Here is a 144,179-nt window from a genome sequence, read left to right on the forward strand (position 1 = left end):
GGAGCCGCTCTCGGCCCAGGAGCTCACTCCGGGCGGGTGACACGATCGCGTTCCGCCCGCGCGTCAGCCGGGGGCGGGTGACACAGCCGGGGGCGGGTGACACAGCCGGGGGCGGGTGACACGATCCCGACGCGCTCCCTCACGGCCGCGCCACCTCCAACGGGTCTCACCGCGATTGGCGTGAGCGCACCCCTCCTCCGCTGTGATTGGTCAAACGCGCTGTCACTCCCGGCCTCTGAGGGCAGGGGCGGGCGCTGAGTGGTCGGTGCTGGCGCCGGCCCCGCCCCCGCGGGGACGCGCGGCCGGAGCGGAGCCGCGGCCGGAGCCGCCGGAGCGGGGGCGGCGTGAGGGCGGGCGGGACGCGGTCGTCGGAGCCGCTCGCCGTCATGGAGGCGAAGCCGGCGGACCCGCTGCTCTGCGACAGCCTCATCCTCTGGGTGAGTGGCGCGGGGGTTCTGCCACCTCTGGGGACCCTCGCGGGCAGCGAGGAGGTGCCAACGGCGGGGGGCTTTTCCCTGCCGCCATCCCTCCCTCAGTCCCCGCCCGCGGGAGCGGGAGCTGCGGGTGGGTCGGGCACGGCCGCGGCGCTGAGGGCTGCCTGGGACACACTGCTCACGGTCAGAAAAAGGGTCCCGCGGCACCCTCGAGGTGTGGATGTGGTGATTGGAGTATCCCGTGGGCCCGAGTGCGGGTCTCCAGCGGAAACTACTCGGCAATTAACAATATTAATAAATAAATGCAATTAATTTGAATTGACGGGCGCAGAAACCTCAGAGCATTTCATACCGGCTGGTTAAAGCGTTTATTAATCAGGCACGCCTCACCTGGGTGTGTGATGTTACCTGTGCCAGAGGCACCTGTTTGGGTCATTGAGGTTGGAAAAGATTTTTAAGGTCATCGAGTACAAGCATGTTAAATTCATCAGTCACTCTTGCTTCCTCTTTATCTTTCTCTCCAAGCTTCTTCTGTGACCTTGTGTGTAATGTTGGTCTTGCAGGTGCAGTGATTTTGGTGACAGGGATCTCTGTGAAATAGAAGTTCCGCATGAAATCTTGGCAGGGAAAGCCACAATTACCTGTGTGAAGGATTTCTCTAGAAATAGCAGCTGTTTTGCCTCTGTGAAGTGTAAATGATGGAGAAAAGGAAGTGTTGTAGAGGCATTGTAGAAATCCACGAATGAAACTGGTAAAAGTAACAGGAACAGCAGCCTGAGTAGGTGTTCTTAATTTCTGCGTGGCAGTGTTGATGAGTTAAAGTCTATAATAAATCACTGATAAACAATTCCTTCCTTTCTTCTCCTCCCTCCATTTTCTTTTTGGTGACATTTCATTCTCCCAAGGTTTTGTTGCTCTGTAGAATTTTGGTGGCCTTATGTTGAATATCTTTTGTTATTTAGTCTTTCTTTTTTTGGGGGGCTCTTTCAGTATTTTCCCTTCAGTAGTCAGGTGAGAATAACTCCATCATGATTCAATGGCAAAAAAAAAAAAAAATAATCACTGCATTCCTGATCTCATTCACAAAATCTTGTCATCAGTCTTTTATTTTTCACAATTCCTGCTTTAAATATTTCTATCCTAATTGTCATTTATGGTATCCTCACAGTGCAATAGCTGTAATCACATCATGAATCTTAATGGAACCTTAACTGGCCTTAAACTGAGAACTGTGTCAGTGTAAAGGAGCACCCAACCCTGGGTTTTCTATGCAGCACTCAGAAGATGCATGTTTTTAGATTTAGCACCCTGTTTCTCAGGCTTGGTTTGCAACTTAGAAACTGATTGTTAACACTTAGGTGTGTTTGAAATATCCTTTCACAATTTGAACTTCAGTGTGAATAATAGGGAAGAAAGTGATGTGGGGAGAGGGGGATGAAGTGCTCTCTGTTTGGAGATAAAAGGATTCTGTAACTCTCTGCTTCTAATGGTTTCTCAGTTTGTTTACTCATTAATATAGGAAACAGATGCTTATGGTTCTCTATTCTGCTGCCAGATCTGGCATTTTCCTATTTTTATTTTACCAAATGCAGTATTAGGAAACATGCTGTATCCAGAGAAGAAAGAGAAGATTCAAATAAAAACGTTACCTCTTGTTTCTGCAGCCTAGGTGTCACTGAATTTAAAGTTCTGAGGATTTTACAGGAAAAACGTAAAGCAGCTAAACTGAATTGTAGGGGTAATGTTTATGAATATCCATGAAAAGTTGACTTAGGTAATACCTGCTAAGGTGGAACTCACAAGCTGCAGCAGAAACAATTTTCTAAGTTAGTTATTTTTCCTCTGTGTAGAGGAAAAGTTAACTGGATGTTTTTTAATGCTATACTGCCTTAGCCTCCAAACCAGGGACTGGATGCATGACAACATCTGCATTTTCCACTATAAGTGCACTGCTTGGCACTGGCACTGCTGGTAATGTTCATTCTGTCCGGTGGCTGATTTATTTTATTAATATACTTGGTTTCAGCATGGGAATGTTTATTTTAAAATCTCTTTGGTTATGCTATAAAACCTCTGTCCCTCGTGTGTAAAATCTGGGTGTGGAGAAACTCAGCCCCCTCACTGTCAGGTGAAACTGAGGACACACCTTCCCCAGGTGGATGGGCTGATTTCTGCTGGGCACTCTCAACACCTGTGTTTTGTCTGCAAGTGTTTGGTAACTTTTCAGCTGTATGTTGGGAGCATAAGAGCTCTGTGTCTGAGAGAAGAACTTATGCTGTAGCAGCAAGTGGCAGAGTGCATTTGGGGTGGAATTCACAAAATACTTTTTAGGCTGAGTAGCAGCATATCCTTGGAGCTGCATTCTGTAAAACTGAAAAAACAAGGAAAAAAGGAGCAATGCTACAGTCCTGAAGTCTATGTCTTCTTTTTTTCAACCTCCTCCCCACGCCTGCCATTTTTATTGGTTTTGCAAGAACAGTAAAATTCTATTTTTATGAAATGATTGGGCTGACATGAGGTTTGAAGAACCCATAATTAATATTTCTACTCTGTCATTATTTCTAGCTGCTTATGTGACTTTTAAATACATAGAGAAACCTAGACTGTCAGTCCTGCTTTTTACTTAATTAGCTGTTTCTATTCTGGGAGATCATGCATAAAGCAGTGTTGCATGTCAGGGTTTTCTAAGGCTTTGTTTATCTGCTCTAACCGGCTCAGGTGAAAGGGTTGCACCTGTGCATAGCAATTTCTTTGCTCTCTGAAGGGCATATCCAGATGGCAGCATCACAATATTGTGCCATGAAACTCTGGATTTGGGAAGCTCAGCCTGGAATGTAAACTTGCATGCCCATGCTTGTGCTGAAGCTGCTGGAGTAGTGGAAGCCAGTGCTGTGAGGCATAGTAGCTTTGGGCTGTGGTGTTCCACATAATCTTTTATGTAACCTACAAAGGATTACTGACTTCTCACTTCAAGATTTAAACCCACTTTTTAAATTGAAAAACAAATTTAAAAAAAACCCCTTGCTGTGGCTATTTTTCTGTTGGCTTGATTGGACTCTTTTTGAAGGAAGTAAACAATTATTCAGAATTATGGTCACGCTTTATAAACACAGAGTGGGAGAAAAAACTGCTTCAGATTGTCACAGCTGGAAACTGCTCTTCCATCACTGGTCCCAGTGGCTGGATTTCCCAAATACAAGGTCATTTACCAGGAGTTCTGAAGAAGCTTGTGTTGCACAGGGACAGCCCTCTTGCAGAGGCACAGGTAATTTAAGACACTGTAAATGCAGTGAGTTTAAGAAGTCAGTTTTTGCAGTGGACAGCATTTATAAGTGTTTGTATTTATTCCCATTCTGTTTTCTAGTAGTACTTCTAATAAACTTTCTGTTCTGTTTATTGTGGTAAAGAAGGCTCTTATTTTCCTGAGTAACTGATGAGCTGACGTGTATGGAAATGGCTCTCTCATGTAGAATAATTAGTTCTGAGTTGATTGCCTGTGGAAGAATAAAATATTGTAATTCTAAATATAATAATATATAGAATATAATTCTAAAAATAATGTAATTCTGTCAAAATGTTAGCTATAATCTTGGGGATAGTTTGAAAAAAATCCCACAATATTTAAAACAAAAGAATTTTAACATTGAGGTAATCCCATCCTCTTTCTATTACAAAGTGCTTGTAGTAAAAGACTGGAATTTTTTTTCCCATCAACTTTCACACCTTAGTTTGATGCTGTTTTTGTTTAGGTAGTTATGTCCAGGGCTAAACATTGCAACATTATTCAAGGACTGGATAAATTTGACTTTAGTCTCCCAAGTTATCTTTCCATAATCTGCCTTACAGTAGAAGGCCTAGCATGAAAAAACAGTGTGTGGATGTTCATACTGGTAGCTTTTTAAGCTACCAGTCATAACAGTCACAAGTGTTGAGATAATTGGGTTGGCTTAAAGTCTGTGTGGTTCAAAAAGGATTTCAGGTAGAGAGACATCTTGCTAAATGCTTGTGCCTGAAAGAGGAGAAGGAAGATGGCAGCTAATTTATTGTCTACTGAAGTAAACCTCAGTGTTTTGCTTTGTTTTAGCTACAGACATTCAATACAGCTGCACCTTGCAGAGATGTCCAGGACTTGACTAATGGGGTTGCCATGGCTCAGGTGCTTCACCAAATGTAAGTTAATTCTTCAGCTGGAAGATAAGGGATTCAGTTGCCTGAGGTTTTTTGTGTTTGACAGATGTAGTTGCTTTTAAAGTAGGAAAAAATTCTGAGTGGACAGTTTATAACTTTGTGTTGCTGTTTCGGGGATGGTATAGTAGTTGACATGGTGGAAAAGATGATAAGATATACAAATACTGCAGTATTAAATTCATACTTGAGGATGATTGGGCAAGGATGACATTTTCTCTTTTCCCATCAACACTGTTTCCATGCTTCAGGCAACACATTCCTCTTTGGAATGAGAAACTAAAGATTCAAAGGCATGGCTTTGTGGTCTTTTCTTCCTGAGGTTGCTCAGTTAATATAGATTTAAGTTCTAGGTTTTAAATGACAGCTTATTATTCATGTGGAAGACAAGAATTGCAAAACTTCAAATGCAATTAATAGTTAGGAATTATTTTACTTTTGATTAGCTGTTCTATCGGTGTGATGAAGATTGCTAGTCTGAGTGATACACTAGTTTTGAAGTTTGCATTGAGGGTTGTAATGCAAGGCTTTTTTTTGAAAGAGTATCATGCTACAAGTCATCACTGCAATTTTGTTATTGTTAGTCCAGATAATTGAAGAGGTTCAAAGTGTCACTTCATAATTACTAAGAAATTTTTTCAACACTATCACAATCCCCCCTGCCCCCCCCCCCCCCCCCCCCAAAAAAAAAAATAGGAGCTCATAAGCCCTCCTGCTGTTTGTAAAGATTTTAAATGTACTTTTAAAAGACAGATTTAACCATTTTCTGGACATGGCAAAAATTGATTCAGGGTTTGCTGAGGGTTGCTTCCCATGTATTTTGGGTATTAGGCAGCTACATGCTTCGGACCAACTTCTTAACATCAAGTTGGTTCGTGTGCAAGTGGGGATAATGATTCTTTTGTTGAGGCCTTTATTGTTTTGAGAGCATTGAATAAACAGTACACTGTCAAAATTAAATATTGTTAAATATGGTGTGATTGTACTGCTTGGCAGCTGAGTGTGTGTAAACACCTCTCTCAGCAATTCATCTTTGTTTATGCTGGCAAACTGAATCTCCTTCTGCCCAGGGGAATCAGAGACATACAAAATACACAAAATGCCACTAGTTTAAAGTGTTTTCTTAATACATGCCTTTGACAAATTGGAGTTGATGTTTGTTAGTCCAGCCTACAGGAATAGGTACCAAACAATATCAGTACTGGTCAAAAAAATATGTTTCTTTACTTCATTATGGTTACTTTATCAGGTATAAAAATTCAGCAGGACAAAGGCCTCCTCATCCTTGTGTTCCATCCATAGCTGGCTCAGGCACACAGGGAAATTCCCCTAGCCCTGGAATGTGCCTTAATGCAGCCAGCAGGATGGAAATTTCCTGTGACATAAGTTTACCTTGCAATCCCCAAGAATTCATGCCGTGTTAGCCACTGGAGTTCAGCATCAGATGATTTAATTCTGGGAATTTTCTGTCTTATTTATTTAAGTCTGTGCTCATTGATTAATCGTTTCATTTTGTTTCAGAGATGTTGCCTGGTTTGATGCATCTTGGCTCAGTCGCATCAAAGAAGATGTTGGTGACAACTGGAGAATAAAGGTATTTAAAGCTGAAGGTAGTGAAGTTTGTGGGGTTGGGTGTTGTGGCTGTCCTGAGATCTGGCAGTCCAAAACTTACAGAATTAAGCTCAAGCTTTTCAAGGATGTTTTAAATGAGCTTGAACTGTCTGTTGATAGTTTAAAATGCCTTCCAGCATTGTTGGAAGGGGATTTCCTACTGTGATATTGCTTTTCCTATGTCCTGTCACAGAGCTGCCTTGTAACCATTTTATTAGAAATTATTTGATTTAATAGAAAGTAAAATTTTTAGTAAAACTGTAACCTTGCCTTTCATGTGCAACATCTAGTCCAGTAATTTGAAGAAGGTGCTGCAAGGAATTATGGACTACTATCATGAGGTATGGAAAAAACCAATTTATTGTTGTTCTCATTATTAAACATGATGATTATTGCTCCCCTTGACTTTGCCAAGTAGAAAAAAAAGCTGTAATTTGTTCTGAGGACCTTTTAGGCAGAAGGTGGATGATAATTGTCTGTTAAGTGGGAGGTCTGAGTGAATATTAAATTAATTTGAGCAGGTGTGTTTTAGATAAGGCTCTTGGAGTATGAACTGGGAACCATGTCCCTGCCCAGGTGAAGGTTGAAAGCACTGAGCTGCAGAATGCTGTTGCCTTTTGTCTGTGTGTTCATGCTTGCTCTTGTCTGGAGAAGTTTTAATCCCTTTGTACACAACAGAACAGACTCAGCAACCCCAGTGTAGGTTTTATGATATTCAGCTGGGAGCCAAGTAGAAATCCTCCTGGGCACAGAAAATATTAGTTTGTTCTCTCATGCTGGGATGAGTACAGTAGCCATAAAAGGCTGCTGTATTTTGAGTTTTTAAAAAAATTGTTGGATTTTGTATTGATATGATTACAGTTATATAATGGATATGGTCTGGCAAAACTTGCCAGATCTTGTTGTGGCTTCCTGGTCTTGCCTGGGCTAAGCTGTAGCACCAGGAGCCAGGCCCTGATGTGCTGCCAGGTCTGAGGATCTCTGGCAGGCCCAGAAGCAGAACTTCTTTAAGCTTATGAGGAGCTTTTTGAAGGATTTGGAAGCAACTCCATCTGGAAGTGTTATTAATTGCTTTTTTATTATGTTGGTAAAATAAATGAATTCTGTCATACTTGAGAACTGTCCTAATAACTTTTACTGTTGTCATTTTTCCTCATAGAAGTGCTCAGCTAACTAAACCTGAGTTAAACAGGATTAGTTTAACTAAACTAAACAGACTTCTAGGGCATTTTCTCTGGCTGGCTCACTGATTCCAGATTTCCTACATGATACCAAATGTTCATGTTATACGAAAGTGGAAGTCTACTTTTTCTCATAATTTCAATTTTTTTTTTTTTTTCCAGTTCCTGGGTCAGCAGATTGCAGAAGAACTTATTCCAGACTTGACCCGGATATCTGAGAACTCAGATCACACAGAACTGGGCAGGCTTCTGCAGCTTATTTTAGGTTGTGCAGTCAACTGTGAGAGGAAACAAGGTGGGCACTACCTTAACCTGCTCAGCAAACAGCAGACTGCCTTGGGTGATAGTTAAGGTGGAAAAGTAGAAACTTCTCTTTCTTATTCATCAACATTGTTAAGTTGCTGAACGCCCGTTCTGAAACTGGAGTTCACTTACAAGCAGAAATTCCCTGGGAAATGTCTGTGAGTAAAAATCAAAACATCGTTCAGAGTAGGTTTAAAAATATAGTCTGAAGTGTGTATGGCTTATTAATATTCTTAAAATGTGTACCAAGACCTAGAACTTACTATTCAAATGCAAATATAGCAAAATTAAATGACATTCTTAAATTAGAAACTGTTTCTCTGCCTGTAGAAGCTCAAGACTTGAACTTGTTGTTTTTCCTCCTGTTACCAGAACTAATCCTTCATGCTCTGATGGCATCTCTCCTTAGGCATAGTAGAAATTAGTCCAGTTAAGAGTTGATAATCTGTTGTGCTTATCTACCATAGTACTAGGTAATAATGATGGTGGTTTATGGTGCTCCTCTGTATAAAGAGACTGCTACTTGTTCTGAAGGAGCTTTATGGCTAGCAGTTTCTTCTGGATCTTTCAGCAAACACTTTATCATATTACTCAAAGCATTGAGATGAACATTGTCATGAGTTGCTACAAATCCTTTTTCACAGAGCACATACAGAATATCATGACCCTTGAGGAGTCTGTTCAACATGTTGTCATGACAGCCATTCAAGAGGTAGGTAGCAGTTCATAGCCTGATGCTGTCACTTGAGAAGTCCAAATACCTTTTTGTTGACCTTTGTCAATTCTTTCATCAAAGCAAAGGTCAGGGAGGTGTATAAGTACTTTCCTAAATTATTTGGGAGGTTTGGGACCGAGAGACCTTAAACCCCAGCCAAAGGGTTTTGGTTTTAGACTTGTGGTGCCCAAACATTCAACAAATGGTTAAGTTTTTTTTTTGTTCCATACAAGAAATGTAGGTTGCCAGCCACTGATTATACTGGAGTTAGATTCTGAAATTCTGTCCCAGTGCTGTAGTCTTGGTCCCAGAGTTAAGCTGATTGTGTTTGAGGTTGCATTGTTTTGACAGACCATTCCAGCCTCTGACTCACAAGCTTGCAGCTGCATCTCTTCTATTTTTGTCGTGGTGTGCTCCTCCTCCTGTCTTAATTTGTTCTTGGTTGGATCATCTTAGTGATCCAGCTCAGAGCTTAGCTCTGCAGTCACTGGCTTTTGAGAGCTTCAGGACTGTGAACCAGAGTGTGGAGAGAGGCAAAAACTAAGTACTGACTGAAGAGAAGGTGGTGTGCAATTGCACCCTCATCAAGGTAACAGTGGAGTTAGTAATAATAGCCTTATAACTTATATTTAAATTGACTGTATAGTCTTTAAAGCTGTATTTGTCCTATTGGTAGAAATAAATCCATAAAGGTTGTGTTTGTTGTCTTCTGACTAATTAAACTTTCTGGAAGAAGGTCTAGTAAAAATTAATTAATTGTTGAGTGAGGAGTAAAGCCCTTTAATTGTTGGTAAATGCACACCATACATCTTTGTATTGGAGAAGTAATGTTCTCATTGTTTGTTTAGTGCAATTAATGGCATACAAAGAAGTGTGATAACTGTTAAATTAATGGAGTGAAATCCTGTCTTCAGTTCATTCCAGACTGGCTGACTAGGGGTTGGCAATACCTACAACACATCACACATTCATCCAATACAGTGTTACTGCAAACTTGATTAATTTTGAGAGGAGAGAGGTAAAAAAATCAACTTACTGTAGATGTGTTTAAATCATTTTCCAGACATGAGATGAGGAGGAGCATTATTAATCTGTTTTGGTGTATTGAAGGGATGCAATAACACAATGGAAAATACAGTTGGTACTCAGTAGACAGTGAATTTACAGATTTATAATCTCTCATTTAACCTTTTTTCCTGTGGCCTCTTTCTGTAGCTCATGAGCAAGGAAGTAACAAGTCCTTCTTTCCCATGTGATGCATCAAGTGAAGTGGAACAGCAGGTAACTTCCTGATCTGTGTTGCTGTTGTAGATCAAGCCTGAACAGTGAGTTGGTATCTGGCCATACTTTAAATGAAGTAATGCTGGTTTTCAGTGCTACTAAACTGAAAATGTAGGTGTTATTCTATAGCTTCTTTAGAAACCCCACAGTGACTGCTGTGTCATCTTCCTGCATGGGGTGAAACTCCTTAGTGCAAATCTACATTGCAGGGGGAGCTAGGGGTGCATGAAGGCTCAGCCTTGTCAGGCTGAGTACTTCAGGTTCCATTTGAGGGGTTGTGAAAATTCCCGGTAACCCGAGCACTACAAAGTGTTGCACATAAAATGAACTTGTCTTTAAAGAGATTTGGAAATGGTGACTGCACGTTCCTGTGTTTTGTTATGCCTTTAGCCTAAGTTGTTGTGTTTCAATAATTTACTTGCTTAGGGTGCTAATTGTTTAGAAAAGTGAAATGAGCAGGGATCCCAATCTAGCAGAGTGTTTATAGGTTTGTGTGTCAATGTGTGCACCCAAAAACCAACTTAAACAATGGGTGCAAGCAATTGAGGCATTTTAGAAGCTGTAACTGAGTATTTTGGATATGGGCCATAGTGATTGACAGCCTTATTTTTTGAAAGCTGAAAAAAGCCTTGGAAGACCTTCAGGAAGCACTAGCAGAAAAAGAGGAGTTGGCACAAAGATGCCAAGAGCTGGATTTGCAGGTAAGAAAGAGTCAGTTGTTTATTTCTTTAATATGTAGTGGTACTGCTGTTAGGATGCAGACATTTTAAAGGGCAAAGTGCATTTTGGATTGTTTAAATTTTTGTGAGAATTTGTAGCTGCTTGTTGGGGAAAAGCAATTGTTCTGTGCTCCAAAATGCAATTACTGGAAAGAGTTTTCTGGTGGAAGTGTAAGCTGAGGTCCTGTGCCAGCTTATATCAAAGGTTCTTTGTTTTAGCTTAATGTTTACCCTTAGCAGCAGGTAGTGTTAAAACAACGTTATCATGGTTTTAAAAATTTCCCTTTTCATTCTTAGTCCTCTAGTCTTTTGTACTGTGTCCAAAAAATCCAGTTCATGTCATAAAGAGTAATCAGATTTAATCATAGGAAAATTATGCTGTTTCAATAGGAGTTGATGAATGACAAAAATTTGTAGTTTATCTAAAACGTGCTAACTTTTTCTCATATGCAATTGCAACACAGAGGAGATTTCAGGATAAAAACAATGAAAACTAATAGATTCTTGCTGGCATTTTCAAACAACACTAATAATAGGACTTTTTTTGTTCTTAATGGATATAGCAGTTAATCAAGTCACTCTTGAGAGAAAGGAGAGAAGATTTCATGGCAATAAAGAGAAATTTGCATTTCAATCAACACTTTAAAGAAAAAAATAGTCACTTACTAGCCCCTCTCTTATGGCACTATAATCTGAGAATAGAGAGAGTTTTATCTGGGAAGGCAATTCATGTCAGATTTGGCTCTGCACAAAGAGAACATTTGGGTGGCATCTTCTCGTAGGAGCCAGAGGGCTGTACTGGCTGTGTGAGCCTCTGGAAATGAACACCCACAAAAGCAGAGGCCAATTTTACATTTCTTACTGACAGTGACAACTGAAAAAGCAGAATACTTGTGTCTAAAGCAGCTCAGAGCTACTTGCCATACCCAGGAAACTACTGCTATAATTGAACTGATATTTAATTTCCCTTTTTTTCCTGAGGCAGTAGTAAGGCTTCCTAGTGAAAGCAGAGCTTTAAAAATGCTTGTGAGAAGAATTTGCAGGAGAAATCCCAGGTGTTCTCCTGTATTCCCTGGCTTTTCTTCCAGAATTCTCTATTAATTAATCATAGGTGATGCAGAGCCAGTTGCTCATAACATGGCATGGGACAGGTGAAAGGTATTCCAGGGAAAGGTACTGCTGAATATAAACAGATGAGTTAATGACCCCACAGCTCTGTAATGCTGTGATGTGTCTTTAAAACCTCTCTTCATAATTTCTGTTGACTGTGACACCACTTCTGCTACATTGAAATAATAAAAAAAAGAAGAGAAGGCTACCAGAAGGCAACTGAGAAAAGATGTAAAACTTGCTCTGAGTTGTGTCATAGTTTGAGTTTTAGTGGTTTTTTAAGTCTGAGATGAGTAATGTTTCAGGATTGTTCTCAAAGTCTGAATGTTATGCACGTTTAAGGAGTGGCCAACCCTTGAACAGGAGGCTGAGCAAGGCTCAGGTGTGCTCTCTACTCATGGTGTTCGTGTGCATGTAAATAGTAAATGATATTTGGTACATGAAAAGGAGTGAACCTAGAAAGCCAGCACCTAATGAAGTGGCAGATTAATTACTGTTTGACTTTTACATGTTTAACTGACGGATTTTTAAGTTATGATCACAAACAAATTGTTTCTTAATATTGCATACTGTAGATTATATGTGTATAATAATGTCATCATGCTATGTTTTATTTTATTTATTTGAAGCAATAATATTGACTTGACGCTTCTCATTTAAACTAATTCTTAATAAATTCACTTGTAAGGTCTCAGTCTTCCTTGATATTTTCCAAGAGTGTAAGAAAGGTAGGTTTACTTTATAATTCAGGAAAACATAACCCAAAAAGCATATTGTCCCTGTTTCAATGCAGTCAACTAACACATGCTGCGTGCTCTTATGTTCGACAGGACGTTAAAATTAACACAGCAGCTTTCACTAGACAAACTTTAAAGGTTCTATCCTCTGAATCCTTGTGGCTGTGAAGCTGGCTCCCGTCAGTGAAGTGCTGTAGCCCCTGTGCTTAGCTGTGACACCGGGTAGCCGTGTGTGTGCTGCCGGGGGTGCATGCTCCCCCTGAGGCTGGCCGGGCTGGCCGTGCGTGTGCGCTTGGGCCGACCCCGCTTCCCGCAGCCCGGCCCGCTGCCCCTGCCCTGCTGCTTCTGGTTCTCCACTACAGGCAAGATGGACACTCGTTGCAGCAACACTCAGAGTTTTTTGTACGGCGTCCGTGGTGTTTTTAGTGGAAGTAGCAGTTTCTCTCCATATCACTTTGTCTGCCTTTTTATCGTTGTTTCAGTTACAGAAATTTGTCTTTTTATTTAGAGGGACTTTTCCTGTAGTGCTTCGTAACTGTCATACACTAAAGCATCTGTATGCTCAAGTGTGCTCTGTAAACTACATTCTAAAAATTCTAAATGCTCAGCCTTTTTCATAAACTAATTTGGTGATGTATTGCTGTTTTGTTTCAGTTCTTTGGACAGGTCTTACAGTGTTCATGCTGTTCTGTCTGTGCTAGGTGGCTGCCCTCCAGGATGAGAAAAACAGCTTGATGTCAGAAAATGAGATTATGAATGACAGACTAGAGCAATTAGATGACTCTTTTGATGATCCAAATACTGTTGTTGCAAAAAAGTATTTTAGTGCACAGTTGCAGCTGGAACAATTGCAAGAAGAAAACTTCAGGTATGAAATTATTTCCCCCAAAAATTTTGCACTTATCTAATGCACTCTGAAAATTTCTGGAAATTTCTAGAAAAGCTCTTTGGGGCTTTTCTAGCTCAATTTCTTTTGCATTAAAAGCTGTCTAGTGCTGTATAAGCCTATTTTAGACAGTCCTTACATTTAAAAAGAAAAATAGTCTGTTACTTGTAAAAAGTATCTGTTTGTAATTTGCGTAGCCCTCTACTGCTTCCAAAAAGGTGATGGAAGGCAGAAAAACGAGTGCTGATTTGTGTATCAACAAATCAAACCCTAAACTCCCCCAATACCACCATGTCTCTCTACTGAAATGCTCACATATTAGTCTCTCTCTGTGATTCACATTGGGAAACAAAATTGCTTTTCATGTGATTCCTGGACACTGATGTGATAAATCTGCAGTGTGCAATGCATTATGATTTAACAGGTAGACAACAACATGTTCCATATTTATTGTCACATTTCCCAGCTACTTAAATCAGTAGTTTTGTTTTATCTCATTTCTTTTTAGTAATTCTAGATGAAACTGTGCAACAATGATGAGTTCCTAACAAAGGTGCTGGTTTTGATCTGGTAGGCTTGAAGCTGCAAAAGATGATTATCGTGTCCATTGTGAAGATCTAGAAAAGCAATTGATTGAGCTGCAACATAGAAACAATGAACTGACCTCTCTGGCAGAAGAATCAAGAGCCTTGAAAGATGAAAATGACATTCTTAGGTATGTAGCAGGCAGAGCTCCACACACACATATTAGAATTTAATGGCTAAATCCAAGGATTTGTATTTAACAAGATTTTTTTGAGGTGTTACTTCTGCAGATCTTATCTTACCTGAATGAACTCTTTGGCAAAGCAGAGGTGAAATGCAGGCTTTCAGGGAAAGGATCCATTGTTTGACAAAAATAACACATGGAATTTGTGAAGCAGAATTAATGACTACAGAACTTAAGCTTCTTTTTGTGGGACAGAAAGTGGAAGTTCTCATACAAAAAAGCATATATGCAGCTAGAATTTTAACCTAACTTTTGGTGTCAGCATTCTAGGCCAGATTTAGGTTAGTGACATCATTAACAAAATGAAGATGAAACACACAGTAACTTTCATGAGAATTTAATGTAACATTCCAGCTTGTGTAGACTGTATTAAATACCAGACCACCCAAGAAATATCCAAAAGAAATTGTACTGTGAAAGCAGATCTGCTATTCATAAAACAATATGAATAAACCATGGAAAGAAAAGAGGTTTCAGGTGTTTAACTTTGTGGTTCTTAAATAACATCTGAAAAAAATCGTAGCTATAGATTTTTCATTATTTTCTTGTATCAGCTTCTGGTGAGATATGGATGCAGATAATAAACACAGATATTAAAATTAATTTTTAAATTATGTTCCCAATGTTTTCTTACCTTGTAGATTATTTTTTTAATGATCAGCTGACAGTTCAGTGATCATTTTCATAGAGAAGTTATGTTCTAATTCTGTCTAATCCCCCAGTGAGAACATACCAGCTACCAATATTTTGAGGTGACTGTCTAGCACAGGATGTTGTGGTGCCACAGAATTCCTCAGGGATATTTGACCCACTAACCCTTGCTCATATTTTTGGCATGTGACTGTTAGTCTCACTTGAAGGTTGGCTGATTTCAGTTTTTATAAGCAAGTTTGTCCCGATTATACATTTAAAAATAAAGTGGTGAAATGCAACTGCTGCTAAGCATGTCACATCTCTCTTTGAAAATAGTGTGTCAGCAGAGTTTGAGTTTTGTAGTCTTTCCTTCTGATTGCTGTTTATACCTCAAGGGCTACTGCAGACAAAGCAAGCAAGCTGGAGTCCACGGTGGAAGTGTACAGGAAGAAGCTGCAGGACCTGAACGATTTCCGCAGGCAGGTCAAGTCCCTGCAGGAGACCAACATGATGTACATGCACAACACTGTCAGTCTGGAGGAAGAGCTCAAGAAAGCCAATGCAGCAAGAGCCCAGCTGGAAACCTACAAAAGACAGGTAGTGCTGCACTTATGTTTGAAAGGTTCATTTTTCCCCAGGTGCACCTTAACAACCCCGCATTGTCCTTATAGAATTTCTGAGTTGTGAAAACTCCTTCGTACCCTGCCGTTCCCTTGTGGGTTTTTCCCTGTTTGTTAAACTTGCAAGTTGAACTGTAGTTGCCCTCTCAACTGATGTGAGAGTCCATAGTCTGCAGGCTTTTCTTCTTTACTCTGACTGAGGTAATTTGGATGCCTGGGAGAGGTTGTTCAGTTGTTACTGAGACCATTTGTATGGAATCCTAAAATGGTTTGCCTTGGAAGGGGAACCTTGGAGATGATCTCATTCCACTGCCATGGGCAGGGGCACTTTCCACTATCCCACATTGCTCCAAGACCCGTCCAACCTGAGCTTGAACATTTCCAGGTATGGGACACCCACAGCTTCCCTTGGCAATGTGTGCCAGGGCCTCACCACCCTCACAGTGAAGAATTTTTTCCGAATATCTCATCTAAACCTCATCTTTTTCAATTTGAACCCATCCCCCCTGTCCTGTCACTACCTTCTTACATTCTCATATTCATACCATTCTTCTTGAAAATTAGAAGTGTTATTTTAATTCCTGTAGGAATTAGGAAATTTTAATTTGAATTTAAAAAGAACAAAAAACACAAAACCAACAAACCAAAAATCAATATAACCCCCCAAAACACATAGGCCCCCATCCAATTCCATAAGCTTGAGGAGGCAGGTGTTTTATTTTGGCTGAATTGGGCAGGATCTTGCAACATTCCTGTGCTAAATAATGCTTTTATGAAAAGGTCCAGGAGCTTCATAACAAACTGTCTGAAGAATCCAAAAGAGCTGATAAGCTGGCATTTGAAATGAAGCGACTTGAAGAAAAGTATGAAGCTTTAATGAAAGAAAAAGAGGTAAGTCCCTTCACAAGTTTATTTGAGCACCTAAATCTCTCTCAGATTGTCTGCTTGAGGAGAACCTTCCTGGAAGTAGTGCCACCATAAAAATGAAGTTTAGTGCCCTGTGTGTGTGCATTCACAGATACAGTATAATATAGAATCATGGAATCATGGAGGTTGGAACACATCTCCAAGATCATCAAGACCAACCTAAAATGTGCACGTGTCATTATTGCTTTTGATTAATGTTATTTGGTCTTAAAAGTTGGTGCAGCCTGACCTAATTCCACCTCAAATGTGTCTTAGAGACTGATAGTGCAGTGTGATGCATTAAGAGAGACAAATGAGGAGCTCCGGTGTGCACAGATGCAGCAGGACCACCTGAGTCAAACAGGTACTGCTTTATCCTCAGACACTCTTATTTGGATTAGAGGTTTCTTTAAGTGTGCTAAATTAAACCCCTCATGTGATTTCAGGTGAATCTAGTTTTAAAAGCCATGAGAATCTTGCTGCTGAAATTCTGCCTGTGGAATATAGGTGAGACCTGAAGGTTGAGGTTGTTTGGGATGTTCATAGGTGGGGCGTGACAGTGCCTCAGTATTTTCATCAATGTGATTCTTTTTCCTACTCCTTGCTTTGCCTCCATATATTTCTCCATACTAAAATTACTACGCTTTTTTTCTTAAAACCATATTACATTGCTATATATAAATCTGGGTTTGGAGTGACAATCTAAAACTCTGCTTGTATCTCCTAAAGTTTTCAAACATTTTAAGTTACCTGTTAATAACATATTGCATTGTTACCCCAATTGTATCATTAAGTAGAATCTGCTTGGCTCACTTTAAGGTTGGGGGAACAAACAGGACTATTACTTGCTCCTCTTAGTCAACTTCTTAATTAACAGTGACTTTTTTGTTGTTGCTTTTGATCCAGAGAAATGTTTATTCGGCTGCAGCATGAAAATAAGATGCTCCTGCTGAAACAGGAAGGATCAGAAAATGAACGGATTGCAGAGCTCCAGGAACAGCTGGAGCAGAAGCACCGGACAGTGAACGAGCTGGAAACAGAGAAAAGGTGATGGGTGAAACTACATCTTAAAATACAGCAAAAAGTGACCTCACTGGAGTTTCAGGGTGATTTGTGTCTTGCACCTGTAGTGTAGGAACCTTTTCTTTCACCAGTGTAATCATAAATGAAGGATTATTAAGCAAGGAGGAAGGAAAGTGATTTAAATATGATAGATCTGTGTGTGCCATACCTGAAGGAAGTGTTGCTTACAGGACACTCTTCTTCACTCTGAGTGATTCTTGGTAGACCATGAATGGATGAGAACTCTATTTCTAGAACTTCAGAGTGTTAGCCCATGAATTTTCTATCAATGAATGTTAAAACATTTTACTAGAATAGGAAAATTTTTGATAGTTAACGTTTTCTCAAAACTTGAAATGACTATAGGAATTTCATTATAAAATGTTCAGTAAAGCTCCGTGTGTTTGTTACAGCAGAAGTTCAAGTCAAACTAAAAGCATTTAAAATGAGTTTATTTATGGCTTAAGTCGTGCTGGGTAGACCCTCTGAAAAACGAATGAAACAGAAAAATCTGTCTGTGAACTATTTAGATGGGCAGTAACTGTGTTTTCCTCCTAAAAGGCTTAACGAGGAGCGCATTGGAGGACTACAGCAGCAGATTGAAGATCTGCAAAGGACTTTACAGGAGCAGGGATCCAAAAATGAAGGAGTAAGTGAAACATTTTGCCAGTTTTGTTTAGAGTCCTCCAGTGTAGCATCAAGTCCTTTGTTTAGAGGTCCATCTTATTTTTCAGTGTATCTGAGAAATACCTCCATATTAGCTGCACTTCAGTTGAAAAGCTCATGTTTTATGTGATTCCTTGTATGGAACTGCAACCCTTCTACTTGACTTAAATAGTCCCTGGTTTTATCATTCAATGGATTTATTTGCTTTGGCTTATTTCGTTGTACTAAATATTCTTGGCTGATTTGTAAGAGCACTTGAATGTTGCATGGTATGTAATACTGAAATACAACTGAATTTTAACTCTGTCCTTTCACAGTCCAGCAACCTGAAGCAGAAACTGGCAGCACACATGTAAGTAAGGCACATGCATCCACAGTAGTTTATTTATACTAAATAGAGCACAGGAACTGCTTAAATCTTGGTAGGGATGTGTTGTTTTTCTAAGCCACTGATTTGAGAATTATGCATAAAGTTAAATATTGGTGTTGTAGTTTTGTTTACTCTGACCATGATGATCTTGTGGTACCAGTACCACTTTACTGTCTCTTCATCACCACCAGCATTTTAACTGTTCTGATTCTGCAACACACTGCTAAACCATCACTCAGAGTGTATTCCACTCTTCTGAAATATTCCCAGTCCTTTCAGCAGATGTAGTTCTTGCTAAGATGATGCTGGAGGGGCTTAATTGTTCATTTTCCTGGTTTTAACTAAAGGAGGAACAATTCAGCAGTCACAACTTTTATGATAGTAATATTTCTGTTCAAACCCTGAAGAACTGCTGGTGCTTAAAATAGTTATTTAAATACTTCTGTCATGAAATTTAGGATTCCAGCTGTTAAACCTGGAATTATTTATGAGCTTAACCCTTAGCCCAACTTTTCATTCACAGGGAGAAGTTGAACGAGGTTCATGATGAATTACAGAAGAAACAGGCTGATCTTGCAGAGCTCCAACCTGACAGTCAGAACCGTGAGTTGTTTTCTGGGGTATTTTTTTAATTAGACCGTGTTAAGCTTCTTCTGAAATGATTCCCATATCCATTGGACAATGGGACACTTGTCTGGATGAGGCTTTCTGCTGCAGTTTATCTTTAAATCTGAACTGGGTTTTTTGTGTGTGTTGCTGGGCAGGGAGAGGATCCTGGGGGCAGTGAGGTTTATTGAACAGTGCTCTGCAAAATGGGATTTTAGGGTCAGGTGGGACAGCTGAAACTAAGAACTTAAACCTTCTAAACTTAAACTTCTAGCTTCTGCATCAGGGATGGTGAAATCAAGAGAACATAGAAGCCCTGAAAGTACAATGTCTGTTTTTATTTTGCATGTCTTCATTGATAATTTCTGTAAACAGCCCAGAAGATTGGAGAACTGGAAGCAGCTTTACGAAAAAAAGATGAGGATATGAAAGCAATGGAAGAAAGATATAAAATGTATCTTGAAAAAGCGAGGAATGTGAGTGGCATGTTTCTGACCATGTGTTCCTCCCTCATAAATTATTAAACAGATTGAGTGTGTGTATCCCCACCTCCCAGTTAAAAGCAATAGCTACAAGTTGCATTTTTAGGCCGGTTGTTCAAGAGCAGTCAATTAAGTCTGAGAGAATAAATAGGGTTCAGGCTGAGCATAAGGTGCAGTAAGGATTCCTTTGTACCCTTTGCTCTCTGTTGTACAATGTAACAGCCTGACCAGCGCCCAGAATTCTCACATTCCTCCCTTGAGCAGATGAGATGCAGAGCTATTGAGAATCAAACTGACTTGTAATGCTTTTGTTTTGCCTTGTCCAGGTGATAAAAACCTTAGACCCTAGGCTAAATCCAGCATCAGCAGAAATTATGTTGCTTAGAAAACAGATATTGGAAAAAGAAAAAAGAATTGAAGCACTAGAGGTAAAAATTTTACATGTATTTGATAATAACTTCTAATATGCTCTGTTTCTGATATTAGGCATTCATGATACTGTTTCCTAGCAATTCAATAAAATCTGCTTGGCTGAAATTCTGAAAGGATTGTTGACCGTAGTCCAAATATCAAAAAAAACTGGGAAAGTGCATTGAGTTTCACAGCAATATTGATGGGACTAGTTGGAATAATTGCCTGAGCAAATACAGAACTCAGCATGATTCAGTAGGCTGATAGGTCTGACTGTATAAATGCTGTGGCCTCACACTTCTTTTATATAATGAGTACTAGGGAAGTATATTATATAATAGCAATTAATCAGTCACTGGAGGTACATTCTTTTCAGGTGAAAACTTACTAAATTATTTATAGATTTTCTGATACACAGCAGATCTCTTGTGCATTTCCCCACACAAGCCCTCAGAGTACGTTTCCAAGTTTCATTTGTGCTTCTAACCACAGCTTGTGTAATTCAGCCTCTTCCTAAAGCAAGCTGGTGTTTATCTCTCAGTTTTTTATGGAAGTATCTTTGTGTATATTTCTAGGCTTTGTAGTTATTTTGTGTATTGAAGCATTTCTGCTGCTTATGTTTATTTCACTCAGTGGACTGCAGCAGGTTTATGCAGGTTAAATTTGTGTTTTAACTGAGATTTGTCTCCTTGCAGAACGAAGGCAAGATGGCCAAGCTACGTGACTATGAGGAAAAGCTGATTGTAACTGCATGGTACAACAAGGTGGGTTAAAAATTCACTTATTGAAATATCTTTTGCTACATGTGCCAGCTAAATCTTAGTTATCCTAAGAAATACAGCAGGAAAAATTCTATGTGCATACTAAGAAAGCATGAGCAGCGTGGATAATTATTTTCCTTCTGTTTTTGCTGTTGTTGAAGTTGTTGTTTAACTGTTGCAGAGCCTGAGTCTGCAAAAGCTGGGCATGGAAGCCAGGCTGGTGGGCAGCAGTGGCAGCTGCGGGGCCGGGCCTGGCCGCTCCTTCCTGGCACAGCAGCGTCACGTCACCAACACCAGGAGGAACCTCACTGTTAAAGTACCAACAACATCCAATTAAACACGAGGACATGAGGAAAATTCACATGCTAAAAGTGTCCTTAAATGTTTTATACCCTTCCACTTTACCTACTTGATGGAGGAGGAGGTTACAATGGTAGGCAGCTGCAAATTACGACATCAGAACCTGTCAGGAAGGGATTAAGGTGATCAGCCAGAAGGTAGCAGGTAGTTTTTCCAAGTAGATTTAATAACTGCAGCATGTGCAAGCACAACTTAAAAGATTTCTATTTGCCTTCAGATTATATTGTAAATACTAAATTTGGCACTCTATATTTAAAATTTTATTTAAGTGGGTTTGGGCGAGAAAGTTGACTTTTATAATGGGAAGATATTATGCAAAGGTGTACTTCAGGAAACTGACAATATTGGCCTAGCAAAAATAGATCTAAAAGTTTGGCAACATCTTTTAAAAAGATACTTTTTTTAGAATAAAAAGTACAATTTTAAAAGCAGGAAAGTACTTGAATTTATAGAATAAGAAAATAAAGGTGTAGTACCAGTTGTTATGTAGCAGAAGACAGGATTTGTTTTGTGAGAAGCAAAATTTCTCAGTTTATTTAAAAAAAAAAGCAAAGCTTAAGTTGGTGCATGTGTACGCTGAGGAAAACCTGTCTTTAAGATGTTGAATTCACTTAAGCCAAAAAAGCTTGTCTTTTCCTGGGTAAGAAAAAAAGCTATTACACTAACTCAGAAGTCTGGGCTATATTTTAAAAGTCTGGCATACTGGTATACTGCATTTATTTGCAGAAAGGGGATTAGGTGGGAAGCAGCCCCATTTATTTCAACCTATTTATACAACCCTGTGCATGGAAATTGCATTTCCTCTTTTTTAAATGTAGTTTCACTTGGTTATTCTGAACTAACTGTGCTAGGCAAAGGAATGAGAGATGGCCTTGGCAGTTACTGGCAGCAGAGATTGTTTATTGGCAGGGAGAAAAGTGCATAAACTGTAATAGTTTGATAGAAGATGAAAATGGGGGTTGATATCTGAAATTTGTGTGCAGGAAGTTGCTATCTTTCACAGAACTTCTGACTTTATTTCCCAAAGGTCTAACTCTTGTTTTGAATTGTATTTTTAGGAAACCTGTTAATGTCTGTTCTTTGCAAATGGTCTAGTAAAAGTTAATTATACCCATAGTTAAGTTAAATAAAATACCAACAGCCCTTGAAATGAAATGAATACACTTAAGTATTTGAGGGTGCTGTACCAGACCACTATCTATTATAAAATTCAGCTCCTGTGAGAATGAAAACACACCTGTCTCACCATAAAGGCCATCTTTGATTTGAGAGCAGGATTCAGCTTTACAGAATTTTTAGGTTTTGAATTGTGACATTTGGATAGTGTGTCATTTTGCCTGCCCCTCACTACAGCTTGTCCTTTGATTTCTTCCTTCCCCAACATCTTAAATTTTTAATTGGGCATTGCATATAATGCCAGAGAAAAGGCAAGCATTCATTTTTGATACATAAGGTTGCTTCTTAGTTGTGGTGGTTGTTTTGCAGTGCTGTATGTATGAATAGGCATTCAACAGATTTCCTCCTTCAAAGTCCAGTCTCCTGCTAAGAGAGACTGTTGGAGAGTTGTCTGTGGTGATGTTCTTCAGGACTCTATGCTTCTTTGACTACCTCGTGGGTTTTGAGGTCTTTTATTGCTGCAGTGGTGTTAGTGGAGTTGGTGTTTTTAAGGTACAGTTGCATATTTAATCTGCCAGTGCTGTGGGTGGGAGGGAGTTGGTGGTGAGCAGTGGAGCAGGAGATTGTTTTAGCAAGATGCTTCCATTCCTAAAGTCTGGTACATTCTGGTGTATTCTAGTGAAATGTGGAGCTGTCTCTGATGGTGTTGAGTGGGTCTCTTAACCCTTGTTCTTTGCAGCATGGAAACTTTGTTGGATGTCCTTCAAATACTCATGTTATTGGTAGGCTTGATTTGTTGTACTTCTCCCAGTAGTGGAGCTGTGTCAGTAGTCTGTCAGGTGCTGAATAGTGGCAAACTTGGAGAAAATGTCTTTGACTTACACTTCTCAAAACTGCAGACCCTGGGACCAAAAATAGCCAAGAACCTCCCTATCATTTGATTGGAAGTTTGTCTTCTGACTAGTGATAGAAGAATTTAAGTCCTGAACTACAGGCAGGGATCAGCCTTTTCAGGGCACAGTTGTCCCCAGTAATCTTGTTGGGGTTGCTAAAATGAATCTGGTTTTCAGGTATTAGATGAAATATTGCTTATTTGGGATTTTTCCAAACTGCTAAGAGTGAAGCCTGTGAATGTCACTCAAGGGTTTCTTTGGCACTGAGAACCTGTTTAAAAGCAGATGTTCTACAACTGGTTAAACCTGGGTTTTGTCCTGTGAATGAGGAATTGATGTGTGAAAATAAATACTGGATTATAAGCCATGGTATTTTATTCACTTCAGCTCATCTGCCTGTGCAGGAAGGACCATTAGATCAGGATCATTTTAATGTTTGCTTCACTCATGTCAAACCAAAAAGCTGCTAAAAGCATTGCTATGTTTCAGCCGAGTTATGTCCAACACATGTTCTCTAAATCCATGTCCTTTGATGCACCACTGCTGAGGCAGGAGGAACAGAGAGGCCCCTTGGCTCTCCTGAAAGATGAACTTGTGCCATCCCATCAGCACAGTTCACAGCAGACTCAAATATGACTGAAATAACTGAATATTGCTGAAGTTAAACAGCATTATTAGGAACTTAGCCAGTTTCCAGTAAAACGGGTAATGTAGATCCAAAGAAACAAAAAATATGTTCTGATTGATATATCATTTATTAATTATTTTTTATATAAGATTAATTACTATGGAAGAGAAGTGTTTTATAGCAATAATACAAAATACGGACTAGTAGGTTCCTTTACTCAAAATGGGTCAGGCAGCAGTTTTGAGAAGATTCTTTTGCAACAACCTTATTATATAGTGGATTAAGAAACATTCACTGAAAATAAATTTTCACCTGATTTTTTTTGTTCATTAAATACATATATATATGGGTATTCTATTTTCTATGATATACACTTACTTGGAAATAAGTAATATAAGCAATACTGATGTTCTATTTAGGTAGCCATAAATAGTTTAGAAATTAGAAAATGAAAACAATTGTTTAGGAGTTGGTAATGTCTAGTACAATAATTTTCTTACTTGTTTCTTTTCCCCCTTCCCCTAAAGCTGGAGTTAAGGTTTTCAGTGTATCGGTGTCTACATCTTCTGTTTAAAACAAATGTAAACACTGTGTTGCATAGAACTGGAAAAATTGCACTAATTTTTAAACTTTTGGTTTTATTTTTTTCTTTGGGAAAAATTCTTTTATATTCACATAAAGATTTTTAAAATTAATTCTTTGGTGTCTTTATTCCGAGCTAAGTATCTAATGGTCCCTAGATGGTGTTTCTGGGCAGTGCGTGACCTGGTTCTACATGCTGGTATATTTGCACCGTCTAAAACATCCTGTTTCAGGATAGACATGTATTATAGTGAGGGTATGGATGTAATGAGTTGTGCTGCTCTCCTCTGCTGTTCCCACTTCATTCCTCCCTCTGCTCAGCCCACAGACAGTTCTCTCAGAGCTGGGCAAGGGGCCTTGTAAAGTGAAAAGATTCAACCCCTCTGCAGATGAGCTGTGAAGTGACTTCAGTAATTATTGCTGCTGAGGTAGGTGAGGGTCTCTGCCTATTCTCAGCCCTACCTCAGAGGACAGGTACAGCTCTAAATCACTGTTCTTGCTTTTCTTCAGAAAAGAATAATAATAATAATAATAAAAAAAGTCTGCCATGTCCAGCCTGCTCTGCAGGTGATTTATGTGCTCCATTCTTAGTCCCATTGTCAGCTTTCATTCCATGAGCACTCCCCCAGCCCAGAAGTGCTGTTGGTGGAGAGCTGGCAGCCTTCAGCCCTCCAGAGAGAAGATCTGAGGATGAGGAGCTGCATTGATTCCCTAGCATGGAAGGGCCTGACCCAGAGAGCGTGAAGCCATTATGGAAGAACTGGTTTTCCTGCTTTCTGAGGCTGGACATAAAAGCAGTTTCAGACACTGAACACCAAAATGTGCAGGTGTCTGAGGGAGAAGGGAAGGGAAGAGGTGCTCAGCTGTACAGGAAGCCTGAGCTGAGCTGCAGGATGTGTTCAGTCCTGACCCTGTTTGCTTGCAGCTTTCTGGCAGCTCCTGAAGAGCCGAGCGCTGCAGCAGGAGTGCTGTGTGTTCAGGTGAGGGGTCCTCCTGGAAGAGGAGTGCACGATTAAAGCCCTGAGTGCAAAGGAAAGGAGGAGCTGAGGTCAGTCACGTGTATGAGATAGTTTAGATAAAGGGGGCAAAATATTCAAGAAGCCTGTGAAATGCAGTCTTCTTTTGGAATTTAACTAACCCAGCAGAGGCCTACAGAGGAAGCTTTTGGATACAGTTTGGGAAAGGAAATGGGAATCTGAGCAAAGCACTGGGGAAAAGTAGCACAAAACAGTCAGATGACACCTGTGAACTGGAATTGTTTTGGGAGTAATGCTCACACAGCAGAAACTTACAGCTGTTCCCCTCTGTTCCCAGTCAATTCCAGGCATGAAGCCCACTTGCAGCCTTCCCCTTCAGCTTCTCTCAGGGAATGAAAATAAAGGATATCAGGCCTAAAAAGTGAAATGACTTTGTTTCTGCTGGGAAGGCGAGGTGTGGGAGCCTGTGCCAGCAGCTGGCATGAGGAGAGGAGGGGTTGGAGGGGCAGGGCTGACCAGGCTCTCCCTAGGAGAGGGATGAGACAAGTCTGCATTTAATAAATTGACTGGTTTGTGTCCCACCACGTGTCCTCATTTCTCTACCTTAGGGGTCAGTGAAACAGCCTCAAGTACCAGGAACAGTACTTCAGTCCAAACACTTGTTTCCACTGGCACAGAAAATCAGAGGCTGTGGCAGAGCCCCCTGCCCAGCTGGTGCTGAAGAAGCTGTGCCAGAAGCTGTGTTCACCTGGGAGAAATCTGGTTCCTCTAGGAAGAGGTGAGCTGTACTCCAGGGGAAGTTGAAAAGAGGAAAAGGTTTCTCTCTGCTCATTGCCTCAGCAGGAGAGCAGGAGCTGGAGGTGTGTGGTCCTGATGCTGTGCCAGTTTCCTGAGGCAGCCCCCATCCTGCTCCTGGGAGCTGCAGCTTCTGCCTGGAGGCCTCAAGAGGCTCCTCGTGGTGCAGCTGTTTCCCAGTTCAGTGCATTTACTGGGGTTAACCACTGGTTGCCAGTCTTGGGACTGTTTCATTGGACTGCGTAGATGATTGTTCAAAATAGTAATTTTTTGCTGTTATTTTCCAAGGCACCCTTTTCCTTGTTAGACTGTTGAGTGCAGCTTAACCTCGTCGTGTGTTGCTGGAGCTCACCCTGCTGCCCTTGGACACACAAGCCACTCTGTGATGCTGGGCAGGTAAACAGGGAGGATTTTGCATATTGTAATTTTGCCTGTGCTGTCAGGGTCGTTTTTTTCCATCACTTCTGTAAGAATTGTCTTTGCTTTTATAGTGCCAGCCTCCTGCAGTGCAGGGGCGGAGACACAGGGCATGGCCAAAGCCTGTAGCTTGTTCTGGACACGGGTCTTTTTTGGTCTTCACTTTGCAGAACACCTCATAACAAAAATGTTTTGATAAACATTTATTGATATATGAGACAGGTGTTATAGAGCAACTTTTTTTTAAAGAAGTACGTATTAAGGAAATGTCAAATTAATACTTGGGTTAATGTTATAAAACAAAGGCTGGTATTGCTCTCCCACTGTACCCAGCCACAGCTTCAGCAGTGCAGTCTCTAGTATCCCTCATTTTGCCAAGGTGAACCATGGCCATCTGTCATAAAATTAGGAAAGCCCAAAGCCCCTCATTAGTTTACAGTGCCGCTGGACAAGCCTAATAATGCCCTGGTAGGTCCCAGGCTGATCCCATGATCCCATCATCATGGAAGACAAAGTGCAAGGTCTACTTGTAAAATAAATGGTTTTGCAATTGCTTTGAAAGAAATAAACCACCCAGCCTCCCCCTGGAGCTGTCAAGGGCTTGTTTTCAGCACCCCTGACAAAGGATTTTCCATGTGAGGACAGTGGCCAAGGCTTCCCTACCGAGGCACAGCACAGATCTTGTAGGGCTGTGGGGCCATTGCAATGCCTACCACAGGCTGGAGGCTGAGCGTGGTGTCCGGGGGTGCCTGGAAGGTGAATTTCTGGAGCAGGGAGGTGAAGAAGAGGAAGAGCTCAGCACGGGCCAGCAGCTCACCCAGGCAGGAACGCTTCCCTGTGGAGATAGCAATCCTCAGACTGTGCTTGTGCGGCTGAAAATGCTTCTGGCCTACCCTTAGGAGCGTGGTTCAGCTGTGTTACCCCATTCCTGGACGAGTTTTTCAGCCCAAACCAAGCTTCCCAATAACGGCTTTGGCACTATAGCATGGTCTGCCCCCCAGGTTGCATGACTTTGTGAGGACAATTCACACACACACATGACCTGGATTTGCCCATGCTGGGAGAGCTCACCAAAGAGAGCTAGCAGGGGAGGTGTGTGGTGCTGGTGTGGGAAGCAGGTGCTAAAAGCAACTTCCCCAGGGAAGCTGCTGGCTGGGGAGCCCTGTGGTGGCAACAGTGAGGCCCCTAGTAAGCTCAGCCATGTGGGAGCACAAGCACAGAGCAAAGCTCTTGCCTTGGAAGCTGTTCCTAAGGTCTCTGGAATTTACATGCTTTTTTCATTCATCCTCCTTTCTCTTCTGTGCATGTGAAAAGAGATGGAAAAGGGCTCCAAGTGTGACAGTGGGGCTTTGGGGAGGCCATGGGCACATTTTGAGCAGCGCCTCCCAAGGTCCATCTGCCCTTTCCATTGCTGTTTTCCTCTCTGTCTCCACTGTGCAGTTGGAAGCCCAAGCCCACATGTGCACCATAATTCAGCAAATCTTACCCATAGAAAATGGTATAAAATTATCATTTTTCCAGAACTTCCCATCCTTCAGAAAATGCTCAGGGTTAAAAGTCTCAGGGGTTTTCCATTCGTTCTTGTCAAATAGCAGAGAGGTTAAATTTGCCATTATAACAGTACCCTTAGAAGAACAAAGAAGAAAAAAATCACACTTTCTGTGACACTGACAGCAGGAGGGGCAGTTTTATCTTCCAGTCTCCTCTCCATGAAGAACAGGGAGAGGAGACTGGAAGAGGAAGGATGTAGAACATCCTTAGTCAAATTCTGAAATTATTTGTGCAACACCCCACTGCAGGCCCAGATTTTCTACTTCTTGTCTGTTTGGAGGTGCAGTTACGTAACTCCATTTTTCCCTTATCAGCGTTGTTTTTATCTGTTGTAATTTTGGACCAAAGTCCTGTAAGAGCTGAGATCTGTGACTCAAAGGCATGTGTGGGGGTGTGGCACCATTCAGGGCACTGGAGAACATTGCATGGCAAAAATCCATGTTCAGCAGGAGTGAACTCTGGACAGGGCAGGGAAAGTGCGCAGGAGGGAACTGGTGTGGCACCATGGGTGGGGAGCTGTAAGAGTTCCTGGAGTCCCAGCACTCCAGAATTTACCTTTGGGATGTAGTAGCCATCCACGTAGGCGTCCTCCGATGCCATTCTTGGCACATTGAAAGGGATAACATTGCCTTTCCTCTGTACTTCATGGATGACAGCATTGGTGTAGTGCAGGTTGTTCCTGTCCTCCAGGGCTGGTGGCCGTGCCTGGCCGATGACTGCATCGATCTCAGCTTGCACCCGGGCTGGGGGAAGGAGCAGCAACGAGCTCAGGCAAAAAAACCCTTGGAACAATACAAGGTTGTTGCTGTAGGGGTCTACCAAGGGACCTGGGCCACTGCTTACACCTCTTGTGTGAGTGTGGGGACATTCCCAACTGGCCTCTTACAAAGCTGTGAGGGACAAAAGTGAGGGAAAACACTGACTTTTTGTGAACTGTACCTTGAATTTCTGGATGTGTAGCCATAAACAGCAAAGCCCAGCGGAGGGTTGAAGATGTGGTCTCAGTCCCAGCAAACATCAGGTCGAGCGTGCAGGCCATGAGGTGTTCCTCCCGGAAGGTGTCACTGTCATGGTCCTTCACGAGAAGGTGTGTTAGTGCCACAGGAACAGTGAGGATGTCCTGGCACCCCAAGAATTTTGGCAAAAGCTGCTGACCCCCTGCATCCCCATCCTGCTGATGGGGATAAACCTGATGTCTGTCCTGAGCTCATGAAAGGTCACACAGGCAGCTCAGATGGAGACTCTGGGCTCATTTCCCATCCCTTCTGATTTCTAAGCTCCACTCCAGAAGGGCTTTCTCCCCATTGCTGACCTTGGAGATCTCCAGCAGGTAGCTGTCGATGTAGTCCCGGCTCTCTGAGGCGTTCCAGTCCTCCTTGTGTTTGTTGATCTGCTCTTGCATAACATTTTTCAATAACCTCCAATTTTTAAAAATGGTTTGGTGGGCTCCAGGTAAGTACTTCATTATAGATGGGAAACTATTGTACAGCTTTGAACACAAAAGGAGAAATACAAATTGAATAAAGGACTTTAAATACTCTTCTGACATCAAGATTTTAGCCTGTGATTGCACTTGCTGAATTTCTGGAGCTGGTGGAAACAGCTCAGCTCCAGAAGAAAATTCTCATTCTGGGGTAACGTGTGTTACAATTTCAGCAGGCAGGTTGGCAATCAGTGGGCAGGAAAAGTGATTTTGGGTGAGAGAGAGAGCAGTGTGAGCATGGCACAACTTAAACAGAAAAAAGAAAGGATGGGCACATCTACCCTGTGCAAAGGAATAGGGAATAACAGGTTTGGTGATGTCAACACTAACTTTTGTGGTTAACCTCAGAGGAGAAACTATGGACCTGTGTTGGTAGCAGGAGAGCTGTACCTGACTTGTGATGGCTCCATGGAGCACAGTCATTTCATACATCAGCTTCAGCAGTCTTTGGAAATCCTCATCGTGGTATTCAAACCGATTGCCAAAGATGAGGGAGCAGATGATATTTGAAACAGCATTAGTCACTTGAAACTGAGGGTTGAAAGGATTCCCTGGACAAGAAAAAGATCAGTTTTCTTCCACTCTTCTCAGAAAAGAAGAAAAAACATGTCATAGGTAAAACAGTCAAGAAATATGAATTAAATGAGTGGCCCCTAATGGGCATTGTCCTATGTCAGTGCTTTCCTGGGGTGCCTGGCTGCCCCCAGAACTGGCCAGTCTTGGCAGGGCAACCCCAATGGTCCCAGTTCAATCAGCTTATGGATGTGTTTGTTTACTTTGGAAAGCAAGGTCTGCAGGATGTAATTTGAATTAATTGGAAACATCAGTGTTTATGCACACACAGCATTTCCCAGACAGGAGCAGGCTGAAGGTGGGCTGTGAACAATGCTGTGGGTAGGGTTCCCCAGCCAGTTGGAAGGCAGAGCACCTGTGGGAAGGAGCAGGGATGCTGGCAGGGTTGTAGCATCCCTTGCAAGGTGGGGGATTTTTCAGCATGCAGTGAAATTATAACAGGCCCTAGCAGTTCCTGCCTTCACAGCTTCCTGCCATGGCACTCACCCTGTTCATCCCTGAACGCGTCCCCGAGGTACCGGCACTCCTCCTGGATGCGCTCCTCCAGGCTCCTCTTCCCCAGGCCAAAGTTCCGGAGCGTGGTCAGGGTGAACCTCCTCTGTGCCTTCCACAGGTGCCCGGTGGAGGAGATCAGTCCTGGCAGAACACCCCTGTGAGCCAGGGCTGATCCACCGAGGGAGAAAAGCTCCAGGGCTCTGCCTTGTCTCCAGCTGTCTCAGACCTCTGCAGGGTGTCAAGGCTTGGACCTTACAGCTGAGTTATGTCTTGAGGGATAACTCACCGATCTTGCTGAAAACCTCCTTGTCCAGGGGAATGTCAGGGCGGTCCATGAACTTGTCCCCTTGGTTTACGAGCACTTCCCTCACCAGCCGCATCCCATTTACCATCACAAACTTCATGCTGCCCATGTGCATGCCAAAGATGTCACCGTATCTTTCACTTAGCTGGGAGGGGACATAAATAGAAGGGGTTTTCATTTGCAATGAATGTTCCTGGGGAAACCATGACAGCCCTGTCAGGGAACATGGGTAAAAATAAGGGAAGAATGGGAGGGGAGACACTGTGTGCGCTCTGCCTGAGGGCATAGTCTTTTTTCTGTCCTCTTTTCCTGAATCAGTGATTGGGAGATGGTGTTAATTTGCCATAAATCAAGTAAACCTCACCAGGTTTGATTTTTCAGTCCTATGTTTTTCCAGTTTTTCTTTCACCCCATTCCAGCTCCCACTCAGACCTGTAGGGTTTGTACATCTTTGACTGCACCTGTGGGATCATGCTGTGACCTTTGCCCATGGAATCACTCCACACCTGTCACCCTGTTAGTACTCAGGTAAATGTCACTGATGAGGGCAAACATCCTGCCTGCCTTCATGATCTGTGGGGTTGGGGCTATCCCTTTCCTTGCATGGCCAGGGATGTGTAGCTGCAATGCCTCCATCCCTTCCCCATATTGCTTGCCACCCACATACCTTCCTCGCTGTGACTGCAGGATCTTTGAAGTCTAGGAGATAGATGTGCCCCAGAAAGGGAAGGCGGAAGGGGGTGGGAGGGAAATTCTTTGGATTTCTGTTCTTCATGTAGTCTGCGATGAGCAGGAAGACGAAGAGAAAGATGAGGAATGTCTGGAGGGAGATGCTGTCCCAGAGGAAGTGCAGCATGGCTGGATGGTGGGGTTCTGCAGAGATGTGTCCCACAGCACGTCGGGCAGGTTGAGCTCACAGGGCCAGGGGGAGATGGGTGATGTGCTGGCACAGCTGTGGGTGCAAAGACAGAACAGCAAGGAGTGGCTTTTTGCTGCTTGCTCTCCGGGCTATATTCAGACTTCTGCTTTCCCAGCTTTCAGAAAGGATTAAACCCCTTCTTGATTAAACTGAAATATTCCCTCTCATCTGATTTAAAAAAAAAAAAAAAACAACAAAAAACACCACGAACCAGAACACCCTCAGCTTCCCCTTTCCCCTCCAGCCTCCCCTCAGTACTTTAATAAACCCCAGGGCTCCATGTCCTTGTCTAAAGGACAGAAATGAGCTTTGTGGGTCGAGATTGAAACCTGGCAGTTTCAGTGTGCTGTTCCCACAAGTCTATCTCTCAGGACGACCCTGCTCCCTCCTTCCTGGGTGTCCTCACCGTGCTATGTCCCAATTTCAGTTTCTCACTGCCAGGGAGTCTTCAGCTGCTCCGAGAGCCTCACGCTTTCCTTGTTTACAGCAGCTTGCTCCCTCATACCAGGAGTCCCTGGCCAAGCCCCAGGTCTCAGGGGACATCCGAGATAAGGTTGTACAAACCTTTCACAACCATCTGACTCAGTTTCGTGTTTCCGTGTGTCTGGGTGACCTGGGCTGAAAGTAAACAGCTGGCCCGGAACTCAGCAGTTCCCAAGCACCATCATTTTCTGATCTCCACCAGATGAGTGCAGGCACAGCAGCTGGCTCCAGCCACGCCTCAAGCTCAGCCATCCCTTCCCACTGGCCTTGTCCTTTGGGTCATAGCTGCTCCCAAAGCCCCACAAAGCTCACAAAGGTGCTGAGAAACAGATGCCCAGCTCTGCGGGCTGGGGCTCTTTGGGGGCAGCTGGGAGCAGGATGTGCTGCATTTTCCCACCCAGGACCAGCTCTGGGTCAGGGAGGTGTTCATGCACATGGACCATGTGAAATTTTAACGTATGTGTTGTGTTTTTACTGTGAAAGAAGCAGGGAGCAGCCCCACTTTCCCCTTGCACCATGTGGCTGTCATGGCCCTTTGCAGTCATCAGTTGCCACCTCCTGCTCTGGGGGACGTTTTGGGTTCCTTTTCTCTCTTTTGGGGACATCAGTTGTGGCTGTTGGGACTATCCAGTGCTGATGACAAGACACAGAGGTGTAGCAGAGCCACTGGAGTGATGCCATACACATTCTCCACAACCCTTACACATGGGAAGCTGGAAAAGCAAAATTTCTGTTTTATTGTGGAATTTAAAGGGGAGAGACCTCTTTTTGAGAATATCTCTTTTCACCTGTTTTTAAACACACTTAGGCATGAGCCCCTGGAGATGCACGTGTTCGTCAGCAGTGACATGAATGGATCCACTTGAAAATTGCACAAATTCATGTCTCCTGCCTTTCAGGTATGGCATCATTGCATTTAACATTAAAAAAAAAAAAAAGAAGACTTCAATCATTTATTCTCTCCAGGAATAGGGGAGAAAACCCCAAAGTAACAAAGAAACACAAATTGGAAATGAAAGAGATAAGAGATCAATATCTATTTGCTGAGCCCAGTGCAAATAATACAAGCTGTAGCCACGTGCCAGAGGCCTGACCTACAGCAGAATGAATGCAAAAATGGAGACAAATCACTGCCTAGTCCTGAGTGGTGTTTAAGATTTCATAGGTGAAAAAAAAGTCCCTGGATCTTTTATGTTTTCTCTTTTACAAAGACAAAAACACAACACGGGAGCCTGTGACTGTGAACTAATAATTAAAAAGGCAATAGGATTAAAGTGATCAGTCCCAAGGACAGCTCAGTGACAGAATCCTCGTGTGCCTGGCGTGGCAGGGATGTGATGTGCAGAGGACTCTCCCCTGTGGCATAAATCTGCCACTGCACAGGGATTGCTTTGTACCACAGCAAAGCCGTGACTGCCGGGGACGGAGGAGAAAACCAGTGGAAATGAACTCGATGTAATCCTCTTTTCCTGTTAACTATTCCATATCCTGTGTGGGTACTCACTTAAAAGTCACTTATGAAAGGTGATACACAAAAAAACCCCCAACAAAACAAAACAAAAAAAAAAAATAAAAACGAGGAAAAATAATAATCTTTGTTGTGACTACAGCCCAAACTGAAGCACACAGAAGACAGCATTTCTAAGCATAAATGCTTGGTCACATAAATGGAAAAATTCTCTACAATTTGCATATTAAATTAACTCTTAACCAAAGAGACCTGGCTCAGGAAGAAGCTGTGTCCATCGTGCAGGGGGCCCTGGCCCCAGCTGCTTCCTCAGCTCCACGCTGTGTCCATGCTGGTCACACACACACAAATCTTTGCCAGAAACAGAGGGGAAGTGCTGAGCTTGTGACTTCCCACCACAAAGCCACTGTTCCAACACTTCCTTCCTGAGGGCCAGCACTGAGCCCTCACGGGCACGATCCTTCCAACACTCTCTGCTGTTCCCTTTCTGCTGTGCTTCAGGTGAACTCCTCCCCAGCAACCCCAGGGGATTATTTTACTGCAGCTTTTCTGATTTGTATTTTACTAGCACAAACCTTTTGCTTTTCTAATATGAAATTGCTGTATCGTATTTTTAAAGCCCTTCCAGACCTGCTGGAAGCACAGCTCCTTGTGCCATCTCACCTGGGGTGGGCTTTGGTAGAAGCTATTTCTATTCCACTGTAGCCTCCTAATTAAAATTTCCATATATTCATTGAGATCTAAAAAAAAATGCTTTCTGCTGCTGCTGCAGAGATCTCTGCTTAGATATTTTTTATCCCTGGAAGTGCCCACGGCCAGACTGGATGGGGCTTGGATCAACTTTATTTCATGAAAGGTGTCCCTGCCCATGGCAGAGAGGTTGATCTTTAAGGTCCCTTTCAAGCCAAATTATTCCTCGATTCTATGATTTCCTCCCACAGCAGCAATGTGGTGCTGCACAGAGTGTTCATCACTCTCAGCCCAAGCCCACCTGAGGCTCAGCACTGGCTGTGGCCACCTGAAAGTTCAAATTGATGCAGAGTTGTGAGTCCAGAGCTTGTGTCCAAGTCCAGCTGCTCCCTCTGAGCAGGGACACCTCAGGAGCCCTTGGCTGTGTGGGTGCTGCAGCATCACAGGCTCCTGAGTGATAGCAGAAATCAACATCAAACCACGCTTTTGCAGCTGGCAGACACCTCCCTGGGAATTGCTTACAGTGGAAATTGGGCAATAAGGCTTTTAAATCCATGCATTTTGTCAGACTGGTAGCGGGGAGCAGGAATGAGGTGAAGGAAGAGCCACAAGGATTGTGTTTGTTGCAGGATGTGGCCCTTGTGCCCTTCCCAGGCCACCCAGACACGGGGTGGGGGGGGGGGGGGTGCTGGACCTCCAGGGCCCTCATTTCAGCCCAAAACCTCGGGTGCGGTCAGGAGAAGGGGATGTCCCGGTTCGTGAGGCCGCAGAGGCCCCAGCCCCGGGCCCGGGCCCGGCTCAGCCGCGGGGCACAGCGCGCAGCCGGAAGGGTTTGGGGCAGCGCGTCAGGCTCAGCGTGAAGGCGAAGGACAGCGCGGCCGCCGCCGGGGCATGGAAGGTGAACTTCTGCAGCAGGGCTACGAAGAAAATGAAGAGCTCGGTCCTGGCGAGCTGCTCCCCGGGACAAGCCCTCTTGCCTGGAAAAGGAGCACAAATAACCCGAAGGAGTCCCGAGCGAGCTCCAGGCACCTCCGAGGCTCCTGCGGCCCGCGCCGCCGTGCACAGGCTGCGGCAGCTTTTCTTCCTGGAAAGGTTAGGTGGCAATGTTCACCCACACAATCTGCTCAAACCTTCCCCACAAGTTTACTGCCGAGCAAACTGCGCCTGTTCCGAGAGGCGACAGCGGAAACAGTCTGAGCAACCCAGTTAAGCAACTTGTGCAAGAAGAAAGCGGTTTTGGTTTTGGTTTTTTGTTTGTTTGTTTGGTTGGTTGGTTTTTTTGTTTGTTTGTGGTTTCTTTCTTTCTTTCTTTTTTTTTGGGGGGGGGTAGGGTTGTATTTTTCCTTTTTTATTTATTTTTCTTTCTTTCTTTTTCTTTGGGGGGGGGAGGGTTGTATTTTTCCTTTTTTTTTCCTTTTTCTTTCTTTCTTTTTTTTTTTTTTTTAATCCTGCAGTAACAAATTGATTTCCTTCCCGCTTCGAGCAGCCTCTATTAACTGTGACTGGGATTTTCACTGCGGGGATGCGCTGCAAGCTGGACAGCAGCGGTACCCCCTACTCTATAAGCAGTGTTTTGGGGAAGAAATAAAAGCTTCGCTAAAAGAAAAGCCACCTCCCCATCCATCATCCTACCTGCAGAGAAGGGCAGAAAAGCCTCCCGCTTCCTGTACTGGCCGTTTTCCAGGAAGTGTTCGGGATTAAAGGTGTCTGGAGTCTCCCACACGTTTTTGTCGAACATTATTGAGGTCAGGCTGGTCATGAGGGTGGTGCCCTGCGAGAGGTGGAGAAAAGGGGCGAGTACGCGGCGTGTTGCCAGACTGGGTTATTGTCAGCTCTCTGAACTGCGCTGTTTTAAGGGCAAAACGGGTTTTTTCCCCTTTAAGCTCCGTAATTAAATGAGGGTGAAAGCCTGCGGGATTGTTCACTTGTTCCTTTACGTATCACCGAGTGTTGCTCTGCTCCCTAAGTTGCAGTAGCAGGTGATGTTAATGCAAACTAACTTTAAATTGGTTGCACTGCATTCCCATAGGAACTTGAAGCAATTTAATCAAGTAATTTTCAATCGATTTGTTTAGATGTTCTTTTTTAGAAAATAATAAAACTGATCTGGTTTATCGCCACGTTCTCCATCAGCAAGAAAAATACTCTAATCAATGAGGAGGAAAATGCCTGGATTTTTAAAATTTGCCTCATTGTCATATAGAGGGAAGAGACCAGTTATATATAAATCCCTTATTTGCTTTTGTAATTGCAGAACAGTGTCTGTGAGACAATACTCATTACCTGCCTTTCATCAAGTGTTACTTTTAATAGATTATTATTAATATTGTGTAGAATAAACAAACCCAAATTGTTTGCTTTCTTAGCCCTCTATTCCTGTAATGGATTGAGGGTTTTCTTTTACAAAATTTGAGGCATAAACCTTTTAAAATTGGAATAAAGATCTCACAATCCTCCTATGTAAGGAGGAGAACACAGCCCCACAGAATCCATCAAGAGGGCTTGTATTTTCTATATAGTTATGATATTTCTATAAGATCCTGCTGGTTGGCTCCCCTCCAGGTGAGATTCGGGGCTTGGGCCATGAAAACTCTGCTCTGGTGGGATGAAGGCTGGTGGGATGAAGGGTGTGGGATGAAGGCTGGTGGGATGAAGGCTGGTGGGATGAAGGCTGGTAGGATGAAGGGTGTGGGATGAAGGGTGTGGGATGAAGGCTGGTGGGATGAAGGGTGTGGGATGAAGGATGGTGGGATGAAGGATGATGGGATGAAGGGTGTAGGATGAAGGCTGGTGGGATGAAGGGTGTGGGATGAAGGATGGTGGGATGAAGGATGATGGGATGAAGGGTGTGGGATGAAGGGTGTGGGATGAAGGGTGTGGGATGAAGGATGGTGGGATGAAGGGTGTGGGATGAAGGCTGGTGGGATGAAGGGTGTGGGATGAAGGCCGGTGGTCCCCACACACTTTGGGCAGGTGGAAGCCAGCCAGGGTGGTGTTGCTGGTGGCCATGCGGGGCACCCCCAGGGGCACCACGTTGGCCATGCGCAGGACCTCGCTCAGCACGGCGCTGGTGTACGGCATCTTCTCCTTGTCAGCCAGCGAGGGCTGCCGGCACTGCCCAACCACGGCGTCGATCTCCTGCTGCACTTTCTCTGCAGGGAGCAAAACTAAATTCAAACTATCCCTCTTCGCAGAATTTTTAGGGTTGGAGAAGCCCTTTAAATTGATCGAGTCCAACCAGTAAACCAGCACCACCACGCCACCACCAAACCATGTCCCCAAGTGCTACATCCACATTCCTTTTGAACACTTCCAGGGTGATTGCACGACTCCCCTGGGCAGCCTGCTTCAGGGCTGGACAACCTTTTTAGTGAAGAAATTTTTCCTAATATCCAACCTAAACCTCTTCTGACACACCTGAGGCCATTTCCCCTTGTCCTATCACTTGTTCTTTGGGAGAAGGATGGATCCCCACCTGGTTGCACCCTCAGGGAGTTGTAGAGCACGCGAAAGTCCCTCCCAAGCCTTCTTTTGTCTGGGCTAAACACTCCCCTCAACAGCTTCTCATAAGACTTGTCCTCTAAAGGCTCCCAAGAGGATACTTGGGGCACAGGCGTATCCAAGGTGTGGCAGAGCTGGGATAACTGTTCCCTGAGTTGCCCTTACCTAATTTTGGGCTAAGCAAAGGACCCTTCAGTGGCCCTACCCTGAACGTGGGGGTATGCAGCCATGTAGAGCAGAGCCCAGCGGATGGCGGTCGCTGTTGTCTCAGTCCCAGTTAAGAACAAGTCCAAGGTGGAGCACAGCAGGTTTTCCTCATGGAAGTAGGAGCTGGGATCACCCTTAAACTTGGAGGGAAAACATGGCAATGAAAACTTTTAAAACCCAATCCAAAATCACCTGTGTGTAACTGAAGTACTGCTGCTCCTTTATTATCTACCCCTGGACTTGGAAATTTCCAGCCATTACTTTCACTAGATTTCAAGTCCTATGGTCTGTTTTGAAAGACACCCTGGTTGCTGTAGAGTGTCTCTTGAAAGCAGGTAGTATTTTTAAATGTCAAGTTTCACAATAGCAAACACAGGCCTGCGAGTGCTCATAGAAACATGAACATGTTCCCTGTGAGTCCTCCTACGCCGTGTGACAGAACGAAAAAGGGGAGAAGACAAAGTGTAAATCCTTTCAAATGGGAAAAAAAAAAATCTGTGTGTTTTCAAAGTGATCAGCCTGCTCCTGCTGCTAAAGTTCGATGTGGTAGAGGTAGGGAGGGGAAGGCAACATGTGAGACAAGAGCTCCCCTGACAAAACAGCCCTGAATCATCTCTGCTAATTCTATGGGTTAATCTTTAGGTGGTTTTAGTTATTTCCCTCCTACCTTTTCTATTTCCTTCAGGTAACAGTCAATATAATCTCCTGCCTCAGACTGGTCCAAATCCTCCTTGTGCTTTGCAATCACACCTTTCACAAAATATTGAAGTTTCTCCCAGTGCTTGAAGATTTTCCTGAAGGGTCCTGGCAACCATCTCATGATCAAAGGAAAAGCATTGTAAAGCTGGTAAGAAATCAAACAGAGCAAAGAGCATTTCTTGAGTTAGAAGAGAGTAGGTATCTTAGTTGAGAGGTTGGGACTCTCAGTTAATTGATTAACTCTGCTTGCTACCATGAAAAAAAATCATCCTTGCTACAACAGTCCAGTCTGTACAAATTTACTTACACAGGTGTAAACAAGTGCAAACAAGGTAAGAACTGGACAGGTATTTTCTGCTGATAAAGTTCTCAAATACTGAGTGGCCAAAGCTGCCCCCTAATGTGAGATGGCCACTGGTGATGTGGATGCAGATGTGTGTGTCCCCATGGAGGGGACAGAGATCAGACCATGGTGTGTGGACGCACAGAAGATACATCACCAAATCCATCTATTTTGTTTTTAAACATGGAATCTCAATTCTTTTCCTAAATAGAAGATATTTAAGAAACTGGTTGGGATATGGGTGTGGGAAAAGATAGGAATTTTCAGTGTTATTAATTCTTCTTTTTGTAGAAAGAGATTATTTTAAGATTTTTCCGTTGTTCTTTGTTATGTCAGGCATAAGATTGGTTTCACAATCCTCTAGTGGTTTTTTTATCCATGTGTCCCAATAATTTTAACTTATTTCCTTGTTTTCCTGATAGGCTTTGCGTATAAATCCAATCTAATGTAAAACAGTTCTCATGGTCATTTTCCTTTAAACATGGCTCTTTTTCTACAGGAAAGCGCAGATTATATCAGTGCCTTAGAAACTCCAGTTTCTGACCTCTTACATGCAGCTGAAGCTGGAAAAACATCCAAGTGGCTTTACCTGGCCCCAGAAACTTCCGATGAGCAGCAGCGTTTCAGCCAGGGAGTGCAGCAGTTCCTGGAAACAGTTGTCGTGGTAGTCAAAGCGGTTCCCAAAAGTTATGGAACAGATGATGTTTGAAACAGCACTGTTAATTTTGTAATGGGGGTCAAAGGGTTGTCCTGGAGGAGAGAAAAGGAAAGGAAACTATCTGAAGGGAGGTTGTGGCCAGGTGGGGGTTGGTCTTTTCTTCCAAGGAACAAGGGACAGGACAAGAGGAAACAGCCACAAGTTGTGCCAGAGGAGATTTTGATTGGAAATGGGAAAATATCTTCATTTGAAAGGATGGCAGGCTTTGGAAGGGGCTGTCCAGGGCAGTGGTGGAGTCACCATTCCTGGAAATGTTTGAAAGGCATGGATGTGGCACTTGGGGCCATGGTTTAGGGGTGATGCATGGCAATGTTGGGTTAATGTTTGGACTCAATGAACTTAAGGATCTTTTTCAAAATAAATCTCTCCATGATTCTAAAGACAGATTTCATTCTTTTTTTCCTGTTCAGTCTCAGTCAAAAACTTGTTCTCTACCAGATCCACAGCTGTGAATCAAGGGGAGACCTCACCTGCTTCTCACCCATGGTGGTGCTCAGGTTTCACCCCATGTCTTGGCGTACCCACCATCCCCATCACCTCCAGAATCCTGCTGGAGCCTGGGCACTACAGGCCAGGACATCCCATCCTGTGTCCAGCCCTGGCTGCTGACAGACATTAACACACATTGAGCTGCCCAAGCAGGGTCTGAAGCATTTTCCAGGGAAACAACCAGCAGCATGCCATGCTATGGCTGTCAACTTTTCCTGCCCCAGTGTGTGTTTAGTGCCAATTTTATATGCCAGGAGAGGGTCCCTCAAAGCTTTGCCCAGGGCAGGGAGCCCAAGACAACCACACTGCAAAATACCATTGCCCTGGGCTTTAGTTGTCCACCATGAAGAAATCGAGGGAACTGGAGGACAGAGGAGAGAGGGTTGCAGATCTCTGTAAACCTCTCTGTTCACCTGTAAACTTCAGCAATAGCTCCTGTGGCCCATAGAGCACATTTATAAAGAGTAATGTGATATGAGGCTTATCACATCTGTGTTCCCTGAGAGAGCTACTGAGCAGAGACCTTCATCTCCTCAGGCACATTTCAGCAGCCTGGAGAGGCACTTGCTGTGACAAGAGACTGATCTCAGTGACAAGCCCAGTCCAGCCCTGAGCTGCTGTTGAGCATCACTTTGAAATGCAAGGCATTCCTCGCAGCACTGCTGATCTCCCCACTCTTCAAGAAAGTAATTAAACCAGGCTGGTGCTCAGATATTAGAGTGATGGACATGATCACTATTTGTCATTACTAATGGGAAGAAAGGCCCAAACCAGCAGCTTAATTGGTTTATTGATTAGGACTATAGAAGACTATAATCAATTGGCAGCATGGAGTATTTGGCCTGTTCAGTGCAACAGCAATTAAAATGGAGCAAGTTTAGTATATAATTTCACAATTCCTTTTTAGATCTTTCTTGTTTACTATATATAGCTCCCTAGAATTAGCTCAACCCCATCTGCTTCTATTTAAAGCTGAAGTGCAACATCACCCATGTACCAACATACAAATTATTCTTACTAATATCCCTCTGGCAGTTTTTAAAAGCTGGACTATAAAAGAGCAAGGCACACACTTCATCTGTGTGTGATACAAAAGGAAAGCCTGACTAAACAAGTTTTAAAATACTTTGCAAAACCAAGGACAAGCAGAGGTTAACAAAGCCTCTGAGTGGAAGTGCCTGATAGCAGGAGAGCTGTGTTTATTCCTCCACAGAATGCACGAGACACTTCCTTAGCCACATAAACACTCACATTTTAATAACCACCTAGTACATATTTGCTTAATATGAATAAGGAACAACTAAAATAGGAGGCCTGAGGTCTAAAATAAGTGCTAAAAGGCACAGTCTGGAAGTATAAGATAGAGATTTGAGCTATTGAAGAAATGTTTTGCACGTTTGGAGCTGTGCTGGGATAAGAGTTTTACTTCTCATCATTCATTTGGCTGGAAGCTCTGAGCATAGTGCTGTGCATTAACCCCCACCTTTCTCCTCCTCAATCGTCTCCACGAGGTATCGACTCTCCTCTTGCACTTTTTCCTCAAAATTTACAGCAAGGCTTTTCAGTGTTGCTAAAGCAAACTTTCTTTGCTGCCTCCATATGTGCCCATTGGATGATATGAGCCCTGTAGGTGGAAAAAACAGGTGAGCAATCCTCTCTCTGGGGCATATGTGAGTGTTAGGATTCCAAAACAGCCATTCATCATGAACAGAAACCCCAAACCAAGGCAAACAGAGCTCGTGGATATGGAAAAGGCTATGGCTTAGCTTGGGAATTAAAATTCAAGAGTAATTGGCTTATGCTAAAGATCTAGCTTTATGGATTTGCTTTAATCTGCTACTTTGTCACTTTGCGTGGGAAAAAAAGGTGTAAGCCAAAATACTCTGAGTACTATCATGCTGTTGGCAGAGCTGCAGGCAGGAGCACCCCGTCTCTGGAGCTGTGTGCAACCCAGGCAGGAAAAGTAAAGGAGAAATGAAAACCAAGGGGAAAGGTGCAAGTGTATTGATCTCCAGGCAGCTTGCATTTATTTCTCCCCTTTCATTAAAATCTGGTTTTGAGCCCATCCTCATCCCTGTCTCACAGAGATTAAAACATACCCCTGTGAGATTATTAGTCTGAACTCAGTTCCTGCCTTCCTTCCCTGTACAAGCTTTTACAGGTGCAGTTCACAAGGGTTGAATTCAACCTCTTTCTTTCCCTCTAACAGTTATAATTCCAAAGAGATGAAAGCTCTGTCCCAAAATCCTTGTAAGCTGTGCTTACCAAAGCCTCTAAATATTTCTTGGAGGAGTGGAATATTTGGCCGATCAGCAAATATTTCAGCCTGGTGAACAAGAGCTTCTCTCACCATCTGGTACCCGTTGACCACCACAAATGTCAGACTTCCAAACTGCACGCTGAAGATGTTCCCGTACCGACCTGTGAGCTGAAAGAGAGTCCATTGTCCTCTGAGAACAAGAAGATGGGGATTTTCAAAACTCATCAGGCTAAGACCTTGAACAGGGAAATCTGACTTTGAATTTAACTCTGCTTGAAGCAAAGGGACTTTAGAGAAATCCAAACCCAAGCGTGCAGCTCCCATCCAGTCTAAGCTACTCTGTGAAGGCTGGAGAAGGCATAAAAAGGGCTGGAGAGCTGCAGTGTGGGAGAGATGGTGTGCTTAGATTTGTTACCTGGAGTGATAACAAATCTGGGCTTTACCAGGTGTTTACATGAGTTTGGCTTGTAGCAAGAATGTAACTTGCTTTGTAACTGATGGGCATCTGCTCTGTCCCTTTCTGTCCCACCACCTGGATCACCACACTCAGGCTCTTCCTGCTGAGGGCAAACCATGACAAATTATCCCCTTCATCAGCTTTGTGTCTAGAGTAGTGTGGTTTCTTCTCCAGCTCTCCCATTTAGACAGGAGCTCTAATTGCTTATTGCTAGAAACATCCTTCTAATTTTAAGCCTGACTGCATTTATGGCCAAATTGCAGCTATTTTCCTTGCATGGACTTTGCTGGCATTAGTGTCTCCTCTGAGATGTGTAAGAGTAAAGGGGGAATCATATCTTCTCTCTGTCAAAGAGCTCATCCTCTTCTTAGAATGAATCTACATGAAAGGACACAAAGAGTCACCCAAAACTGCCTGGGACCAAATGGGTGTCTCAGTCATTGTGTGCTTGTAAATAAACAGGATTAATTTTCTTAATAACTGTGTGTATTGACAGAATATCCTGAACTCGCTGCCTCAGCCTTCCTCAAGGATTCCCTTGGGGACTACACATGCTGCTGGCCTGAGAACACCCAGGGTAGACAGGCTGGTGTCAGCCTGCTAAGCAAAAGGAAGAGACAATTAATCACCAGAAAGGATTTTTGCAGCCAGCCTGTCAGAACTTCTTCCACCTTTTCAGAGAGGAATACTCAGCATTTTTAAAATCTCTCTCTTTTTGTCTCTGGTGGGAGCCAAAGCTGTGGAAACCTTTCCAGAGAGATCACTGCTTCTTTCTGCAACACAGAAGAAGCCAGAGGACATAACTCAGGATTTAAATTTTTTCTTTCAGATGTGATAGGGTGAATTGTTGGCCTCTGAGCAAAGACAATGACAGGACAATTTCCAGAGGTGATCTCCAAACAGTTCAGCTGTCACACAGCACTTTTCACGTGTCCCCCAGCCTGGCCCAGCCCTTCCAAACCCTTTCTTCCTCCATTATGGATTTCTTTCCCATTGGACCATCCTACTCCCCTGGAAGAGGAGGTGATAGTGAGCGATAAAACCAAGAAGGGTCATCTATCTCACGGGGTTATTATATACCCAGTTCTGCAGAGGCTGTCCTTGCTGCTTCACTGTGTGGTGATTAGAGTCATGGAAAGGTAAGATATTGTTAGTAGGGAAAATGTCCATGGAGGGAGCTCTTACCTTCTGCAGTGCAAGATGGAGGGGCTGCTTAAAGTCCACAAAGGTTCCCACGAGAGGAAAGAGCTGTGGCCCTGGAGGGAAATTCCTGGGTCGTCTCTTTTTCACAAGGTCAATAATCAAAAGAGACATGACCAGAACCACCAAGAGCATCCAACCATTCAGCTTTTCCAAGAGAGACACCAAATCAGGCCAAAACTGAAGCTCCATCTTGGCTGATGAACTCACAGGTTTTCATCCCAGGAAGTAACTTGATTCTCGTGTTACATTTGCTAAAAGAGGAGTAAGCAAGGACTGAAGAAGAAACAAAAAAGCAAAAATGCTGATAGCTGACTGGGTACAGAAGCTGTCTTTTAATATACAGCTGCACTTGCTGAATAACTAACTTTAAACACCAAGATCTCCAAAAACAGCCACAAAGCCTCACATTTGGCCAAACAAAAGCAATCTTGCAAACCTTGAGCTTTACATCTCTGTCAACTCCCTGATTTTCTTATGGCAGAGCATTCTTCCCTTTTGCCCTGAACAAGGGGCTCCTTTATAGAGACACCCCGCTGGGATTATCTGCATGGAGAACATTCGAGGTGAGGTGAAAGCAGCTTATGGGGCTGATCACATGTGGTGGGCACCACATCTTCAGGGATGGTGAGGCATCTGAGGTGATGGATACCACACAAGTGGCTGAGGGGCTGATCCTGTTAAGTGCTAAGCACCATCTGCAAAGGGCTGGATGCCTTCAACACCAACCAAAGCCTTCCTGGCTTTGCTGGAGCCGTCACAGGAGGTTCAGACAAGGGAAGAGCTGCAGGGGCCCAGGGCTCTCCAGCCACACAAATGAGAGTCAAAGGAGCTTAATTTTGAGAGTGAGAACATAGGCTCATGTGCTTGCCATGGGATTAGAACTTATGCATTTAAATCTCTTGGGTTTTCTGAAAATCTCCTTTGAATAAAGCTTCATGCTGTCCTGGGAGAAGGCTGCAGTAGACTAACATTGACCTCTATGACTTGGAATAAATCTTGTGTCACCTGCTGATATTTAGCTACAACTTGGTTGCAGCTCTCTCTCTCTTTTTTTTCCCCCTTTTATGAAATTTACAAATAATCTAAATTTATACTAAAGCAAAACTATAAATAGTGAGTTTTCAAATTATTTGCCTAGAACTTAATGTGAGAAATTCTGAAGGATGGTCAATTTTTACTGCCATAGAATCCTATGATGGTTTGGGTTGAACGGGAACTTAAAGATCCTCTAGTTCCAACCTCCTGCCATGGACAGGGATCCTGTGTCTTCAGCTTTAAGGAAAGCTTTAATTTTTAAGGAAAAAAAGTGCAGCTTTTTATAGGAAATAATAATTGGGAAAAAAAACGCCCTGGTATTCTGTAGTCTTTTACCATTTTAAAAAGCTTTTCTGTCCGTGTCTTTCATTATTTTAGAAGTACACACAGGCTGACAGATCTGCACCTTGTCTATGGCCGGAGTCATTTTAGGGGCAATAGTTATCTGCAACCCAACCCTTCTTGCTTTGAAATACTTTGAAGTATTTACAGGTTCCTAGATGGGATTAGGCAGCAAACAGGGAACAGCAGTGGGAGGAACATCTCCCATGCCTTGTGTACAAAGCACATTTTACATGTCCCCATAGCACAGCTGTGAGCAGCAGTGGTTGGATGTGCTTTGCTTCTCCTCATGCCGGCGCACCCACGGTGCTCCTGCACCATTTGCATCCACGCACCTCTTCCAGCCTTCCTGGTGTGGCAAGCCAAGCCTGGCTTACCAGAGGCTAAATCAGGATAGCAGGCTCGTGCTCCTCATCCTGGCACTGGGGAGATGACTCGGTTGGTGGAGGTGTCAGCCTACAGCATGCTCAGAGGGACTGTGATGATAAGGCGTCAACTTCTGCTAGCCCAGTTTCACTCCTCTGTTCCTCGCTGTGCCATATGATTTGTCAGCATGCACAGAGTGCAGATCCCTCTACCACTTGTGGCTGCTGTGAATCGGGCTACGTGCAAAGCCAAGGTGTTAATGTGTTCTTCTGGGTGGTGTTGTGGGGGTGGGTGCATCGTGCTTGACAGGAGAAATGTTATTTTTAGCAGGAGGAGCACATTTTGCATGTATTCACATGTGTCTTGTCAGTCAGAAACCTCAAGTCTATTCCTTTGCCTTGAAGCTTCACATGTCCAAATGCATTCCCTTGCAAAGTTCTTAACACGCCAAATTTACAAAGAATTTCCAGTATACTTCCAGTATTACCAGAGCTCTCCTAACTTCAGCAGACAATAACACCAGCATGTTACCAAACTGTGGCGATGCTATTTTGGGTCCCAGGCTTTAATCAACCCAGTTCTCAGCATGTGGTGATGTGCAAATCCCCAAACCACTGAGGAAGTCATGTTGCTGTGCCATGTGGGTGCTACAAAGGTTGTTGGACAGCTCCTTTTGTCCAGTGATGTCAACACGACATCTCTGCAGTGTTGACAAGATCCTTATGTGTAAGATCCTGATCACCTGCAGGATGAACCTGTTCCTCTGAATGCTGAAGCATTGGTCTTCTGCAGATCAAATTACATTAATTTGAATCCATAAGAAGATGTGCAACCACAACTAGTAGGGAACAGGATATAAACTCCCCTGAGCCCAGTACACAGCTCCTGACCACCTCACCTGAGCTCGAGGATACCACATAGATGAATTGTGCCATATTTCATGGACACACACACACACATCACTGCCTGAATATTAAGGCATCTTGAACAGCCAAGAGACAGAAATTGGCCCATATGCTTTGTACCTTCTTCCCTGGCTAGATGTCTAACTGTGTGCAGAAGGTTTTGAAACACAAAGAGAAACATTCTGTTAAAAATGCAATTACCATTTGTTTTTCAAGATATAGTATCCCATTATTTTTTCCAGAGAAGTGAAATTCAATAAGGTTACAACAGAATGTAGTCCAACAGTTACCGTACTTTCAGAGTATTATTTAAGCTACAGAATTTCTTAATGATTAGAAACATATGTAGGAAAAATCACATGCAAAATGAGAATGACTGGAGATAATTTTCCCCCAAAACACTTTTTTCATGCAAGTAACAGCTCATCCACCACTGTTGTTCCATCCATCACATTGGAGGTGTGAGACTCCCACCCACCCGGGGAGCCATGTGCTCAGGTCACATCAACAGGCTCCAGCAAAGTCCAAGGACCCATCCTGATTTCCAGCAAGGAATATTTTGCTGTTTCTCTCCTCTTTATGTCAGACCCAAGGAAGTGAGGCCATTTTCACCTCTTGAACAGCAGCCACCACCCTAATATGGGTCTTAATGCCACATCCCAGAAGGTTTTCACACAGGTGCAGCTGCTGTTTCATGGTCCAGCTCAGGTGAGTCTTCATGAACCTGGAGCCAATGACTGATTAGGACACTCATTTCCTTTTTAGGATTTACTTTACTGGATCAAATGAAATCTACAGGGGATTTTTAATTTCAGGAAGCCAGGAATGGACATGCTGAGGCACCCAAACCTCCTGGAGTAAACTCAGGAAAGACATGGTTGAACTCAGTTCTTAGGCTGAGGTTCCCCACTTGGGTTGATCTCACTGGGACATTAGGGCTTTCATATATCCCAGACTATGGCTTCAGTTCCCAGAATCAGGAAGCAAAGTCCATATTTACTACTCTGTGTGTTTGGTGAATACTAAAGTGCCACCAATTTTGCGTCTTCTCTCTCTCTTCCCTTACCCAGACTGGGTGCAAATAATCTCTAGGTTTTCCTGGGACCCTAGATCTGTAACCTCCTGGCCTCAACATTTCCTGAGCTCATTAGAACTCTAAATCAGGGAGCTGCCACCAGGAATGGACAAACTGAGGCATTACGAGCCTAAACCAAGTGATGTCAGCAGACCTACAGTGTCTGGCTGTGCCATCTGGGAAGAATCCCAGAAGATGGGATGCTCAGTCCCCTTCTGTAACAGTCCAAAATGTCCCTTTTCTGCTGCAGAAGCCAGTTGTGAAGGGATTACACTCAGGCTTCAGCCAGATAATTAAATGCAGGTAGCAGAAAATGCTGCAGGGAGCCCTCCCCATGCCCCCCGACCCTGGATCACCCCTGGCTTCTTGGTCCAAGATTTTATTCCCTTCGCACCCATGAGCTGCGGCGCCGTTGCCAGCTCTGCCCCGCAGGCACATCCCGTCCGGATGCACCGAGTCAGATCTGGGGGTGCCGGGTGCTTCCCCCCGGGGGCAGCGCCCACCCTCCCCTGGCACGGCTCTCCCACCGTCTGCCGCAGCCTGGCAGCGCCGGGGCTGCAATCCCGGCTGTTCCGCATCCTCCCGTAAACCTCCGGAAAACTCTCCCGTCTAAGGCGCACCTTTTCAGTATTCACAGAGAAGAGTACAGTCACATATTCCTCTCAAAGCCACAAGGACTTGACTAGAGCTAAAATGTCATTTATGTACATATCACAAGCGTTTTTCTAGGCACAGATGTCTTTCTGGTGCCAATATGCTGTTTATGTACTTATCTGTCACAAGCACATGTCTACATACATATGCCCTGCTGGCAGAGGCACAGAGCATTTTGAAACTCTTATTAGACTGCTAATGAATAATACGCATACAAAGGAGAAAACAGAAGGTGGGTCTATCAGGAACAGCCTCTTTCTTAACTACCTTTTAATTGTAGGAGAGGAAGAAAAGAGATGAATTTTGATATGCTGGCATCTGTGAAGGCCTGCTTAGCAGCATCCAACGCCATCATTTTAGAAGTGGCTTTTTCACAGGTTTGGGTATTTTGGGGGGAGGGGAGGATTTTTTTTTTCAGGAAAAAAAACCCCACAAAATTTTGACACTGAGAGTATTGCAAATCCTGGTGCCAATGATGTATGATAGTGTGATTGTCACCATGGAATGCTGAAAAGCTCGAGCAGCTGTTTGGCATATTGACAGTGCGAATTTAGAGCGTTTTAAATGCAAATGACAGTATTCAATTGATCGCAGGAAAACAATGGGTCATAGCCTTACCTTTCCTTGGCTATGCTCTGAATAATCAGGCTGCAAATCCATGCACAATAGGGATATTGTACACGTTCTGGGGATTTTGTTCCCCGCATTCATGGGGGTCGATATGATGCTTCTTTTGGGCAGAGCTGAAATAGAGGCGCCGCTGCACCGTCCCAGGCACCTCGCGGGGGTGAGGTGGGGAAAAGGGCATAATTTTGCTCCAAATCCACCACGTCCTAAGTGTCAGCCTGTTTTTCTTCACTTCTATCCTTTTCTGCTTGCTCTTTAATCATTCCCAAGGGTGGCTGGCTTTCTGCCTGACTTGTCTCCATTATACCCTGCTGCAATCAATATGGCAAGTAGAAATCAGCAGGAGAAGGCATGTTCTGCTCCCAGCGAGAGCCGGTGGGAGGGAAGGAGATCAGGCCAGCCAGCTGCAACCCCAGCCCGGCAGGCGAGCCGAAATCCAGCCCAAAAAAGCTGCCGCCAGACGGCTGGGTCTTGTTTCCTTCGTGGTGCCCCCGCCCGGCAGTGAGCAGCAGGTAAAAGTCTTGCTCCTTCCCCCAGCCCTGGGAGGGCAGGCAGGAAAACATGGCCCTGGCAAAATTTACGCTGAAAGCCCCATTTTGATTTTTTTTTTTTTTCTGAAGAGGTGGAAAGAAAAAGAAGGGTCTTTCCAAAGCAGAGAAGTTCAGGAATGAGGGAGCCACACTTTCACCTGAGCAGGTCTGTTACATAAGGACACTGGTGAGTGCTTGCTGAGTTCACCCTGGCTCAGGTCTCCCAAGGTTGGCCATGATAGATTGAAGGCAGCCTCTGCCACTCTTGAATAACTCTAGCAATAGATTTTTTGGTTTTAAGACCCACATTTCTTTGAAAACAAGTCGAAAACACATGCAGGAGTGATGTGGATCAGGACATCGCCATGACAGTGTTCTCTGCCCATGACTTTACCTTACCACGTACATATATGACATCTCCCTCCAAGAATTTTAACTTGGTGAATTTCTCCCCTTTCCCGAATTTGTAAGCCTGAAATGGCTGTTCAGGATCCATTCCATTATTGCAATCCCTCGATTGTATCTAAATTATACCACTGAGCAGAGCTTTTCTGTCTCCTGTGCTTCCATCTACTCTTCTGGTGTTTCAATCTTAAGCACTTTGGGTCAAGCACTGGTTTTTGGGTCTCCTTGATCCATGGGTTGTGTGCTCTGGGACATTTCTGATTGTTTCTGCAACACAACCACTGTGCAATCAGCATCACAATTGTCAAAGCAGTTGCTGAGATGTCTGCAAGATGTCCATAATCAGATTTACACCTGGGATCAGGAAGGTGAGTGGAACATCACAAATGACTGATGCTCTTGTGCTGTCTATATGTGAGATCCATGTTACAGGTTCCTTGCACCAGAAATTGGCTTCTCCAGGGAATCTGACAGTTACAAAAAGTTCTGTTTTATAAAGGGGAGGTTCGTGAGGAGCTGGGGTTGGAGACCACATGGTTAATGTCATCCGTTTATGGAGTCTTGTTAGAAGGCTCCACAAGTTTTTCAGGCTTTCCCAATCTTGCCCAGCAATCCCAGACGCCCATTCTGTCCAGGTACAAAGAACAAGGGACTGTACAGATGAATGACACTGATTTCAGCATCCAGCCCTTCAGTCTCTGATGGAAGGCAATGAATAAAAAAACCTCCAGCATCATTATTACCTATGCCTTCCTAAGATAAATCTGTTTACCTGTAAAACAGATGCATTAAAAACCAATCAGCCAATAGAAATAATTAGTTACAGTGTAGGCATGCGATTTGCTCAGCCTCTGGAACGGGGTAATGTCTTGCTTAGCTTGAACTCCTTGCTGATGGATGCTTGGTGAAAGGTCTTGGAGACGATGTACTCAGCTAAACGCTAGGGAGACAGAAAATGATTACTACAGAGAGACATTGCTCAAGTCAGCTCTGCGAGAAATTCATCACCAGCAGCATTGGCACCACAGCAGCGTATGGAAACTGAACTGTAAAAAGTAACAGAATCAGTGAACTAAGAGAATATTGCATACCGTGAACGTGAGGGAATGCATCGTTTCCCAGAGGGAGAAACGTTCCTATTTAGTAGGCTTTTGTTTTGTTACAGGAAACACTTGGATGGGGGGATTTAGCTGTGAACACAGAGCCTTTGTTTTCCGGGAACAAAGGGAACCCAACCGACACAGGTTGGTAATGGATAAACTTGCTATGCTGAGCTGGTAGGTAAAGCCTTGGGCTTGCTATAAAACATGCAGGACTGGCTTCTTGTGCCTAAAATCCCGTGGTCCAAACAGCAGCCCTCGGAGGTAAATTTATAGCTCATTTCTGCTTAGTGGCCACAAGAGCACCCTAAAATAAAACCACCACCAAAACCAAGAGAAGGGGCTGCTGCAAAAGGCTGCTCCCCCCTCCCCAACATTAGCAAGATGTTCTTGATAAATCTTGAAAAGATATCAATGCTATCTTTAGTCTGGAAGGCGAGTGCTGTGAGTCGTCCTGGGAAAATCCTCCTGCATGGAAAATGAAATTGGGGTCTCCTCTGCCCCAAAGGCTTCCTTGTGATCCCTTTCACCTGAAAGGTGAAGCACAGAAATCTTCAAAGGCTCACCAACACCCAAAAATTTAACACAGGCCCTCGTTGTTTACAAGCAGCTTAGCACATCTGGAGCGAGAGAGAAGATGCCTTGTCTTCAGCTAAATGAAGGGACTGATCTCATCCTACTAGAAGGAGAAGGATAACAATAAAACAATTCCACAAGCATCCCTTGTGATGACAGGACCAGTAGAATTTTTCCAATCCTGCTGGCAAACGGTAGAAGGCAAAAGTCTTGTGGAGACAGAAGGAATAAAAACAAAATGTCTTGCAGGAGGCTAGAAACTTTCCCAAAGCATTTTTCTTTAAACTTAACCACATGATTTACAAGCTTATTATTAGTTTCCCCCCACCCTTCCTTACATAAAAAGATAAGTTAAAAAAGTGTAGATTAACACATTTTTGGATATCTTCCAAGCTCTCAATTCCTCTGCTTAAAGGATTATTTTGACAAATCAAAAATCACTTTTTGGGTGGCCTGGAGAGACTCAGATTTGCTCTTTCTCTGTAGCAGAAATGATCCCTTCTCAGAGTGTGCTTACTTGTGCCTCTCAGACAAATAGAGAGAGAAATCCAGTTCAACTTCTGATCTAACTGTAATACAATATTGGCTGCTGATTCCAGAGAATTTTTTGCAGATTGGTCAGGCTGGGGACTGCGTTAGGTACCTTAATCTCTACCTAGTCATTACTCAGGAGATATTAGAGATTCTTCAGTGAAAGCAGAGCCTTGAGAGATGCTGCAAGACCATCTTTACCTAGGTCATGAGAGCAGCAAATGCTCCTGAGCAGGTACTGACTGACATTGTGGTGGAGGGCATGAGAGCTGGGCTGTGTGCTAGAACTGCCCTGGTGTCACCCACCTTTGTGGTGCCCAGCTGGACACCAGAATGCCACATCCATGGGATGTGCTGGCTTTCTCACTGGGGTGTGGCTGCAACTCATGGTCTGGCCCTGCCACAGTGGTCACATCTGCATCTGGCAAGAATTCCTGGTGGCCTCAAAGCATAATGAGCACATTGAAGGATTACAATGCATATTGGGAAGGTAAATGGATTAGCAAAAAAAAGTGCCCAGAGAAGTTCAGAGAGGCAGTTTAAGAACAAACCAAACCACTGTAGAAGAAACAATTGTCCTGGAATAGCAAAAAAGAGTAATATATATATATATATATATATTCACTTAAAGGCAATCTTCATAAACAGGTTGAACAAGACCATGAGGCTGGAGGAACAGATGGGAAAATGGAACAAACAGATGGAAAAACTCTTATTTCTGAAAAAAAAATAATCTATTTGTAAAGCTATAGCTACTTTGAATGAATATTTCAAGGTTGGGAAGCTGAGGCATCAGGAAATTTATAATAAGGCCATAAATTCACCCATCTGAGATCAGTACGATGGTAGGTCTTTTAGACAGGTGAGTAAGGGACTTCTCAAACAGCCATGTACATTATTTATCCATACTTAATGCCACCATCCTCAGGGATACTTTGCTCCCCTTTTAAGCTATATCATTCACTCTACAGTTAAAAATTACCTTTCCGCTTTCCATTAAACATAGCTGGCTAATTTATTAAAAGAAAAGGAGCAAGTTCACCTTGCTTTCTGCCATCCAGTCACAGGGGAAAAACTCTCCTAAGCTCACCAGCATTGTTAGAAAAGTTCTTCAGACAAGAAGGGGAGGAGGAGTGAGCACCTTGGCTCGGTTCTCCAACCTGATGGGGAAGTAAAGGCATCTTCATTAAATGCCTCCTACCCACCCACCTGTTCTCGGACAGCTCTCTGAGTAGTTTGAGAGGGGATGATCAAGAGAAAAAGTGGGAAGAAAGGTTTGATGTTACACTGACTCCAGGGGGAAAACCTCTCTCGCAGCAACCAATCTGCAATCTTGGGGTGAGAAGGCCTTGCAGGAAAATGTAGGTCTTGTGTTTTAGTCAAAGAACCGCCACCTGCAGAGACAAATCCAGCCCAAGCTTCACACAATATTCCTTGGTAAAGAAGGGTAAGATGCTAACAGAAAAAAAATTTCCAGCCATGGACCAGATGTCCAGAAACTCTCCCTGGAGTAAATGAGTTCAGCAACCTCTGAGCAGTGCTGGGATAAGCAACAAAAACTGCATTACAAAAAAGGCTAAGTTGCTCTGAGGACTGGGGATATGGTGGTTTGCGCTGGACAGTGTTAATAGGTGCTGGTTTATGCTGTTGGCTCCAGTTGCTCTGAATCACAACTTCACAGCTGCAAGAAGGGACAGCAGAAGTGCTCCAGCTCACTGGGGAGATGCAAAGACTGAATTTTTAACTGAGTGCATTCAGCGGCGTGAAGGTAAAAAAGGATGCTGGCTTTCAGCACAGGGTCTGGGATAGGGATACACTGGTGGGGACCCAGCTGCCAAATGTTTTGTTGTCTCCCTTATTTCAGGTCATTTCTTTTAAGTCGGCACCGGGCTTTTAAGGACTGTGTCCCATATCTGGGTCTTAGCAGATTTGCCCACATGTTTTCCTGTGTGTGTCTCTGGGACTTCTAAAAGCGTCTTTAGTGCTCAAGTAAGTTCCCCTTTGAGAAGGGACTGCCAAAGACAGGCACTAATGTCATTAGGAGGTTACAAGGGGGAAACAAGAGAGAATTTGCTACAGATCCTCATTTCCATAATCTTGCCTCGGCTTCCTAGTTTGTCAGTTCTTAACCTCAATTCCTTAACCTCCAAATCTGTGGAGTCGTTGACCTTGGGGATTTGTCTTCAAACTGATTTCATGTTTTAGGCAATCTAAATTAGGCTCCCCGTGACAGAAGACAAAACTTGGTCTTTGCACCCAAATGTGAAAGACAGGCCCAGAGTGCAAGTGAAATCTTGCAGTCGTTTTTTCAAACCATCTGCCCATCTGCAGTCCCAGAACAATATCAGTTCGGTGCTGCCTTCCCTCTCTCTCTCAGGAATAAAGAAATTACCATAAACAAAGCAGATCAGGGGTTTTTTAAGCCAAATGTAGCCAAGACACATTGCTTCAGAAAGGAGCAGGAGAGGAAAAAAGAGCTGCAGGGGAAGTTTCTTTCTAATTCTCATTAACTCCAGTTTGGCCAGTGATGGTGGACACTGCAGTGTAATTTGGAGTGGATGGTGCTCTGTCCCTCTCCATGGGCATTCCATTTCCAAGGTATTTCTGTAGCAAACAAAAGTGATCACCACAGAAAAAAAATATAAAATAAAAGGGAAAGAGACTGCAGAACTGCTCCTTAAAGCTGCTCCCTAACTGTGCAGAGGAGGGAGAATACAAGAAAATAGGGAAATTAGTCTGGACACAAAGAGCCTTTTGGTCTCTCAGAGCATTTCTGCGTTACACATGGCAGTCAAACCCCTGCCTGAATCATGCTCTTTATTTCAGGGAGCGAAGCCATTGTGAGAAGATGCATTTATTTCCAAGAGTGTGCTCAGAGTTAGAGAGGCTGCGGCAAACTGGCAGGGCAGCTTGGCACAAGGATTTTCTGGAGCAGCAGGTAGAGATGAACAACGGGAGCTGGACCAGTCCCTGCATGATGGGGAAACAGGGGAGGCAGAGAGATTAAATAATTCAGTGTGTGTTGATGTGATGCATGGAAAAATACTGCCAGAAGTCACAAAGCTAAATGCCTGGGTACCTCTCCAATGGATCAGAGAGCAGGTTTGGGGAGTAAAGAGAGGAAAACAGGCACATCCGTGCTGGGGAGCAGCTTGTGCAGTGGTGGCTACAGAGAGGCTGCCCCCGAGGTGCCGAGAGGGGGAAGGAGATCTGCGGGAGCCTCAGCCTCATTATTTTTATGTTCAGCTGCCTAATTACTACGTGTCAGCTGTCTGTTGGAAGGAACGATGTACTGCAGCCTCTCGTTTGGGAATTTATAGTGATTAATGGGCCTGGAGGGAATGACTAACGAGGAAATGTTAGAATTAGTAAATATGCATCACCGTGCAATGAGTAAAGTGAGGGACATGACAAATGAGCCCAAGTATGTGGAAGATGTAAATGTTGCAGAGGGACAACCTTTGGGATGCCCCAGGGAGCCACAGAAACCGTGAGGAACAGGAGGGTGGGAGCAACACAGGTGTGATCCCATGGGGTGACAACAAACCAAGTACGAAGGGCCCTCCAAAGCCTTTCAAACAGTCCTAGGCAGGCATGGAGGAACAAACTCTCTCTGGCAGGCACTGCAGCAGGATGGAAAGCTGTTTCCCTGTGTGCTGTGTCCTGTGGAGCACAGCAAGGAGCAGCGGTGTCACGGCTGCGTGCTGGGCAATCACCACAATCTGTCCTACAACAGAACTCATGTCTTTGAAGATATTTAGCTGCTGCAAGACCCAAAGCACTTAGTTTGTCCATTTCATGTGCAGAAATTGCTTTCAGCTCAACTGTTTCAGAAGAATTTGTTTACCAAATAGCAGCTTTGCTGCATGCCAGGGGCCTGTAGCTGGTCCAACATCCATGCAAAGTAACACCTGCAGGCTCAGCCTTACAGGCAAGGACAGCACAGAACAGCATCATGGAGGAGCCTGGGTTTTGGGGCTACTTTCCTTCTATTCCTATGTAAGAGAGATGTACAAACACCCAGAATTACAGCTTGCAGGTGTTCTTGAGTGGTTGGCATTTTAAAACTGTAACTTCGGGAAAAATTCTACTAATTTCAGTAAATTAATTTGTAGCTGTAAAATGAACGGGATTAAGGAAGACAATCGGCTGTCTTAATTTCTTGATCTAACATCTCACCGAGATCATCTGGCAATTGCTGGTCTGTACAACTGTCCACTGCCAGCATCGACTGGTGAGAACATTTCTTGAGCAGTGCGAGGTAAACCTTTGTACCAGTGTTGCAGTCTTCATATGAAACTAGAACCCAGAATAAAATGTTCATGAGTTTTGGGTCACAGAAAATCCAGAACTAGATCTGCTACAGAAAACTGAAATTTGGTCTCATTTGCACCTACCAGACCAAACCCCTCACTCCATGTCACTTTTCCATTTTATTTCCAGCACAGCAACATTATTCAAATTTCACTCAATTGAAAGATGCAGCTGTTTCTATTTTTGGTTCATCCCTGTTAGAGAATAGGAATCAAACAACAATTCTGCACTGTTTGGGGATCAGCAATATTCTGTCTGTAAGATAATTTTCACTCACTGGAAACAGAAGTCAGGGGAGCAATAGCTTAGGTGCTTCTGCCCTTTAAATACTACAAAACAGCTGTAATGTTATGTTTTCTCTGTAATAGACATTTCTGAAAGCTGAGGCAATTTTCAGAGGACATAACTAGATCATAGACAATCCTGTAGCTATGGAACAGATAATTTTCCTTTTCCACCATGCCTTGGTTAAATAAAGAAAATTATTTATAGGGGAAAAAAAATCATCAAAACAAACAACCCCTTCCTGAAACCAATCAACTAATTTCCTCCATGAAAATTAAATAATCTAAGTAACTCCTGCTTTGGAGGATAACTAAACTCCTACAGGTAGAAGCAGGATCACTCTGTGTTTCAAAGTGCTTTAGGGCTCTGAAAGCAGAGCAGAATCACCAGTGCTGTCCTCCAGTTGCTGACTAGACAGCAATGGTTTCTATAATTATATTTTAAAAGAAAAAGTACTTCCCTTGCTTTTTTTTTTTTTAGAGACCAATATAAACTGAGACCAGACATGTACCAAATAACTTCTTCATCAACAGCTTTACTCTGACAGTGGAAGTCATCCAAAGTCACTTCTTTAGTCCCTCCTAAAGCAGAAAATGACAATTCCCCCTGCAACACATCCCCTCTAAAGGAACATTCACAAAGGCTCTTTTGGCAAACCAAAGACCACCTCCAGTGTTCCCACAGGCAACGGGAAGTATCTAAAGGACCCAAACCCTCAGAGCCTAGCACTGCCTCTTTCTCTGGCAGCAATGATGTAAAACACCAAATTCCAGTCTTTAAATCAGGACTTTTTCCTTTCCCATAGTCTGTGGCCTCAGCCAAATGCCACTTCCATCACTCCTAATGGTGCAGTGACCACTGCAGCCCATATAAAGGGAGAGTTCATCTCTCTTGAGAAAGTTCAGGACTGAACCAGGGCTCTCACTTTCCCTGGTTTCACCACTGGCAAGTTCAGTTCAACACTTGGTTGAAATGATGAAAAAGAAAACATTTAGCTGAAACGTTAATATATACTCTAATTACAATCAATCCATCCCCAAAAGAAATATTTAATTTTGATTTTCCCAATGATGGCTTTTCCCCCTGTACATCCAGGGGGAAAGGATTTCTATTTTTCAACAGCAAAACATGATGTTTTCGAATGTACTTTTTCAGTTGGAAAATGACAGGATGGAAAATCCACAGCTATCTCTACTTATAACACATCATGGTTAGGTGTGTGTGCATAGCACTTAGCACAGCATAAAACATAACATAGCACATAACACATCCAGGTGGGTGTGCATATGGCATGGGCACAAAAAGTAAGTTTTAGAAACAAAGTTTGAGAACACAGAAACTATTGGAAAAGGAGGGTTAAATAGCAGTCAGATCAGATGGCACAAAGCAAGCTGTGCTTTCTTCATCTCAAGGAAAATTAAAATACAAAAAACCTGTTTGCAGGTGACACTGAAAACACTTTGGAGGTCCCTCCATTTATTGTTGGGTACAGGGGGACCTGGTGCAAGAAACATTTGAAATTTGGAGTCATTTGTACTGGGGAAACAATACACAGCCCTCAGAAGAGATAAAGTCAAAACCCACTTGATGTTTCTGAGTCAGAGGAAAGTGCAACTGGTCAGATGTGCCACACACTTCTCCCCCTCCAGCTGAAAATAACACTGCTTCCAAATTTTCTGGGAGCGTGAAGATTTCAACAACAGCCTCAATAGAGTTGCCCTGTGCTGTGTTGCTTACTTTTGAGGGAAATTGTTGACTGCTTTTCATTTTGCCACATATGAGACAAAACAATCCGCTATCCTTTTATTCAATAAAATTGTTTAATATTCCAAGTTTCTTGCATGATTCAGAAGGGAACTGTTTCCTACTGCCAACCTCTCCTGCTGGGGGGTGGAAAATGCCTGCTCCTGGCTTGGTTCAGCAGCAGGATGGCAGCAGATTGGCCTTTCCAAAGCAGGGGGCCTTGGGCAGCAATGGAGAGACATGCCCAGCCATCAGCCAAAAAAATCACCCAGACCCAGGGGAGGAAACATTTTTAATAGCTCACCTAAAAAGGCAAAAAAATATTTGCCAGAGGTTCCAGCAGTATCACAGTTAACACAGGCAGTTCTCCTGGTAAACAGGGAGAATTGCCTGGACTGCCTGAAACGGGTCAGTTATCACCCTGGGAGCTGCTGGCCAAGTCTGACCTCTCCACCTCACACCTGGGTGCAATTTCCAGCAGCCCAGCCACTGCTTCCAGTGAAATCAAAGCTGGTGCAGCCGTTGACTTCTAAGATCTCCAATAGGGAGATCTCAGCTGTGGTTACCAGCTGGGCTGCGCAAGTGTCATTTTCCAAAAAACCCATCTGCCACACTGAGGCTTCAGTAGCCAAGAATCTGCTACTTACTACCACAAAACTGCTCCAGATTTTCACAGGGGTAACTACTAGCATTTACATTTTGGGAGGGACAGAGAAGGTGGATTTAAGAAACTGTTACTTTCAGTGTTGAAAGGAAATTTTTCTCCTCCTGCGCTTGTCCAAGTCTGCCTTTTTCTCTGCTGCTTTCTTGTTTTGCTACTTCAGTTTCAGATGGGTGCCCTTGGCTTCCCAGGACCATGGGCCATCTCATGGCTTTTATCTTTCTTGACACTGTGCATCTGTTTTACGTCTCTAACTGCCTTTGATTTTGGCCTGGCTTTCCTTTTCTCATATTCAAGCTTAGAGGCAGAGGCAGCCCAGCTGAGATTCACATCTCCAGGGTTGATATCTACATTGGAGCTGGTGCTCTAGATTCCCTTCAGCATCAATGGAGAGAATGAGAGACTAAACCATGATTTATCTGAGCTGCTTTAGGCATCTGAACTTAGTGGGGGGTAATTCCTGCATCATCAGCATCTCTTTTGCTCAGTTAGCAACTAATGGAGAAGTCAATCCTGTATCACAGAAAAAAAAAAATAAAATTAAAGTGCTCTGAATGCACCTTTCCTTTGGGAGAATCCTGTCCATTCACAGGTGCCTTTCTACACCCCTCGGCTCAAACAATTCACAGGCACCTGCTTTCCCAGGTAATACCACCAAGGTTCATGTACCTGGTCACAGATTTCTGCAAGGTCTGGCTGATCCACCCCCATTTATTGCCAGGGTATCTGGTGTGAGTTTTCCCCAAGAGGCCACCTGAAGCCTAAAATATCATCAACAGTCCTGTTTGAAGAGTATGGCCATTTACACACAGGGAGGCAGACTACAGAATGAAGGTTATTTAGTAGAAAAGGGGATTTATCATGATGGATGAAGGGCATTTTTAGCTCAAGAGGCAGCTGGTTTCCCTGCAACCAGATGGCCACAGGGTCCAGGCCAAACTTTGCATCTTGACCGTGCTCCAGTGTGATGATTTCTACTGACTGAACTCAGAGTTTGGCCACTGTGCGAATATTAAACACCCCAGACTGATTTCTAAAGATTATTAGATTAGTGCATCACCCAGTTCAACATCTCACTACTGAGCTCGTGGAAAAATGAGAGGCTGAAATCAAGTTTTAAATCACAGGCATCAGGAAAAACACTCTCCAAGAATGAGACACTTAACCATTAAAACTGAGCCAGGATGGAGATGCTGGAGCACACCTAACATACAAGGAAATTGAAATATGCACTGAATCTGAGCTCAGAACTCAATTCTGATTTTACAAACATCCATTTTGTCAATAAAAATATTGGCTGTTTACAGCAACAAATATCTCAACACCCCCTGGTTGTCAAAATTTGGCCTGGGATGGAAACTCAGATGTGTGAGGCACCTCTACTACTTCTTCATAGAGATGGCATCCAGAAGAGATGATTATCCAGAATTACATACTGAACCACAGCCATAAAATCCAGCTTGGGTTGCCCTTATGCTAAATGCGTCTAACACAGATGTGTGAAAACCTGCTAATAGTAATCTTTAGGTTACTTTAGTAAAACAGCTGAGTGCAGTGGCATCTTGGGAACTTGCTGTCAAGTAAATCCCTGCTTTGGGGAGCAGCAGGAGCAAGAGGGAAAGGGTCTGGGACCTATCTGCTCCGGTCATCTGGAATAAATCTGCAGCCAGGCATCTGTCAAAATTCCAGTTCTTTGGGTATCCTAGAGACAGCTGAGGGAGATAGTGCATGCAAAGGAAGTCCACTCTGGAAATCAGTTCTGTGTACACAAGGCAGCCTGAGCACTCAAAACCTGCACCAACAGAAACCACTCATGTTCTCACAGGAAGACAGATATTATGCCCATGTATAACATACACTTAAAGATTTATATGCAGGGGCCTGATGAGCCATTTAGCAAATAAAAAAGGAGGCAATAGGAAGATAAATAGAACTGAAACTACTGTTTCTACAATGCCTGCAAGTGGCTTCAGCTAATTGCTTGCCATGGCTCCTCAGTGCATCCTGATCCAGGGTTCATCCGTGGAGGGAGGATCTTCCCTAGTGCATCTGCACTTCATTAGGAGTTTGTAGACTGCTAAATGAGCAACAGACCCCAGCATGAATGCACATTGTCTGAGCTGGGCTGATCACACTGTGGGATACAAGGGAGTGTTAAAAAAAAACTGCTGTTCTTCAGTAAACATTGGAAGAGAAGACTGAAGATTAATTCAAACAGCTTGGAAAACTGAAACAAGAGAAACGAGCTGAATATTTCCAAATATGGGCTACCTTACTTCAGTGTCAAGCCAGAAGAACCTTGGGGCATGTGAGCCAACCAAGCTGCAACTCCCTGGATAACAAGGCCTTAATTAAAAGCTAAATTGCACATACATAAAAAATCCCACAGGGTTCACTTCAGCCACAGAGGTCATGAAATCACAGGCAATCATATGACAAACATTAATCCAAAAGTCCAGGGAACAACTGCTCTGCATACACTCACTCAACACAAGCCACAGAAACACTTGCAAAAATGCCATAATGAGCTTAAGGCTTTTAGTACAAATAAATAAAGCCACAAATAGTAACACCAAAGGAAGAGAGAAAAGGAACCACCAAGGGCTCTGTTCTTCTGTAGCAGAGAGTTGTTCAGTGAAAATGCCAAATTAACTCCAAGAGAGAGATTCTATCCAGTGCTCCCCCAAATCCCTGCTTCCCTGCTTCACTCCCCCAACAATTCCTGCTAATCTGATCTGGAGGAAAGTCTTCCCTGCTCCAAATCTGGCACATATTTTACCCTCACATACAATCAAAACATGCCAACCAGCACTTGAGATGTTTTTCCTTAATACCATTAGGAGCAATAACACACCATGTTCAACATCCCATCTCCAGCTGCTTTGGAGAAAAGCAAAAAATGCCAGCTCAGACACCAAACAATGCACAGGGGGCTCAGGGAGAGGAATAATTAGCTGATTTATGTAATTCCCACACCCAGCCCTGGGTTTTACTCAGCACCCTGTGTTGGATGGTCCTGACTCCCATCACCTCATGCAGCAGATCTCCCCACACACGCTGTGACACCAGGGATGAGCACAGATGGTCCCACGTTGAGGCTGCATCCAGGAGGTCAGTGCAGGGCGATTCATCTCTCGGAGCACAGCAGAGCCTGGGACTCAGCTGCTGTAATTTGGGGCAAATGAGCTACTGCCATGGATATCTGCTGAGGATCTGCTCCTCTGTTTCAGCACTGTTTTTGCCATTAAAGACCAGCAGCTTGCAAGAAAAGCAGTAAGAAAACCTGTATAAAGGAGGAAATTCATGTAGGGCAGACCAGGTGCATTGTCTCTGTTGGCAGTGCTAACCCACCACCAGCCTGTAATGATGCACAACCTATCCTTGCTGACTCTGTATTACTAATTTTGACTCAAGTCACCATTTAATGAACTTTCTTTTCATTTTCATTTCAACTGGAGGCTTCCAAGACCATTTGCTTTGGAAGACACACCAACCCAAAGCTCAGCATGGTTTGGGGATTGTGGGGCTGCCCACAGCAGACTCCTTAGAAGAAGGTTCCCTTTACCTGTAGGTCTTTCCCCAAACCTTCCCCAATGGCTCATTGCATCTCCCAGGTATGACATGGAATCACAAGCCCTTGTCCCATGAGACAGGCAAATGGGGAATTTCCTTGGGAATTAATAATAATAATAATAATAATAATAATAATAGTAAACAACTGGCTTTACTGGTGGAAGACCAGAACCTTGCCAAGAGCAGGGAATGAGCATGTGAATGTACTCTTGGAAAAAACCAATGTCCTCCCCAATAGGCCACAGAACAAGACAATTAAACACAGTCTGCCAGCAGAAATAAACTTGGGACAATGCTTCCCAGGCCTCCCCTCTGCAGCCAACACCATGAGCATGTTGTGGATGCGTGTTTTGCTGTGCTGAGTGAGGTAGGAAGAGAGCAGCATCGCTCTTAGTGCTGGATCCAGAGGCAGCACAGAGCTGGATTTTCCTCCGAGGGTCCAGCCAGTGGGGATGCAGCCACACAGCTGTCAGGCAAGAAGCTGTAGCTATAAATGAGTGTTGTTCTCCATCTCCTGACGTCAAGGGAAGCTTTGCTGGTGAGTCCTGCCAAGCTCCAAGATCCAGAGAAGCTCTCGCACCCCACACAGCCCCCACGTGAGATCTCAGCCGTCTCCCTCCCAGCCGGGTGCAGGCACTGCCTCCACCCCCAGCCCCGAGCTGCTGGCATGGGGGGATGTGCTGCCAAAAGCTGCTTGCCCAAAAAAAAACCCCTTTCCGTCAGCAGCACCTCGTGCTGGACCCCAGACTGATGGAGGAGATGGTGGTTTGTATCCAGGGCTGGGAGTGGTGTGAGTCCCTAGATTCATGGCAGCAGGATGGAGAGAAATCATCTCAGCAGCAGCTTCACCCTCTAATTGCTCCCTAATCAACACCTGGGCTTGAGCTGTTGATCTTTATTTTCATTACTGACAGGGGATATCTCATTGCATTGCTCCCTTTATAGGGAGAGACAAGAGATCTTTGTGCCTCCTCTGGAAAAGAGAAATAAATAAAATCATAGAGCCATTTCCTTCTGCAAATAGTCAGGACTGAGCTGGGGAACAGGTGAGGCCAGGAGCAGGTAACTCTTCATAGCTGTGATACAGGATTAAAACAACATTCCCAGCGTATCCTTAAACAAACTCATGGGAGAAGCCAAAGCCACCCCAAACTTTCCCCTTCAGCCTGTAATTTTCAGACAACAAACCAATCCTTTCACTTTTCTAAAGGAGCGAAGAGAGAGACAGAGAACTGGAAAAACCCTTTATAGAAATATCAGCTGTTCCTCCTCGTTCCCACCCCCAGTTCTGTTTTTTGACAAGTTAAAGTGAGGCCATAACTTATTCTGCTTTGTTCGACAGGGCTAATCACACGTGACTCTAATCACTCATGATGTTTTATTGATTTTAAGCACATTTAATCAGAAATTGGCTCAGAGTTAGATTCCTGCTAATTACTGAGAAGCAGCATTTTGAATGACTTCACAATTGGACTGCAGATTAGAATGGACAATATGTACTAAAATAATGATTCATGCATTCAGCTCCCTGGATTTATTTTGTTTATATTGGATTTTTTAATCTTTAAAGACATAATTCTGCATACGGGCAAGCAGCATTTAAAGCCCTTAACAAAATGGGTTTAACTTAACAGGCCAGGATTTCACCAGAGATGGGATATGTGGGGAACAGTTTATCCCCAACTAATGCAGTTATTTCTTTTTGAAGGTCGCTGGATGTGCCTTGCCCACAGTGACACCACACACAGGTGGTGGTGGTGGCACTGCCAGGAGGGGGGAGACCACTACTGGAGGCTCCTTTAGCATCCCCACCAAATCCATCAGTTCTGCTCTGAAGTCAGGGTGAGCTTTTCTCAGTCAGTCCCTGTATGGTCCCTATTTCCAACCCCAAATGCAAATGAGGCAAAGGCACCCAGCTCCGAAAGGTGCCCGTGGTGAGCTGAGTTCTGCCACCACCTCACCCCTTCTGCTGCTCAAATCTCACCACAACACAGGGTTAAACAGTTCATATTTCCACATTTCTCAACCTGAAAGCCACCTTCTCATGGAAAATCAGATTGTTGCTGATCACAGCCTGGAAACAGATTTTTATTTTTCAACAGCCGCAGGTGTCTCATCTCCATCAGTGTCCAGGAGATAGATCCCTGGCAACGTGGCTGCTAATGCTCCAGTGACATTGTCCATGCTCAGAAAGAGCTGTGGCCAAGCACAGACCTTTCTCAGCTCTGCAAAGCTTCCTCTGCTTCCTGGGAAACATTGATCCATGAGCAACAGGGAAGCTGGAGGCTGGCAGAGAGGCTAGACTAGAGACTACCAGCTATTTGAACTGGTAGGAAAGGAAAATTTCCTTCTGATTGAAAACAGAAACTTTCCACTTCCATCTCTGCTATTTTATTTTTGTTGGAAAACAAGAAGTCGCACTGGGGAAGGCTCTCACAGTTTTCAGCTAAAATTTTCAAGTTTTGAGGTATAAAGTCAAAATTTTCCATTAAGAAAAGGAATATTTTTTCCCCCAATACAACTCCACTGGGAATACTTACAGCAATCTTGCCAGCCCATTGCTTTCATGCAAAAAACAAGCCTAAATTCAGAATGATGATCAGAATACAGATACACAGTAATACTCTGCAATTACTGGTGTCTAAAAAGCAACATCTCCAAAGTCTCCTGTTCTGCCCCAACCTTTTTCCACAGGTCTGTGACACCCCAGTTCAGTGGGTGGAACTTGCTCATGAATGATGTGAAACCTCAGTTTCACTGAAAACGGGGAAATTCACCCCAGAATCACCACTGGCCTCCCAGTTCCAGGAACCAGCCTGTAAATCTGTGCTTATGCATCCTACATGGAAAAGTGGTGGGATTTTCATTCTTTAAGTGCTGTTACACTCTGTAATATGGCAGGGCTCCAGCCTTTATGTAGGACTCAAACTGTATTAAGTCCAGAGTGTAACTCTGACTCCTGCATCCTTCCCTTCATCCTCACAACTCTCCCCATTCCCCACTGTGCTGTTTCATTGTCACTGCAAAGCAAGATTTAGAGGCAAAGAGAACTCTCACCATGGTGTAACTTCACAAGTTGTAAAAAGGAAATATCTCTTTGAGTTGGACTCCTTTAATATTTTTTCATTCCTTCTTTTTTTTCTCATTTTTTCATTTCTCCATTCATTCTTTCCTCTGCTCTTTCAGCTGTCCTTCTTTCTTTCTTTCCTTTTTACTTTCCCAGGAGTTGGACTCCTAGAATCCTGTGAGTCCTTTCTAATCAGGATATTCTAGAACTCTATAAAACTCACTGCATCCAGCACTACTGGGTGTAGGTGTTCACAGCCCTGAGGAGTGTTGTTTTAGTAGTTTTTTGAATGGTCATGAGTGACAAAACAGCAAATCTGTGTTCTTCCACTCACTGGCTGACTCCAGCTTCAGAGTCTTCAGTGAGAAGCACAGGCCTGAAATTATTCTGAAGTTACAGCACCTACAAGAATTTTACCAGATGGAAACCTGAAAAAAGATTGCTGATTACTTCTCAGATGCATTGCTCATTTGTTCAGAGTAATTACTAGATGCAAAACCAAAAATAGACCCTTTTCCTTTGATCCTCTCCAGTTGGAGTCTGCACATGACAACCCAGAGCACGTATCTGGATATTCTATACTCAAGCTGCCACAGTTTTCATCCAAACCCAACCAGTGTTTGTCATCTCACCTATGAAAATGCAAATGAAGATAAAACCTGTCAAAGGACACTGGCAAGCATCAACCTGTCCCAGCTCCTCACAGTTTGCACCCTCCTGGGGGCAAGAAATCACTTACAGAATTAGGAACGTCTCAGTGACGACACTGTGTTGTTCTCTGGTTATTTAATAATTTGTTAAAAAATCCACCCTGAAGCTGGCAGCTAAGGTCTTTGTAGGTCCAGCTTTGGGATTAGCCCTTTGTATATAGCCTAGGGCAAAGGGTAAGGAAGAAGAGTGGTTTCCAGGAGGTGTGGATGGTGGGCAGAGCATGTGGGGGCTGGGGCAGAGCTTGGCATCCTTCTGTGTGTGTGAGAGACAGGGGAGAGCTGGCAGCAGGAGCTCAGGAATGCTGGGGGTACTTGGGAATACTCAGTGCTACCAGAGTGACCCAAGAGACATGGGTCAGTTGATTGCTTCAAAAAAAGGAGAAGATCTTGTTACAGTGCAAAGCTGGCTGAGCACATATGTGCCAGCCATCCTGGTCCAACATTCCTGAGCAGGAGCTGCCTCACTCCTCTCTGAGGAGCTCTAGCACCTTGACATAGGCATCTGACTCCCAGGGAGGGGCTGGAAGGGGGTAACCAGTGCCTGAAGTTTTCTCTGCAGGTTTTCAAGCAAGGGTATATTAAAGGAAGATTATATGGATCAGTTGCTCATCAATGCCTGTAGAGACTTGTCCTGTTTGGATGGCTTTGGTAATGTGGCACCAAGAACTGGGCTGGCTGCATTGCCAGGAGTGAAATGGAGGGTGGAGAAGTTGGGACTCAACTGCTGTAGCATTCTTTTGGCTTGCAGCAAAGCTTCTGCACAATAATGTGGTCCCAAATTCAACCATCAGCAAATGATTCCTCTCCCCTAGCAGCAGCACTGAGGCCACTCAGTGAATGGCACCAGACTGGTGGGATTGTGGTCAATTTTCCAGCTGTACATTCAACAAACCTCATTCTTTATGCTGAGCATTAGCATTGATATCCTGAATTAGAGATTAGGCAATACTGTACATTATTTCCAGCCAGGGATTAATTAAATCGCAACATTTCTGAGAGGCAGCTGGTATAAAGGAAGCCTTTCATTTCATCAAGGTCCAAATGAACAAGCTTCTGATTTATTTCTAGGCTTGCTCCATGGTGGAGTGAAAAGTAAACTGGGAACTACCTCTTCCAAATACTTTCAAATGCCTGATAATAATGTAAATTAGGTACCCTCCAGAGGTTCTACGTGCCAACCACTGCTCCTTCCTCTTCAGGTCCTGAAACTGCCTTTTCTCTGCCCTAAGAGTAGGTCCCAAATGTGGCAGCAATGTCCCTTTCAGTACACTGCCCAAACGAGCTCTGCAGTGCTTTGCTCCTGACGTTCCTTGGGCTGGAGAGAAGCAGCACAAAGACCGTGGGACCACGCTGGAAAAGAAGGAAAACCCTGTTTGTGTCTTAACACAGTGAGGGGAAGCAAGGGGGGACAGGACTGTGTGTTTTGTTCCAACTGGCTGCAAACAGGGGGTGTGAAGGATGAAGATGGGGCAGCAGAGCCAATGTGCCCTGGAGATGTGAAGTGGGATTCTACTAGCCAACATCTTCAGGGAGATTTTTCCCAGGAAAATGGGAAATCTGCCATCAAAAAGCTCCAAAGCTAAGCAAAACACTTGACTTCACTAGAACTCTTCACAGATACACTCACTGTCCTCCCTTGCCCATGGTGCTCATACCCACATGCACATGGCTACAGAGAGACCTGGGGACGTCCATGCCATTCACCACAACAGGGCATTTTCCATGGTTTCTTGGCTTTTTCTGGGGCAGTGAAACAGCTGGGGCTGCCTACAGCTGCTCACTTTGCTTTCTCAAAATCTGCTGTTACTTGTTTGGGCTTATTTAAACTCGCTTTCCTCCTGTTCACTTTTATTTTGCTTTTCTTCATCAAAGTCCTGCTTGGGCCGAGGAGGGATTTTGAGACCTGGAGGGTTTCCATGGGTCTGGCTTGTATTAGAGGGGGGCAATTTCCCAACCACTGGCTGAGTTTCAACATACCCTCTCTCCTTGCCTTGCTGAGGAAAACCAGGGGCACACATGCAGCCTCCTGCAAAGACTCCTTTTCCAGCAGGATGAAATCAAGGTGAGGGAATTTTGACAAGACCAACAGAGTGGCCTGGACTGGAGAGCTGCTGCTGGCCTGCTTGAGATTTTTCAGACTGATGTTAATTTCTGGAACTCTTCCTCCATCCTCCCTCCCTGCAATCACAAGCCCATGATCACAGCAATCCCCATGTGCAATTTGCATGGGGGGCCCTTGCACAGGTTTAAGTAAGTAACATTCCCAAAACAGTGCCAGTGCCATGATAATAATATAAAAACCAATAAATCTGGGCTTTGCCCTTCATTGTTTCAGTGCAGCTCAAACTAGTCAAAGAAGTAACGTTGTAAAAATCAATGAAATTTTTTTTTTACAAAAAGGATTTCATGGACATAAGCTATCTCAGCAGCCAGGTCTAGTTAAAAATATCCCTGTTCACTTCAGGGGGGTTGCACTAGACGATCTTTGAAAAGTCCCTTCCAAACCAAACTTTCTAAGCAAGGCAGATATTCCACTCTAAATAACAGCTTTGGTGTCTTTCATAATTTGGAGGAGAGTTTCCTCCTGATCCTTCTGATGGATAAGGATCCATGCCATACCCACCAAAAAACCCCCACAAATCCACTGGGCAATGATCTCCGTGTAGCACGGGATAGTGAGTGGCTGTGAAAGGCAGAGCTGAGTTCCTGAGTGTTGGAATTGAAGTCCCCCATTTTCCCCTCCCAGCTCCCCCGCTGCAGGCCCAGCTACACAATATTAATTTTAGTCCCCCGTGTGTCTCACGTCCAGTGGATGTTGCATTTTAAAAGGTGCCTTCGTGCAATTCAGCACCAGCAACGTGAGGAGACGTTCTGCAGAGCCAGCAGTTTTTGCAGGGAACCACGAGATGGCGATGGAATAGAAATTTCCATCCAGAGAAAAAGCAGTTCTGGGTTACTGAGAAAGGACTGATCCCCCTGCATGATGAGCCCTCTGCCAGAAATTCAAATTCAGGGAGGTGTTGAAATTTTACATTATTTTCCATCTTTTTTTTTTGGGGGGGGGGGGGGGGGGGGAGGGGGGGAGGCAGAGCATATACTGGTTCTGTATTTATAGATGATAAAATATCTGAATCAAAGCCCAGTTTTCCTTTTTTCTTTCTTTCTTTTTAGAATTAGTATATGCTTTAAAATCTCCTGGATTAGAGCAGAAACTTAATCCTGCTATGATCAAGCAAGTCAGTACAAAGGGGCAGTAAACTGCAGCCTTTTAGAGTTTACTGCACAAGAATGATTAAAAAAAGGTATCTTTCTTTTCTCTAGTTCCATTTCCAAAGAGATATGTCCATCACTGATCATCCCACTGAAGGGAATTTTGACACAAAGTGAAAAATTAATTAATGAAGATTTTTAATTAAAACACAGAGAGGCATGGGAAATGGGGAGCAGGTAGTTGCAATCCCTTTCCCCTCCAAGCTCACCCCTTCCCACAGGATGGTGTGACTGGGATTTGGAAGGTGGGACAAATAAGTGTGACTGGAGTTTACAGTCTGGATGTCAAGAAGGGTCTGAATATTGCTACTTAAACCTCTCCTACTTTATCACTTTATTTTTGCTTATAGTCTTCCCCCCCTACTGGAAATGTATCCTTAGGCAAAGACGTAGTGAATTTAATTTGAATAAGTGATTTAATAAGTGAATATTCATGGAATGATTTGGGTGGGAGGGGACCTTGAAGCTCCTTCAGTTCCACCACTGCCATGGGCAGGGACAACTTCCACTATCCCAGGCTGCTTCAAGCCCTGTCCAACCTGGTCTTGGACACTTCCAGGGATCTAGGGGTCACCACAGCTTTTCAGGGCGATGTTCCCCAGTCTCTGACCACCCTCACAAAGCCCCATGGTAATTCCTGTGATTATTCTCAGCATCAAGGAGTAATGTTGGCAGTTTTATACAAGGCAAACCAAATCAACAAAAATTGAACTGTTTTCAAATGCTTGCAAAGCAGAAAAAAAAATTCACGTCCAGCATCTCCACCCTCCCTTAAAAAATGCTCAGTGAATAAATACTTAAATGCTAAAGCCATCAAACATTTTTTTCTCTTAATATGACTTTTTAAGGTAATCCCATTAAAAAACTGTGTGCCTCTTCTCGGGGTCTCTGTCCCCCCAGCTGTCACAGTGCAGGGAATGGGAGCAGCACCCACTTCCCACCAAACCTTTCAGCACCACACAAGGAGAGGGTGGCAGTTTTCACCTTCTTTCTCCAGGGTAACAATATTTCTACTGCCAACCCCAAAGCAGGGGACTTGTTAAAAGGAATGAGGATAAAGGTCCAAATTTTGAGCCCATAATTCAATTAGGACTTGCACAAACGCAGTTTCAAAGTGCCCTCATGAAGATTTGCCCTGCAAATTTAAACTTCCCTTTGCAAATCTGCCCTTTAGGTTCCTGCTTGAGAAGGAGATGTGGGACAGCTTGAGGAGATTCATTTTTCCTCTAGTTTATATATAACTTGCTAAGCTTTTTATTTTTTAAAATGAGCTTACTATGTCCAATTTAAGTCAAAATTTAATGAACCCTGCAGTAATTCATTTAAGGATACAGCTTCCATAAACGGCATAGCATAAGTCAGGGAATAACTGTCCTTGTCCACAGTGCAATCATTAATCAACTTTATTAAAATCTTGATTGGCTGAGGAGGTTTTCATAATAAAAGAAGACTCAGAGCCTTTTCCAGGACTGAAATGGATCTGAGACCAAACTTTGGGTATTTCCTCCCCACTTCCCCAGGACTTTGCTCCATGTAACTTGGGAGCATCCAAGTCAAGAATTCATGGTTGGGCTCATGTGTGGAATTGGATGGTGTGATTAGTGGTCCTAAAAAGGGTTAAAAAAGGGTTAATATTCCCTAACACAGACAGGCATGTTGCTCTGCACTTAGGGCAGGAAGGGGATGTGGCAAACATCCTATTTCTGTCAATTTTAGTGGTGTTTCTCCATGCTTTGGTGTAGGGATGCTTTCTGGATGAGGCATGAGCTTTGAAGCAAGCACCTGAAGTTATTTTACGTTATTTTATGTTATTCTATATTATTATATGATATTTTACACCTTCATCTCACCCTCAAGTTGGGCAAGGCCCTGAATGCCTGCTCTGCTTAGTGAGTGACCTGATGCCCTGAGTGGCTGAGCCCCTTGGCAGGTCAGGGGAGGCAGGAGCAGCTCAGGGTGCCACCATGAGGGACCAATTAGATCTCTGGATCCAATTAGCAGCAGCTGTGATTTGTGTGCATCCCCTCCGTACATATGGCTACACTGAACTTCCCCTCTGTTTCAAACGTCCTCACAGAGCGAGGGCGAAACAAGAGGGAGGAACATTTGTCTGGAGTTTTCTTGAAAGTATTTATCATGATGGACGAGGAACCTTTTACATCATTCTCCAACTTGCAAACAAATGAGGTACCTTCCTCACCTTCCCCTGATAGTGGAGCTGGCAAGCGACAGCTGATGAGCTGCTGGGGAGAGGGTAAGGGGTGTGCAAGTGTTTTATTGGACATCATCAACCAAGTTTGCTGGAAATAAAATATAAGTGAAGTCAGATGCTGAGGGCTTAAGTGACCATGCATTAACCAAGATGGTTTCCATCTCGTGGAGCAATTTGGGCTCCAGCCATTTAGGGCAGGACAGGAATTGTTATTCATTTTAATGGATGCTGGGCATCCAAATCCCTTCGGTGGCATTGAAACATCTCATCCCTAATTTCTGTGTGTTTCAGTCCCTCACATGCAGCCAACTCCTGCAGGGCACTCCAGGAAGCCTGATGAAATTGTTGCTGGTATTACCCATAATGATCTTCAGTTTCATTGAAAAGATCAGACCAAAAAGAAGAGAAAGGAAGGTCCAGTTCTGTTGACGAACTGTCAGGGAGATGAATAGAGCTGGTTCCTTCCTCCTCATCAGCAGTTTCAGTCCAGAAATAGAAGATCCCATCACCTGCAGCCCACCAGCAGCCCTGAGCTCTGTGTTTCACAGGTAATGAGGCAGCAGCAGGGCTGGCAGCAGAAGGGGACAGTGCAGGGCAGGTCCTGCTGCTAACAGTTCTGGTGAGGGATGCTGCCAGCACTGGGGAGCAAGGCTGTGATGAATGACTGGGAGTTCTGCAGCAGAGCCCAGGGGGTCAGGTCTGCTCCTCTCTCCTCCATCCAGAGGGATTTTAATGGCAGGATGTCCTTCCTGGCAGGAGGTGCTGATGATGGAGTGTATCACCAGCTCCAGCCCAAAGGGAGGAGATAAAAACACTTCAGAGGATGCTTAAAAAAAAAAAAGTCACCTAGCTGGAAAGTTTCTTTTCAAAAACAAACACAGTGTTGGAAACAAAAGCCCTGCAGACATTCATAGCCTTGACAGAATTGTTTAGGGTAGAGTAACAGGAAACAAGGCCCCAGATTATTTTACTGCTCAGCAAACAACTCAATGTCTCTTTGCTGGCAGTGCTTGGAAATCAGTGTCCTAGAGGTTGGTAATGACCTTTGAGATCATCAAGTCCAACTATTTTTGTCACCAAACTGTGTCCCCAAGTACCACATCCATATGCCTTTTGAACACTTCCAGGGACAGTGATTCCATCACTTCCCTGGGCAGCCTGTTCCAATGCCTGGCCACCCTTTGAGAGAATTTTTTCCTAAATGAGCTCTTTTACACAGCAGCCAGCTGGCAGTCAGCTCCTAGAGACAAGTGTGGAGAGAGGTTCTAAGTAAGTTAGGGGAGTAGCAAAGGGACTGAAGTTTGCCAACACTTCAGGTCAGAATGTCTGAAAAAACCTCAAATAGCTTCTCCTTATTTGGCTGAAATGTGAAGGGGGCATTTCTCCATCCCTTCTCTTACAGGTGGTTCAATTTGTCTTTGCTTGGTGGAGAGTAGGTAAAGTTGGGCAATGTTATCTGTAGAGGGGAGGATAAAGTGGGTGATGTCTTCCCGAAATGGAAAATCTAGCAGAATTAGATTTGATCCTTGGAAAAAGATAAACATCTTCAAATGCCCAGTCCAAATGCTGAAGTCACCGCAGCTGACCCACAGAGAGGAAGAATGGTTTTGTGGTTAAGGCACTTCACTGTGATCTGAAAAATCTGGGTTTAATTCCATTATCCACAACCTCCCTGTGTGCTCACAGACAAAATCACTTCCTATTTTTTTGCCCAGATCTCTATATGTAAAATGAGGGTTATAACTCTTCTTTTCTTAAAAGATAGTCCTAGCCATGAAAAGTTTGCAGCCGTGGTGAAGTCCACACATTGTGGATTGAAGCAACAAGTTTCAAGATTATTTCTGCTTGATAATGATTTCGTTTATTCTCCTTCATGGAAGGAACTGAATTCCCCACTTGGAAGAAGAATATTAATATAGCCACAATCCACTCCTATTAATGGGTCAGGACTTGAAACCAATTCTTGTATTAAAAAAAGATGAATCACAGCACAAAAATGACTTAATTAGCTGTGTAGACAGCCAGAGTGAGCACAGAATACCCCGAGCGAGGGTCCTCTCCAGCCAAACATCGTCCTTTAGGGAACTTGGCATTCCTTCCAGGCTGTGTGTCAAGGAGACTGAGCAACTTTACATCAACACAACATGGATTTTCCTTCTACCAAACTACTCTGCAATCTGTAATTTTTAACCTCACAAGTTTGAGATTGTACCTTAACATTTGCAGGAAGCAGATGGCTTCTGCATACTGCCAACCTGTTGTTACAAAAGCATCTTCCAAGAATTGTTTTCTACCCACAGTTGCTAACCATAATTAACCTTTCATATGATTTAATAAACAGCAAAAAATATTTGCCATCTCATATTAATAAAGAGAGCTTTTCAGGACATTTTTCCCCCTCTTCAAGAAAGTAGAAGCTGCGGCAATTTTTGCATTTACTTTTTATTGCCTTTCAAATTATTTAGGGATGCAGTTTACCTATGCTGATTAAAGCTGAGAAGGACAGCAGAGCATCTTCTGGCATGGCACAAAGTGACTTTTTATTTCAGAAAAAAAAGGAAGTTTGGGTGAGAAGCACAACTGCTAAGTGTGGGGCAGAGAGGCAGAGCAGAACCCACCAACAGCCACACTGATATCAATTTGTGTTTTCCAGCTTTCCCACACTCATGATCTTAATGCTTAATGGAGTTTTAAGTGGCAATAAGAGTCCTGTAGTACTTTGACATGTTTTATGTTGAGAAACTTCACTGGTCATTTTTGGGCAGAGTGCTCTCTCTCTCTCTCTCTCTCTCTCTCTCTCTCTCTATATATATATATATATATATATACCATGGTGACGGATACCTCCAAAGTGCCTGGGAGACAGCTAAGTGAAAAGTGGGATATCACCATTGTTTCATTAATGAAAGAAAATGAAGATGTTGGCTAAGACTTACCCCCATATTACAAGGGAAATGAAATAGCAGACATAAGTAAAAAGCTGGCATGGGGGACCAAAGTACATTTTTCTGTTTCTGATGGGTAGTTGCTTTGGCTTAGGATATCAAAGGCTTTTCTGAGTTGAGACTATAAAGGAAATACTCACTAGGTTTAGCCAATTTCCTTAATGGGGTTAGGGAACACTGTCCCTGCTAGGACAGGAGAACTTCTTTAATTAATATTTCTTTTGACTGCTGAGTGCTCATCATCCATTAGTATGATAATGTACCTTTGAAATTGCAAATACAATTATAATGATAACTGCTTGGCTATAAAAAATAAAATCATATACATACGAAGACCGAGCTGCAGCCCAGGACCTGATTCCAGGAGGTGTTTCCAGGTTTTCTGCTTTCTCCCTGGTTTTGCTGGTAGATTGGAATTTGCCAAAAGGTGTTTGGTTCCTGTTTATTATCAGTGCTGCCAAGACTGAAATGGATCAGCTTCAATTAAGATGGATGCACATCAAATTAATTCAAGTCCAAAGAGTCTGACTTGTAGCTGAAAATAAAATATAGTAAAACAATTAAAAAAGAATTTGCTTTCTGAATCTAGAAATTAGCAAGAGAAACCAAAGATCTCAAAGAGACAATGCTTTTTTTTTTTTTTAATTAAGGACAAAACTTCTGTTTTTATAAATGTAGTACGCACCTGAATCCAACCAAGCAGTTGCAATGTTTTCTCTGCATCACATTTCAGATGTTAACTCATATATTTGCTTGCCTGTAATCAGCAGAGAACCACCACTTTGTTAAAGATGCCATTTCTTTAAGTATTTCTCATAGCCTTTTCCAGTAATTAATGCTTCAGTGATGCCAGACTCTGGGTACACTCCTTATTCTGCTGCATTTTGTGATAATTTTGTCCTAGTCTGCTCTAGAGATTTTTTTTTCAGTGTTAGATTTCATCTAATTTAGAAAAACTTTTTTAAAAAAATATTCCCATTAAAAACTATTTTCCTGTGAAGACTGTGAACACAAAACATTTATCATGATACTCACAAGTTTGAAATATGCAAATAAAGCTTTTACTTTTGTAGAGTTCAGTGAGATACAGGGTAGAAGAAACACAGGAACAGTAATCTTTTGCGCAATTTTTTCCTCTTTGCCTGATACCTCAAGGTGCCCTCTCTGATGCTGAAAATCCAGAGTTTGGTGCTGCTGTCCTTGGAAACTTTTTTTCTAAGCCCAGTTTATAAAGTCTAAGCAATTGAATTTAATTTTCTTTCCTTTCTAATTCAGTTTAAAATTCAAGTGGAGGTTTTAGGCTATGACTTTTTGAATTTTCTTTTCCCTCTCCAATGTCCCAATATTACTGTTAGTGTTATTATTATTGTCATTATTATTATTTAAAGGTGTTTTATCGCTGTTGATTCTTGTTTTGCTTTTTTTGGTTTATTTAGCCTGTCGGGTTTTTTTTCCTTTTTCCCTACAGGACGTTTTAAACAGTCACTCCCACCACTTTTTGGATTCATTGGATCCAGCTCAAATCCACGGAACAAACATTTTGTTGCCACAGGAGCCCCGAGGATCTATAATCTGCAGTTCCTTTCAGTCCCCTGGCAGCCGTTTCCAGCCAGGACGTGTTTGATGGGATTTTTGGAAGAACACGTTTTCATTCAAGAGATGTTACAGCAAAATTTGAGCAAGGTCTGCAGTGGTCTGTGTCCGAAGGCAACAAAGCCAGCTTTCTCCTCGGGTTTGGGTTTCTTTTCAGCACTTACCAACTTTGTCTCACAACACCCTTGAGGAGGCAAAAGCACTTTTTGTTCCTTTATTAACAGGCGAGGGAAGTGGGGCATTAAAATCCCGGTGGTGCAGCAGGAGGCAGCTCTGGGGATGCCTTGTCAAGGCAAAGGGGGGGGTTTGGGGTGATGTTTTTGGGTACCCCCCAGTCCCTGCTCACCTTTCCCTCCCTAACCTCCTCTCACAAATTTATTCCCTCAAAATTCAGAGCCACAAAGCTCTGGGAGAGCTACTTTGGCAGGAAAGCAGAGGATTTATTTGCCACTAACCTCTTTGGGGAGTTATTTTCTGTCCCTCTCCAGCCTGCACATGGCCCTGCCATTGCTGCTGCCCCTCGCCAGTTTTAAGGCATTTTTTACACAGATCCCTGTGGAGGAAATGGGCTCTTTTTGTCCCATATTGCAGATGGCAGGTAGGAGAGAGGAAGATTTATGTCACTTGCCCAACTTTGCCCTGGAAGTCTTTGGCGGAGATTTGCACCCTGATCTCCAACCTCACACTACAGTTTGTGACCATTGCTCCTGGCTCCACTTCAGCCTCTCCTCTCTCAAAACAGGGATAAGGACAATTGTCATCTTTCACCCTTTTATAAGAAATTTCATGATAATTTATTAATATATTTTTTAAAACACTCACTCTGAAGTGGCTTGAGACTGTGGAAAACTCCACTTCAATTAAAAGTAAAATTAAAGTTATGGACAAAAAGGCTGAAGCAGAAAGACAAGAAACTGTAATACTAACAGAAAATATTCAACATTAAAACAACAATCTGCTGCTCCAAGGGTCATCCTGTGATTTACATGAAGTAATTCATAATTTTCCAGCACAGTTGCCGGGCAGACCTTAAAGATCGATGCTGCTAAGGGAATACTAATTTTAAAAAGTATTCAGCTCCTCATCAGATGTTGAGAAGTATGGCACGCTTTCATTTCTTCCTGCACATTAGCCAAATTAAATCAAAATAAATATCAATGAAAATATTGCACAGGACATAAAACCCCATCCATTTGTGCTCTATCCATATGCTGCTTTCCGAGACGCTGCGTTTCGCTCCTGCTCCGCTCTCCGCTGCCAGCCCCGAGCGCACAGCAAGGCGTGGAGTCCCCGATGTGCTTTAGGCATTCATCCCTCCCATACTGCACCCTGGGGCCTGCCTGCAGTTTTGTTCTCACCCTGTATCTTCGCCAGGCTTGTTTGTGCCCACGGGCAGCAGCCGTGGCCTGGCCAATGCCAGCCAGGCCAGCTCCAGTCCTGGCCACCAGCTCAGGACCAGCCGCAAGGTGCATTCCTGCCAGCAAAAAGTACAGTTGCTAAAAGGTGCTTTGTTCATTAATTATCTTAGGGTGGTTTGGACAAAGCAAACATTTCCATGTCCAGAAAGTTGTTTCTGAGGGATGCTGGCACGTTCGCACCCCGCGGGGTCCCTCGCTGTGCATCTGCATCGAGGCGCTGTGCAACCTGCAAAGCACGGAGCACCCGCTACAGAAATCATCAACCACAACTCGGGGCTTGAAAATGCAACCAATTTGAGCCAGCTCAGGAGCAAGAGCAGCGATTTCTGCTTTTAAAACTGGTGCAGTTTTTAGGGTAATATGATTAGAGATTCAACATTTCCCCCTCTCATTATTATTTAGCTCCCTCATTTGAATGCTCAGGTTTGAGGGAAGGGGGATTGCTTGAAAATTACAGATGCAGCCAAATTTCTTCCTTCCCTTTTGACAGGGCAGCGCTGATGGTTATTGTTCTTTTCTAGCTGCATTACGCTGTCCTTGATTTTTGTTTCAAGCAGTCTAATGGCATGATGTCAAATCCTGCTAATTGGTTTAGGATTAAAATGCAGGGCCACATCACTCTCTTGATTAACCAGCAGCAAAACTGCTTTTGTCTAACGATCGTTTCAGAAGAGAAAGAAAATAAAGCATATAAAGGAAGCGTCAGGGTTTGTCAGTAAAAATACATAGGAAACTGCTGGTTTTTTTAAGGAAAAAAAAAATGCCACTGTGAGGCCCACTAAGTTTTGACTTGTAGCAGTTCAAAAGCAGCCCTATGGGGAAAGATTGCTTTCTGAGGAGCAGGGACTGTGCTTTTATCCAGCATCCAGCCACTTTCTGCGCTGCACCGGAGCATCCGTGGCTGGACCTTCTCATATTTAACATAACAGCAACAAAAAGTCAACAGGAACATCTCAGCCCCATTTCTGGCCTCTCTGACACCCAAATGATTTCAGTCCCAGCCGAGTTTGCGCTGTGATAAATAACCCAAGACTGAGCAAAGGCTGTGGTGGGCAGTGCAGCACCAGGGAGATGCTGAGAGCTGCAAGTTCTAGCAGGGACCTGAGCAGGATGTGGGATGTCTGGGGCCATGGGAATGGGCCCTGCATCTGCAGTATCCCCCTTCACTCACCCCAAGGACTCAGAAATTAATCCTGCATCCTGAAACAGGGTTGTGCTTGCTGGGACAGAGCCCACCTGTTGGGTAATGAGCATAAAGAGGTAGTTTTTCATGGGCATTATAGGGAGAGGAAGAGGGGAATTCATGGTTCAAATTAAAATAATGGAAGCAACCACAAACTACTACTTGCTACCCCTCTGCTATTAAAAAAACATCTCAACAAACCCACAAGAACACCCCCAACAACCCTCAAAGATTCTCCCTACTGCACTGTTTAATCTCTTTGGCTCCTGTTTTCCCTGACCAGCTGAGGGATTTAATTTCCAGGGAATTAGATGTCCAAATCAGGGTATTGTTTTGGGAAATGTGCACACGATTTACCACACACAGTCCTGAAAGTCACCCTCAGACCCAGCACTCCCAGCACGCTCCAGTCCCTTCCGTGCTCTGCCGGGAGGTGAAAGGGACTTTATTGGGAAGGTTTTGATGCATTTGGCATGTCTTTGAACCTGGCTCCCCCAAAGGGAGAGAATGAACTCAGGCAGAGAAAGAAAAAAGGAAATAAAAGGGCCCTTCCCATCTGCCTGGCTGCATTCAATGCGGAGCTTTTTAAAAGGTATAATAGAGGTTTGTGTGTTCCTGCTGAGATTTGTTCTGGTCAACTTCTCCAGGGCGCTCAGACGGGGCGGTGTGGTGTGCTTGCCCTCCCCCAGCACCCTTAAAAAGAAATTACAGTTGGTTTTCTTTCTTTTTTTCTGGCTTATTTTTTTTCTGCTGCAAGAAGTGTATGCCCTGCACACACATTGCTCTTGCACAAAAGCAGTTCGAGCCAACCCTGCCAAAAACTAATGTGGGTGCTTCTCAGGGTTTTTACCAGCAGTGAAGTAAAGCCTGGTGATCCCAAGCACAACACTGAGGCATCCAACCCCCAAATATCCCTACAGGATCCAGCCCAGGTTTTCCTAGAGAGCATCCCTGGGATGGTGGGGATGAGGAGCATCCTAGGGCTTAGCCCAGTTTTCCAGCATCCTGTTGTGGAGGTAAATCAACAGCACATTGGCTGTACTCCAGAAGTTGTCCTGCCCTTTGTTGTGCTCTGTGACTTGTTGGTGTGATTATTAAAAGCCAGGTTAGCTGCAAAGCTGATTTTTTTACTGCACTCCTGGCCCCACAGCAGACAAAATGACATTTAAGAACACCAAACGCTCAAGAAGGGGCCCTGTGTCAGCACCCAACAGGTACAGAAACGCCTGAGAAGTTCTTGGCTGTCGTGAGCAGCTTTCTGCTTTGCAAACTATGATAGAAAGAGTGGAAATACGCTTTTGTCTGCTTTTCCCTGACTCCAGGACTCCAAAGCAGGAAGATGAGAACATCCTGCACACATGTTAATTAGTCATTCCTTAAAACCAAATGTCACAGTGCTCATATTTAATTCCAAGAACAGACTGATGAATATGTACGTATAGTTATATTTCATTTACATACTCTGGGATTTGTTAAGAGACGCCTAATAAAACCATCTAAAATGAATTAGATGTTCTCCTAACAACATTTATTTCAAATTCATGTATATCAGAGGAACATTCCCAATACTGTAATAGGGGATTTTCACAGATATAAAATACATATATTGCATTTCATAAATGAAGATAGGGAGTTAAAGCAGCCACCCTCTAAATGGGATTTGATTCTTGAAGTAGCAAACACACAAAATGGGGCTTGAGGGTTGGGGGGAGGCAGTGATTGGGTTTGTAGGAGCCCAAAGAGAATGAAGTTCAGCACCCAGAATGCTGTAAGGAAGTGTCCACACAAGGAAAATATTAAAGGAACTGAAATAGCTCCTCAAAGCCAGCAAGAAAAGAAAACCCCCTTGAGATATTTGCATCCTCTTATTTTTAATTTCCCAGTTCTATAACTAATACTTTTTGAAATTTATTTTTTCTTTACTCAGAGCCCCTGCCCTTGGAGCAGGCTCCATCCAGGTAGCTGCACTCAAAAAAGCCATTTAAGCCCAAGATGCCCTTCGGGGATTTTTTTTCCCCCCCTTTTCAAACCAAAGTAGTTTATAGGAAAACCCCTGTGGTTTTGGTTTTGTGTTTTGTTCTTCTCCCTCTAACTGCCCTGCACCCTGTGAGCTCCCGGGGAGCACAAAAGCGTGGCCGCGTGTCCTGGCGGGCACATCATCGGCTCGACAGGTCCTGCTGCGGGAATTCAGCTCGCACTCCTGTGGATGTGTGAGTCTGGAACAAATCTGGCTCACTCTCCTGCCTTGGCCGGCCTCTGTAGGGCTAAGAGGGGTGGAAGGCAGTAAAATCTCCTTTCAGTCTATAAAAATCTGCAGAGATATTTGGAATGTGTAGAGGGAGCAGATCTCCCGGGTAAAGCAGAGCAATGATTAAAATAGCCACTTTTCTAACTGTAATCGCAATTTAAATACTGCAGCTTTTGTTTGCAGAATGGCTTTGGTTTATATTGTAGTGACAGTCACACAACTCCAGGGGTTGTTTTTGGAGTTAGTGGCAAAAACATGTGTTTTGAATTTAAAGTCTTAAAGTTAGAGGATCAACGTTTCTCCAACAAAGATATTGCCAGTGTCTCTGTGAGTCATAATTTTAAATCATCAGGAACCTGAACACTCCCCATTAAATGATTAAAGGGAGCAGTAATGAAAAAGCTAAAAGAAAGGATAAATACACAGCCATAGAAACAGGAACATCTATTTTCAAAGCAGAAAAAAATACTACCATCCTGACAAAGGGCAATAAACTTATCAAACTAACTTACTTCTTTTTTTTTCAGTCGAGAATGTAATCTTAATAAAGCAACAAATTTCAGATGGCAGGGTAAGATTACAGCTCTTCTAGACTAGGACTAGAGTTTTCCCATAAACAGGCTATTGCTGTGGGTTCTGGTCATAATTAACTGTATTTATGCCCCAATTTCTGAGAATATAGTGATCCCTGAGACCAAGTGCTTGATGGTGAAGTTTCTTGTTGGGGTATCAAGCTTGTTTCTCTCTATGAGCTTCATATTTTCCTCAATAATCATGGCCTCAACTCAGCTTTCCCACACCTGAGCTCATTCCCTTCTCCCCTTCCAAAATAGAGAGTGGGACATGCAGACCAGAGCAGGGCTGAGTTTTTCAGACCAGCATCTCTATACAAGACAGAGGAGCAAAGATAACCCCACTCTGTGTAAAAACATACCTCAGCTGAGCTGCTTTTTCCTTCCTCAGAAAGATCAGGGGCTGTCCAGTTCTCCAAAACCATTCTGACCAGTTTCAGTAAGGCCTGGGATGGGAATGATTGCAGTTACCAGAGATGGTACTTGTTGGAAACCTTGGCACATTGTGTTTATAGGAATTGCACTGGGTGGGTTGCAGTTTTGCTTCTTCAGTGCCTGTTTTGAAGAAAATACATGGAAAAAAAACAAATAAACAAAATATAAAAAAATAGGTAAGTGTATTGACTGAGGCATTACATAGCATAAATAAATATAAATACATGAGGCTCGCTGCCTGACTGTATCGATACATTGGCAAGAATTCAAGGGTTATATTTGAAATGCAGAAAATAATTCAGTGAGTCATCTTCCCCACGCTTTGGCTTGCCACCCTCTCCCATTTTCGCTTTGACCCAGGAGGGCACAGCACACAGCCTGAAAATAGGCAGTGGGATGATGTGGAGTGGCTGCACCACTCTGCTCCCCGCAGGAAGCGCCCAATCCCATCTGCAGGCAAACAGGAGGGATGCTCAGGAAAAGTCTGAAAAATGCTGCTGTCATAGGCATTCTCATGCTCTTCTTTGAACTGCATTCCATCAGCCAAGAGGAATGAGCACATAAAAGAATCCCCCCAAAATAGGTGATAATAATAATAATAGTGATGATGACGATGATGATAATAATAAAATAATTACACAGAGAAACACAACACCAAAAGTCACTGCAATTTTAGTCCACAGGTCCATGGACTGAAAACTGAATCAAACAAAATCAGAACAGGAAACTGGAGGCACACAGTTTAAATACAAAAATGAAATTTTGGATTGAAGCATTTGCAAATGTAAAAACAGGATTCAGACTTAGGCTCCATTACAGATGACTCCACCATGACATCTTGGCAAATTGAATCAGTGACTTACCTCCCCAAAACAGCTCTTTTCTAGCAGATTTCCAGGACCAGGCAAGCAGTTGTGGTCTAGCTGAAAGTGTCTTAATGCAAACGGCCAAGGTGGGTACCTGAGAGTGGAGAGGTGGCTCCAACACCCGGGTCACCAAACTCTTTCATGATGACTTTCCAGGGCTCTACTCTCCCACTTGCATTAGATGTTGTTTTTAGTGGGGACATGACTTTTCTACAGCACCCCCTGGTCACTGAGGGGTGTGGCAGGTGCTGCAGCAATCCCCAAATCTGGTCCTGGACACTTAACTCCTCTGCAGTGACCTTGTGCAACCCAGCTGGAGACATGCTCCCCTCCCTCATGTCCCTAACCATGGAATGCAATCCCCAGGAGAGAGCCTCTGCTCATGTTTTTGTATTAATCTGCTACTTTCCTGGAGAAGGAATCAGATAGTCCTGATCCACTCTGTTCTCTATAGACACAGGTACACAAGATTGTAAGTAAAAGTTACCTAAACCTCTGTGATTCTAATCATAGTAATATACAGTAATAGTAATATTTCATTTCTAAGGACCCGAGGCAAAATTTAGAGAAAGGATTTTTAAGAGTATTGGCCTATAAACAGGTAATTTCCTTTCATCCCACCATTCTCCTGTCCTTACCCAAGCCTTACTACTTCTTATAAGCCAGAGGACCCTTCACAAACAACCAACATACTGTGTTCCTATTTAGGATATTGGCTAAATTCAGTTTTTATGCAGCTTTTGATCCTCAGTCCTAAAGCATTCATATGAGGGGCCTTAAAAGCAGGTGGGTATGTTTGCAAGAGCAAGCTTTCTCCCGCATTGTGCCATCTCTCATCTTGCTATCTTTCATCTTGATTCATGGATTTTTCCATTAAAAGAATCAAGCATTTAAAAAAAAAAATGATTGAAGTCTTAAGACCTATGTATTAAGATACTTTATTTGGTTTTTTTTTTTTGCACATTGGAAGGAGTTATCTCACAGATGCATCAAATATGGCTGTTTCTTATTTTATCTTCTCAGTCCAACAGCCAGGCAGAGCCACACACAGGACACAGTGACTGAGGGCTTGGTTAAGGGTGTAGGACAACATTCCCTTTTGTCTCTGCATCCATCCACACACAAATCATATGTACAACATGGTGTCTGCTAAGCAGTGCATTCAGCACATTCACTGAAGAGATTGTTTTCTTAATAATTCCTCCAAGTATGGGAAAACAACCGAGTGGTTGGTTCAGAGGCATCCCCAGGGCCAGTGTGGTTTTGTTCTGTCCTGTCCTTGGAATAGTTGTACTTTGCAAGTCCCTGGAAAGAGGGATGCTCATGCAGCAGCATAAACCCCTTTGGTGTGCTACCCCGTGCCTTTCCTTGGACAATTTGTATTACAGAGGAGCAACAAAGAGGCAATATGTTTGGAATGGCTGATAGAGGAATATTGCTCATATAGGCAAAACATAACATTTTTAATCCCATCCTAATTTAATTTTTTAAGAAAAATAAATGATCCCTGTATCTTGGCATATGCATCACGTTGAAATGGAGCCATTACTCTGGGCAGCTTTTTCACAATGTCTTGCATAATGTGGTATGAAAATCGTGTACTACTCTTGCGTTTGTATCTCAGAAGGAAAATAAAAGGCAGTTAAATTACAATGCAAGAACTAAGCTATGAATGGATGTTGCATCAAGAAGTCTAATGCTTAAGAGGGGGAAATGACAAGATTTTTTTTTTCCTCTTCTAGATATTTTATCTTTGCAACAAGCTCAACCGTCAAATGTTTTGAGAGAGGTCAAAACTAGTCTATCTGTCTTTTCTATGTGAGTTTGTGAAAGGAATCTCTCCTCGTGGAGTTGTACAGGAATTGACACGATAAACCTAAATGGCTCCTTTACAACTGTTAGGGTTTTCTGTAAACACATGCTGTCCTGCCAGCCAACCAGCTTCAAACCCGGGTGCTGAGCACAGCAGATGGTCTATCCTGCCGATACACACGCTACTAATTCATATTGCAATACACAGCTTTGCTGCCTAAATGAAGCCACTGCCTCTTGAAAAGTTTTAAAACTTCCCATAACTGGTAATCTTGGGGAGGTTAATTATGATGGAAGGGGAAGGCTGCAAAGAGGCGGGCCCTGGCTGTCACAGGAATGGACATTTTGGAGGGGCTCATTCCAGCATTATGAGTTGCAGACACGAGTCCTGCCATGCAGTGCCTCCTGCCACAGCCATGGCATGGCTGTGCTGCATTAATAGAGGAATAAATAAACCCAGAGAAATCAGCCCTGCAGAACAGAAAAGGTAAGTGGCAATGAAAAATAGGGGTACTGGCAACATAGTGGTCACAACACCTTGCTATCGGCATGGCCATGTCAGAGAAGGATTTTTAGAGGAAGGCAGGTTTTTTGGCAGGGATGCAGGATAATGCAGCAATTTAAACAGCTGCCTTGACCCTTTCTGCACCAGCTCTGCTACTGCTGCTATGTGCAGGAACATATTTTGGCATCAAAACTTGATGTAAAAACCCTTGACTGAATCAGTTGCCTTTCTCATCTCCTGCAACAACCAGCTATCACCTCACAGGTTTGGTAAGATGGTGCAGTACAACATCATTCTTTCCATTGGGCTGTCAGAGCAGGATGTGAAGGGGAAATTATTATTTCACCTCAAAAAATAAAGAAGCAGGGGAAAATACAGGTTCTTGGGGGTTTTATGACTTTATGATGCAGAGCAGTAAGTTTTTGAAGCTGAAGGTACTGTGGACATCATAGTGTGCAGAACCTTGAGCACATCAGCCCAGGGCTTGTCAATGTGTCCTGTGGCCAAGGTGTCACCAACCAGTGACTCTGAGGGTGAACTGGGAGCATCCACTGGTGAGCCATGGACCACTGCTGCTTCTGATGAAGGAGGGTACAGGAGACACGTCCTAAACACCTCCACAAGCAGGTGTTCTGTGCATTTAGCCTGGAGCCCCCACACTGTTGTATTTACTTCTCTCCATTGCTGACAACTTCTTACACCAGAAAGAAAAACTAAAGCTAAACCCCCGAAGGAGCAGTGATCCTCAGCATTAATAACTCCTCTCCTTGCAAGGGGATTGCTGCTTGAATTCCCTTTGCTGTGGTTTTATCAAATGCTGTGCCTCCTCCACTGAGCTGTGATCAGTTGGGCGACTTCATCAAGTTCAACACTAAGTAGGAGCAGAACCTCCTTCTTAAATTCATTTAATTTTTCTCCCAATGGAGACATGAAGATTAATATTAATTTTCTTTTTTTTTAAATTTCAATTTACCTACTTCCCTTCCAGAGACTAAATTGTAGAGGTGTTTCCAAATCCACCGTGTTTTTCTCAGACTATAACAGAGAATGCACAGGTCTGATAAATTTGTTAGAGGGGAAAACAGAACAAACATGTCCCTAAGAGAGGGAGAACAGCCATTGTTTTCATACACTATTTTGGCTTTCATTGGTTAAAGAATCTCAGATGTATAATTTGGTTTATTCTTAATGCAACATCCCCAAAAAACAACCCAATTTTGAAATCTTGTGTATTGCTAAAGAATAGCAAACTAAATTCAGGAATTGCTGCAGAAGTCACACTGTAAATAAGGAGAACATAAATCAGCAGAGAGACAGTCTTGCAACTTAATGACTAATTAAAAAACACTAGTATGCAATTAAGGAGTGTCATTTGATAAACATGCTGCACTACTTGAATTAGCTCTATACAGACACACAGCATTGAAATAATTTCTTATTTCTTATATTCTAGGCATAAATGCATGGCATATGTGTGTGTCTATTATACTGATGCAAGGTAATGCACAGAGCTCTGTGTGTTACCATTTGAAATGAAAAATCTACTTACAGTAAATCAAATAACTCCCATTTAGATTTAAGTCTTCTCCTTAGCACACCTACTGCCAAGCTGTGGGCAAAAGGCACGGGAAGTATTTCCAGAGGGAAAAGTGTAAGCTAATGAGAAACAGCCATGTGTCTGCACCTTTTCATGAGGCTCTGCAGGGCTCTTGGTCCATGGGATAGGAGTCATTGCAAAGGGCAGTGGCACTGTTTCTGGTGGATCAGGGGGTCTTACCATTGCAACTTTCTTTTGGTCATCTGAACTACTTTCAAAGTCTTCTAAATGAGACTTATTCCCATCACACACGTCCAGCTGCAAACCAAATCCTGCCACTTGCAGCTCCAAAAGCCTTTCCTCACAACCAACTGCTCACTGCTCCTCTCTGTGCCTCGACTGAAGGCAGTCATTGACAGACACAGCACTTCTCACATTTCAGGTTCCTGAGACCAGGATACTCAACCCTGTGGATGGCATGAACCATGTAGCTGAAGAAGACCTAGAACAGAGCAGGTGGATGATAACAAGATGGATTTACCAGACAAAAGACGAGCATCAAAGCAACACAAACTCAACATGCTATCTATCAGAGCTTATCTCATTTCTCCTGCAGCCTGGCTGTTTAAATCGGGAATACATTTTATAAAATTCTCCTCCTTTCTTACTTTCTGGAAGATCCTCCCAGAAATTCTTGGCTCCCTGCAAACCATGGGGGGGTCTCGGGGTGCTGCTCGGGTGGACAAGTGGCTGCGCTCCTGCCTGGAGGCAGAAACCACAGCAGCAAAAAAACAGATTTCACGAGAAGAGCAGGGGAGGGAGGGGATGAACAAAAAAAAAAAAAAAAAAAAAAAAAAAGCGAATGTGTTAGTTAACTTCGTGTGGTTGTTCGAGCCACTTCCTGACACCCGAGCGAGTCATCTGAATTTAACACATTTCTCTTTTGCATTTTGCAGCTCACCTTTAAGAGAGCACAAGGCGGAGGAGGTGGGAATATATGGACTTCAGCCCTTCCCATCCATTTCCCCCTGTTACTTTCAAAGATTTTCTATTTAGAAAGGAAGGCTTTTTTTTTCCTGCTGTTCATACATTACACATACTTCCCAGCCAAAATATCTTGCTTGTATATTTTTTTAATTTAACCTACATTACTCAAAATTGCTCTAAGAATAATTAAAGAGAATTACTTTCTCTATCTCTTTGATTTACCTGAGATTTGATTTCTGAAGTGTTTTAAGAAAAAACATTTTAAAAAATGGAAAGATTAACAATTACAGAAAAAAACAATCCCACATCCTCCTTCTTGTCTGAATCTAATGAAAATGTTTAAACTGCACGGATATTTATCCTTATGAAAAACATATGAACAAAACAAAACTCCCAGTATTCTGGTGAGATTCTGTAAACAGGACAAAACATTAACTGCGGAAATATATCATTTAAGACCTTTATTTCCTTCTAGCTCTTTCCAGGCACCAAACGAGCTTTGCATGCAGATTTCATTTCAGCTGGGTGGAATCATTCTCATAACTATTCTCCAAAGCCCAAGCTCTGAGGTCAGCCCTGCTCTTTCTGCAATGGGATAAATATTAACAAGTGTGACTAACCCATTCCTTGCACCCTTCTTAAATTTTCCAGAGTGTGTCAGCAAGCATGAAAGTCAGAGATCAAAAAAGGCAAGGGTTTTATTGTTGGAGCTGGATGGGAACAGGGATGCAATATAGGCGAAATCCCAGCACTTCGGAGAAGTTGGTTTATAACAGCACCAATAAAAAATGAGGGAATTACTGGGTTACAAGAAAATGACCTTGTTCTCCTGCTCAAAAATGAGTCAGTTTTCACTTGACCTCTACATTAATGTTTTACAAGGGCTGGACCAGTGCCCCAGGAGCAAACCTGGCCTTTCCCTGTGGGTCCCAAAGGACCCAGGAGGGGACAGAGATCATGGGGAAGGTGTAATATAGCTCAGTGCCTCCTGGGCAGAGGTGACAGGGCTCTGGTGGCCTCAGAGACTCGGGTTTGCTCCTGTTTTCTCTGCACAGCTTCTGCTTATGAGGTTTCATGGATAATCTTTCTCCCTCCCATGCAATGCATCCTGCTGTGACCCAACCTGCGCCCCATAATGGGGTTTGTGAGACCAACACACATCTGGCTATATCACCTAGATGTCTCTGGGGGGGGGGGGGGGGGTGTGTGGAACTCTTAGTTTAACAAATCTGGTGTTCAATAAAGCACCTCGAAATGCTTGTTACAAGTGCAGTTTGATCTGTGCAGCAGCAATGCAGAGCCCAGTTTGGAGAGGAATTGGGACACAGGAGCCAAGCAGCTTTGTACATAATCACTTAAGTGACAAGAAAGATGTGGATTGCACTTCTGGTGAGCAGAACATTGGGAAGGGAGGGAAGGAAACCAGGGAGGGTTGGGAATTTAAAGGCATCTATCACACAGCTTCCTAAAAACTGGACAAATCCTGTAGACATGAGGAGAGAACAGGATCTCTGTACACACTGCTTGTACCAAAAATTTGTCAAAACCAGATTACAGCCTTGAGAATGTCCCAGCTCAAAATCAGGTGTAGTCCTGAAAAAGCCAAGGGAAATTAAAAGCCAATAGAAGAAATCCAAACCACCAGAAATGATGAGCAGAGGTATTAAATCCTGAAAGAGGTTTTATTCACGTGATCAACCAAAACCTGGGCTCATGTGATTCAGAGTTGTTCCCTCATAATGCACAGGCCTCTTGCTTTCCAGAACGTGTTTAATTCTCCTATGCATTCCCTCAAACAAAAGGTATGCCCCACATTTCAGCACCTCTGTTCCATTGACTCCACTGACCCCGCAAGAAATCATCTCACTCACTTTGTTTCCACACCTGGCTTTCTTCTCCTCCAGGATGTCAAACTGCAGAGCAGAACACACCCAAGAACATACACTTTTCTGCCTCTATCTCTTGAAGCACTTTAGCTCAAAACCAGCCCTGACTTAGATAGTTCATGTTCCACAGTCTTGTTCCACCCTGGGGCAGTGAATTTGCAAAGGCTTGAAGGGAGCTTGAAAAGAAAGGAGGAAAAGACAACATTCAGTGACCCCTTAACTCATAGCCTGCAATATCTGCCATGGCTTGACAGAATATGTGAAAACCTCCTGCAGACACTGTACAGGAGAGGTGGACCTGTCCAGAGGTGACACTAATGAAAGCAAGCCTCATTCCCAAACCCCAGATCGAAAGAAAGCCCTTATGTTTTTCCAGCATAGGAAATATTTGGATTTGGATTTTTTTATTCAGTGGCTCCTGATGTCCTAAAAATTCCTGTGTGTAAGTGCCAGACACCCAGCTGAGTCCAAGGAGAGTCAAGAAGGAGCCACCTGCCAACCAGTGCCCAGTGCTCTGCCGAGGTCACCATCTCCACGGCACAGAAGTGACATTCCCTGCAGCAACACTAACAGAGAGCCATGCAGGAGAGGCCATAAGGAAGAGTCCCAGGAAACTTTGTAACTTGCATAACTTCTAAACTTTGCCCAATTAAACTGTGGTTCCATTAAACTTTCCTTTGGCTGGCAAAGGACTGGCTGAGTTATGGAGAACAGCCCCAGACAATTAAAAGCAAGAGCAACGTTACAAATCTACGATTTGGTAGACAAAAAAAATCTCTTGCAAAAGACACAGCCTTACAGAGTTATAGCTTACCCAAATGGGGAGAACCAAATTAAATGAAAAAACATATTGTATATTATCTTAATTTATATATGAGATTTTAGACAGTTCCAGATTTCTGGATTAAATACAATACCATGTGGCTCCATTAAGCCTCACTGGCCTTTTAGAATATTATTGAAAGAAATAATATATAACAGTTTGAAAGGTTTTTGGATGCTTGGTGGCATCATTATGCAATTTATTAATATGTGGGCAGAGTGACTAATGCCTCTGAGGATGTATTTTTAGTTTAAAAAATAAAATATATAAAAAATAAAAGTGTGCTGGGGTGGCCAAGAAGGAAAAGCAGCTACAATTGGATTTGTGCTGGAGGCATTTGATGGCATCCCTCATTCTGTCTGTCCCTCCACATACCCAGCACACAGAGCAGCCCCTCTCCTTTCACTTATGCCATTCCCAAAGAGGCCCAGAGGCTCCAGCTATTGCAATTTGGTAGAATTTGGATATTTAGCTCCTTTTCTGGCATCTTTCCTCCATTTTTAAAGTTGAAAGGGACAATTCAGATCATCTAGTTTAATGCTCAGTATAAATCCCCAAGAAAATAATTTCACACATTCACTTGCTAATTGAGCCTACTACTATATGTTTCACCAGTCATCTGGGCTGGCCTCCAGTTCTGATTTCAAGATGTAAAAGGATGACAAATCCCCTGCCCCCTTCAACAGTCTGCCCCCTCTCCCTTCCCAACCTCTCAATTTTGCCTGTCTTAAATTCCCAGCCATTGTGCCTCATTATGTTTTTCTCCCATTAGACTATAAAGCCCTTCTGTATGTGGTATTTTTTCCTCCAAAAGCATTTGCTGCCCAAAGTCAGGGCACTGGCTGATCTGCTTTTTTTTTTTGCTAAATTCGCCAAATGGAGCGCCTTAAGCCTCTCTCCACAAGATTTCCTTTTCCAACCCTCAAATCATCCCCGTAAAACTGAACCATAGGCTGAGAGTTTACAGCCTCCATCATGAAGCTGAGTCCCTGAATCTCAGGTTAATAAACTCTCTATTTTTTAATAAGGCTTCTGTGAAATGACCAGAAATAGTCCCACAGGATGTGTTATTTGGAGGTAACTATTTCCACATGGGCTGGAGGTACAACCCTGGGAGCAAAGCCTGGAGAGAGCAGAAGGAGAGCTCTTTACCCTTTTCTGCAGCCATTTTTAGCACTCTCCCAAGCTGCATTTCAAAACCCAGCATTTTTATTGATGGGCCCATCCTAGTGGACATTTCCTAGACCACTAGGAAGAAGCTGAATGATTTTACCTCCCCATGCAGACACAGAAACCAGCTCCTGAGAAAGCTGTTTCTCCCAGCACAAAACCATCCCTGTGCTCAACAGCACTGGGAGCCCCATCTCCACCAGGAGCAGAGGCACTGACAGGCCTTGGCACATCTCACTTCCCAAACTACTCCATCCCCAGGCCCAAAGAGATACCTAGAAAATCTCTGAGACATCACCAGAGCTCCTCCTTCCCCCAGAATTAATAGGATTAAGAAGAAACTCTTAGGTTTTTCTTCCCCATCTTTTTTTCCCAGTGTTGGGGTCCATGCTTTGGAGCTGCTTCTTCCCATTATTAACTGGTTTATTTGCTGCTTATTAAATGACAGTGGAGTTCCACAGGAAGCTTGGCTCTAGATCTTTGGAGAAAACTTCTCAATATTGCCAAAGATGCAGTGAAATTACAAAACATGGTGAGCTCTAGACAGCCTCCTCAGGCGCCGGAGCTCCAGCTCAGTGTTCCACAGATTCTGGATGACATAATATTCCATTTTTTCATCCATCCTGTTTGATTTGGATGTGAGATTACACACCAAATGAGGAGTTTGAAAGAAGTGCCATTTGGCTTGGCCTTTATATACCCCACAGGGACAAACTTGCTGATCTGAACTGAGACCAAAAATTTCAGAGTCAATCATAAGTGATAAAATACCTGAGCGAGGTCAGTGCCATTTTTCAATTTGTTTTCCTCACTTGATTTGTTTGACTTGGTTGCTCAGCTTTACTCCCAATGCTGGTGATTAAAATCCTTCAAGACAGGCCATTCACTTCACTTCAGGCCATTTTCTACTTCCCAAAGTTGCCTACACATGCTGTGAAATCTTCCTGTGACTTAAGAGCTCCCCTAACCTACCTTCACTATTTGGTTTCAGACAAACCTTTTGTTCCCCTCTCTGATGAAAGACCAGCAGTTTAAATGCAAATGTGAATAGGCATTACAACTAGAACAAACCAGCTAATATACCCTCCAAACCAGCTAATAAGACCCTCCTTTCCAGCTGTGAATTTTCTACAAAGAACATATGGAACATCTGGATTAGAAGAAAATGCCATTGATTAGTGACTTGGCATCCCAGACCTGGTGTTACACCCAAAAAGTAATGCAGGCTTGTGCAAGCGGCCTGCAAAATCTATTAGATTTACAGGGGATTTTGAATTCTGGTTTAAAATTTAAAATTTCCACATGGCAAGCAGAATTGCTCAAGTATTCTCAAAAATATCTGTGCTAGGCAAAGCCTAAAAGCTTGGTTTTATGGTGGAAGAAGGCAGGAACAAGTCAAAAATGCAAATAGGCTTGCATGCAAAGCAAATAAAAATAATCACTGAAAGGAAAGAACATTAATGGATGTTTCCTAATGGTCACGATTCACCCTGGTTGTTCTTTGCACTCCACTTGCCAAGGGCATAAGGTTTTAATTCATAGTCAATGTAATGTTTGGAGTTTCATCTACTCAAACGAGTCTTTGGGGACTGGTTGCAATAGCTATACTCTGGGTTTAAATTGCATTTATTTTTTTAAAAAACTAGAACAGAATCTTACCAAGGAGAGAAACTGGAAAGGATAAAATTAGATTCCTGAACCTTCATCTCTTTTTAGAACCAGACATGAAAAAAACTGCATTCAGTTTTGTTAAATATTTTTTCCACATCTGGTGTTCAGTCAAAACCATAAGAAAAGTGCTGGAAATCTCACAAGAAGGCTCGTACTCTTGTGATTTCCAGTCCAATTTTTGCAGCCACAGGAGATCTGTACAGTTCAGATAAGAATCTGAAGCAGAAGCCAAACCCAAACTGTGAACCTCCTGAGGCTCACCCCACCCACAACAGCTTATGTCTTTACCCATCATTTGCAGCAGATGTTCTCCCAAATTCTCCAGTGAGATAAATTCCATTAAAAGTTTCAGGAGAAAGATTGTAAGATGCATGCAATACCAAATAAAAGTGTCCAAAGAAGCTCATCATGGCCCATTAAACTATTGTTAAAGACCTTCCTCCAGCAACATCTATTGATTAGAGCAGTTTGCTTCTCCTTAGGACTCATTTTTCCATGCTGAGCTTGGGGGGCTTTTTGATCTAAAGGCCACTGACGTCAATGAGAGCATTTCCATTGTTTTCAGCAGGCTCCAGATCAAGCCCTTGACAAGTTGGTTCCCCCACAGGTCAGTCTGGAGAGTGGGTTTCTGCCAGCAGATTGTCCCTAGAACATTTCACTGTAGATTTACAATCTTTATAAAATTTTTAAATGAAGTTCTATAGTTAGATTCATATGGTAAATCATAAATTACAGCAGACTCTGCAAGCTTGGGTTTGAGGGCTGGGATTTTTTTTTCATTTGGCTCTTAGTAAATGCATAGCTTTTTTCCATAGGAACTTTCTCAAAATGCTAATTTTACCTGTTTTCTTCCTTATTTTTTTTCCTCAGCAGAACATGTGCATTTTCACTGCCAAACTCCTCTGAGGAAGGTTGTGCCTGTGGCAGTGTTGGCGATGTGGGCAGGCAGGGAATCACCATCCTCTGTCTTGATGTTTGTTGGAAGGGCAGGAGGTGTTTTTGGGCTCTGCCTGGTACCAGACAAGTGAAAAAGGAAAGCAAGCCAAGAACTTCAGAGTACTTTTCTCCTTTAAGGTGTATTTAAAGTTGGAGGAACATCTCGGAGAGTCCAACTCTTCCATCAAACCAATGGGGGATAAATCCATGGAGCAAGGGATGATCCTGATGCACACATGAACAGCAGGGGCAACTGAGACCTCGAGGATCTCAGCACTTCCTACAGTGGCCAGGCCATATGAGACAGTCCTTGGACACTGGAGTCCTAATTCAGATTCCCCCTCGCCAGAACCTAAATTTAAGAATTCAAGCAGCATTACCAGGCCCATCTGCAAACTGAGAGCAATAATTCCCACAATACCTTCTCAGAAATACTGTGAGGCCACGAACTCTCTCTACACAGAGTAGTACTGTTCAGTAGTAAATGAAATCTGTTTTCACTTCCAAGGCTATGGCATAAATTACTATAGGCAGAAATCCAGCCTAGCAGGCAATGAACTGGATGGGGCCCACTCAGTTCCTTCCATCTTTAGCTTTGATTTTCATTGTTCTGTTTCATTAATAGAATTTCCTTTTTTTTCCCTCCCCCCGCTGTAATTTTTCTAAGCTGTTAATTTGCCAGCAGAAAGAACAGCCTCAAAATTGTATACCAGCTCCTCCAAAGCACCCACAAGAATCTGAACAGTTTTTAGCATACTCAGCGTTTTCCTCTTTACTTCACAGCCCTGGTATATATAGAAAAAGAGGCTGAAGAAAGTCTGTTGTTGTGTTTGCACTGGGGGACCATAATCTAGCCACTTGTTTTCTGCTTAAAATACATTGCATTCTGCAGAGATTGTCCTTAAAATCAGGGTTATCCTCCCAAGTCAGTGGGGCTGTGGCAATTGGCACCACAGGTTTTGAAGGATATAAATATCACCCCAAACCAGGCGTCAGCTGAGAATGTCTTAATTAATTCTGTTGTCTCATTTATTCCTTTTATTTTTGAGGAGGGATATTGTGATCAGATCATCTCCGCAGAAAGGAGAATGGGAATGCTCGGAAAAAAAACATAAGAACAACAAAATTGTCCAGAGATTTTTCCAACTCCCCTCTTTGCTTTCCCATGTTCCCAGCCCCTAAATCCTACCAGGGACCAGCTCCAGGGCTGGCCCCTTCTCTGATTAGTGGTGTCAAAGACTGTGGATGAACAGGCATTTCATCACCTCTAGCTGCCCCTTCTGATTCATGATGTCTATGAAAGGAATTAACAGCAATAAATCTGTTTCAAATCTCATTTTTTCCCCAATAGCAGAGTTTGTGAGTGCATACAAGTTCTCCCTCTGGAAACAGAACTGGAAAGCTAAAAATAAATAAGATGAATGAGGGATTACAGGATAAAGTGATGGCCACTTACAGCCAAACAGGAATCACTGCTGGAGGCTGATAAGTCTCTTCTGATGTTGAGAGCAGTAGAGAATCTGCTCCATAATTTTTGTTCAACAAAACTCTCCTGGAAGTACCACCTAACCATCTTGTATTACCTTGGGGCCCTGGCAGGGAGGATTTTTGATGTTAACCTCTGCAGGAGGGGCACATCTTGACTGATGAGCTCAGTCAGAGTGCTGGGCTCTCCAGGGTTGGGTGATCCAGGTTTTAGGGACTGAGGTGAGAAGGGTGGTGTGGAAACCATCACCTAATGCATCATTTGCCAAACTTACCTCCTCCCAAACATGATTTAATCCTTACCAAGGAGGTTTCTGCAGACAATTAGGAGAGGGAACACAGCAGGACATTATCTGCCCATGTCCAAATTTGGGATTCCCATTGCAGTTTGGCTTTGCCTATCAAAAAGGCCTTGCTTTATCTCCACTTTTGAGATAAAAACTCTCAGGCACAGAAAGGTTAAGAAATGAGCCCAAGTCTCAGAGCCAGAAATAAAACTCATTAGTTCTTCATCCACAGGGAGCCCTTTGCTTCCGTCTCATCCGAACTGCCGTACAAGCACCACTGTCAAAGGCATCTCAAAAGAGGAGATCAATTTTATAGTGGTTTTACTCTTTGAAAGCATGAACAGGCTCTCCATTAGGAGCTATAATTTATCTGTCTGTGACCACTGACTGCAGGTCTATGAAATGCATCTAAATGGATTGCACGGAGCCAGAAAACTCAACCAAAGTATGCATAGCACACATATAACAAAGTCCTGCAAGGCTGAAAGTGCAGAATATCAGCAAGTGCTCTGGTTTATGGATTGATTTGGGAGGTAGGTAGGCTTAGCTGAGGGCTGTGGTTTCTAAATTGGACATGGTTACCTAAAACTATTGGAAATTCGAATTGCATGTCAGATGTCTGGAATAAATGGACTCAAGAGACATAAGAAAAAACATGTGGCCCAGTATTTTTCTCTTTTTTTAATGTCTTTTGGAAACTGTTTAAATCTCATCTGGGGCTTGTATAGTTTCTTTGTTTAGTAATTCAGAATTGAAATTCTTTATAAAGCTTTGCTTTTTTTTCAAAAAAGCTTATATAAGCTTTTGCTTTTTTTATAATCAAAAGGTAAAAACTTGATTGCTGCACACAGAGCCCTTCATCCTGAAAGATGCCTGTACATGTTCCAAAACCATACTCTCGTTTCCAGAAAAGTAAACGATCCTTTGCAAACTAGGCAGTGCAGTTATTTTATTTACCTCAAGTAGACCAAATTTAGATTCCAACCTGGGCCCTTATGGCCTGACTTTGTTTCTAACTCTGCCAAGAACTGTTGTAGCTGGGCTGCTCCCTCTATGTTCCTGGTGCAAGGCAGACTTTGGGCTGCACATCTTCAGCAAGACCATCCAGTACATCCAGTACAGTGATGGATGTTTCAAGCCATAAATTTCTTGTGAACTGCAGTCACCTCTGGGGTGAACTGTATCACCTCGTCCCTGTCTACAGCTGTATTGTTCCCCACATGACACTGAAAGGCACACAAGAAGATCTCCTTCTGTAGGCAGAGTGGCCTAACATGAACCAAGGACACAGAATTTGGGATGAAATGTTTCCCACCAAAGTGTGGCTTTGGTTTGTAAAAAGAAGGGAAATTTTCAGCTTTACCACATCTTGGAGGTGGCACATAGCTTCCTGTACTCACTTTGGGGTGAGGGTTTACCCAACCTTCATTGTTTTCTTGGTCAACCGATCAACTCTTCTGCTGCTTTACCCACATTCTTTACCTGGTGGATCTTCCCACTTCTGATGTCCTCCAGGAAGTTTCCAGAACAATGCAGATTTTTATAAAGTTTTTCTGCTTGTTATTTCTTGTAGCATGCCTGAGCTGGACAAGAGATCTGATCTTTCTCTTTTCTCTCACCTGACAAAGATGCAAATGCTCAGGCCTGGAAAATGCTGGCAATGGCATAAGGGCATAAAAATATCACTTTTTGTTCTAGGATGCCTCTTCCTCTCCGGGATTTTGAATACAATGAAAGATGGAAGACAATTTGTGTAAGACTCCAGGCAAAAGTTGCAGCCCCTCTCAGTAGAAACCTACGATAGTTGTTTCAGCTGAAGTCATGTTTTCTAAAAGCCCTAAACTACACCAGCTAAACCAGAGTTAATGGCAGTATATAAATGTCATTGGAAAGAATTACTGCTATTTTATTTGCTGCTTTTCAGACATTCAGGAATCTCCATCCAGGCTCTGTTTTGGATATATGGATATTCTGGTCTGTGCAGTCTTGGCAGGGTTAAACTGCTGGGGGTAAGAAAGGACATAAGCTCTTGGAAGGATTTGACACCCCTCTCTTTCCCACTTCCAGCATTTGGGTGTGCCAAGGAATCATGGTGTCCTTTAGATATGCATAATTAAAGGAGTGATGAGGAATTTCTCACCAATATAAAACTAAATTATTTGTTGCTTAAAATAGAGCTGTCCCTTCTCCAGGTTGTCAGCTGGTGTCAATCAGCATGTTCTGGGACACTTCTTGGGAATAACACCGCAAAAATCAGGACAGCACAGTGCAACCCTGGCGGGTCCAGGATCGGGAAGGGAGCATTAGAGTGATCAGAAGAGAAGCAGTTATTGAATTTTTTTTTTTTTTGGGGGGGGGGGGGGGGGGCGGGGGGGTGTATTTTAGTGCTCGGGCAGGAATTCTCACTCCGGGGGGCGGCTTGTGGAGCTGTAGAAGACACGGAGGGTTGCTGAAGGGAAGCCCACGCAGTTTTTCTCCCGATTTAACAGAGAGACCAGGTTCATATTTGCCAAATTTTGCGAGCAGGCAGGAGATTTACGAGCCCCGGGAGCACACCCGGCTCCGGCTGCGGAGCGGGGGGACCGTGACAGAGCAGGAGCCACAGCTCCTCGCTGAGCTGCAGGGCTGAAACCCAGCATAAACAGTGGGGAAAACAGCTATAAAAAACGGGGGAAAGCAAAGAGGAACAAAAGGGAAGGGGGGATTCCAGTGTCACCCCTTCAGCGGACACTTTTAAAGGGATGAGATCAGCCGGTCCCTGAGCATCGCGGGGCTCGCAGCGGCAACAGCTGGGTTGAGAAAGGAGGAGAGTTGGGAAAGGAAAACTCTGGGAAGGGGGAGTAAAGAGGCAGAAGAAAAGCATCAGGCGAGAAATCCTGTAAGGTTACGAAAAGGAGTAACTTGTCCACAGGGTGTCACTCTTGACCCACATTTGGGCCAGCACCCGGCCTGGTCTGTGGCCCCAGGAAATAGGGGATTTTAGCTCCCGAAGAAGTCTCCAAAGAGGAAAAAAAGTCTCAAAAAAAGGCAGACGGAACCTCTGGGTGTGCCGGCCTGCACAGGCACCTGTCTGGCTGCTCCTGACCCTCCTTGCCCACCTGGCTGCCCTCCTTGCCCTGCCCACAGAGCACAATTTGAACTGTGTCTTCCTTAGGCCAGGCTCATAGCTCACCATGGAAAAGGGGATGAAGAGTGGAAGAAACCACTCTTCCACAAAGTCAAACTCTCTTACCATTCTTACACAAACTCCTGCCATTCCCCTTCAATATTTCATGAGTATTTTAGCTTTGCATGAAATTCCCCTACCATCCCATACTGTTAGTCTGCTCCTTCCCCGTGGGAAATGTCCTGTTTCTCAGGCACTTCCTCGTGGAAGATGCTGCATTACAGCTTTATGGTGAACCCCAAACCAGGATAAATCAAGTGTTGATGATCCTTTCCTTTTGGTAGCTGCAACTCAGCAGAGATTAAAGGAGTTCTTAGGCTAAGGAGAAGCCCTATGAGTTCCCACCTTGTTTTCCAATTTGAACTGTAGACTTCTTCCCTTCTGAGGGCAAAACTGGGGGTTGCCTGAAAGCAGGGAGAGCCCTGACCTTTGGTGGGCTGCAGTGCTGATACCAGGTAAGGCAGGACTGCCTGCCTGCATTGCCTGTGCTAGCTGAAGGGCCAGTTGATGCATTATCCTTCCCAGGACAGGCACAGGGAACTGCAGTCACCTACCAGGCGAGGAAGGGCCAGAGCCTGACATGGACGCTGGGGTCAGCATCACAGCAGCCAAAGTACAGGCTGCAACTTTTATAAAGCATCAGCAGAGCATGAATTATGGTGTGTCCTCCTGGCAAGGTTCCTGGAGCAGAGGACACACCAGCAAGAGTGCTATCTCCTCTTCCAGGGCTGGTTGGGACAGGATTTGTGTGTAGTGTGCACAGCACATAATTCATCAGGCTATCACTTATATAGCATGAGCTCAGCACTGCAGCACTCTCTGACATTTTGAAATATTCTGCTGGGGGCCCAGAATTTTACTGGGAACATTGGACAAGATATATCCCTAAAGGGGTGCTGTCCTCTTGCACAGCTCAACCCTCTGTAGGGAGATGTGCTCCTGAAAAGCCCACATCCATTAATCCTACCTGTCTGTGCTCCCTTGTTTGTGCAGTGACTTCACTCTCCTGCCCCAGGACAATATTTGTAAGTGTACTCAGTACCATTTTAAGCACTTCTCCATTTTCTTTCAGACCATCCTGAATGTGTCTACCCCGAGCTTTTATGGAAACACCTGCAATATGTAAACGCAAATGTATAAATCTCTGTAATGTGAAAAAACAGCTTCATGAAGCTGTACAAGAATGCTGCCATGTGACTGCAAAACTTCAGTTATAAGTATCTAAATATAGATCATAGCAAGCAGCAAACCCAGGCTTCAATTTTAAAAGCGAGGGCACAGGGGAGAGTGCAGAGTCAGCACTCCTTAAATAAGAAGTTCTTCTTGTACTAATTCATTTACAGCGGCATCTTCCTTTGACACAGCAAATTTGCATCACTGAGTCCTGATCACAGAGACATAAAGGTTTTTATGGGAGTCGGAAATAGCCTCCATGCAGGCACTGCTGTGGAAGCACTGCACCACCACCGACCTCTGCGCCCAGACAAGGGCATGCTGCAGTTTTTGCATCGAGTGCTGCACAGTCTTTCCTCCTCCAGGTGCTTTGATCACATCCCATTTCCATCTCCTGGTTCCAGTTTGCTCAAGTTATTTCCCATCACCAAGGGCTGAGATTACCCCATATCCCATGCAAAAAAATGTGCAGGCTGAGCAGATACATCCTGTGTTCCACCTATGCATACCTGAAGCTCAACTGTTTAGGATGATGGGAATATCATAATCTGGATGATATTCCTTCATCAGGAACTATAGTGACAGGACAAGGGGGAATGGCTTCAAACTGAAAGAGGGAAGGTTTAGGTGAGATGTTATGAAGAAATTCTTCCCTGTGAGGGTGGTTTACCTGGCACAGGTAGCCCAGAGAAGCTGTGGGTGACACATCCCTGCAAGTGTCCAAGGATAGGGCTTGGAGCAACCTGGTCTCATGGAAGGTTTACCCCCTAGAATATCTTTAAGGTCCCTTCCAACCCAAACCATATGAGGATCCTATGATTCTATATCCCACACATCATTGTGTGGCTGTCTATTGCCATAATCTGGGCTGCCATTAGGCATGAAACTCTCAAATCATTCTTCTAGCCTTGCAGTTTCCATAGAAATACACTTTAAATTTAGAAAAAGTCAACTGTCCTTTGAAAATCACTGAAAGCTCTGCAGAGAGAAAGTGGCAAGTGTCCTAACCAACTTCTGCTGATCAAACAGTGGGGTAATTTTGCAGGATTTAATGATTCTTCATGTTTGCACAAGAAATAACCTCACAAATCCACCAGGGTTTGAGCAGAGATCAGAGTGAGGAACTAAGCCTTTGAGAGCCAGAACTCTAATAACTTGAAATTAACCTTATTCTGGGTTTACAGGAACCACTTCCTAAACCATGAGGACTGTGTCCAACTCACAGCCAAGACTGGATCCAGCAGTAGGCAACAGGAGTTGTTTGGGGAAATTACTCCCTCCCTCTAGACATTTACCCCAGAGCAGTAGCAGTGGTGAAAAAAGCTTGAAACAGACCCAACAGGGAAGCACTTCTCCAACCTGAAACCTCACCTGGGAAAGCACTGCTGTTTAGGAATGGGAATTAGGTCTTACAGCATCAACAGGACCTAAGCAGATGCTTGAATGAATCCCTACATCTAAATCACCACAGAGACTGCTCTGCAAATTCTTAAACATTTTCCACTGGAATAATCAGATCATCACACATTTTCTAAATATTGCATAAGTTGGCTAGTTGCTTGAATTTAAAATTTTGGGGCAAGAATCTGTGTCATTATCAACAAAATCTGAAATTATTATAGAACATTTTTCACACTCTCTTTCTTATTCACTGATTTCCTATTTAATAAACATAAAGAACATTAACTAGTGTTTGTTTTCAGCCAAATGTTGAAGCACTGAGGTTTTCTTAGAGAAGAAAAATCAAGTCACAACTGTTTATATTGGATGGGACATACAATGGGACACTGTGATGTTCTCAGATCAGGACATCCAGCTGAAGCTGCTGGACTTTGGCACGTTGGTGTGATCCCAGAACACAGTGCTGCATTTTGATTACCCCCATCAGATTTTTCCACAGTAAACTTGAGATTTTAATGTGTAAACTTCCTCTTTCTTCAATTAAAAACGAAAACAAAACAAAACCCAAAAAACCAACAAAACAAAACAAAACGAACCCTAAATCTGCTTTACACATCATGCACTAGGCAGAAGAGTCAGTGCATGACCAAGGAACACCCACCAGAACCATTATGCATTTTGTCTATAAAAAATAGATCGGTATTAGCAGCAGTTTTCTGTGCTCATACCTGCTCTCCCTAGTGCTGCCTAATGTGTTTAGGAGCATTTTCTGCTAGGGTTTTGGGCCAAAATCCCAGCAGGACAGCCACAACTGCTCCACTCACAGAGTCATGGGGCAGGCAGGAAGCAAAGGTGCCATGAGATGGGAGAAGATGAGAGAGGTCTGCCAAGAACTGGTCAGGCAACATGACCCAAAGGTAGGGGGCAAAGCAGCTCTTCCTCCCAACCAAAAAAGCATGAGCCGAGGTTGTTACACCCCCTGAACTCCAGCTATGGAGGAGGCTGCAGCTACTTCATGCTCCAAAGCACAGCTTCTTGCAGCCACGCAGCACACACAGACAAAACATTAATTATAAATATATCTATATCTCCAAGAATGACATAGTAACTGTAAAAACTACCTACATTATGATACTTTACTACTGCTTTTGTTGGACTCACTCCGCAGTTACAAAGTGGTTGCTAAGGAAAACCAATCTCTTGGTTTTGCCACAAGCAATTTAATTCAAGTTACCAACATGATGGCTGCACAGGGCCAAGGCTAACACTGGCACACAACCACATTATCCATCTCTCAGTTGTGGCTCCCCAATAATGAATGCTCTGCCTCATGTTACATATCCACAAGCAAGAGGAGCAAATGGCACCAGAAACCCAACTGTGCTAGAGGAAGGAAAACACCAGGAGCAGATACCTAGTGTGGGTTGCATGCAGTTCCTTTCATCTGATTTCTGGTTTTGATAAAAAGGCAGAGCTAAGTTTCCTCTTGTTCCATGGGGAAAGTTTGTGGATAAGTACCTTTGTCACCCATAGGTTTTGTGTACACCTTGCTTTTCTCACATCACAAATTTCATTTTCTTATGGCTGCTCCATGCCTGATTGCAGCTCTGCAACAGACTTGGATACCATAAAATCTGGAGCAAGAATCCGCTGACAACTTTGGAATTGCTTTTTAGTAACAGGGTTACTAAAATAGTACACAGGTGGATCTCCTTGCCATGGGACTGTATTCCATTTTTTCTGCCATTTGACCCACCCATCTCTGATACACAGAAAACACAAACCGTGGTTATTTACAACACTAGAAATGATGGGGCAGATAATGGGCTGCTTGCTCTTCATCTGAGGCAAAGAAAACACAGGCAAGAGCTCCTTAGTGCTCACATCTGTCCCACTACTGCACGTTAAAAACACTGTCAGGAACCCATATTAAACACTGTGCTGTTTTCTCAGAGTAGGAGAAAAACACTTACAAAGGATTTGGAACATTTAAACCACATCTAAAACAAGGTAAGAAATAACAGCGGGAGACTGCCATTTCCATTCTTTCCCAGCACATTCAGCCTAGAGATTCCCACCTCCTCCCACTAGGGAAATCATCATGACTTTCCGGTCATAAGGCCAGCACAAAGAGGCAGGTGAGTATAGGAGTGCCAGTGGTGATCACCTGGGAACTGGTTTAGACTGGTGAGAAATAGAAATAAATCGGTGGTCTGTGTCAGCCCAGAACACAAGGAAATGGTTTTTTCAGGTTTTTCTTCCTGCTCAGGGACATAGCAATAGGAGCAATATTTGCATTTTATTGCCTATCCTGGGTTACAAAAGCGCAACTAAGGACTTCAGAATTGCAGGCTGCTTCTTAAAATTGCAGCCTCCATAGTGCCAGTGCTAGGAATGCTTGTCCATTGTCCTTGCCTGGAAAAGTGGCCACACTCCCTTGCCTCCTCCTGCTGTCCTCATGCTGGGAGGGGCTAACACTTATCGAAATAGGGATACTTACCCAAAAAACTCAGCAAGGCTCGATCCCAGTGGGAAAACAATGGGTAAATGCTAGTGGTGGGTCATCCTCACTGTTTCACCCTGGAAAGAACAACAATCTATAGCCCTGCAGATGAATACTAGCCAGCTCCAGATGAACCTTCTTGTCCCTTAAAAACAAAGCAAGGCTCATTAGTCTAAATTAGAGCCATCAACCGGACACTTCAGTTCATTAAGAGGTGCTAATGGTAGCCTGCAGGCATTCTCCACCCAAACCTCTTTCAAGTCCTACCTTGATGCTGGTGTGAATGATGGCTCCACACTCTCACCTGTCTTTGCCATCTGTGACAACACTTTCACGAGCTTGATCAAAAGTTCTGTGCAAGTTAGTTCAGGACTGTTTTGTTTCAAGTCTGGAAAAAAAACCAACAAAACAAAAGGAATATTCGGTATTAAAATAACAGGGTTTTTTTTGCTACAGCTGAGGCACCTTCTGGCCACTGATGTCACAGAGATGTCCCATCCTCTGAGCAAACAGAGAGCATCTACCCCAAAGCCACCCCACAACCATAAGAATGCAGCAAAGCTGTGCTCCTCCATTTCATGTTAAAATCACAGATTTAACTGTATCATAATTTACTACACTTGATTCTTCAGCATTTTTCAACATCCCCACATTTTTCATTTTCTTTCCCCATCACATATTCATTGGATGCTGTACAAATAAGTGTAGATTTAAAGTGTCCCTGTAACATTTCACTTATTCCGTGACTTAATAATAAAAAGAGAACTGAATAGAAAGGCTAGAGTTCAATTTCTGGGCTCTATTGCCACTTGCAAGCTGCATTCTCACACTGCTTCTCGCTTGAAATACAGCCACCCATTCAGCTTTATGTTGCCTCTGGAGCAATAAAACTGCACTTTGCTGGAAGAATTTTAAATTGTTCTACACAAATGCAGAGATCTTTAAAAAAGAAATCTAAAAATGTAAAAAGCGAGGGTCAAAGCAAAACTTCTGGATTTTACCAAATGGGTAAATTTTCCAAGAAAATTTTCATTTGCTTTCAGAAATGAAAAGGGACTTTTTTTTGGAGGATTTTTATTTTAAAAGACCCTAGAAATATAAAACCTGTAGAATGACATAAAAAGAAATCTATCTTATGCAAAAATCTCCATCATACTGATGCATTTAGCAATTTAGACTGCAGGAACCTATAATCCAGACTCTGTTCCTGGGATTGGGTGCATGTGGGATGTGTGGGCAGTTCTTGAGAGCATTAATGTGGCTGATGTGGAGCAGGATGTGACCCCCTGCTCCAAAAACCAAGGGAACAACATCAGGTCTGTGCACCTCGCCAGGTGCAGGAAGTTCATTATTTGAAAAGTGTCACAGTGCAATGAGCAGGGCAGGGAGGAGACATTCTCATGTCCCGTTGCCTGTGGCTTGGCACTTCTCTGCCAGGTGCTTGTTTTTCTCCATGTTTTCTTTGTCTGCCTTGGATTGAGTGTCCCTGGAGGAGAGTTCACTTCTGCACAGTGCAAAGCGCTGCAGAGGCCTGGCTGCACCTGGCTTTCTAGGAGGGAAATTAAGCAATTGCATATTGTTACTCTTATTTTTTGGCAATTTCAATGCCAAAGTCCTGTTTTTCTTCAAAGCTAAAGGTCAATGATTAATTGAAAACTTGTATTTTCCCAAAATTATGGACTAGGGAAATAATACAGAGGCAGTGAGCCCGATTCCACTCTCCTTTATACCTTTGTAAATCTGAAATAGCTCACTGTTTGCACCAAGTCTCTGCCTTCTGATTTCTTCTGGCCTGTTCCAGAGCTGTTCTGGGAGCTGCAGATACAACACTGACTTTCTATCAATCCAGGTCCTCCCAGGACCGATGCATGTATTGCCCTCCCACTTGGACTAGCTGAACTGGACACCAGCACTCACAGCCCTGGAAGCATCTTATGTGGGGTTCAAAAGTCCTTTCAGGGGCTGATGATTTACATGGTGACAGATGGTGTGATTCTTGGGGATGTCCTGTGTAGGGCCAGGATTTGGGCTTGATGATCCTTGTGGGCACCTTCCAAATCAGGATATTCAGTAATTCCATGTATGAGATAATGTGCCTATTTAAACCTTCTTGGATGCTGTTGAATCTGTGAGAGGTCACAAAAATTTTAGCAGAGTACAGATTTTACAGTCCATTATGGACATTGCTGTGTTTTTATTATTAATGTGTCTTGAAAAGTAAGATGTTTAGCTAAGCTTACTAATTCTTTGAAACTCAAATCATTTAAGCTGTCTAACCTTGTTCAGGATAATTATTTCTATCCATTATCCATCATGTTAAAAATGACAGCTCTGGGACAAGGAAGCTTTTCAAGCAAATGTTTTAAGACAGTGTTTTAGGTTGCAGGCACTAGCAAATGTTAATTAAATTAGATAAACAATGACTCAGAGTAGCTGTGCAACACTAGAAAGAAAGATGGGAGGTAATGGGGGAAGGAATTTGGCAGCTCAAAGGTCAAAGCAGCTTTTTTGGAACCAAGAAACTGTCCCTCAACTAAGTACCTTGCCTGAATTCAACAGGATGGAAGGAACTGGTGTCTTTTTACTTTTACAGCTCCAGACAGTGTTTGTGTGGGTTTGCTGAGTGTGGTTCTGTCAGGGCATGTGGTCCACATTAGCTGTGCAAGGCATCCTCCAGGCCTGTCTGCCAGCCTTGGTGACATGATCATATTGTCCTCCAACAGCATCCTTTCCCTGGGTTTGGTCAGTCCTGAAACTGTGGGTCCAGGCTGAGCACTGGATTGTTTCATTTTGTAGTAGTCTACTGAACTGAATCAAGCACTTGCAAGAGTAAGGCTCAAAAGTCACCTCCAGGTCTGGGAATCTCCTGATAATTCCTGTGACATGGCCATCCTTAATCTGTACAGCAAGACAGCTAAATATTACTAATACTTACCACATCAATCTTGTGTGACTGTTCTTGCAGTGTGCAACAATATTTTGAAAATCAAAGTGCCAAAAAGATTTTCTCCTGAGTACTTGTTGCACTAAAGATATCAAATCAAATACCTGGGTTTGAGCTTCACTAAGAGAAGAGGCTGAACTGAGGTCCTCATTTTTGCTGAGAAAGCAAATGACTGGCTGATGTGAGGGGCTCCTGGTGTCCCATACTCAGGCCCTGCAGGGTGGTGGGGCTCATCCTTTGGAGTTTTGGAGAGGTTTCCACTGCTACACCTGTGGAGTTTGAACAGGGAGACAGAATTCCATGAGTGCAACAGGAGTGCACCTGTACTGGGGTGAGATGAAGGGAAAAGGGAAGAAAATCACACAGCACTTTTAAAACAATTAGTGTTAAAGGAGTATATGGGACTCTTAAAAGTGTTAAGTCTTTTACATCTTTTAGTCCACAAAAGAGGTTGTTAGGTTTGTTCCCGAGGCCTTTTGCCCCCAGCTGCATCAGAAGGGAATGGTTCCTGTGCTCTGCTGGCTCAGTCACCATCACTTGCCTGTGAAGGGAGGCCTGTCTGGTGCCCACAGAGAATGACCAACACTGACTCCCACAGCGACTGGGAAGCAAAGCCTTTGGCAATGAGCTACAAGCCATTGGCTAATAAGCCAGAGAGTTACAGCTCCCCGAATGAAACCAGAAACTGCTCAACTATTCTAAGCCCTGCACATCTCAGGTCATGCTCCTCCAAGCGTTCAGCTGACTTGCCTATCTTTCTGGAAGCAATGGTGCTGAAGTCTCCCACCATGCACGTCCCCGAGGAGGACCTGTGGTGGCCTCACCCTTGGCATCCCTGTGAATGCAGCCAAGTGTTGGGTTTTGTACCACAGAGATACTGATCTGTCCGAACTTTCTTCACCTGCTCTGATCATTTCAGCTCCTTGGGGACACACACCTCCATGCCACTGTCCAACTAATTACTTGCTTCACTGGCTGCACTCTACAATTCTTCAGTGATGGGTCCCCATCTGACATCTTATGACAACTGATTAGTAAAGTAGGCCACGAGTTTAAGAAATATGTAATTTGGGCACCACTTGCTATTAACTGTTTGCATGCTCTTGTTTGTTTGCTTGTTTTTAAGAAATGGTTACCCTTCAATGTAAATATCAAGGGAGGAGAAGAAGTTTGTGACCTGGCAATTTTACAAAACAAGATACAGTGAATTAAGATTGTTTCAATAACAAGCCCTGCAGAGACAGTAAGGGAATATATATCCTTCCTGCAACACTATATTATAGAAATCTATATACCAAGGCAAGATCAAAAATTGCTGTCTGTCCTGTACTCTTGGGCCAGAACCAGATGCAAGCTAATTAATTAACTAGAATTAAGTCAAAACATCCTGTCTTCACCCCAAGTTCCCCCTGCCAACAAAGCAGAAAAGAAACAATAAATAAAATTGAAGGTTTAAGTGTGCTGAACACTCCTCTCCAGGTTAAAAGGATGTCAGCAAGTTACAGCACCACAGCAGTTAAATGTCGTTGAAGATTTGACTGCCTTTGGTCTGGGATTTGCTCTCGCTTGAGAGCTGGTCAAACCAATCTTTCCAAAACACTGACTTCTGAACTTTTGCCAGAGGTGCCTCTCTCCGGTGACCAGGCAAACGACATGTTAAACCTGTCAGTTCAGAATAAGCAGAAAAGTGTGCACCCGCCATGGGGAGGGCATTTAAAGGCACAGGGTTTCCTTTGCTGGGTTGAGGCCTTGCTTATGTACCTGGAGGCTTAGGGATATTTGGGGAGAGCAGTGGGACCCCATTACCAGTAGGCTTTCTCCATCCCAGTGGGGTGGAGAGAGCTACCCCAATTTTAAACTCCATCTTTGCTGAAAGATGGAGCCCTGTTCTTGCAGCATGATGCACAATCTGATTTCAGGGAAGCCCAAAAGATAAAGGGTGGGAAAGAATAAAAATCAAGCTGCTACCAAAAAGAAATGAGAAGCAAAAACCTTACAGGGTTTTTTTGTTCACACACAGGCAACCCCAGCTAAGGATCTCAAGTAATTTCTGGTCTAAGCCACTGTTGTCAACATGTTCAGGCTTCCTGATAATTTTGAGGGAACTGCAACCACTGGTAACACAGGATGTGATCACATTACTGCAGTGGTTAGTCCAGAATTTATAAGACACAAGCAGTCAACAGAAACCATCAACAATCCTGGTATTAACACCATGGTTTAGAGAAAGAATCAGAGACAACCTGTGCTCCTCTTGAACCAAACAGTCCTAGTGGAATACAGCAAAGGAGTCTTTCTTTGCTCCTTTGAACAAACACTTCTAAAGAAGCTCCCTCTGTTACACATTAGTAAACAAATGTCTGCATGAACCTCTGGTGTCAGATCAGGGTAGCTGGACTGCTCTAGCTGTGAAGCTGAACATCTGTTTTGCTGTGACCTCTGGTCCAGCCTAGCACAAACTGGACTCACAGCAGACCCACAGCTGAAATGGTTCTGCTGCCACCAACCTGAGGTCTCATCCCATCCATGGAGAAGAAGATGATTCTCATCATCCATCCATCCATCCATCCATCCATCCATCCATCCATCCATCCATCCACCTATCCTCTCTGTATTTGTACAAAGTCACTTAGTCTGGCATTGCCATCTCACCTGCAAGAAGCAACACGAGTCCAGACCAAAGTCTGAGCCTGTGTTTTCACCTGGGGCATAAAATCAGCCAAAATGTATCTCCAGCTCTTTTAATATTTATATACAGCTGGGGATAAGTGGTGTCAGTGCTGGCAAGGCACAGAAAAACCTCTATTTTTCACCATACACAATCATGCCAGTACCAGAATGAGGTTCCAATGCTGAGTTGAGACATACTGAGAGGTTCACCACAGGTAGGAGAAGTTGAATTCAAGTAGCCATGAGATGTCAGTATGCAGAGGAGAGAATTTGGAGTAGGTGGCCAAAGCACGCACCCACGTTTGAGCTTCTATTAAAAAAAACAAACAAACAAACAAACCAAAAACTCCAAACAAATAAACAAAGAGACAAAAAATCTACAAGTACATTCAGCTCTCTCATAGAAACAATTATCACTTCCAACCATCCCCAGCTGGCTGGGAGACTGCATCCCATCCTGGCAGATACTGACCTGGCCTTAGTTTTTCACACCTTGGTCACTTGGCTGTATTACAGCAAACGGATATACCTGGGCAAGAAGCCTGCAACACTTAGGAAACTCCAAATAGTACAAAATGTTACAGAAAACCTCTTCAGTGACACCCTCTGCCACAAATACATCACAGCTATCCTCAACTGTCTACAATAGCTTCACGATTTTAATTTGGAGACATGTTCAAGTTTTTAAACCTTTTCTTTCTGATAGTCCTTGGCCTGAAGTTCGGATATATGAAAAACTATATGAAACTATGGGATAAAGACCATGGACAAGAAACACGCTTCATTGTTGCAGTGGAAACCTTAACAGTGGGTGTAAAGCTTGTCTAAGTGGGAGACTGAACTTTTGCATGAGCACAGTATGAACTTGCTTAATCATAGATGATTGTGTGTGCTGTAAACAGGAGTCATCCCCTTCTCTCAGCCAAGAACACTTGTAATTGCTTGATGAATATGTAGTATAAAATAAATAAATCAGAAAAGCTCTGGAGGAAGGCACCGAACTCTCCTCCAGCATGGATTCAGTTGCAGGTATTCCTTTTATTGGTGTTCCTGGCTTACACAGACCTTCCCCTCACTCAAAACAGATACAAGTAAGCAAATAAATGAGTTGCAGGCTGCTGAGACAGTCAGCAAGATGCTGTCAAAGGGAGTTCCCAAATTATCTGTTTTCTGCATCTCTCATTTGTAACCAGAATCTACAGTAAGTCAATTTTTAGTTATTTGAGGTGAATAGACTAGACTGCTACAGTTGTTTAAACCCATTAGGGGTGGTTACATCTCATCACATTCAGATCTCCCCTCCCAGATCTAAAGATTTTGAGCAAAAATCAAATAATCCTGTGTGTAATGTCAGGAAAACTATGGATATTAGCAAGATGCACGTGACTCATAAAAAACACCCTTGTGTTTACATTTGAGTTCCTGATTTGTCTAAATGATGCCAATAAAAAAGAGAAGCCTTCATTTTGGATTTCCAACACCTGGATGACACAAAGAGGAGGTGAATACTTTTTTCCTAGTAAGTTTGACAGATTTTTAAAGAGGAAGTGCCATTTTTCTGAGAAAGTTGCTTTTGTTCAGTGGCAAATGTACGTTTGGTCAGAGTTTTGGCAAACAACTCCAGCTACTTTTTGTCCTATGTAAGCCTTTTACGTCATGCCCTAGAAGAAACAACAGCTGTTAATTATTTATCAGCTGATGAGCACTGGCCTGTTAATTGCAAAACATTATAAAATAGATTAGGCAGAAAAGCTCGATATGTATGCAAGCAGGAAATTTTGTTCTGCCTTGTATGTGACTTGATTATATAAGCAATTTTATGACTTGTCTTAGTTTACAGGAAACACCTTCACCAGTGACTTGATCTCAGAAATGCTAACTGGCCCACAATCTTCAGGTAAGTTTACTAAAAATTAGAAGATTCTACAGAATTCTAGCTCTCTGTGCCCCTATCACAACTCTAATCCATATGGAAGATGAGGTCTCTCTGATCTCCAGCATATGTTGCTTTGACCCAAAACGATTAGATTTCCTTCAGAAAGGGAAGTGCTAATGAGCAAGGGGAAGACCACAGGATCCAATCTTCTGCATGCTAAGTCTTAGTCTCAACATCATATTCTTGTAATTCAATACTATTTATTGTTAGAGCAGAAGACCACTGTACACCGGTCCCACTGCATTACAGGTCCTGCTGGCTTCTTTATAGTTCTGCTGAAAAGAAAACCTCAATTGACTTTGTACCAATGAAATAAAAGTTTCCAATTTTCCTACCGCATCCCTTGTGCCAATGGAGTGTTTCATCCTATTAAATTTGCCCCAGTGTACAACAGGGTCTTTCATATACAAATGGCTATACCAGGGCAAGGAGAAAACATAAACAAAAGGGTTTTTGAGAGGCTGTGCCAGATGAAGGACCTCTGGGCAGGATTCCCATGCCATTGTTCAGTGCAGGAACTTGGATATGTGTGAGCATAAGTGGTCTGATATTAGCACTGAAACAATCTACTCCACTTGCCATCACTGCTCCATACCCACCACCTGGCCCCATCCTCTTGGTGGCCTTTAACCATCACAGATTTGGGGCATGACAAGGAGAATCTTGTTTTTTCACTCTGATATCTGATGCATTGTCTCCTTCCCTTTTTAAGAAGGAAGGTGATTTTCTGTGACAAACTCAAACATTTCAAGAGGCCAGCACTCATCAACTGACACGTGAGGTGAATCTTAAACCAGTACACATTTGAGTAGGTTAATTGGATTAAACAGAGTCTTGCTGATTCACACGAGATGAGAAGAGAGATTAGAGGAGGGGTTTGAGAGAACTTGGGAGCTGTCCTAACTGCGAAATGCTTCAAAGTTTGGTTCACAGACCTGCAAAGCAGAGAGCAGACTGACACTATGTGCATCAAGATTAAAAACAGCGCCAAAGGTGATGAGACAATTCCACCAGGATTTTGCCCAATTTTGTCCAATTTGCTGGACTTCTTGTGCCACTTACAAACCACTTCATATTCCAGCATTCATACTGGAAAGAGCAAGAAATCTCATGCTCTGACCAGCTTCTTGCAGTGCTCACTAGAGAAACTTCTCTCACTTCCATTGCATTTTGGTACAACGCTTTGTGACAGCAGCTTCCAAAAAAACCCAAACTTTTAAGCTTTTCTGAAAGTCTTACCAAGCCATACCCAACTCCAAACAAAACAAGAAAAACCCAAACCAGATGCATGCAATCTTGGTCTTAAGAAACAGGGAAGGGTGGGGACAGTGTGCTTATTGCTTTTTACTCTAAATAGCAACAGGAAGCCCTACAAACCCTGAATTAAAAAGGAAATAAACTTTCAGTGCAGGCTGTGGGACCAACAGTTTACACAGGAAGGCAATATTCATGTTTAACAGTCTGAAAATGAGACAGGTTTACACCACACAGAAAATAAACTAAACCTTTGGAACGACCATCCTGGAAGGTTTCAGCTCCAAGTCAGACCAACATTTCAGTGTACAGTGAAGGTGTGACTGCAGGGAGGCCAAAGATCCTCCAGCTGGGACCCAAGGGGTGGGAAACAGCATGAAGCCAAGGTCAGCCTTGACTGAACAAAGGATGCTGGAAGGGGGCCATAATTCACAAAATCATGTAAATGGTTAAATGGGCTACACATGTGGCAGAGTGCTCCTGGAGTGACAAATTTAGAGTGCTGTATGCTGTTTAAATAATAAATGATGCATTTTTTCTTTTCCGTTTTTAATTTTTTTACAGGACTTGTACAGCCTGTAAAGTGTCTTCAAGTATAGAAAACTCCCAACTGTTTTAAATCTCAAATCAACCTGACCACTGGGCTTTGGCCAGCTAAACCAGAGCAGAACTGGGACAAAAATGAAAGTGTATATACAAAAATATCAACCATTTTCACCAATACCCACCATTTAGATCCCCCAAAATCTTTCCTAACGGCATCTGATCTAAGAGGGGCTTGAACTCTGGTTTCATAGGTACTGCTTGGATCTCTGAATGCTCCTCATGTTCTTAATTATGTCTGCTCCAGAGACGAGGCTATGAATAATTAACTATGCCTCCAACATTACAGTCATAGATTATGGTGGTGGTGACTTGTGGACTGCCATGCGCAGCATAAACCATTTAGGAAACTCTGTTATCCACTTTCCCTTTATATTTGTCTTGCAATCACTTACCACTTAAAAGGGTAAATCTTTCATAGCTTTAATTAAAGCATTTAAAATAATTTACACTGAAATTGTATGTGCTTGGGTCTGTCAAAATTGATGCTTTAATAACATGTCATCCCTTTTTTCGATTGCCCTGAAATCTGTTAAAATTACCACTAATCTAATTGGGAACAAAGTTGTCAAATGCATGCAGCTCTGACAGTTTGTCTTTCTGCAAACTGCCGACAGATTGCAAGTTACGCATGTGTTGAGCAGATGGGTAAGTTAAAAGGAACACAAAAAAAAGCAATTTATTAAATCACCTGGAACCAGCAGCTCCATTCCAAAAATAGTGAGAATGAAATATAGCAAGAGCTAGGAGAGTTGGCACTGGAATATGCCAGAAGGTACCAGTTACAAAACAAGATAAACATTTTGAGAAGCCTCAGCTGTGTTGCAGAATAATGAGGCGTTATTTAACCCGATATAGATTACCAGCAGAAATTAATTTAGGGTGCAGGGTTTTGTGAGAGTGTGTGAGTGTGTGTGAGGATTTTTTTTTAATCCCTGTGTTTTAACTCCTTCATGTCTGAAAAACAAGTCCCCCATCTCTTATCCTGAATCCCAGTCTTCCTGCAGAACTGTTGGACCCACTGTACATTCCTATGGTGGAGGCAGCCAGTGGGTGCCCTCTCCTTTGGCTTCATCTTACATCCTGCCTTTCACAGGCATCTATCTCATATCTGAGAGAGGCCAAGGTTGCATGATCCTCAGAAACAACTTGGTCACTGACACCCTTGGGCTATGCAGTCCCCTACCTGCCCATAGATTCAATTTTTTGGAATGAATTGTGAAGAGGAGAGAGGTGGAGGTGGCACCCTGCAGGGACAACTGGCCCATCCACTCAAGTTCTACCCTTCACAATCCGTTCTTTGGTCCTGCTGCTGCTCCTCTGCTCTCTGCCTGTTCCCCATGCCCCCAGCCCTCTGCCCTCACAAGCAGCAGGAAATGGAGACACACTCTGTGGCCATCGCACGGGTCCAGTCCTCCCCACATGTGTCCCTCTGCCCTGGGGACACACACTGGGCTGTGCTCATACAGATAAACCAGACTTCATTCTTGGTTGCTCTGTAAGCACTACTCTATTCAGCAGCATTTATTATTAAAGAACAAGACCAAGATAAAAACCAGTGCAGAAGCACTGGGTAAGCACGATTCACCCACTGAGACCACCACAGAGGACACTGGGATGAAAATGCTTGTGTGCTTCTCCTGGTTCAGTGCCAGCTCTGAGGGAGGGATGAGGGCATAAGACTTCCCTGGTTCAGGTTGATGTTTGGTGGAAGCCCTGTGTTTGGGAATGCTGTGAATAGGGATAGATTGCTGTGCCTTGGGGCCCTGTTGTCCCATGAACAGCTTTGCCAAAAGTCCTGAACCAAATCCTGCCCACAGCAGCCAGGTGGACAAAAGAGAGAGAGGACAAACAAGTTCTGAGACGCAGTATCAGCTTGAATCAATGGAATATTCCCTAGTGTCACAAAAAAAAAGAAAAAAAAAAGAAAAAAAAAAAGAAAAAAGAAGATATGAGCTCCCATGACCACAAAGTACATTAGGAAAGAGACTCTCTCAGCAACTTTATGAACTGACTTTAAAAGCCATAGTTTAAATGGCTACAGCATCATTTCAGCAAATACAGATATCCTGATTTAAACCAGCTGACAAGCCAGCCCATAACACAAGGCAATAGGTACCCCTTCCGAGTGAGCAGGGAGCTGGGGCCATTTCATAATGTGTTCAGGGAGGAGAGAAGATCATAAAAAGAATTGCAAATGGGAGGTTACAAGCAGAAGTGCTTCTCCCTTTTTTATTTTTTTCCTTTTAACTAAAGAATAAGCATTTTGACCCCTTCTTTCCCATAGAAAACTCAAGGAGGAAAGTCTGCCCAATTTCTAGAGTTTAAAGATATCCTAACATATTGGTGTGAAGATGGATGAGCCACTCTTCTGCAAAAGAGATGGAATTCCTTGTATAAAATTCAAATTTTTAAGTCTCAATGAGCAAGAAAGATGTAAATCTAGCCCTAGGTAACATTGCTGCACTCAACATGACACCAGGCAAAGTATGATCCTTAATGCAAGATTAAAAAGATGTAACATAAACCAGCTAAGAAGCATGATGGGCCTGGTGGTGGAATGATCTCCAAGTAGTTTAAACTGTCACTAATCCTATGAAGACAAATTAAAAAAATAAAATACTGAAGTGGAGTGAAAATATCTGAGATATTTCGAGCAAAGCTGGGTCAGCCCCTGCATTCCTGAGCTCCCTGCACAGAGCAGAGATGGAGGCAGAAGGTGCTATTAAACAACATTTCTGCCTAAACATCCAAAAACCAGAGCTTTTCTGATCCCTGCTTGGCTGCCTCCCCATAACTGGTCTGTGGCAACCATCACAGGGAAGCCTTTTCTCTGGAGCTCCTTCCCTCTCCTGTGCCCCCCTCCTTGTGCAGTGTGTGGGGGCCACAGATGTTGGCCCTCACTTTCCTTTTTACCTTTCACTGCAATTTAAATGGACATTCCCCCCCCCCCATATCCAAGTGGGTCATCATTTAGATTCTGTGATTTATTTAATGGTGGTTTTAACCCCACTTAGAAATAGGCTGCTTTCATGATTTATTGATTCCTTCTTCCCCTTGTTAATTTGACTCATTTCTTAGGAAATTATTCATAGTTAATCATGGTAAGAATAAAATTAGTTATAGTGCCCACTTTGCTGCAAAAGGAGCGTAAATAACTTTTAAAGCAAATCAGAAAGAAAAACATGTTAAAGAAATAAAGAAGAAGAAAAACAAAAAGCTAGAAGAATATAAAAAAATCATGATCATCTGAAGGGGGCAGTAAATTAAACCTCTCCACTGTTACTGGTTGGAGGAAGGCACAAATTTACATTCCACAGGAGGACAGCTTTTACAGCAGGCTCTCCTCAATTGAATTTGCCATGTCTTCTGGGAAACACACCATTTGGAAAATAAAAACTCCCACCACTCCACCACCACTGCCACCATTCAGAAGATTAAAAAACCCCGCCAACTCTGTTGTGTGCCTTTTGTGCCCACTAGAGGAATGTAAAACCATTATATTTAAGTATCATAATGGCCAACATATGCTTTTTCTTAGAAATGACACCACCATCTGGATTAAGTTCTCCTGATCATTTCAGACAATGTTATGATTTTTTTTTTTTCTCCTTCAGGAGAATGAACTGCCCAGAAAGCAACAACAGTTGCAGATAGGGAATTTTTTCTTTTCTTTTTCCACTGCTGGCATCTTTGAGAAACGTGGTAAATTCTTTATGTGTACTTAAATCGTTTGATTTCACTTGCTAATTGGTAGGAAAGCCTACCTGGTTACACCCCAATCCTAAGCCTGTGAGACTCCCGTTGCCTTCGGCCATACAACTTCACCATTACAGTTAATAAAGTATGTAATTGCTGTAATGATAAAATTACATCGTGTTACTGTTTGCAGCAGCCTCTTCCCCACAACCACATCAGTCATTAAATATTGTACCAACTGGTACGGGGAGAAGGAGAGGCAGACTTAACCCTTCTTTGGATGAGGGATTTCAGCACACTGGTGTGCAAAGGGGAGATGTTCTCACCTGAATGCCTCCTTACTGGCCCCATGGCTATTGTCGTGGACGTTGGAGACCTTCTGGGCCACCACTTCCAACTGGCTGTAACTGGAAATGGGCACGCCGGGATAATTGATGTGCTCAATCTGACCATGCACAGGTGGCAGGGAGACGGCATACAGCAGCTTCTCGGGTTTGCTAGTGCCATCTGTTGCCACAGGAACATCTGTCGTCAAGGTCACCCTGTCACCCTCTGTTAAAGTTACAGGTTTGGCGAGTAGAACAATGTCACCTAAAAAATTGAAATGAGTAAAAAGGGAAACCAACATGAGAGAAATTGAAAAGGGGAATATTCCTTTTTTGCATCGCAGACCAGGAGAGAATAGGGTAAAAGCAAGCCTGTCTGTTCAGGGCAAGGAGAAGAACATTATCCAAATAGGCTAGGAAAATATTTTTGCTTTAGGTTTTAGAGGCAGACAGGACATTTACAACAGAAAAAGCTGTAGAGCCATCTTGTTTGTTTTCAAATATGCCCCACAGAGAGTCTCACTTTAAGGCTGATGTAAATGGAATCACAACATTTTAATCTAACCTCAGCCTGGGTGAGTGAGAGGAGTCCATGTTTCTGTCTGGCTGTGTGATTTGTCCAAAATATCGAAGCCAGCTTTGATTTTCTGTTTGGGCAGAGAGAATGACCCAGTTGTTTAGAAAGAACAATTATGTTAATAGATCCAAATGAGCCAATGGACAGGGTGCGTTAATGAACTAAGCGTTAAGCACAAACACTGTGTTTTAAGCTGATAGTGGTGCTGTAACCTCAGCAACAGAGGTTCTGGCTCCATTAGATTTATTTATGAGGAGCTCCACTGCATCGGCCAAGGGCCAGGGCAATTTTCACTTGTACAAAGGAGTAGCCCCAGAAAATTGAGGTTGCTGGAAAGATGAACTGGTCTTCTCAGAAGAGGAGTAGCAATGATTTACCTTGTCATATCCACTTCATCCTTTTCTATCATAGCCCTACATGTTTTTAAAAACATATCTAAATCAGCGTGGCAGCACAAAAGTTGATCTGCCACAGGCAGAAGCAGAGACAAGTTTTTATCAGAGGATGTTGCAAGAGCAAGAGAATAATGTCAATCAGTTTCCACTGCTGTCAATCAACCTGCTGATGACAATATACAATAGTGGCATTTCTAGCCTGGGCTCCACAGGAGCTTTTTTTCTGTTTCTTGTCTATTATGTTGCCAACTGAGTTTTAAAAATAAACAGGTTCCTTATTAAATGGAGAAGGCTGCCAGCAACATTTGAGTATAGTGGTTGTCAGTGCTTGGGGGGATTTAAAATTTTATTTCCACAACAAAATGTGCATCAATTTCCATGCTTTTGGCCCCATTTGATGGATCATCTTTTCTATTGACTCATTTAACTCCACTTCTCCCATGCAGATAGTGGGGACAATGAAAAGTGTGGCTGAGACTTGACACATTCAAGAAGTGACTGTTATCTGAGGAAAATAGTCTAGGACATATTCGTCCTTCAAAATATAAATACAATTAGCTAGCTTACCTTCATGTAACAAAAATTGTAATTCTGTTTGTGAAAAAGCAATAAAAAGGAAAATAACCAACACCTTCCCCAGCACAAGCAACATTATCAGAACTCACAAGGCTTGGAGCATTTAGACAAATTGTTAGTGCTGTGTCGGAGAAGAAATTGGGTGGTTTTTACTTTTAGGTTGCACCTTTGAACTACCCTAAATTTGTATGAAATCTCACTGAATGGGGACTTTTTCAGACTGTTTCCAAAAGTAATCTGAAATCAATGAGTGAAGAGAGAGGACCTGAGAAGGCAGAGGACAGGACAACGCTGTAGAAAGCAGCCAGAAATGCAGGACATTGACCTGCTCTGCAATCTGCTCAAGGGTTACAGAAGTCCACAGTCAAGCCCAGACTGATTAAGTAGATGCAGTGCTCATGCTGACTCATTTTCTTTACAAGAAATCCAAACAAATAAGATAAAGAGGCAACAGTGAAATAGGCAAAGGCAGGTGACACAAATTATCTTTGACCACATGAGAAAAAGGGACAGGTTTCCCACAGCAGCCTGAAAATCTTTTTGCCCCTAGCCCCATGATATAGAGAAGACTGGATCTGTATAGAGATCTCCTGGATCAGTCCTTTCACCAGCCAGTTATACACTCCCCTTGCTTAACACTGTAGGAAGAATGAGGATCCTTATGTTCCTAATTTATGAGCACAAGGATGAAGCTTTCAAGCCCTATCTTAAGCCACAGTGATCCAAGTACAAACCCAAACTGGGATGTCAGCCATCAACCAGTACAGTTTTGCTACCATGAAGTAGATATTTAAAATAATCACAGTGTCCTAGAGTGCTTTGGGTTGGAAGGGACTTTAAAGACCATCTTGTTGCAACCCCCTGCCATGGGCAGGGACACCTTTCACTCTCCCAGGTTACTCCATACCCTGTCCAACCTGGCCTTGGACACTTCCAGGGATGGGGCATCCATAGCTTCTCCAAACAACCTGATCCAGGGACTAGTCATTCCCAAAGGGAAGAATTTCTTCCTAATATCTAACCCTGCCCTCTGTCTGTGTGAAGCCATTCCCCTTTAAGCTGTCACTCTGTGCCTTTGTCAAAATTCTCTCTCCTGCAGCCCCTTTAGGTACTGGGAGGCTATAAATAACTTAACAAAAAAGTTTCCCAGTTTATATCAATATTTCAAATAATAAATAAATAAATGCTCATCTGATATTCAGGTAGCCTGACTTTCTTATTTCTTTCCTTTTTCATCCCAATACCCATCATGGTCAGGTCAAACCCCTCTAAGCCTATGTGACTCATGACAAGAAGACACGTACATCTGAAGTTGTTCATCTAGCAGCAACATTTGGCCTTAATGTGTTCATTTTTTTATAGACTCTAGGAAAAAAAAAAACAAACAAGAAGCACTTACAGATATAAAAGAAAATAAAACAGACTCCAACTGCTAGGAAGGGTGAAACCCCATGACCTCAAGCAGCTCGAGCGGTCAGCAGCATCCCCCGCGCACTCCTCAGGGCCATGCCAGCTCCCTGCCTTGCAAGGCTGGTGAAGCCATTCAGATTTTTTTTTTTATTCACTTGCTCAAATGTCGTAGGCTTGAAAGTTTGACTTGAAATATAACATTAGTGGGTTTGTGGTAAAAGCAGCAGAAAGGATAGGATGACAGGTGGGGCAGAGGGGACTGATTGAAAGCAGGTGTGGAGGAGGAAGATGGGAGGAGGAGAAAGAGGAAAACATGACTGAGTAAGTAAATTCAATGTTATACATATTGAAAAAGAGCACCCATATATAGAGCATCCACCTGTGCTCACTTCTTTTGAACATTGTTTTTTTGACATAAAACAAGAGATAGGCTTGAAAATTGAGTGACCAAAACAAGGCACAGTATGTCACATGCTGCTCCCACAGAGGTGGCCATGGCAGGAGTGCAGGGCAGGTCTTTTCCATGGTGTTTAACTCCCCACTGGAATGTTCTGGGATCTTATGGGGGGAAGAGCCCATACAGACTTGAAGGTGGGCTTGGTTTCTAGCTACAGGGGGCATCTTGTATTTATGTCTGTAGACACACATACAGAGAGAATAAAATATAGTGGAGATCAAGCATAGAATCATAGAATATTGTGAGCTTGAAGGGACTCACCAGGATCATCATCATCCATCTCCTGGCCTCGCACAGGACAACCCTAAGATCACACCATTAGCCTGAGAGCATTGTGTAAATGTTTCTTGAGCTCTGGCAGGCTTGATGCTATGACCACTGTCCCGGGGAGCCTGTCCCAGTCCCAACCACCCTCTGAGTGAAAAACATTTTCCTAATATCCAGCCTAAACCTTCCCTGACCCAACTTCATGCCCTTGGGTCCTGTCACTGGGGACCAGAGAGGAGATCTGCCCACCCCTGTGCTTCCCCTCATGAGGAAGTGGTAGACAGCTATAAGGTGTCCTCTCTATGTTTTACCTAATCTGGCCTCTTGAGTATCCTCATCATGTTCATTTGACCACTACACATGGTACAGCTTTCTTCCCTTAACTGAACACATCCTCAAGGGAGAAAAAATCCCCCTGTAAGGGGAAGGAAAATTAAAAATTATGGGACACTGTTGACTGTATGAAGCTTTAAGGAGGCTGGTGAACCTCTTCCTCTCTCCACACATGCACAGACCCTCCCAATTCCATACAGTTTCACCTATTTTTTTACTGCATTTTTACTTGATTATACATATTATTGTCTCATTTACTGCAAACCTTTCCAGAGCACTGAAAAGGAGAGAGCATTAAAATACACTGGAAAGTCCTGCAGCTCAATTAACACACACCAGGGGGTTCAAGGGGAGGGGAAGGGGGGTGGGGGTCAGCTCCAATTATAAAAGGCAAACTTATCTCTGTTTTTTTTTTTAATATCAGCTAATTAGACTTTGACAACCAATTAGCAGATTTTTAGCTTTGCTGAGAATCAAGTTAGCACCAAGAAATGAGACAGCAAGTTAACCAAACACGCAAAATGCTCCTCTTGTACCACAAACAGGCTGTCCTAAAGAAAAAAATATGCCCAGGGCCAGATCCTGCTCCTGGATTTATAGCCCTTTCAGCTGGCTGTCACGCCAGTTACTCGCAGGTGTAAATTGAGTGTAGGACTTGGCCTGAAAACTTAAGCTCACCATAACTCATGCAAACCCACAGCAGAGATGCACTCTCCAGCCTCCTTTGCAAGGTTACATTTTAACTTTTAATAACCTTTTTTTTTCCTATTATTTTTCCCCTACCAACCATGAAGTACCCAGATGATTATTTAGGATTAATGGATTATCAAAAGTGCCAGTTGGCACACTCCTGCTAAAGAGAAAAAAAAAAGGGAGGGGGGGAAGTGTAACAAATGCAGCTGTTTACTAATAAATAAAGCCTCAGCTGTAACAGAAATAAATTAGATGCATTTAATTGGTCGACTGCAAACCTCCTCTCTTTATTACAATGCTGCTTCTTGTTATTTTATGATGTCAGGGTAGATGGCAGACTGACAGAGTGTTTATGAATCACAGTTTGCAGATGGCACTCCTGGTTTTTCAGCAGTTATGAGCACAAGTAGCATGAGGACTCAATAGAGGTTTTTGCCAGGGAGGACCCCCTGAGAATTAGCCGCCTTCATTTCTCTGGTGCCAATCTCCCCCTGACAGGAGCACTATTTCACAAAACCTACATTAAATAAATTATACTCGCCTGGCAAGAACTTGGAAATATTTAACATTCGGAGGATACCAGCATCTCAATTTAATTTCTATTCATTTCCAGAGGACGCCAGGCAGTACTTGGAACAGCCTTGGTTTGTGTGCATGCGCATATGTTTCTGCCCTCCCCAGCTAAAAAGAAAATATAAAATATAATGGTCTCTGCAGCCAGGAATATCTCACCCTGCCTTCAAAATGACTTCGAGTCTCCAGAGGACAGTTTACGGTCTCATGCCCTGGTCCTCCCAAGTTGTCCTGCCTAATGACATCTTTGTAATCCAGTTGGGAAATAATCTCACATGGCTGCACTCAGAGCTCATGAGCTGTAAAACTTCTGGATTGAACTCCTTCACCTGGTCACTCCAGTGAGCTACAAGCAAATGCAATGAGGGATGTGGTCATAATTGTCAACAGATTTGTAAATTTGTGTCATTAGTTATGCGCATAATGGATTTTATTCTAATGAGTTTGTTCATAAGAATGCCAGGAGGACTTGGCCCCTTTGGAGGAAATAAACTACAAATTTTGCCTATGCATTTTAAAACACATCAGTGCCACATAAAGGGGAAAAAGAAATGTTTCCTCTTCTTTCAGTGCACTGCAGTTTTCACTTAGTTGAACCTGATGCAATAAGCTATGGCTTCTTTTACTGCTGTAAACTCATTTCCTACCTTTCCTAGGATTTCTCAGGGATACACAGACATTGTCAGATGGGGACATGCTTTTTCCATTCATTGAATAAAACTGGAAGCTATCATGACTCTTTAGGCTCAAGATACCAGTGTGGAAATATGAAAGGCAGACCTTGTCCATACTCTCCCAAATGAAATTTATTCAAGGGCACAATATTTGCAAAGCTGCCACAGCCTAAAAACCAGAGCACTTCTCCCTCCAAACCCAGCTAGAAATACTGTGGTGCTCAGGGGGTCAGTCAACAGCACCTGATACACATGGAAGAACAATAAAACTAAGTATTATTAAATCAGGGTTTTATTATATCTATTACTATTAAATGTATTCTTATTAAATCTAGCTATAGCATAAGACTTGTTCTCCAGAGACAAAGAATGAGGCTTCTAGGCTTGCTCTTTGGGGAAATCTACTCCCGCTTTTCTTTGAAACAACCTGGACATTTTTATTGAATGCATGAGCTGAGCAAAGAAGCAGACAAGCCCATGGAAACCTACTGGCACCTTTGCCAAAATGATGTTCTCCGCCTGCCCAGTGGAGCCCTCTTCCCCTGCTCCCCCTCCTCTCTCTCTCTGATCCTGCTTTTCAGCCAACCACACATAAAAATCTCTGGCATGTGCCAAGTACTACAGATGGGTCCATTGTAGCACACCCTAATGTTCATAGCTGACACCCAGGTGTTACAGTTTGTACTTGCTCGCTAGCCAGACGGTGGCTGTGTGCCAAGAGGAAGGCACAAAGCACTCAGATACCGTGCTGAAAAGCTATATAAGAGAGACTTTAAGAGACACAAGAGCAGGTAAGAGGCTAAGCAAAAGCAAGAGGAGACCCATCCACTAGCAAACACCTCCGTATGCTGCATATCCAGCCTCCCATCCCATCCCATCCCGTCCCGTCCCGTCCCGTCCCATCCCATTCCATCCCCAAAAAGCTCTGATTTATTATTGGATTCTGTCCAAGCATCCCTGCTCCCCTGACCTTATCCAGTGTCACACCAGCTCGTTTCAAACCTACTGCTGATCTGCAAGTTATTGCAGGTCTGGCTAACAATGAAGTGACTTATTTAAAAGATGTGGGCAGAGGGAGAATGGGCTGTCCATTTCTGATGTGCTCATCCCACCTAGGTTATGGACATTGCCTGCACAGGATCTGAATGTGTAAGGAGCAGAGCTCCTGAAATCACACCAACCCTCTGTCTGCATGTATTTGAGTGGCCTGGAGAGTATTTATGAGCCCTTCCTATTTAATAGCAGTAGCTGGAAAGGGTTAACACCAGTATCCTATTTTCTCTTCCATTTTCCCCTCCCAGGAGCCTACTCCCCTTCCAGCCTAATTTCCTTCAGTTTAATTAATTTTCAGTAATCACAAGTCTAGACACCACAAGCAGCAGCTTCACACCCCAGGTGACACGGTAACACTCGCAGAGGATGGGCAAAGGGATGCGATGTGGTTTCATGCACCAGCCCCCCGCACGGAGCCAGAGCTGCCCACGTCTCAGCTAAGCCCTTTTTGCAGAACAAACAATTTTTTGGAGAACAAATGCTTTTAAGGATTCAGGTGCAGGGAGCTTTTCGACCATCTGGCTGGCGGGGGCTCCCCAGCTGTCTGCAGCGGGTGCGTTCGGAGCAGCACGTACGAGCAGGGTCCAACTCTTCGGAGACGTGCCAAACCTGTGACACATGTGGAGAGCAACTGTGCAACTCTGGCTCACTCCAGAAAGCCTTAGATCAGTGGTGTGTGGGCTATAAAGCCATGCACCATGTGTACGCTGTGGCCCAGGCAGGGTTTCTGGAGGGTTGGCAGTCCTTGCTGGTACAATCAGAGGTGCTGGGCCGACACACACCTGCTGTGCGACCCCGTACCTTTCTACACAGGGTAAATCAATCCAGAGGTTGTCACTTCTTGGATAAAATTTCAGAAAGGAAAAAGAGAAAAGGGCAAAAGCAGCTCTGATGGCCCTAAGGAGGTCACCTTTTATTGACCATTTATACTGCCTACCCATGGCAAAGCAAGAAAAATTATGAGGTGTCAGGAAGGCAAGTAAGGAAATAGTAGCAATCTCTTGGAAATACACAGAGATGGACCACTTGAGACATGCATAGGAAGATCAAGAAAGTATCCCAAAGAGAATGGGCATGGTGTCACTAGGGCATGAAGGAGCAGAAGTGAACAAGACATTGCTTTGTGCATTAAAAACTGCACCTTTTTTAACCCAGAACTGTTCAACAAAAGGTTGGATGTGGCAGTTAGTGCCATGGTCTAGTTGACAAGGTGATGATAAGTCAAGGTTTGGACTCAATGATCACTGAGGTCTTTTTCCAACCTAAATAATTCTGTGTTTTATAAATCCCTGGGCAAAAACACCTCCTAGGGCTACCACCATCTATTGGTTTTCCATGCATTAATATGGATTCTGCATCCTGATGCTAGCAGCCACTGATGGATCTTGCTCTATTTCCCACTCATGAACTCCAGAAAACACTCAGTAGTGTTTGAGGAACTTGCACATATTGGAAATTAATCCCACAACACATTAGAATGAATTTGGGATCCAAAGAGAGAGCTAACACCCACCAGCCCTAGTAGCTGCTGCTTACACAGAGGCTCCGGACCAATTTTTAGCCCTATAAAAAGCACACATTTTAAAACACACAAAATTGGACCAACTGATAGCCAGCCAACTTTTGGTATAATCTCTCTTTCAATCTAACGCCAGTAAAGAAAGAAAAAGAATACTAATGAAGGCGCTTGACAGAAAGGACAGTTAGTTCATGCATGCATTAGTGAACAGCTATGGTGTGTGAAAAAAAACCTTCCTATCCTTTGGTTACAGAATATCAGCGCTAAAATATTTCCCCACCCTCTGCCCAGTCTGAGATTTAGTACTGGTATTTATTGAGCACAGTCCACAGGGCTCTCTTTCCCAGCCCGTTCTGAAGACTTCCACCTTCACCAGGACCAAGCAGGATGAAAGCCAGCCCTTGCTTGGCCCTCCCTGTAAAGCCTGGTCCTTATTAGAGATTATTGCTCACAAATTGTTGGCTTGCAGCAGGGCAGTGCTCTGCTGCATCCCCAGCCCTCACAGCTCGTATTTAACTCCCACACAACCTGCGTATTCAGGTTGGGAGCACAAAGCCTCCCTCAGAGGGTCACTTCCTTCCTGTTCTGAAATGAATGACTCCACAGATCTCTTGGTTGGGTACAGACATTCCTATGGAGAGAAGGTAAATATTTCAGCCCATTTGTGAAGACTGAGAATAATGCCCTGGGCTTCATCGAGCTGGGATCAGCAGCATCCAAGACACTCGCAGCATTGTATCCTGACCCAGGATGAATAACACCATCCTCATTCACCCCAAAATCACAGAATCATGGATTGGTTTGGTTTAGATGGGGCATTAAATTTGTCTCCTTTCAACTCCCCTGCCATGGGGAGGGACACCTTCCACTAGATCAGGTTGCTTCAAGTCCCACTCAGCCTGGCCTTGGACACTTCCAGGGATGGGGCATCCACAGCTTCTCTGGGCAATGTGTCCCAGTGCCTCACCTCCCCACAGGGAAGAATTTCTTCCATACATCTAACCCAAATTTTCACCCACAACTCCTTGTCCTATCCCCAAAGTTCCTGATGAAGAGTTCCTTTCTGGCTTCCTTGTAATATTTTCCTGCTTTTGATTATTATGTTGTAGTTACTGAAACAAGACCACCTGACTCCTGAAAGGTTTTGTGTGTGTGTGTTCCCAGCAAGCAAAGCAAAACAAAATAAATTAAATTCACAGGACAAGCACATTAAAGTCTATTTGGCTGTAATGAGCTAGATTTACTAATGCACTCAGGATGCCCAAAAAAATGGAAGTTCACTTTTCCAGTCACCTTTCTCCACTCTCACGCATTCCCCCCACCCCTTCCTTTCAGTAGATTATGTGAGACTCATTACTTTTTATAGCTCTGAACAAAAAACATAATCTTACAGTTTCTTACTAATATTAGGCAATGACATAATGCCATTTGCAGAGGTGTCACTGACTTTTACTGGCTTCTGATGGCAGGGCTCTCTACTTTATATTCTGTTTTATGTAAGCCTCCTCAGAATTTATTGACCTCAAAGGATTTCTCAAGTTGCTTAATTATAAAAGGAAGAAGACAGCACAGTGGCTTAGTGAACCAATATAAAAGTCAGCTAAAATGTGTCATTACAGAGAGGGATGGTGGAGGGAGATGTGCAGCAAGAAGCAGTTTCTAGGGTCTGAGCCCAAGAGGCAAAGCTTTCTCTCTGAATTATTCCCCAGCTGGAATGATGCAGGGTGAGGCTGAGGATGGCTTCCAGCTTATCCTGGTGTTTCAAAGATATGTTGTGTTCACTCCCAGTGGGATAGGGACAGAGGCTATAGGCACCTTCAAGAAAAGACAAGGAGGAAACAAGAAAGAAATCCTGCAGGAGACCTTCCAGAGCCATCTCAACACAGAAGAAAGTGTCAGATAAAAAAACCTGTGTTTGGTCTTGCTTCTTACTCTATCAACCAAGCCAAGGCATGAACTAAAACATTACCTGAACATGCCTACTGCTGCAGGAGCTGGCTGGGGATTTCACTCATCCCCAGGAAAAAGGAGGAATAAAATCCCTAAAGCTACTGCTGCCTGCAGCTGCAGATCTGGGCACATGGGGACAGTTTGGTCCAGCTCATCCCCTGAAGCATCTTTGGTGTCTGCTTCTGACCCAGTACTGGAAATGGCTTTCTGTCAGTTGCTTCAACTTCCAAACCCATATTCCTGGGGAGAAAAAAAAAAAAAAAGAAGTAAAAAGAAAGAGGAAGTGAGACACTGGTGAAAAAACAAGCCAGCAGCAGTCACTGCCTATTTAATGAGGGGGATTTAATGATTTGAGCCAGACTTCCTTGAGCTCAGCGTGCTTACATTGCACGCTGAGTAACTGCACAGCAGTTACTCACTTCACACACTCTCCTGTCCAAACTCAGAGCAACATCTCCAAAGCCATCCTTTCTCCTCAGGATGTGAACTGAGAGATTTCTCAAGGTAACTGTGGGAAAAGCAGCTTACTAAGGAGAGAGGCTGGGAAAAAATTAGTCAAGATCACAAATCTGAGTAAAAATAATGAAAATACATGCATGTGCTGCAAGAAAGGCCATTGGCTCCTCTGTGTGACCTGCAGCAGGAACAGCACTGATGTGTTGGTACAACACCCAGCACAGGGTGACAGGCAGTAGCCCTTTCTGAGGCTCCTTATTTCTTAGTTACTTCTAATTTCAAAGTGGTGGAAGAGGCAGCTCAGATTGTTTAAAGATGTTATTTTGGTCTCTCCTACACCGCTTGGTACGTGGCCCGTGACTGTGTCCAAAAGAGGCAGATTTGGCTGGAAAGACTGAGTGCTGCTTAGTATTTTCCCTGTTACATTTTCACATCTTGGGGAAAACTGTGGCAGTGAGGGATCTGTACCTAAGCTATTCTAATTCATGTGGCCATCACTTACTCGGCACAACACCACAGGTCTCACGTCTCTTGGCAGCAGTACAGGGCTCACACTCTCATATGGATGAAGTATTTGTGAGCAATTTCTCCAATTTATTAAGCATGAACAGGCTCCTCTTAGCACGGAGCAGATAGAATTTTTTAAAAACATTTCAACAAATCTGCTCCTGTGGGACTAGGACAGAAAGCTTTGCCACGTATGCACATGTGATTTTTTCTTATGTTGCTCTTCAGCCTCACAGGTTTTGATGAAACTAAGAATTGGATTCATGGTTTTGTGCAGAAGAAGAGTGCGCTTCCACATGGCTTGGTGGAAAGTGGTAGTATGGGCACATTTCCTTCCTTTACAAGAGGGCCCCATTTGATCCATGGACTGAGAATATATAAACAAGATCTCAGATATGAAGCTTGCCTCTGATGGACTAGAAAACAACATGGAAATTAAAAAGCTAAATAAGGGGTGTCTCCATGGGGTTGCTCACACTAGGAGGGAGAGAACATAAGGATCCAGGAAAGCCATTTCATGCACATGAAAATAGAAATGGCAGCAAGGAGCCATCCCCGGAGAGGGAAGTTGGAAGAAATGGGGGATAAGAAGTAAAGACATGAAGCATAAGGAAATCAGACTGAGGAAGTAGGAAAAGAGCAGGATGAAGGAGACGACAGAGCTGCAGATCACACCTTGCAAGCAGAGGACCTGGCTGGAGAGGGAAGAGGTAGGCTGGCAGCATTCCCCTCAAGCAAAGGGGTTTGATGGCTCCTCACCACGAGCTCCCAAGGAAATGATGGTAGGAAGGAGGGACATTTTATAACTTCATGTTGTTTGCTACTTCTATGAAATTTTTCAAAATATGCACATGACACTCTGGGAAAGAAGCCAAAGCTGTTTCAAGCTTAGATGCCCCTCTGTGCATGCCATGGCCTGCTGCTCCTCTCCAGAGAGGGGCAACTACAGTGGATTTTCCAGCTTTCCCTGCAAAAAGGACTGAGAAAAGGGGCCCCAGGCACCCAGGCAGAGCAACATGGGATTTCATATATGCATTGAATTCTGTCTCAAAATGAAAGTTTGTACTTTTTTTCACAACTACAGTTCACCAGGTATTTTATGATCCAACAGGTTTCTTGCGCCCTGAAAATGGAGATTCAAACCTTGCTAGTGGGAAGAGTTGGACCTGGATACAAATTTGAGACAAAAGGTTTGTTTGGCAAGTCCTAAATATTCTTTTGGCATAAGAATAGAAATTATTTTTAGCTCTACAAGCTATTTTTATGAGTCAAGAAAACGTTATACCATTACCATTCAGTGAACTCTTAACCTTGTTGGTGCTTCTTTCCCTACAGCCCATGGAGGTCTTTAAAGGGTCTACATAACACAAGAAGCAAAACCAGTATTTATTCATTTTACAGACTGGATCTGGCATTTTTGGAAGGATTCAGCAGATCCACATAATTTATTTTTCAACTTGTGAATTCTTAAGAGTAGAAACCCAAATTAGGCCAAAACATGTGTTACTGCCATGAAGTGAGTGAAACCACATCACCTACATCCCAGTCTTACAACATGCCAGGTTTCTTCTTTCTTCCAAAGACCAATAAACAAAATGCTCATGGCAGGGTTTAGACTTGCCATGCCACTCAAAAACCTTATGATAAACTATTTGTATGGTGAAAGGATGTCAGAAGGACTTCACTTCTGGCAAAGAGAGACAATTAATATTACTCTCCATGTGGGTTCCACCTCTTTGAAGCTTTATTCCCAGAGATGGCACTCTGGCTCTCTTGAAAGAAGAGTGAGCATTAACACTGCCTTCAACTGGCTTTGGACCTTAAATATTAAAAAAAAAAACAACCCTAAACCATGCCATGTTCTTCCCAACAAGATTCACTGTAAAAAATAGATTAAAGAGAATGGAGATAACATACAGAAGAGCATAAAGAAAGTGGGAGAGAGACATAGAGAGTGAAAAAAGAGCAAAGAAAGTGGGAGAGAGACATAGAGAGTGAAAAAAGAGCAACTCTGGCCTAAGTGAAGACAACCAGAGTCCTGCTACTAACTTAAATATAAACAAGCCTTTGCTCTGAGACTAGAAACCAGCTTTTTCTGCATGAATGGTTTTTGCTGGATGGCATTGTGTGGCTTGTCACAGTCCTGCACCAGTCAGCAGAGTGCACAGCCTTGTTATGAACCAGCTTTCAGGGACAACCCACACAATGGAAGACAGACCTCCTCTGTAATGTGGGTGGGCTTGGAGATGCTGGTGTTGAGATGAGTTCCTCTCATTTCCTTCTTTCTTTTTCCTTTGTAAGTCTTTATGCACCGAATGTCATTTAACTAACCTGGAAAGATGAGGGATTTCATCGTTGACTGGCATGATGTAGATGTAAAGTGTCCCTTGGACTGTGCGCTTGCCATCTGTCAGCTGCATGGTAAAACTATCCTCTAGGCTTTCTGTGTCATTATGCATGTACAGCAGCATCAGTCCTACAGGAAAAAGGGGAAAATTAAAATGGAAATCCTGGATTCTTTAAAAACTTAGAACATAGATATCATATTATTAAAAAAAAAAGGAAAAAAAAAGCTCCACAGCTGTCTGGAATTTAAGACACCAGTTGTGATCTTTAAAAACTACAGATTCAGAAAACCCATCCTGCTTCCACTGAAAGAAATCCTTGTTGCTGCTGTGATGCCAATGCCCATGTAAGCCCATACAACCCACAGCCCACGGCAGCACTCAAACGTGGTGCTGCTCCTCTGTCAGTGTTCCCCCACAGCTGCTCTCCCCCACGGCTGAGCTTTCCGAGGCTTTCATATTTCTCGTCTGTGGTGTCCCACCTTGACTCGTAGCTCGGACCCCTCCCAAGGGGTTAAGACTGTGTTTAGCAGCTCTGGGTGGAGGCTTTATTCTTGCTGTGATTCCTGCAAATGCAAGAGCAGAAGCAGCACAGCAGGGCTCTGGAAGTCATTCCCAGCTAACTTACAGAGCAGTGACTGAGCCAAGCTCGGCACGCTTTGGAGCAGTCCCCATGGGAAGCCTGGATTGTTAGTAGTGAGATACTGGCAATATCTTCAGTAAATTTTGGGGGCACTTGAAAGAGATTCATACGTCATGTGTTCTTCAACACATTTGCTTTGCAGGGCCAGAGCTCTCCCTAAGTTCCTTATTCTCTGGGCACAAACACAGCCCCTGTCACCGCAGTATCCAAATGCTTCACACTTGGTCAGTGGGCCTGGCTTGCCAAGCCCTCACTGCGGCAGGAAAACACAGGCGGGCACAAGCCAAATTTAACAAGTAACCTGGAAAGTCAGTGACTGCATGAAAATTGGAAACAATGCTCCTGGAGACCTGGTGCCGCTTCTGTTCCACGTGCGGCTTTTCAACCCGTTTTGGGGCAAGGAAATGGGAAAACGTGAGATCGAGGTGTTAATGGAATGGGCTCAACCAGCAATGTATGCAGGTAAATACATACAGCGTGTAGTTGAATGCATTGGTAAAAAAAAAATAAATAAAAATCGAATGTTTTTTGAGTTGAAAAGACTACATTAAACCCAAACAAACACTGCGTGAAGTAATTGCCCGAACGAGGAGCGGGCTCCGCCGCGGGGCCGGGTGCAGTGAGCGGCCGCCCCCGGCAGGGGCCCCCCGCGGCCCGCGCAGCCCGCGCTCCCAGCGCGGCCGGGCCGTGAGGGGACGGGCCCGGGCCCCACAGCCCTGCAAACAGGGTCCTGTACTTGGGAAAAACCCCCCAAGATCACCGAATCCCACTGTCCTCCCAGCACTGCCAAGGCCGCTACTAAACCGTGTCTCACAGGTTTTAAACCGTTCACACAGCTTTTAAATGCCTCCAGCGATGGGGACTCCACCACTGCTCTGGGCAACCCTTTCCATGAGGAAATTTGCCTGAATATTCACTCTTAAACTTTTCTTGGCACAGCTTGAGGCCGTTTCCTGTTGTTCTGTCGCTTGTTATTTGGGAGCAGAGCCCGAGCCCCACCTGGCTGTCCCCTCCTGTCAGGGACATGTGCAGAGCCACAAGATCCCCCCTGAGCCTCCTTTTCTCAATCTGAGCCCCTTCCCAGCTCCCTCAGCTGCTACTCATCACACCTGTGCTCTGGCCCAAAGGTGCACCAAAAGCAGCTAAACAATAAAGGGTACAAGGAAAGCCAAAGTGCCATAAATCACACCTTGCTGGAGCTCAGCCAGGGTAAAAGCAGTGAATCATAGAATCCCAGAATGGTTTGGGTTAGAAGGAATTTTAAAACCCATCGCATTCCACCTTCTGTAGTGGGCAGGGACACCTTCCACTAGACCAGGTTGCTCCAAGCCCTGTCCAGCCTTGCCTTGAGCAATTCCAGGGATGGGTCATCCACAGCTTTTCTGTGCAGCCTGTTCCAGTGCCACACCCCAGCAAGGCACATCACCAGCATCTCCACCAGTGAGCCCGTGAGCTGGTGGAAGCTGATGATGGGATACTCAGTATTGCCATGGGGATGGCAAAGTCTTCAGCATTCAGCGTGGTTAGTCTTGTAACACTCTGGACACATTCTCCAACCTACTGCAAGGAAAATGTCAGAGGAGAGGAAATACAACCAGGACACTTATCAAGATTTATGGAAAAAAGTTAAACAAGAACTTTTAAAACATAATGATGTGTACATGGGAGACATTTGGCCAAAAATTTATCCCAGCAGACCCCTCTGCCTTTTTGACAGAAATATTCTAACTTCCAGTGGAAGCAAGTGTTTGCCTTTTGTTTTCAAAAATCGGTTTCTGGGGGCCAGATGCAAAGAGAGGGATTCATTCTGCATCCAAACCTGCTGACCCTGCCCTGCCTTTACCGGGAGGCACAAGGGGATCCTCAGAGGGAAGAACAGATCCCATTGTGGCCCTCAGCACATACTCTGCCACATGGGTACAGGGCTGAAAAATTTACAGGTGCTCCCAGATTTGCTTTCTCTCCCTTCACCCAGGGACCGCCACATATCATTGCTAATGAAACCTCCGTTTACATTACTCGGTCCTTTCCCACTCGCAGCATATGCTCACTGGAAAAAAACTGAAAAAAATTACTGCTGGTAGCCCCACTGCAGGATCTTTTTTTTGCACTTTGAAGTAGTCTATAATGTACGATGGAGCGCCAACGCTTTCATTGACATATAGCTTGTTCACTTGGATGTCATGAGAGAGCAAACAAGTGAATCTAAACAGCGCAGCGAGCTAGTTAGATGGCTAATCTGGTGGGCTGCTTTGATTTCATAAATAAATTAGTTTAGTCTTCTGAACAGGGAGAGAAACACGAACCAGTGATCTCAGCAGCACTGCTGCCCTTCATTACTGAGAGGGCCTTGCTCAATTAGAAATGCCATTTGTTTTGATTATGAGGTTTTCTGTGAGTAGAACCAAATTTTACCCTAATACATTGAAAAAGACTTGCATGAAAAACCACAGCCAGAGCTGTTTTCCAGCTGAAATAGTGGACACAGGCTGTATGTTAAGGGATGCAGGTAAGGGACTGAGGGTGGGGGATGCAGACCAGCACCCCCAAGGGTGTCCTGTGTTCAGGCTGTGTTAGCACTAATTGCTGCCAGCTCACCACTGACGGTGTACCAGACACCAGCATGAGTTTTTCTTGGGAATGAACCACAGGATTTTTTTTCTCCCTTCCTTCTGGATGGAAATAGCTCATTAAATATTTAATTTTTCAATTAAAGAGTCACTTTGAAAAAACAAAAGTTAATATTCATCCTTTTAACATGTGGCGGGTTCAGAGCAGCCGTGCTCTTTGCACACATCAGAACCAGAGCTCAGACATGAGCAGAAACTATTTGAAATGCATCTGAACTGCATGATGCACAAAAAAAGGGGGAAAAAGAGCTTCAATCAAAATAAATACAAATTCCTCAAACTTGAACAAAAAAAGTAGTGGGTAAAATAGTAATTTTTAAATAGTGTTTAAAATGGTGTGCTTCAGGTGTTATTTGAAATAATATTTCAACTAAAAGCTTAATAAAATAATTAGGCAAGAGGCAAGATGGCAAATGAAATCTTTAGATTCCACAGAAACATTTTTGCCACTGAATTTGGCTAGCAAGAGATTGGCAAAAGATTTTCAGTCTGATTTTAGAAGAAGTCCTTTAAATTTTTGCCACTGTGCCACAGCCCATTCGCTCTGTTGTAGAAGGACAAGTCAGTGATTAGCTCAATGCTTTGAAATTTCAATTTTAATGCATCATTCCTGAGTCAGCTCACACAAATCTTTAACCTCTTTGCATCTCACTTCTTTCTCTGTGGCTGGAGGTGGTGACACTTCTCTTCCTACAACCTTTTAGGGGAGCAGATGAAGACTGGTGCAGAGGTGACAGGACCACCCAGCCCTGTGCCCTTATTTTGTGATCCCAACCTTGTGGACTGGAAGTACAAAATGAAACCACTCTATTATGGGCAGATTAGAACTCCAGAGTTTTGCTGCACATTTTCTGTAGAGCCAGGTTATAGGTGCACAAGCAGCAGACCCTTCCACCCACGTGAGTAGTTTCCTTGGGTCATAACATTCCTATTCATGGAACCTATTTTAGCATTTCTTTAAAAATTGGCTACAATTAATGCAGCTAAAAGTGCATGTTCAGCATGAGGGAAAGCTGTGCCTCAACACAACTTGGGAGAGCTAGAGCCAGCTGAAAGAAGTATAATCTCACCTTGAAATTTACGTAAAACAAAGACACTGCTAGTGATGGAAAAATTCCTTGGAAAAAGCCGATTTGAGTGGCAGAGAGATGGGTGGGCTTGTTAGCAGAGACAAGTGTACTTTGAAGTACTGCAGGTTTTTAAGATCTATCAGCTAAGATAGCTAGACCCATGTAGGATTTCACAATGGCATTTCTTCAAGTAAAACCTACATAATTCTGTGTCACTTGTGTACTAATCTGGGAAGAGTTGTTCCAACTTCAAAACAAAATGGAACTTTGTGTTCATTGGGAGTACAACATGATGGAAGAGGAGGTACCTAGGTTATGTAATCTCACTGTAATGAAATGTGATTGAGGGTCAGTAAACTGGGTAAATATGGCTCAGAGTTATAGAGCATTTGGTTGAATTTTAGGGAGTGACTCAGCAGAGTTTTCTTGCATGGACAGTTGTATTGAGGGACCAATTTCAAGCATCCTTTGTTTAGAATCATCTCTGTCGAAGTCAGGATGCCCTGGCAACACTTCTGCTCCAAATACATACTGGTTTTTGGGAATAAGCTCCCAAAATTTTGTCACAGATGACGGAAAGAGTGGGACAAAGGAATGATCATGCTCTTTGTGATCACAGAGTACTTGTCCTCAAAATAATCGGGAAACAAAACTTGCATGGGTACAGCAGAGAAAAAACAGCCGAATTTCTTTTTTTTGTTGTTATGAAGATAGCAGTAGTAGCAAGGCTGGGACAGAGGGGAATGCCAGGGTGGGAAGCTCTGTAAAGGAACAGAGCAGATACTCTGGCCTAACACTTGTAAGTTTTCCTTGTCTCCTGCTCCAGCCTGAGCTGTTGCTGTCCAGATCCCTGTGGCTTCCTCCAGCCATGTTGTGGCATATGAGGCGTAAAGTGCCCCTAGAGGGAGGGATGGATACACAAGTGCTTATTTTGTGCAACAAATCAAGGAAAACAGTTGAAATTTTGATCACAAGACAATGAACATTTGGTAATGTCCTTGACTAAACTATAGATTTTACACTTTAAAAAACCTCTGTCAAATCAATTTAAAGAAAAAGGCCGGGAATTTCTGGCTCCTCTCCTCTTGTTCAAGGACAACCCCTGTTGTCCTTGTGATAAATACAAATATACTGCTACAGAAATAACATCAGGCTTAAAAATTCTCAGTCAAGTTCCTCGGTACACTGCAGCAAGGTCGAATCCGCGGGGGTAACATATTTTCATTACCTCTTTTGCTGGTGGCCTCTGTTGCTGCAAAGCACTCCAGCATTCTTCCCAACGTCGAGTTCTGGCGTTTCAAAGGACACGGCTTGTTCAGGACCAAAATACACGGCAGTTGTTGCCCTTTCCATTTAGGCCTTAAGCCCTGAATCAACGGTAAGAATCCTGGACATGGGAAAATACAGTGCTGACAAATACGTAACTCAATTAAATGGGCTGGCATTGTTTAAGCAATAGCCCTTTCCTCTGATCCATCTCTTTCAGAGCTCTGTGTCTTAATATTATGGCCTACTTGAAGCACTCAAGTTCATGAATGGATTAAAGAGGGTTTCATTTGTTTTATTTATTATTTTACTGCTTTGCTTGGCTTTTTGCAAACAGGGGAGGCACAGGCCTCATTTAGAATTCACTGTAACATGCACATTCTTCCCTCCTCTGTCGAGAGGAGACGGGGGAAAGAAAACAACAACAAAAAGATCGCAACTGTTTGTAAAGTACCAAAACTCTTGGGTAATTCATCATGAGTGTTGACTGATTAACAAAAGTAGCTTCAGAGCACAATCATTTCAAAACATGGATAGCATATACGTTTACTGCCACAGTAATTTGACAGAGTAAAAAAAGGGGGAAGTATTTTACCCAATTTTTTGTTCAAAGTTACATTGGATTATTGAATATTTGCCTTTTTAATTTCAGTCTTTGATTTTAAAGAACAAATCCCTTTACTCTCCCAAATGTGATCTCAGTATTGTAGTATCTCACTGTGATAGCTGTCTATCCCTTGAAACACATCGATGTTGCATTACATCAACAAGGACTCAAGCTTCCATTTAACTTCAAAAATTTCACAATCCGCTGCAGTATATTCTCAGTTGCAATATTTGCTTTCAAGTTTGGCCACCATGTGCATAGCATTAATTTCTCTGTTCACATGTAATTCATTCAGGGACTTACACCAGCTGAGAACCACATATGGAGGCCCAGATTTACAGAGCTTTTATTTTGTGCCATGGAAGCCTACAAGAAACAATTTTCTATTTGAATATTGAGTGTTTACAGAGGTCTTGTTGTTCACTAGAGACAGGGGATTATGAAATCATATTCTGCAAGAATCCTATCCAAAAAAACCTGACTGTAACATTTATTAACTCCTCTTTGTTCAAGTGCTCACAGGGTTCTTATAGGGTGATTGAATGTTGCTTCTCCTCTCTCAGAGTTTGTTTGTTATTATTATTTACCACTTTTTAGAAATGGTTGGTCGAACTTCAGCCAGTTTCTTAACTTAAAATGACCAAGTTGCATTTTAAGTTGCAATTTCAAATGACCAAGACATGGCAGCAAACACAGGTGAGGAGTGGGGGATGTAGGTCTGAAGCAGACCCACACAAGAGCTCTAAAGCTTAACAGTTTTGCAGTCAGAAAATTGTATGAGGGGTATTTACACCACACAACTCCCCAGCACTGATGTCTGTACCAGGCAATGTTTTGTTTTGAGAATACACTCCTGTTCTATCACAGTTGGGTAAGCTCCAAATGCAGATCTCTAAGACCCTTCTGTGGTGCTCATTTAGGCTTGTTTTGAGACAATAATGACACATATTGAATGACTAATGTCCCACATAATTTATCCTGTAGCTCCTTATTTATCAAAATTTCAAGGGGAATGGAGCATTTTGAAGGAAATCAAGAAAACAGCAGTTAAACTTAACATAGAGAGAAATCCTTGGAGAGATGCTTCAGGGTTCAGGCTACCTGAGAGAGCTGGAGGAGGAGTCCCTGGGTACTCCTGGTTGTTTGGGAGGGGAGCTGAGGTGGAGCACTCCCAGCATTCCACAGGACTCTCCCCCTGTCCCCTGAGCAATCACCCCTTCCTGATTGCTGCTAGTGGGAGCAGAACTGGGTGGACACAAGCTCTGGTCTGGAAAGCCCTGCCAGGCTCCCTGGCAAAGGACAGAAAGTGTAAATTGATTTTAATTAGGGATCACTCATGTGGCCTCTGAAGTATCAGTTTAAATCAAACATTAGCAACTGTCAATTTCTTCTTTCACCCAAGACCCAAATCCTGTAAACACAAGGACTGTAACAAATCCCTGAAGCAGGCTTTAGTGCACATATATGGAAAACATACTAAACTATAAATACTCTATACCATATGGCAGTGAGATTATCTAATTTCACTTCATAACTGGTGATAAAATGACCAATCAAATGACGTGCAGAATGAAATGCCAAGCCAAGGATTCAGATACCCTTAAGATGACTCTGAGGCTTCATCGTATCCCACGTATCCCACTGCATCCTTAAAAGTAAGCCCATACCTGTTTAACTGCCATGAGTGGGGACACCATGGGAATATGTGCAAGGCTGTGTCTGCTTTCAGAGCCAGAGTTTGTCCTCGTTTCTCTGCAGCTAAATTAAAGGTGGGGAAGCTGGATTGAGAGGACACCAGCAGTGCCAGAGGAGAAATTTTGAACTCTCCATTTGTTTCTTTATATGAAAGAAGTGTTTGGGACAGATAACACTCATTCCTCAGCTTTTGCTGGACCCTGAGGCTCATCATTAAGACTTGCAAGCTTTACTGCAATACAGAAAAACAACAGTGCGCACAATATTTAAAAGCAACAGAACTTCACTGTGTATATGTTACCAACACAACTTCATCATTTTTTCCCCTCACTACTAAAAACATTTAGTCATTGCACAGGCTACAGCTCTACTGTTCTGCTCCCCACAACTGTACAGGGCTCCTATTCCATCAGTGAGGTATCAGTTCTCAGAAATAAAGGGTCTCAGTGCTTTTAAGACCGAATTGAAATTTGCTGATATATTCCTGAGTTAGAAGGAATGGGATTTCATTGTTTACTGAATTCATGGTGACAAAGAGGGGAACCACCACGGAACTATTGAAGGTTGTCTCAAACTAAATTCACAAAGTGATCTGCAATGATGCCTGAACATTTGTATGTTTGGAGAGAGCATAGTGGATATAACCTTCTAGGAACTGGAAGTTAGATGAATCTTGGAGTAATGCAAGAGATTTAAACCACACCAACCTTTAAAACATAGACTAAATCCCAAATCAGTTTGTTTTGAAGTTAAACTACCAATGTCATCAGCTCAGATTTTGTGGGGACTTAGCCCCAGAAGCAGAAAGGTCCATCAGTCCACAGATTCATTTCCCAGGAGAGTGGTGGAAAATGGCTTTGTTGGCTCATTTAAAATTAGCTTGGGTACAGCAGTTATGAATATACTGTGCAGAAAATTGTGCACTGAATTATAAGCAAATAGGTTGCTATGATTTGATGCTATTTTAATAGCTGGTGATTAACCAAATGAATGCTATTTGGTCTGGCCTGATTTGCCAAATGGTTCCTCTCTTTTACCGTCCAGCCAGCTGTAAAATAGTGCCCCATACAACCAGGCACTATTACCATATTAAACTGTAATAAAATATTTTTTAGAGGAATAGTATCATATTGTGGGGTATATACCTATCAATTCCAGCATTGATCTTTGTGAGCCAGCTGGGGGAAGAGCATTTTCTGGCAAGCTGTACTCAGGGTTTGCCTTTGATGTGAAGTTAAGATCCTTGAGGTCTTCTTCAAAAACACTGAGATATTTCAGATACATGCTTAATGCTCCTCATTCACCCCGAAAGCACTTACTGAGACAAACCTACATTAATATGTGGACAAACCTCCTCCTTGCCTTGGTTATCAAGAATGTACCATCTAAGAAAGTCAAGAGCTTGACTGTACTCTCGTAGCATCTTGGTTTTTTCTATGCAGTGGTTTTCAGCTGGAGGACTGCTGAGTGTTTGGGGATTTTTATTAGTAAGTTATTTGAAACTGAGCACCTACAAAAGACAGTGCACTGCTAGTGTTTAACTAGAAGCAAAATAGCAATTTCTGGTTTCTTGTCCAGTCCAAAATAGGTTTATTTTGTGTCCACCATCAGTGTAGGCAGAGATCCTTTCCCAGACACCTCCATGCATGCTGCAGTGGTGGCCCTGAGAGGTTCATCCTTGCTCTCCAGCTGAGTTTGCTCCAAGATGATGGATACAAGAGCTGTCAGGTCTCAGAGTAGCTGGGGTGAACGAGCTCAGCAAAGATGGGGCTGCCCAGCTCAGGAACAAAGCTTCTGCATTTTCATAACAGCAGCTACAGCAGAGCTCATCCTGTCTTGTATTAGCAAACTGGGGAGATGCATTGCTGAATTCACTTGATAATTTTATGACTAAATCTTATTTTATGTATATTACTTGGATTTCTGACTTTTTCTTATTTTTTTTTCAACATGGGTTATTTTTATGAGAGAACAGTAATTGGCACCTCAGTGCTGACAGAAGTATGTCTCAGGTGTACAGGGCCAATGCCTCATTGTGTCCCCTCAGGGTGCATTAATTAGCACTGCTGCACTGGCTTCTGTTGCTGCCCAGTTCTAGCTAATGCCAGAGGTTAAACTGTCCCCTGCCTGTGTCACCAATTTAGACTCAGAATAGCTCTTCATAGGCTCAATGCACATTAGTATTGCTATAATCAGGGTGCTGATACCAAAGAAAATAATTTCTGAGTGATATTTCAAAGGTTTGCCTTTGCTCCAGCATTAATTTTCTTTTACTTTACTATTTTTTAACTAGTCATCAACTCCTTACCACACATCCACAAAAAACCTCCCGAAAAACCTAAGATTTAATGCAAAATGTTCTACTTCCTTGAAAACTGAATTTTAAAAGAACGGATGTTTAAAAGAGTTTCTTAATCAGTAATTTTCATATTTGTTTTTAATTTCTCTAAGTCCTTTACAAATTACTCAGACCCCGTGTAAATAATGCCTTAGCATGCATATTGCTCTGTGCAGACAATTGGGCAACTACTTGTGTACCTTAAAAACAAACCAAAAAGTCCAGGTTAAAATGCTTGGCTGAATTGCACAGAACAGGAGAGTAATTTTTGTCCCTTTTCTATGAAAGATGAAATGGGTTTGTGGAAGGTTTAATGCTGATGTTATCAGAAGACTCCCCAAATTGTAGTTACTTCCAGTTTTTGGGACTGAATGGTAGAGGCAGTGGTCAATACCACCTTCTTCTGCTCCTGCAGCCAGACAGTGCTTCCTTCTCCCCCAGACAAGCCCCGTTCCTGCCTTATCAGAGAAATTTGCATTTCATTTCTCTGTTACACGAGATACTGTGTTGTGTGGCTGCACAAAGAGGGGCTTTGTCTCCTCACGGAAGGCAGGGAAATAACTGGCTATTGAGATTGGAAAGGAAAGGAATAACCTGACAAAATGCCACATTGCTGGAATGCTTCTGCTCAGGAGTGTGCCGGCACAGATGGAGCAGAGCCTTGTCACCAGTGACCTTGTTCGCTCTTCCGCACCAGTTGCATTTTTCCAAGTTCCTTACTCCTACTGCAGCTCCGGACCTTCCCTTCTCTGCAGTATTGCAACTTGCCAGCATTCATCTCTGAAAGGGAAGCCTTGAGCAAGTCATTTAAAAGGAAACAAAACATATCACACAGGAAAATTGTAGCATGTTGATGTGCCAAATCAGGCTATCTCTGTGTTGTGGCAGCATGATTGCATCATCTGCCCTGCAATGACTGGTAATTTCACCTGTCTTGTCATTGCAGACAGATGCTCCAGAGCTACCAAACCACAATATTGAATCACCTGGTCCTCTCCAACAATAAAATCAGCCATTCATAACAGGATTTTTAAAATGCCATCTCTTCAAGAAATTTGGATTAGTTAACTATTTAATAATTTTTGGATCATTAACTACACACAAGTAGTACACAAAGTAGTACACACTGCACACAAGTAAGTAAACACAAATCCAAACAACAAAATAGATCATAAGACACACAGACTATTGGGAGTTTATTGGTACCTCCCAAAACCTCAGACACAGCATCTAAGGAAGCTGTTGTGACCTGCACTGGCAGAAGAGACACAGTGAATGAGCTGATCAAGGTGTGAGAGCACCGAGGAGCTTAGGATGTATTTTCTGCATATTAGCCTGTACTGATGCTTACGCTGCCTCGACATTATCTGTGTTGACAATTGCGACCTCACCTGACTCACACCTGTACAATACTTACTGCTTGCACTGATAAATCCTTTCGGACCATTTCTATTCTCCTGTATGTCCTCTCCCTTCTCTTCCGTTGTGCTTGGTGTCTGGGATCTGTGTTTGGCACTGACAGCAAGCCTGGATGATATTTCTTCCCATTGGGTTGCAGCAGGGGAAGGGTGAGATGCCATCACAGGGGAATTTGTGGCAAGTCCTCAGTTATGAGCACACCAGCAGAGGAAGGGGCTGCAGCCCGTGACCCCATCAGCTCTGGCACACTCCAGTGCTACTGAGTCACCATTCATAATCACCTGTGCTCACCAGGGCACTTCCAGGGCTGCTCTACATCCCTGCGCTGTGCCTCACCTCTGGCAGGTAGCAATGAATACAAATAGCTCTGAATACACGGACTGAGCAGCCTTACAGCAGGAGAGCATCTGCACGGGGAGCTCAGCACTCGGCCCCCTGCGCCCTGCCCAGTGAGGCAGGAGACACAACATGTCACACCAAGTCCCCAGTATGCCTCATTTTTGCTCCAAGAGCCTCTTTAAAAGTCAGATTAAAAAGCATTGAGACAGGAGAATTATTCTCTAACATCAAGCCCTTTCTTAACCAGGTAAACTACTTCAGCCTGCAGCGTAATCAGAGGCCGTGGGATCACAAATTGTAGTTAACTTGCTAA

General features: G+C 43.4%; 3 protein-coding genes across 3 annotated transcripts; 1 reads left to right on the plus strand and 2 right to left on the minus strand.

Moving 5' to 3' along the window:
• Window positions 1-386: 386 nt before the first annotated feature.
• On the plus strand, window positions 387-20,785 carry HOOK1 (hook microtubule tethering protein 1). Its single transcript, XM_062497342.1, has 22 exons — window positions 387-437; window positions 4,519-4,604; window positions 6,141-6,213; window positions 6,521-6,571; window positions 7,574-7,706; window positions 8,359-8,426; window positions 9,645-9,710; window positions 10,328-10,411; window positions 12,978-13,144; window positions 13,737-13,877; window positions 14,960-15,161; window positions 15,965-16,075; window positions 16,367-16,454; window positions 16,537-16,597; window positions 16,997-17,137; window positions 17,714-17,801; window positions 18,136-18,170; window positions 18,712-18,791; window positions 19,170-19,270; window positions 19,603-19,704; window positions 20,383-20,451; window positions 20,630-20,785. Exons 1-22 carry the CDS (start codon window positions 387-389, stop codon window positions 20,783-20,785), a joined length of 2,154 nt encoding a protein of 717 aa, XP_062353326.1.
• A 6,090-nt stretch (window positions 20,786-26,875) lies between these two features.
• On the minus strand, window positions 26,876-32,013 carry LOC134046890 (cytochrome P450 2J2-like). The gene is made up of 9 exons (XM_062497714.1): window positions 31,290-32,013; window positions 30,605-30,767; window positions 30,310-30,459; window positions 29,641-29,801; window positions 29,080-29,256; window positions 28,707-28,842; window positions 28,323-28,510; window positions 27,703-27,841; window positions 26,876-27,051 (listed from the first exon to the last, which is right to left on the minus strand). Exons 1-9 carry the CDS (start codon window positions 31,476-31,478, stop codon window positions 26,876-26,878), a joined length of 1,479 nt encoding a protein of 492 aa, XP_062353698.1. The 5' UTR covers window positions 31,479-32,013.
• A 2,967-nt stretch (window positions 32,014-34,980) lies between these two features.
• On the minus strand, window positions 34,981-44,248 carry LOC134046889 (cytochrome P450 2J2-like). Its single transcript, XM_062497713.1, has 9 exons — window positions 44,042-44,248; window positions 42,405-42,567; window positions 41,623-41,763; window positions 39,522-39,682; window positions 38,558-38,734; window positions 37,889-38,030; window positions 37,147-37,334; window positions 35,815-35,953; window positions 34,981-35,159 (listed from the first exon to the last, which is right to left on the minus strand). Exons 1-9 carry the CDS (start codon window positions 44,246-44,248, stop codon window positions 34,981-34,983), a joined length of 1,497 nt encoding a protein of 498 aa, XP_062353697.1.
• Between the last annotated feature and the right edge of the window lie 99,931 nt (window positions 44,249-144,179).

Source organism: Cinclus cinclus, chromosome 8, assembly GCF_963662255.1.
Source record: "Cinclus cinclus chromosome 8, bCinCin1.1, whole genome shotgun sequence".
Lineage (NCBI taxonomy): Eukaryota > Metazoa > Chordata > Aves > Passeriformes > Cinclidae > Cinclus > Cinclus cinclus.

Bases quoted from the DNA above. Each gene is read 5' to 3' on its own strand.
- HOOK1 (XM_062497342.1), top strand. From the start codon at position 387: ATGGAGGCGAAGCCGGCGGACCCGCTGCTCTGCGACAGCCTCATCCTC. The intron at 16,598-16,996 runs GTGAGACCTGAA...CTTTTGATCCAG, and splicing joins ATTCTGCCTGTGGAATATAG to AGAAATGTTTATTCGGCTGC. The intron at 20,452-20,629 runs GTGGGTTAAAAA...TAACTGTTGCAG, and splicing joins TAACTGCATGGTACAACAAG to AGCCTGAGTCTGCAAAAGCT.
- LOC134046890 (XM_062497714.1), bottom strand. From the start codon at position 31,478: ATGCTGCACTTCCTCTGGGACAGCATCTCCCTCCAGACATTCCTCATC. The intron at 29,257-29,640 runs GTACAGCTCTCC...TTGTGTTCAAAG, and splicing joins ATGGAGCCATCACAAGTCAG to CTGTACAATAGTTTCCCATC. The intron at 28,843-29,079 runs GTCAGCAATGGG...CTTCTCGTGAAG, and splicing joins ACCTGCTGGAGATCTCCAAG to GACCATGACAGTGACACCTT.
- LOC134046889 (XM_062497713.1), bottom strand. From the start codon at position 44,248: ATGGAGCTTCAGTTTTGGCCTGATTTGGTGTCTCTCTTGGAAAAGCTG. The intron at 41,764-42,404 runs GTAAGCACAGCT...TTCCACCTACAG, and splicing joins AGAAATATTTAGAGGCTTTG to GGCTCATATCATCCAATGGG. The intron at 38,031-38,557 runs GTAGGAGGGAAA...TTTCCCTCCAAG, and splicing joins ACCTGAAGGAAATAGAAAAG to TTTAAGGGTGATCCCAGCTC.